This window comes from Mya arenaria, chromosome 4, assembly GCF_026914265.1.
Source record: "Mya arenaria isolate MELC-2E11 chromosome 4, ASM2691426v1".
NCBI classification, from domain to species: domain Eukaryota; kingdom Metazoa; phylum Mollusca; class Bivalvia; order Myida; family Myidae; genus Mya; species Mya arenaria.
Genome location: NC_069125.1, coordinates 43584709 through 43728887, shown reverse-complemented (window position 1 = coordinate 43728887; position 144179 = coordinate 43584709). Strand labels below are relative to the sequence as shown.

At 33.2% G+C, this 144179-nt stretch overlaps 2 protein-coding genes across 5 annotated transcripts; both read left to right on the top strand.

The window, feature by feature from the left end:
* Positions 1-47229: 47229 nt before the first annotated feature.
* LOC128229894 (uncharacterized) lies at positions 47230-49662 on the top strand. 4 transcript variants are annotated; one of them, XM_052941796.1, is made up of 5 exons: positions 47230-47261; positions 47551-47614; positions 47722-47856; positions 48276-48404; positions 49222-49662. In XM_052941796.1, the coding sequence occupies exons 1-5, from the start codon at positions 47259-47261 to the stop codon at positions 49296-49298; spliced, it is 408 nt and encodes a 135-aa protein (XP_052797756.1). In that variant the 5' UTR covers positions 47230-47258; the 3' UTR covers positions 49299-49662. The 4 variants fall into 4 exon arrangements, with proteins under 4 accessions (XP_052797756.1, XP_052797755.1, XP_052797754.1 ...); XM_052941795.1 differs by having other exon boundaries at positions 47719-47856; XM_052941794.1 differs by having other exon boundaries at positions 47255-47365.
* An 8881-nt stretch (positions 49663-58543) lies between these two features.
* Positions 58544-130766, top strand: LOC128230828 (prion-like-(Q/N-rich) domain-bearing protein 25). The gene is made up of 16 exons (XM_052943271.1): positions 58544-58658; positions 81419-81571; positions 82765-82890; positions 83671-83823; positions 85001-85126; positions 85908-86060; positions 86217-86303; positions 87230-87355; positions 97837-97965; positions 98641-98781; positions 99929-100054; positions 100320-100460; positions 102286-102414; positions 103223-103366; positions 130181-130318; positions 130687-130766. The coding sequence occupies exons 1-16, from the start codon at positions 58544-58546 to the stop codon at positions 130764-130766; spliced, it is 2067 nt and encodes a 688-aa protein (XP_052799231.1).
* The last annotated feature ends 13413 nt before the right edge of the window (positions 130767-144179 follow it).

Below are 144179 nucleotides of genomic sequence, written 5' to 3'. Positions count from 1 at the left end.
GCTAAAGTGCTCGATCGACTTTTTTGAAAAAAGTTGAAAAACGGTTCAGAGTGATAATTTGTGCATAAAAACAATATATATATCATTGTTTTAGAAGAACATGCATGTTTAATGCTTTGAAATAGATGACTGCTTTATCGACGCTTTTAAAAAAAAAAACTGTTGATAATCGCTAATAGCTTCAAAGTGTTAATTTGTGCATAAAAACAGTTAATATGTCATTGTTTAAGAAGAAAATGCATGTATACATGCTTTGAAATAGGAAACCATTTTAGGCCGCTAGGCCGCCAGGCCGCTAACTTCACGCCGCTAGGCCGCTAGGCCGCTAGGCCGCTGAAGTGCTCGATCAACTTTATTGAAAAAAAAAAAAAAAAAAAAAAACGCTTACGAGTGATAATTTGTGCATAAAACAGTAAATATATCATTGTTTTAGAAGATCAGGCATGTTTAATGCTTTGAAATAGCTGACTGCTTTATCGACGCTTTTAAAAAATATGTTGATAATCGCTAATAGCTTCAAAGTGTTAATTTGTGCATAAAAACAGTTAATATGTCATTGTTTTAGAAGAAAATGCATGTATACATGCTTTGAAATAGGATACCATTTTAGGCCGCTAGGCCGCTAGGCCGCCAGGCCGCTAACTTCACGCCGCTAGGTCGCTAGGCCGCTAGGCCGCTGAAGTGCTCGATCGACTTTTTTGAAAAAAAGTTGAAAAACGGTTCAGAGTGATAATTTGTGCATACAATCAATATATATATCATTGTTTTAGAAGATCAGGCATGTTTAATGCTTTGAAATAGCTGACTGCTTTATCGACGCTTTTTAAAAAAAGATGTTGATAATCGCTAATTGCTTCAAAGTGTTAATTTGTGCATCAAAACAGTTAATATGTCATTGTTTTAGAAGAAAATGCATGTATACATGCTTTGAAATAGGATACCATTTTAGGCCGCTAGGCCGCTAGGCCGCCAGGCCACTAACTTCACGCCGCTAGGCCGCTAGGCCGCTAGGCCGCTGAAGTGCTCGATCGACTTTTTGGAAAAAAAGTTGGAAAACGCTTCAGAGTGATAATTTGTGCATATAAACAGTTAATATATCATTGATTAAGAAGAACAGGCATGTTTAATGCTTTGAAATAGCTGACTGCTTTATCGACGTTTTTGGAAAAAAAACCTGTTGATAATCGCTTCAATGTGCTAATTTGTGCATAAAAACAGTTAAAATGTTATTGTTTTAGAAGAAAATGCATGTATACATGCTTTGAAATAGGATTCAATTTAGGCCGCTAGGCCGCTAGGCCGCTAATTTCAGGCTTCTATGCCGCTAAGTCGCTGAAGTGCTTGATCGACTTTTTTGAATAAAGTTTGAAAAACGCTTCAGAGTGATAATTTGTGCATAAAACAGTTAATTTAAAATTGTTTTAGAATAAAAGGTAAAGAAAAATATTCTGAATATATAACAATTTAAGGCCGCTATGTAACTATATGAATAAAAAACCTTGATTTATCATTGTTTAAAAAAAACGCATTAACAATTGCTTGGAAATAGAAAAAATAATTAGGCCGCCAGGCCGCTAGGCCGCCAACTTCACGCCGCTAGGCCGCTAGGCCGCCAGGCCGCTAACTTCACGCCGCTAGGCCGCTAGGCCGCTAACTTCACGCCGCTAGGCCGCTAGGCCGCTAGGCCGCTAACTTCTGGTATCTCCAAAATGTTATGTGTCGGTAGACTCCATAGAATTATAAACTATTTTTATAACTAAACTAATGCCATCTAGGAAATAATGGAAACATACTGTAAAAACTCGCGTGCTTTCAAAAGATTCTTGGTTATGGTCTAAAGGAACCATATCCGATGATTTTCGATTTTACTATTTATTCGGCCTAACGTATCAAATGCAGTAGTGAATGAAATCTTTGACACGAATCATAATTAACAAATTGGAATGCGTATCGCTAAATAAAATTAAACGCTAAACTTTGGTGTAAATTATCAACAACTTGTCAACATCGTTGTCACGAATGTAATACTGTTACTGATAATATTGAGATCCACAGTGTATACGAATGGTGCAAGGTCATTAATCGCTGACATCACACAGATGGACGTCTACCTTGCAAATGAACTATTGTCAATGGATGAACTTGAACAAAATTATTTCCGACACTGCTGGGTGCAGAAATGACAGTACCAGACTACTATGTGGTGCGCAAAGACTTCTAAAGACGTGCATACAATTTCAGATATCACTGCTTGAATTCCTAAGACATAAATATCTTAACCTATTTAAAGCTGTTATTACTGTGCATAGGATGTATTTTATGATTCTGCGTTGCCTAATGTGTAGGTAAACACCTTATCGCGTGTACATTTTTATCACTGTCACTATTAATTATACCTATCGTTTGTATTAAATTATGGATATATCCTTCTCTGGTTGGAAAGAATGATGAGGTGTATTGAGTTGACTTATATGACCTCATTGATAAAATGGTTTTATATTGTTAATATGATATTTAATGGAATCAGGCTATCGTTGAACCTGTATTAACAACGTGCAAAGTTACCAAACACGAAACGGCGCTAAATCTTTGAACAATCAATCTACCAATTCAACATTTAAAAATATACCCTCATATAATAATCTTGATGTAAATAAAAAGATGAAGTCTAATTTGCTTTGGTCCTTCTAAATGTTTGATAAAATGATAACATAGTTAGTTTGAGCGTTTGTTCCTTGCTTTCGCATTTAAATATTATCTTTATTTCCGACACAACCATAATGTTAATATTACGTTGTAATGTTATAGTGTCTTATTTTCATTCTACGATTGCTTTTTTATTTCATGACAAAAACAGTTAGTTTGAGAATTTGTTGGTTGTTTCCCTGTTTAATAAGTCTCTTAATACCTAAGTATTAACCCTGTTGTATTTGTACGTCATAACATTTTTAAATATTACAAACACTCATTTTTGGTATTGTGTAATTCAATCTTTCTTTTTCTATAAGTAATATATTAGTTCTGGTCACAAACTACAGAACTTCTATAGCTCAGGTGGGTGTGTAAGCTTATTTATACTCGCACTCGGGCTAAAAACTTGACCAACAGGCTATAGCTCATTGTGACGATAACGGTTTTATATGACACCTTTATTTAAAGCTTTCAGTGAATTGCCATTATTAGCAATTTACTAAATAAAACTTCTGACTTCTTCAAAATAGGGGTATACGCCTTTGGGAAAGACAAATATAAAAATATTATATGTTTTAAGTTAATAGTTTGACTATTCTTTTTATTATTCTCGGCCCGTCTGACGGCTGTGGCAGATAAACAGTAGAAAATATCTTATTTTCAATAATTCAATTTTTTTTATATTTTACATTCCGCTCTGCTAAGCATATTAGCAAATAGCTAGGGTCTAAAAGGCTTTTATCAGCAGTCACATTGTATACATTTGTTGTCTTTGAATTAAAATAAGGACATTTCTATCTTATTTCTATAGAATACATAAAATCACGCGAGAGCACGTTCTTAAATCCCCAAGCAATTCGAACCTACAACACCGCCTTGACCAAGTTACTGCCAAGAAAACCCAAGATGAATCTTCCTTTTACAACGTAAATTTGAGTAACTCGACAAATCTTCCAAACATGTTTCTATAATATTTTAATAGGAACTTCAGCGACAACTACCTGCGAAACCTAACAGAAACACAATGCTAAAAGGCAACGGACACAAGATGCAACACTAATCAAATATATGTCTTCAACAATCCGCCTGAATTATAACTTTACAAGAAATTGAATGAAATATTGACAGTAACAATGATAATTATCGTAATATTTCATCATAAATACATGCGAATTTAGCTTTTTTTAAAAAAGGTAAGTGTTTTGGGAGATGTGTTTTCTATGCTGTAGAAATTTTGTCAGTATCGGTCCGCAAACACGCGATTAATAACCACGATTAAAGTAAATTGATACAACTATCGCTTGCTGGCTTAAACACAAAACATTAACGATGATTATGCTTTTTTCAAGTGTGTGTACATATGAGAGTGTTTATGATACATATCAGACTAATTGTGCTTGTCTTTATTGTGAAACATTTTTAACAAAAATAGCAAATGCCTGTGGTACGGCTCTGAGTTGCTCGAGAATAGTATTGACAAGTGCAAAAATGTGCATGTTTATGAAAAGCTTTTTGCTTTAGAATATACGTACTTCATATTTATAATGAATATGTTATCCGAATAACCATAAGTAGACAACAACACACCAATCGAATATGCCCTACAATAATTGATAAATGTTAAGCATGAAAAAAAATGATACAATCTCTGTTCGTCCATGTATGGCAAATATACATTTAATAAAAAGCGCATTATTACATAAAAGTAACGAAAACATTCTCGCGTTACGTTACATAGGTCCGTGATGTCATTGCCAAAAAAAACCAAACTCATTCCTATTTTCTGTTCCATTACAATAATTATTGAAGCTAATGAACTAAAATTTTAGCTAGATATAATGCTGCAGTGAATACAACTTTCATCAAATTTCAAATAAGATCCTTTTTCGTTTTATAAACTGCTTTAGCTTAACCCCATCCCCCACACACAATCACAATCGAAATATTTATTATTGACGCATTAAGCGTATAAACGTTAACTTCGGTCAAATTTTAATAAGGATTGATCACATATTTTTCTGCCAACTGCTTCTGTTTTCTAGCAAAGAATCGCGTCCTTTTAAAAGTTACGCGTGGGTGACCGAGATATCTGCTATTCATAAACTGGTATATCGGCAGTTATGCAATTAAACGGAAGACAAAACGTTAAAAGTCCACTCTCTGGTCTCGCAGTTTTCTACTGAAGGGCGGTAAATTCTGTACGGAAGGCCCGGCTATTCACCTGGTACAGCAAAAAATATCATGTACCGATTGCGATTAGAAAATTGAGAACTTATATATGTTAGGTGTTTTTCTCCACGCACAGACTCGGACTTGTCAATCCCAAAGTCTTGGAAAGTAGCTGCCAAAACGTATAGTTCGTTAATCATTAGACTGACAAAAAATGATTTAAGTTTGACTTTGTATAGGAATCATTTTGCTTGCGAAGGCAACGCACTAATGTATATATATTGAATGGCTCTTTCACTCGAATGTGTTAAATAGACAACCAATGATACCAACAATTGTGGGCTTGTTTATTGCAAGTTTGTATTATACACGCAACATCCTTATGTTTATCACCATAATTCAAGTTTTATTTTCTTATACCATTACTGCACAATCATTATTTTCAACATTTTTTTTATACTATTTCTTCCAATTAAGTGTCGTTGGAAACCCCCTCCACCCATAAATATCGCAGTTTGTTAATGCGATTTACAACCTAATGACACGTCATAATGCAAGTAGTGTTATACTTTTAATACCGGTTTAGAGTAAAGGGGAATCGTTGTAAGTTGTCAGTGGCCCTCCAAACAAAATGAGTCGAGACTTGCAGGGATATTATAGTCATTCATATGTTTAAGGGATTTGGTGCTGTAATACATCTTGAGCTGATTGAAGATATATACATGCCTAAACAATAATCACACACTAGCTGCGCCAATACTGAAAGTGGTTTTGGTTGTGAATTTGGTATATATTCTAATAATGCGTCCAACTGTTCTAACCTGAAACCTGAAAGACTGGAACTCTCTGCCTCTACAGATGGTGTTAAGTGTTTTATTGCGACCTAAAATTCCGTTCCGAACTTCTTCGACAGTGTTGTTTACGTTACGGTCTGTCGGGTTATTACTATACGATGATGCATGATTCAAAATTGAGCGCTAGGGACTTTGACATTTTTGCACCTTGAATAAAATAATTACTGTACATTTGTATCAGTTATATTCTTGGTGTAGGTTCAGATGTAAATTGTAGATTTTTAAACCCTCAGTCCAATAAGATGAATCTTAAGAGGAAGTTGTTGTTGCATCTGTCTGATACTACAGGTGACTCGTAGGATGGGTATAACATTTAAATCGACTTAACATTTGATAAAACACGTACCACTTCAATTTACACTTGATAACGTCGTTAGCTAGCATTTTCTAAGATTATTTAAAGGAGTTGAAGCAGACCTTTGACTTATCTCGGTGATCCATTTTTAGGCCCGGCTTCAGCTAAATGATTTTGTTAGAGCCAGGATAGGCATGTACATGGGCCAACTTTTGAGCGGAGCCGGTAATCCGGTAACAATGGGTTGTTGGTCTGTCGATGCCTCGCAGCTGCCTCTTATGTGATGCTGTCAACACTGCCAGCAGGATGGAAAGAAATGGAAAGGTTAAGTTTAAAGAAAAATCCACAACAAACTCTCGTAATTGACATTATAAACAACTCTCGCTTTACGCTCGTAGTGTAGTTCTATAACTTAATTATTAAGTGCATTACCGTTATTTCAAACATTGTATCAAAGTTGTTTTTGTTGACACAAATTTAGTCATTAATCCAAAGATGTTTCCTAAAACCGGTACCACACATTTTGCTAAACGTATCACTGTAACTGTTCCGTTATTTCTAAGAACTTGTTTAAATATTATATCATGAATACTTTGTTCAATTAAAAGGATTACTCATCCATTCAATACTTTGTATTTGACTCCAAACTGACTTGATGAACCGAGGTTTTAATAAACTCACATTAAGAATTTGCCAACGTACATGCAAAAACAATGTTTGTGCTTAACCCATCGTCTAGAAACATTTAAAAACTTAAGACCGTTTATACTGTAATATTTAACCATTTCTCGTAAAACTTTAGAAATATGAAGGGGGCTGTACTACATCCGAAAGCCCACACCGTAAAACATAAGTATTTCCCCTTTAAAGAGAACTCCGAAAACGTGCAATGTTGTAGAATTATATCGATATGATGATAATCGTGACTAAGATCAAAATTAAAACATTATGCAACTTTCTCAGAGTGTTCTTAAAGATGCACTCTTACTCCCAAATAAGATTTACCACAATTAAAGTTTTAATAATCCAAATGAATAAATGTCAAACACTATGGTTCTTATGAAAGATACCAAGTTTAATTTGCATAAAACACGGAAATTCCTTCCTTATGAGACTTAAGTAGATTACAGTAAATCTTTAAGCATTCACCAATTATTTTAATTAATATTTTTGCGCTTTCTGCTATTAAATACACGGTTACAATCTTGTAATTATCAATAAATGATTTCCAAAAATGCATTATTTAGTAAGTAGTTAAAGCTTTATCAGTCAAAATTGATGTTTATTATACATGTGTTTGTATTAATTTTGAATAAGAGTGTCACTTTAACCCGTTTTCTAACCTCCAAAAGTAAAACTTTCTTTCCACAAATACTTTTTTCTAACGTCCAAAATCGGTCGATTTTTGCTTTGCTTGTTTATAGAAACACACATTTGAGTCTCTGTATAGGGAACAAAAGAGGTTTCAACAAAATGCAATGTTTTGGTAGCAACTTATTTACAGTCGTATCAACAAGGTGTATACGGTGGCACAGAGTTGACATCCGTATCACTTAATTTATATTGTGGCCACAACTTGAGACCACGACCTAGTAACTTGAGACCACGACTTAGTAAATTGAGACTACCACTTAGTAATTTGAGACCACGACTAAGTAACTTTAGACCACGACTTAGTAACTTGAGACCACAACTTAGTTACTTGAGACCACGACATAGTAACTTGAGACCACGACTTGGTAACTTGAGACCCAAACTTAGTAACTTGAGACCAAAACTTAGTAAATTGAGACCACGACTTGGAAACTTGAGACCACGACTTAGTAACTTGAGACCTCGACTTATTATATGAGACCACGACTCAGTAACTTGAGGACACGAGTTAGTTACTTGAGACCACGACTTAGTAACTTAGTAAGCTGATTCCACAACTTTGTAGGTTGTGGCCACAACTTAGTTACTTGTGGTCACAATTTAGTAACTTGAGAAACATCACAAGCGTCACTGTACTCTTTTTGTTGTAACGTCAATGACGTAAACATATTTGAATTACTAGGATATGACTATTCCTCAAAACGATTACAATATTAGCATGAGAAAGGCCTTCCTGAAAGGAATCTGATATAAGACTTTCCCTGTCTTTGTCGATACTATTAACTTTTGCTTTATACGAATAGCGTTTTAGTATCAGGGGTGCCTACTGTGTTATAACCATAAAGCGGCAAAGATTAAACAGCTGTTTCCATTGGCTAAACAAAGTCGTGGCCACAATTTACTAAGTTGTGGCCTCAATTTACTAAGTTGTGGCCACAATTTACTAAGTTGTGGCCACAATTTGAAAAATGTTGCGTATGTCACTTCTCTCCCATCGTATGTTAATATTTGCCTACGCCAACTTATTATTTCTCGAGACAGAAGATTCCGGAACATGAAAAATGTATTATATTCTTTAAGAAATCTTTAACAAACAAACTGTCGAAGGAATACTCAACATTCATATCCCGGATTGACTCCTGTTATTGTTGTCGTGGTGCCGGACTTTGCACCGGAAAAGTAGTAGTTGACTTTGCGAGGAAAACCGCGTTGACACGGCACAACCTCTGGAAGTGCCCTCGCTATCCGCATGAGTAGCAAATCTCGTGGCCGATGCTGATATATTGTGTACGAACGGACAAGTGGTTAGGATAACCAAACCACTCTTGAATTCGTGACTGGCGCTCAATTTCGGTGATGGCGCTCGGAAATGTAGTAAAAGAACGATGACTATTTGCGTAAGCTTGAAAGTTTTAATCTTTTATTTTTTCACACACTCGGGCAAAGCTCATTCGTCGAGTGATCCGATAAGATTGTTAATCTTGTTAGGTTTTTGGAGCATAGTGCGTAGACAGAATGTAACCCTGGTAAACGCTACCTTAGTTGTTTAACGTGCACCAGTGTATAGCACTGTCACACGGGACCCCATTTAACGCCCCTCCCGGAAAACGATACATACAGTTTAGTTGTGTGTTGACGAATACACGCTTAGTAATGTAAACCCACTGCAGGTTACCATGTATGGCAATACTCGTTGTTACGTTTTATTCCTTACCGAAATAAAAAGTGTATACAATAGCAACTACAGAGAAAAGCTTCATAAAATAGTAGCAAACGATGACCGCTTAGATGCACAATGTTCAGGACCTAATGGCTTCGTTGTGGTAACCACCTAGATACCCACCAGTTAACTTATTTTTCAGTGGTCGATCCGTCCATTATTGACTTATATTTATGTTTGTATATTTACACCTCAACTTCCATTCCTTAAATGAACTGCCTTTCGGCAATTGCGTTTATCAATCGATGAACGCAACATCTTCGGATATGTTCGGATCGTAATTCATTGCATAACAATATACATGAAAACTATTGATCTTGTTATTGGTTGTATTGTGTCTGCAGGTCCCGTAAAATATAGATCAACATTTTAAAAAGTGTTAGTTTATTATATTTTAAATATATTGGTACCAGAAGTGTTTCAATTTTACGTTTTAAAGTGATTTCAAGTGGTTGATCTTTTCCCGCGTTATTGTGACGTCATTTGAAAAAAAATATTTCCGGTTATAGTCGAGTCGTTCTATTTACCGAATGGGTAAGAACGGGTTACTGAAAGCTTTTCTTAAATGAAATGAAGTATTTATTTAACAATTCTTGAATGAAATAATGAACTATTGGTGTAAATATAAGGAATGGATTGCGGGGTTGATGTCATTATCGGGGATATGAACGCAATTGGGTTGGTCAAAGTACGCGTGGAGTTCTTCGGACTCCACACACATTGACCAACCCAATTGCGTCCATACTCCGATAATGACATCAACCCCGCAATTCATTCCTTAAATAGCATGTGTTCATACTGGTTTATGTCGCTGTATGTTTAGTGGTCCGTTTGCATTTAAACAACAATACATAAAGCGAATTTCGTGGACAGATTTAGAACAAACTAATACTTACTACTTATTGCAACGTAATATATTATATAACGTTGCAATAAGTAGTAAGTATTAGTTTGTATAGAATGTCTAATTTATAAAAACACATAAATATTTAGAGTCGTGATATCTAAATGCATTGATACTTATTGTGTAAAATATCAGCTGAATACTTAATCTTAAGTTCGTTTCAGTATTTTCGTTTCGGTTTGTTTACGAGGAAAGGGCTCACATACAGGTAAGCTGGTTCAAAATGTTACATTATGGTTATAAAGCATAAATCAAACGAATTTGAGCAAAAAAAGAATGAAACAAAATACGCCAAATAAAACATAAACTGCGCCAGTCAGCAAACTGATCGAACTATAAGCGAATATTTGGTTTACTTAAGTTAATAAATCTGCCAAATAAACATTAAACTATAACTCATAAAAATGCATTTAACATGTATCATAAAGAAAGTATCGAATACCAGGTGGCTCTGCGTTTATCGTTCAAAAAGCAATTGAAATGAAGCAAAATCATGAAATAATGCTTGCAAAAGTAATTGCTATCGTATTTTTTCGTTAAGATGACCCGAAATCACACCAAGAGCCACTAAAAAAGGTAATCAACATAATAATCGTGTCTGTTTATTCAATGCAATCTGTCCCATAACACATGTACAAAGTACTTTCAAATTGTTATATTTTTCTGCAAATTGTCATTTGTATCTATGATCTATATTTAACGGTATATGCAAACGTGTAAGGTTTTGTTTGATACTTTTATTAATGTCAATCCCACTGACCACTGCTTAAACGGCTATACTTTATGGCTATATTTTATGACTACAAATATACTAATGGCCAAAAGTCTTGATGGTCTACAAAAACTACAATATCCAAAAGACTTGTCCGGTCTACAAAAACTACAATATCTGTTTTGTTTTATATCGCACACTCTTAAATTTGGTATCGATGGAGAGAGGACATTAATCACGGTGGAGAACCCACGTGACTTATTTGGTAAAGTGCACGGCAACAAATGTCATCAAGTCTCGATTCAGGTAAGGTTTTTAAAGATAACTTTCTTAATATTTGGAGAATTTTTGTGAAATAAAGGCCATAAACCCCGCATTTAAGAGCTCTATCCACGGTAATAAAGAACTTTCTTTAAAATCCTAAAGTTTCCCTGAAAATCTTGACCAACTGATTTCTCAGAGTTGAAATCTAAGGCAAAGTACACGGCTTTTGACAAATCTATCGCTTTACTTCATGTTAGCCGTAAATAATTCATACGCAAATCTTATTTTAAGCAAATTTTATGTATTGTATAGTTTTCAGCGTGTATTGTTTAACTTCTAGTTATTTCAAAGGAAAAAATGAACTAATACCAAATTGATAAAGTACACGGACATTTTAGGATGATAAAGTACACGGTCAATTTAGTTTATGTTTGAAAGTAGAGTGCGGTTTACAAACTAATAGTTATACAAGCATTTTCTATTTGTGAAGTCAGAATGTATAGAGTTTAGTTTTTATTTAGGTTGTATCAATAAATTTTGCATTATAACGCACACCTAAATAACTAAATATTTAGCAATCATATTTAATGAGGAGTTGAAAGATAGTCTATGGGATAATTTAAGAGAAAGTCTGCCATTATAAGTTTGATAAGTACTTCTAAATATGCAGATCAATACAGAATCATACATTTCTTCAAAAATCAGATAGCTTTACTTATAAATTATAATCGTGACTGACGGCGAATGAAACATCTCTGTAGTTAGCGGCCCGTTTGTGGTAATTATAAATTTCATGAATGTTCCTATTTTGATGTGATATAAAACAATAAAATAGGCACATCACAATTAGTTTATATATATTTCCACATTTAAAGCATATTCATTTTGTTCATACCTTTCAGGTAACGCTGAATCTTTTATTTGGTTCAGTCTGAACAAATATCTGATCTACATCAGTAAAACTGCGGTCGTTCGAACAATACAGACAGGAACTCATTGTAAAGATGGAGGCTCGGCGTTAGATGGGAAACAGCAAGGAGGAATGAGAGCACAGTATATTACCAACTTACTGGCTAGGACTAAGACTTGAACATCTAGATAAGAGCTGAGCATGGAACATTAGAATGTTCTAGACTAAAGGCTGAAATGTGATTACAAAATAATTGTGTTTCAAAGCTTGCTGAATTATATATGATGTGAAAATGTTTTATGCTCAATCCGTTTTCATACTACTTTTACAAAGCAATTTTTTCTGTACTGTAAGACAAACTCACATTTTGAAAGAGCACCATTTGGTAACAATACGTTTTGCTATTTATCTTAATAAAATTTTAAACTCATCAAAACGTTATTTTAACTCGGCAACATATTGGAATGCACTTCTAACTAGACCATTGTAAATTTTCAATGTGTCCTGATTAGGTGTGTTTCGCCTTAACGTGCCTGCTGAGTCCAGATTTGAACTTGAATGCTGAGCGACACTGTAGACATTTGTGACGTGTCATTCCCCTGTGTCTAGTAGAAATCTGGTCACTGGTCGTGTCAACCAATTTGAAGCCACACACATCACAGGTTAGCTTCAATTGGCCGCTTTCGCGTCTTTCGTGTATCTTCAAGTCTTGCTAGAGCAGTTTTGCCACAATAGTTGCAAACGTGCAACTTTGTCTCGCCGTGATTGCTGCACCTATAAAAAAGACTTGTTCTGTCACAAGTTAGCGAGAAATGCTGGCAATGTCAGTACTTGAATATAATTTATAAAAAACACTTTATTACTGACACGCAATGAGTGTTTGATTGTGTAATCAGCATAAAAAACTAAACGACCCTGTCCACTGAAACACGGACCACATTATTATGGGAAAAACGCAACCCCTAAAAACGGCAAATATTAACCTCTACACTAGGGGAGTCATAATAAAAGTATAACTGTTAGTATATTCTTATTTCTCTGCGAAAAATAAAGCTAAAAACTAACCTGTGTGTCTGTGTAAACACTTTCCCGCAAAAACGATGGCAATTGACCAGAATGCCTTCTATCGTGGTCTACTAGATGTTTTTTTTTTTTTTTTTTTGAAATGCCATTCCGCATTCTTTGCATAAAGTCGGAGTCTTCATATTCTGAAATGAAAAAAATGTCACAAAATCATAAGTCTATCAAATCAGCTAGCAATCGAAGAAATTAAAAGTACAAGAACACTTTTCTTTCTCAAAATTGACAAAATGAAGAGTTATTAGTTATGTGTTACTGTTTACCATGCATAATGAATACAAACACGTTTTACATATACGATACGAAAAAGAAGTGGAACATCCTTTACAAAAACTTCAAGCCCTTTAAATGTCAATTGCGAATATATTGTTAAAATACGGGACTGAATTTTAGTGTGATAACACATGTTTCCATGATTCATGAAAATGAGCCCATCATTTAGGCGACTCCGTCGGTCTAACTGTTAAAACTCGTTCATTCTTCCATTGCCACTCCATTACAATGCGTCTTTTCAAACATGGAGCAATGTTCAATAATGAATTTGAAGAATAGAAATAATAAATAAATTTATAATAACTCGTTTTAGCACCAGCCAGTGAAATAATGAGTATATACACTGAAGGCTGTAAACGACCGTGTACTTTATCAAACCTAAAATGTCCGTGTACTTTATCAATTTGGTTTTAGTTCATTTTCGCCTTTAAAAATAACTATAAGAAGTTAAACAATACACGCTGAAAACTTTAAAATACATAAAATTTGCTTAAAATAAGATTTGTGTATGAATTATTTACGGCTAACATGAAGTAAAGCGATAGATTTGTCAAAAGCCGTGTACTTTGCCTTAGATTTCAACTCTGACAAATCAGTTGGTCAAGATTTTCAGGAAAACTTTAGAATATTAGAGAAAGTTCTTTAATACCGTGAATAGAGCTCTTAAATGCGGGGTTTATGGTCTTAATTTCACAAAAATTCTCCAAATATTAAGAAAGTTATCTTTAAAAACCTTACCTGAATCGAGACTTGTTGACATTTGTTGCCGTGCACTTTACCAAATAAGTCACGTGGGTTCTCCACCGTGTAATATGCATTCAATGATACAAGAATGTTGGAATTTGAGCCAGTACTGCCGGTAGAGTAATGTGTTGAAAATTGGCATTGAGGATTTGCAAGGCACAAATGAAACCCATACCGGACACGACTTTTGGCCATTAGTACACTATCAATCCCAAAGATTTTAAAGTACACAGGGTGATGAAATACGTGACCTAAAGGGGTTCTCACATGAGCCGCCACGGGTCACAACCGAGGTTAACAGACAAGAAAGTGACGATAAGTTCTAAGTAACCTTTTTGATGACGCAATCCGTGGCCAAAATTTTAACTTGACGAAATTTTGTAGAACGATGTAAAGCTGAAAATTTGGCCAAGAATTGCATCATTACAACACAAGCAATATTTATGCGAAAAACTACAGAAACAAGCTCAGTACCAAAAAGTTTAAACATAAACCCGGTTTAATGGCACTGGGTAAACGCCAAAGACACAGAACATAAATACAAACAAGAAACATGGAAGAACAGCACAAAACTCCACAAACAGCACATTGCATACATACTATATATATAAAAAAACTGGGAATGTTTATCAAGGATTGTTATGCACCGCCTTGGAACAGTCAGTAAAATGGGGGTTTAAACTAGTTTAAGTGCACAAACCTCACTCTTATCCCAACAATCCTAAATAAAGAAAAAACGCAAACGGTAAATCTTATCAAAGTATGCATTAATTATTAACTATATGCAAATCTAAAATATTTCACACGTGTAGAACAAGAAAAATATCATAGTATTTTAAAGGCGAAGAAATATTTTGATATCATTTCTGTCGAAAAAGTAGAAATAAGAAAGTATCGTGACTTTCTTGTTGTTTTATTGTTAACATCGGATGTATTCATGGTTTATTTTGTCGTCTTTGTCCATGTCCATGTCCATTATCTAGGGTACCGTTAAATTAAACGTGTTTGTTTGTTTTTGCTCATGTACGTCAATGTACTGGTTGAACAGCAGTGCTCGGCAATTTGAACATCTGTTTGAAGATTTTCTCATTATTTTAAAGTGTGATGGAAATAATACTAACACTTTTTGAAACTAGACGGTCAAAGTCGTCCTAATAAATGCTTTTAAAATGCATGACGCCATAAAGAACCAATTTGTGCCAAGTAACAGAAAATGAGAAGCAGCATCCGGCAGTTTTATTTCAATACACTCGATGACTACACAGCCGATTCAAATCAGTTTAACTTTTTTCAGACTTATATTAAAATTAAAGCAATCACGAAAATAGGTGAGAAATTTAGCTCATATTAATTTATTTCAACATTTTACAAGAAAACATGTAAGGAAGGTGGAATTAAATAGCAAAAAGGGATTGAAGATGCTAATTATAACTTAGATGTATTTTATTTAAAATTAAAAAGACCCCCACAACAAACATCTCTAGGTCCTGGTATTTTAGAATTTATGAAATGTGTAAAATGTTAACTGTGCAAAATATCAATAAAACTTCATTTACCATGTTTATTCAAGTATTTGGGAATATCTATGACACTTCACTTTATTTGCCATCTGTTTAAAGGTATCTAATGGTGATTTTTCTCACTTGTATTTTAAAGACTGATGTTGAACAATATTGCTCACAGTGAGGATTGCGCGCTGAGTTTTGAGCTGTTGAATATGTAGGGATTTTTTGAGTTTAATAAATTTGTTCACAGTCGGTGATGTGAATGTTTTGTTAAGATATATTTGCGACAATATCGGTTTAGGAGACACTCGAGTTTAATATGAGTTTGCCTTTTGAATGAGCTCACACCCAAGAGATGACAATATTACTAAATAACAATCAACTGATATAAAGTAACAAGGACGAAAACATAAGATTGTTAAAGGATGACAACTTTGTTTCGGAAGAATGTCTACCCTTTTATTCTTAAATTCCTTTATACTAAAGCTGATTTTACATTACTGAGCATCTAAACTAATGAATTCATCCGCTATCTTTTTCCTCTCCCCTCTCCTGAATATAATTGATGTCATTTTCTACCTTTTAGTTACATATTTGTGCCTCTAGAATTGTTATTATATAGTTACCTTTGATAGCTATACAACACGTCCTGGCATAAATTTCTTAAACAATCTTTAAGCCCCATATAACAGGATCAAGCTTAGCTCACTATTTTCGTTTTTGTATAAAGTATGTGCTTTTTAAAGAAATCGAGACTTTTAATGGAAATGAAATCAAGTTAAAGCAAGTTATATCAATAAATTAAATAAGATACTTAAACCTGTTACGCTTAAGATATTTCTCGATATTATGTATTGTACTTGATCGAAGTATAGGAACCACGTTATATTTACTAGACGAAACTTTTAAAAGTCTATTGGCTGCAACTATTTGAAAAAAAATATATATTGGTGATACGTTGAATCATGTTATGAATTTTATAAATAAAACGATAAGAAACAAATCAGAACTTTAAAATTAAGTTTATTGCTGCGGCAGAAGGATTCGATCTTTGGTATTCTCTGGTACCATATGAACTTCAAAACGGTAGACATTTTTCCCATGGTTGTATGTTGCATATAAAACAATTAATGATTGTGGCTGAATTTGTCAACATTGCAGCGAAAGTTATTAAGGTTCTTGGCTTAAACCTGAGCAAATGTTAAAGGAAATAACTCCCCTGTCTTACATTCTGACTGTCTGTCATCTATGTATTTGCTATATACCTTAACAGTACGATATCTTTGTGTTATTTCAATTTTTAATATTTTTATCTTAAATTAACAAATACTTAATGTAAGTCAAAGTTCAAAAATAAGCATTCGCAAACTTACCAAATAAGCCTTTTTTCAAGGGTAAAATACTTGGTTTCTAAACGTTGCTTATTACTGTAATTTAATTTTGAAACACAAACACATCTTTTAGGACTTTTTGTTATCTGCGCCATCCAAACATCGAATAGCAAAGTAAAAGTATATTAAAATACAACTTTCGGTGATTTTTAAAAAAGATTGATAATTTAAAGTTACATTAAGCGTATGTACACTAAATACATTAATACCTTTGCAAAACATCTAACATTTTAAGTTAAGGGTCAAAATGTAACTCGAAATCATGATTTTTATATATAAATTCGTACATCAACGAAAGAGAATATGTAAAACGACGCTATTCCTCTACCTAATTTCCAACATTTTCTGAAACATCCAACTAATATTCACAATTTTTAATAGCAATTTAAAGCTAAATGAATTTGCTACATAGAAATGTACGTTACGACTTGTTAATGTTTATTAATATTTTTTTGCGCTTGAAATAATCTTATTTGTTTAAAGTGCAACAGCATTACGTTAAAATTACTCCCTTTTGGGTAGTGTCCAAGCAGATGGAAAAGCAATCATTGACATGATGAAGCACTTAACTACTAGATGAATTATAACATCACTTGGGTCTTATATGATTATTATTTTTTATAACAAAACACAGAAGCTAAGGTATAACATGGAAAACATTTCACGGCTCAAAATACCGTGAAAAATGGCGATTATGTGTCAACTTATGTCATATAGTATCATCTCCAAAGTCAGCTTCCTCGAAGTGAGTCGATCTTACCTGTTTTTTTTTCAAAAACATTTTTCAAGTGAAACCCAAATGAAACTAAGCAAAAGTAAAACGCTAGTAGATTATGAGTAGCAAAACTCAAACTTATGAACGTCTGACGACAAAACTGCACAATTCACCAAACTCATTGAATTATATTCGGTCTCCTACATAAACCTGTCAGATGGTTATAAATAGTTCCTGTTAAATACACAGTTTTAGTGTCAAACTATACATTTACACAAGCGATGTCAGTACCGAAAGCCAGGTGCCTCATGATTGGTATCATTTAATGGGCAATAAAACGTTGCAACGTACACTCATAACTATATTACCGAAATATTTGCCACCGTATATTTCTTCAAGATGTTAGCAAATCCAAAAAGAGACCCTTGTATCCTTGTACCCCGGGTATGGGCTCCCATAAACACAAACTATCTTTTTGTGAAGAGTGTCCGTACCTGGAGATTGTCACACGCATCCACTTGTATTACAAATGGAATGGTTTAATAAATTATCCATCTGCATTGTAATTTAGTGGCATGCCTGAGTTTTTTTCTCAACAAGAAAGTATAACTGATTGTGCGACTCTCAGGCAGGCACAATATTTTCATTTTAGTTTGTTTATTTGCGATGTATGATGATGATTCTGAATTGTAAAGATGTTTGCATTCAGAGATACATTTGTTTAATTTTTAAGTCAGATATTTAACAAATGTCCTGTTGTTCGAAAGTACAAACATCAGTTATTTATGCATTTAACATTAAATTCTTAAAATATCATTGCAAATTGTTGTATTAGGGTAGTTACTGTTTTAATGTTACGTTGAAGTAGGCATTTTGAATAATACAGATATATGAATTTTTATAATACCATTTTAATGTTTGTTTGTCCAATAAGTGTTTTTTGTAATGGTAAAATATTAATAGTATGTCGCATAACCATTAATTTTGTGTGAGTACATACAACCAATATCTAAATACTTTAGTGGTCTACAATTTATTGTGTAAGGTACCCACTAACCGGGTAAGTCAATGTTTATATATAACAACTTATCTGATTCAATAAAAATAAAGGTATAGGAAAACTTGAGAAATATTGCCTTCTCGATGGACAAAAAGAAGTTATGTTGACCACTGAGTAAGAGTTTCAGGTAATCGCCGTGTTTGTTTATCATTCATTTGGTGTTATTATTTTAAGCGTTGGCTGCAAGGATCAAGCGGAGCGACATGTAACGATTAATTCTTTGATACATTACTTTTTTTAAGATAACGGCTTATTAAGAGTTTAAGAATAAACGTAAATGAAATACCAAGTATAACTAACTATCTTTTGGCAGGTTTGGGCAAAGCTGTTCGTTAGTTTTGTATGGGCCTTTGTTATGAATGGCGGACACTCTGATTTATATTATGAACCGTTATTTTCTGAACAGCTTTCAACATCGCCTTAACAGTGCCATTTCGATTATGCCTGTTATTTTCGTACTATAGATTATTAAAGAACTGCAAATTACGGAGAAAAAAAGATTCGATTTGTCTTAAATCTAAAACCCAGATCTCCTATAGGCGTTATATTCGCTCTTTTGCTGTGACTTTCTTTCTAGAAAGGGTTGAGCAGTTGTCACTGTGTTATGTTTTTCGAATTAAGAACGGTCTTATTTATCAGTATGTGGCGCCCCGGATATATACAATACCAGATTCTGTAGTTCGACATATCAATTTGTAGAACGACTTTGGCTCGATCTACACTATATTACAAGCATCTCTGCAAAAATAAAAGTGATATTGAACATCCATTCATAAATTAAGTTATATTTAACTTAAAAGCGCAAACCCAATGCCAACTCTTAGCATAGAGTGTAATGGCTCCGCGACCATACGGTATGAACAAAATGTTTAAAAAAGTATTTCTTCGTGCATTTCTTTTAACGACGTGCTATCGTGTGAAAACAATCAAATGTATACTAGTCACTTGAATTATTTACATGTTTAAGAAGTTCAAATGGGCTCATGATCAACAAGCGTTTGCTATTGGCCAGAACAAACAAGAAAGAAGAAGCTGCCATTGGATGAATGATTATTTCATAATGTTTGTTAACCAATCAAAATTGGGCTGGCTCTTTAAATGACAAATTTGTTACAACTCATCGCACAACACACAAGAAATAATGGAGATGGTACGTATGCGATATATTTCTATTTATTTTAAAAGCAAACCGAACCTTAGTTATGTTTTAAAAAAGGTGAAAATGAGAAAATTATTGTATCGTTTAATGAATTTTATCTAAGAATAAGCCTGGTAATTCATAATAAAATGTCTTCAAATTTGTATATAAATTGATATGCAGAGCAATGTTGCAAGTAAACGAGATAAACTCCAGTTTTTAAGATTGGGGTTGTTATCAAGGTTATAAACTAATACTGGTACTGGAAACAACTGTGAACATTCACTCACTTGTCATAATCGGAACATGGCTAGATTAAAAACATACTGTCTAGCCACGTATTTACTCGTATGTGTTTTCATGTTAGCTTGTTTGAATGGATGTAATTAAAATACTATTACAACATCTTAGCATGTTCCTTTTGTGTTTTTTAGTACAAATTGGTACTTCTGCTCCTTTCTACCGCAATGGTTTTTGAAACAGCCGAAACAGGTATATGTTTCTATAGTTTAAAGTTTAAGAAGTATTATTACGTTAACCCTCGATTCGGATATGTTACAGCAACTCAGAAAAGTAAGATGTTTTTAGAATAGCATGCATCGAATGTTTTTCCCATTTATATAAGTATATCGGTCGTCACAACCACCTTTTGTCGATAAATAGAAATTATTGCTCAGAGACAATGTTTACAAATGAGACCAGTTTCTCTGAATAAATGAAGCATACAATATATGTATTTATTTATTCTCTTGCAGTTTGTAACGCATGTCGATCATTTAATTCGTTCATGCTATATTCTGTTTAACTGCACTCGACTTGTTTTTGAAAGCTACGCTCGGCGGCACCTGCGATACAGCAAACGATGATTGCACTGGTGACAATGTCGTATGTGATGCCACTTCTGAAAAGTGTGCCTGTGAGACAGGATTTACAGAAGATGCGAACACCTGCAAAGCAAGTATGTAATAAAACGAACTTACCATCGTTTTAAATTGCGTGAAAAAAGCTCATTCGGAACTACTCGGCCATTTTGTTCGAAAACAACCACGGATGTATGACGGTATTTGTATATCAGAAGAAGTAGATTGTAATATTTTGCATAATATCATTGATTAAATGTAGTAATTTAGCTTTTATTTGTTGATTTATGTTTAGATTGCCAGAGAAGCGTATTATTAAAAACATAATTAAGATTACCAAGAGTTAAGCCATTAAGTTTAAGTGCACAATTAAATGACTACGTGATCTACTTGCAGCGGACTTAAACAAACCAAAATCCGAGGAAACCGTCCATATACATCCAAGGTTGTTTTTGATATAAATGGCCGAGGAGCTCCGAATGGAAAAACTAGGTTGTACAGTTATCTGACAACAATTACGCGAATGTTGATTTAGTCGAATGAAACGGCTTCAATGTGTGCGTTTTACTATAAATGTCATTTTAAAATTGATGCCTGCTCCGAGTGTTATTGATCTTTAAAAATATTTTTTATGATTTTCTACTTTTTGTCTATTTTGTTGATAACAAGCTAGTGACGGCAGTTTTTTATCATATAATTCATTTACCGCCATAACCGTATTAATGCAGTTCCGAGGAAAAAAATAGGTATTTGTTTATTAATGGGTTCAAGAGAATACAAAAGCATTCTCGAAAACAACCTTTGGCACTCAAATTCGGCAGTATCAAAATGATGTGTTTTTAATATCCACAATTCATGAACTCATTAAGTCGCTACATTTTACTCTAAAACATCTCAACTTGAACATTCTACTTAAAACAGCTTTGACATCAAGTTAAATGTTCAGAAAATTTGATTCAATCATTTGAGTGTACCAACGAGGGACCGATAACTGCTGGTTAACGAGGGAATGACAAATGCCGTCTGAGCAACACAATCTCGCTGTCAAATAGACACCCTTGTACGTACATGAACACTGTTGAATCTTTACACGTTCCAAAACATTTTCATATAAATCTCACAAATAGAATATCAGTTATGTCCATAACCTTTACCCAAGCCAAGATATCGACGGTTCATATTTCTGGGTTGAAATTGGTTTCATAGTTGATGCCTTAACAGGAATCATGATCTTAAACCAGCCAGGTTTGATACATTATGAATATATGGTGTATGTTCTCTTCTATTCATTTTTGGGCAAATATTATAATACATGTAAATTAATTTAAGAAGAAATTAAAATGATGTATACTACAGAACAATGTTTAACAATGCTTGCAATTTAAACTAAAATATTTAATAAATGTAATGTTTATCTAATATATTCCAAATTTTATTTTGTGGTTAGCGATATTAATTTAACTATTCTTAATGTCTTCAATCAAAACATCATATGAAAATGACTGTATTAGATAAAACAATTTCGCTTAAAATGAAAAGTACACATTCATATTTTTTTTAGAATTCAGTTAGCTACTGAAATGAAAACATCAGAAATATTAAGGATTTACTTTATAACGCGTTACTATGATTATAAACAGCTGTTTTAAGAACAGACGCATATCATTTTTGATTTATAATAAAATATATACACTTAGAAATTTATAATTAATGTGAGCTCCCACTCCCCACTTTTAAGTATAATGTATACCAATAATATAAAAAACTGGTTATTTTTATCTTTAAAACTGACTTGACCAACCATGAATGTAACTCTTATCGAAAATATAAAAAAAAATAGACGGGAAATTGACCATACTTAATATTTGTAGTATTCTAAAAAAGGATTATGCAACTGTTATAGAAATTGAAACATGCAAAAACGTTGAACACAGAAATATATTATCGGAAAATCAGAGAGGTACAGATCAGGAGATGATAAGAATACCACGTTTTTTCACAGACTGCCATGGAGATGTATTCTCAGGCCATATGAAGTTCATGCAAGGTTTAAGCTAGTACCTCTCCCTTCTTAGAAATATTATTTAAAATAATGTCTTTAACTAAGACACGTGTAATTTAAGAGTGTTTGCTCTGCTACAGTTAATGTTATGTGTCTGATATCACTGATTGCTTACTTCTTAGGCTGATTCACTGTAATTGTTTTATCTGGATAGTTGAGCCAGTCTGTCAATTATATGTTAATCCGTTTGAGAAAAGTACTGACTTAAGACAGCTATATTTGAAATATTACAATGTAGATCTCAGTTTCATTATTTACAAACAATGCAAACAGCAGAATACGCGCACACATTTCTTTATGCTCTATAAGCGCTTGCCAATTCTATAGTATATTTGATCTTCAGGGTCAAGAACCTTCAAAATATTTTCGGTGACTGCTGACATTTTATTTATTGTTTCCGTGCGTCTCTGCACACTCTATGTTGCAAGAGATCTGAGTTCATTGGAGTCTCTAAATCTCCTAATCATTACATGAGAAGTTAAGCAGGGGGAAAAGTCTCAACGTTACGATATTCAAGAAGCGCGATGCTCGCAGCTCAACTGCTTTCATGAGCATTGCGTCTTGACAATGCCAAAGAAAAACAACGTTCAACATGACCATTACTTTGGCCATAATGATTGCGAGCTAGTTGTCAGCTTTATGGATTTCTCTTAACAAAATTGCTTGTATTTGCCACTGTTATTAAATGGCATGTTGTCTGCAATAATTTCCAAAGATAGTCCATGTACTACCATTTTGCCATCAGGTAATCCTGAACGGCTGTTGCATTTTTTCGCGTGTAGTTACCGGAGCTCGACAAATATTGAATAGTAGTCTAACCACAATTACATAGTCCCGGTTTCGGTTTTCCATAATGTCAACACCAACATGTTGCGATAGCCCACCCGGCATGTTATTTTAATTATTCCTATTGGTTTCTCGTCGAAACATAATACAAACTATGCATTTTAAACACACGATTTCAATCTCTCTTTCCATACGCGGCTAGTAGATTGATTAAGCTGCCCTTGATTTTGTTTTGGAAATTCCAAAGAGGCTTTCGTGCAATTTTACTAGCATGTCACTCTTTTTGGGGGGATCGGGGGGAATTATTATTTGTTCATTGCAGTAGACTAATAAATGATGTCGTCTCAAATGTTTCAGTATGGTTTAAAAATGGCGGAACTGTCTTGTAGTGCTGTGGCCAGCCTTTATTTATCGTATTTGCCAAGAGCTGATGTTCATTGTCACTTTGAGTGTTCTTTATGTTTCTTTGATATTTTTTATCTTTGATGGGATGATTTGTCATTAGTGAGTGTATACATCGGTCTTTAAAGGTCAGTTCAAGACTTCACACAAGATTTACTCTTGAAATTCATAAATCGTTCAACTTCGAAACAAATGAAACGATGCTTCGCATACAGGATTACACTATATTGTAAGTCCCCATTATAATTAAAGTTAAGGAATTTTTCTGAGCTATCATAAGCTCATGATACTGTATGAACGGCGACAAATTGCCACAAAACCTAATAAGAGTTAATTTGATATAGCTTTTAGTTCAGAAATGATTTGATAAATTTGTGTTGGTTTAGATATCGGTAATCAAAACTTGTTTGTGTTTGACTGTTAAACCTTCACACACTGCTTACATCCGTATTAGCGAAATCATGTGGTATAGCAGAAATATCTTTGACTCCCGGGACCTGGTTGAATTAGATGTAAACTTATTACCACCTTTCCTTTAACACGTGATAGATGGCAAGTTATAATCATATATTTATATCTTTACATTTCCTGGGCAGGTTTCTATCTATAATTTCCAGTTTATTTTGTAGAAATATGGTAAGATAACACGATAGTGTGATTTATCAACAGAAATCGACGTGACATGCGGTGCTGCATCGGAGTGCATAGCTAATGCTGTATGTACCGGTTCAACATGTCAGTGTGGCACCGATTTCCTTGGCTGGTTTCTGTCTAAAAACTTTCAAGTTTACTTTGTATAAAGATACTAACACGATACTGTGATTTATCAACAGAAATCGTCACGGCATGCAGTGAATCATCGGAGTGCATAGCTAATGCTGTATGTACCAGTTCAACATGTCAGTGTGCCACCGACTTCACTTCAAACGCCGACAAAACAGAATGCCTTAAACGTAAATATATTATTCTCATTTCTGTGTGTGCCTGGAAAGTATAATACCCTTCTTTTGTTGCCTGAAAAGTAAGGAGATTACACACACTTCTGTTGGTGTTTTAAAAAAACCATATTGTACATATTTTTAAGTGTTTTAAAGGAAATAGATAATAAATATTTATCTTCTGATGTATTAAAAGTAAATAGATTGTACATATTTCTTAAGGGTCATAAAAATAAGTAGATTTTACACATTCCGTTATGTACCTTAAAAACGAGAAACTACACACATTGTTTACATGCGTATTTAATGATATGTTAACAAATATTGTGGTTTTCCAGAAATGTCTGCTACTCCCAAAACCCAGCTGTATTTGTAATTAACTTATTTTTACATTTGTTTAATACGTGTTAAATGACAAGTTGTAATTATATTTTACCATTTCCTGGGCGTGTTTCTGTCTAAAAACTTCCAAGTTTACTTTGTATAAAGATGCTTACACGATACTGTGATTTATCAACAGAAATCAACGTGACATGCAGTGCACCATCAGAGTGCATAGCTAATGCTGTATGTACCAGTACAAAATGTCAGTGTGCCACCGACTTCACTTCAAACGCCGACAAAACAGAATGCCTTAAAAGTAAATATATTATTCTCATTTCTGTGTGTGCCTGGAAAGTATAATACCCTTCTTTTGTTGCCTGAAAAGTAAGGAGATTACACACACTTCTGTTGGTGTTTTAAAAAAACCATATTGTACATATTTTTAAGTGTTTTAAAGGAAATAGATAATAAATATTTATCTTCTGATGTATTAAAAGTAAATAGATTGTACATATTTCTTAAGGGTCATAAAAATAAGTAGATTTTACACATTCCGTTATGTACCTTAAAAACGAGAAACTACACACATTGTTTACATGCGTATTTAATGATATGTTAACAAATATTGTGGTTTTCCAGAAATGTCTGCTACTCCCAAAACCCAGCTGTATTTGTAATTAACTTATTTTTACATTTGTTTAATACGTGTTAAATGACAAGTTGTAATTATATTTTACCATTTCCTGGGCGTGTTTCTGTCTAAAAACTTCCAAGTTTACTTTGTATAAAGATGCTTACACGATACTGTGATTTATCAACAGAAATCAACGTGACATGCAGTGCACCATCAGAGTGCATAGCTAATGCTATATGTACCAGTACAAAATGTCAGTGTGCCACCGACTTCACTTCAAACGCCGACAAAACAGAATGCCTTAAAAGTAAATATATTATTCTCATTTCTGTGTGTGCCTGGAAAGTATAATACCCTTATTTCTTTTGTTGCCTCAAAAGTAAGGAGATTACACACACTTCTGTTGGTGTTTTTAAAGAAAACATATTAGACATATTTCTTTTGGTGTTTTTTAAAGTAAATGAATAAGAAATGTTTCTCTTCTGGTGTTTTAAAAGAAAAAAAATGTTGTATACATTTTTAAGTTTCACAACACTAAGAACACTACACACATTAACTTATGTTCTGTAAAAGCAAATAGATTACACACATTTCTTAAGATCCATACACATAAATGGATAACTCATATTTCCTTATGTGCTTTAAACGTAAGTATATTTTACACATGGCATAAGATGCAAGCACCTTAATGTATTACACACATATCTTGATGCACCTGTAAAGTAAATATATTTAACACATTTCTGTTGTTGCATTAAAATACAGTTAACGTTTTACTGTAACATTGTTTCATCGGATAATAGGATAAATGTTATCGGCTAACAAATTCGAAACGTAAATTTATTATAACAACTTTTGCAGGCGTTACAATTATGAACAAAACGGGAAATAATAATACAAATTCATATGTTTATCAGGATTGAGATATAATGGAATCTCAAAATAAACCAATTTTGGTTTTGAAATAGGTTTAGGTAAGCCACTGCGTGACAAGGCGATTGATAAAACTATCATTTGAGCGATATCATCAAATTAAAGAGGGTTTGATCTTTTGATACTCTTTGGTGACTATGTCATCAATTTGTATTGTCTTTTCCTATGGACTTGTTCCTGGGTTACACTTTGTAAAAGTGATCCATGACTACACATTTTATAATTAAAAAGACTGGTGCAAATGTATATAAGCTACTGTGACAAATTATATAGGAGTTTATTTTTCATTGGGAATCTGACATCAAACGTAGTGCAATTGTTTATGAACAACAGTTTTGTTATATAATTTTATTACTGGTGGAATTTATGTTGTTCGTTTATAATACTAGTATGATGATTTTTAAATTGTCTTACTTATACCAAAGACAATTTGACAGTTCTATGCCATACGTATTGAATTATGGTCCTTGCGAAGTGCACATACTCGTATATTCTTGGATACTTAAATAAGTTGCATACATAAGTGAAGGTTCGGTTTTACTCAACAGACTTGGGCACATCATGCGGGTCAACAACTGTGTGTGCCGATGGTGGCGTGTGTGACACCAACTCTGACACGCCAACATGTGCAATCGGTATGATATGTATCATTATGTCGACATTATTTATGAAAAATTAAGAACAATCACTACACAATAAAAACTTTAAGTTTTAGTCTTAAGGTTTTTATTTTGCTACTTAAGACATTTTACTTTAGAGACAAAAAATAGACGCCTTAGTTCAACTTAAATGATACCACATGCTTCTCTTTGCATTTGTATTCAGGGAGTGGTGGAAAATGCGTTGATGCGGATTCCAAGTGTGTAGCCCACTCAGAGTGTACAGAGGAAAAATGCACCTGCACTAACGGAGATGCTGATGAAACAACGAAACTGTGTCCATCCCCAAGTGGTGGTGAGAATAAATGCAAACTTTTCACAACCTGCTACATGATATAGTCAATTTTGGACGTCTCTTAATTACATGTACTAATAACATTTGACGTATTTTCTTATCATTTCTTTCATGCCCGTATCCTTAACTCATGCATGACTGTTTTCTTATACTTTGTCTCTTTTCACATTGCAGGATTCCGTGAAACATCTTCGATGCTTGTAGTGACGGTGTGCCTCTGGTTGAGTCTGTTCTAGCCGTTTCTGGAAAGTATTGGAACGCTGCAGAAATAACTGTCTGTGATAATTGAAACTTTCTGTTGTTTTTTTTTAATATATTTATCTTTCTTTTCATTACAAGTATGGTTTTAAAAGCCTGCCCTTAATCTAAATTCAGTGTAAAACAATATGTGAATGGAGTAGCACAATGTGTATGAATAAGACAAGTCAAACTTGTATCAGGCCACATCAAATCACCTATTTTAAGAACATTTCAACTGTTATATTCTAAACTCACTGTTTCGATGTTTCACCGTGAAATTATATCTGAGGAAAATACATTTTTATTTCCGTGATTTGATTTAAATTGAATAGATCAATAATACTATTCAATTCAATATTTTTATTTTTATAAGTACATGTACTTCATCTAAAGTTACAAATATTAGGGTATTTGACACATCCAGTTATCTTTTGTATCCTATCGGGCAAATTGTCTACATCCTAACCTAGGGCCTATGAATGGTGTTTTTTTTAAATAATTGAACTTGAAATAGTTATAACACTGTAAGATTGGTTATTTTTAATTACAAAGTTTAAAAGATACAATCACGCAAGTATTTCTTTGTATGAAATTACCGTCTGTACTATTAGATAAAAGTATTTTATGTGTAGGATAAATATTTTCTCCTCGAATTGTATCCGGCATTCAAGTTTTAGATAGGGCTCTAACGTTCAGGATTAGTCCAAAATAAACTATTGAATACGACGTTGTTTAGAGTTACTAAGTAAACTCACATAAAACAAGCAGGAAATCCATTTTAAGATCATTTCTGCAATAAAGTATGCATACATTAGTTGCTTTGCCAAAATTCCATAAAGTGATTTGCACATTCAAAAGTTCTGTTTAAAACCAAATCGGCCACATATGTATCACGGAAGTTCTTAATGATTTTTACGAGTATGTACACATTTTATATTAATAACAAAACGTCTTCAATAGTTAATGGTTGCACATCGCGGCATTGTCCGATTAAAAAATATATATTTGTAATTGTAATATGTGTGTGTACAATTGGTGTCGTTGCTCATATTGCCAGCGCATGATAACTACCAACAATTAAATATCCGACAGGTTAAGGTTTAAATATCGTTATAAGTGTTTTTGTATTTACACGGAAGGATGCCCTTTCGTTTATTTACGCTATATATGTAGTTTACCAACTTATCATGTTTTGAGCTTCATAGGGCATCGTAATCCTACTCCGACTAACTCAACTCTACCATAGCTCCCGTTTATTATATCTGCATTTATTCTGGTAACGAAACCAAGGTTGAGTATCCAAAGATTTTCTTTATCTAAGTGGTTGATATGTTTAAATTAGAAATCAGTATTTTTGTACAGTTGAAAATCATTTACATACTTACGTATACCTTTAGTGAATTAATAAAGATTGTGTTTAAATCATAAAATGTTAGAAAGATATCAAAGGATACATAAAAAGAACAAATTTCTTATATGCAAATTAAATTTTAAAATAATGTACAGAAGTGTTTAAGAAGCTCATACAATATTATGTTTAAAAAGAAAAAAATGCATCCCTGTCATATCTGATCTGAGGTGTTGATATCTGCGCCGTTGCTTATGTGACTATTCTCGTCTTGTCCAGCGTTCCAGAGTGGTCATGGATATTTCAGTGGTGTGTAGCTCCTAAGTGGAGGAGGAATCTACCACATAATTGACCAGAGTAATATAAATTCAAATATATGATTGCATAAATTTAATATTCCAATCAAAATGCATATGAAAATACTTCAACTGTTTGTTAATTATTGATTTTTAAAAGACAAGCAACCGGTCCATTTAAATGCTTATTAAAATAAACCGTTCCTCTATAGCTATAATATGTGCTTAGGTTCCATGATACTAGGGCTGTTCCTCACTGGAATGTCTTTCATATTCAAAACCAAATTACGGAGGAATTTTGTCGGAATTGGTTAAGAGTACGAGATCTATTTTTGTTGTATACTCATCTAGAAATTGAAAAATACACAACTTGGATAACATTGTCTTTACACCACACATATTCTAGTAACTTTTGTATATTCAATAAATTTAAGGTTATATAATACACCAATGACCACTGAACTCTTGACAAGACAGTATGACAAGATTGCTGTGAATGTATTTTTTATTTAGATTTATTTTATTTATGAATAAACAGTTTTCATTTCAGTTTTTGTTGAACATTTTCTTAAAAATCTTAAGGCATAATATTTATCAGCCGGAAATGTGTTTTTGTCGTAGCAATTTCAAAGTATTGCTGATTTAAAAAAAGGTTCGTCTGCCAATATAAGGACTAAGGTCACAAGGCATGTACTGCTGTTTAAGCGGTACATACCCCTTTTTACCATATGCTTAATATGTTGCTGTATGGCTTTCGCCTCTATACCATGGGACTAAGACTTAGGGCGTTTTATCTCTTTTCAACTGTCGAACAAAAACCTTAAAACCACACAACACACTCATAATTTAAGCAGATATATATAATGGTGTATGAAAACACAACTAGCTTGGTACACTTACTGTGCATTATATGGTTGTGGTTATTTGTAAAGTGTCAAACGTTACATACACGATTGTGTTAAAATCATGAAAGTGTAAAAAAGATATCAAAGGAAACGAAGACAAAGAATTTTACTGTAACGCAAGGTTAATAATAAAACGATGAAAACGTTCCAGAGTGGCCATAGATATTTCAGTGGTGTGTAGCTCCCCAATGGAGAAGGAATCTTGTGTATGCTACATAATAAAAATATATATTAAGCTTATGTTAAAATCATGAACGTGTAAAAAAGATATCAAAGAAATCGAAGAAAAAGAACCAACTACTTGAACACAAGGTAAAATATAAAAGGTGTACAGGTACATAGATCTAGTGTATAGTATAAATAATAAAAAAGAAATGTAATGCATCCCTGTCGTATCTGATTCGAGGTGTTGACATTTGCGCTGTTTTTTAAATGACAAGCCTGGCCTTGTCCGGCGTTCCAGAGTTGCCATATATTTCAGTGATGTGTAGCTCATCAGTGGAAAAAGTGTATGTTAAATATTGACTTTTAACAACCGGTCAATTAAAATGCTGGTTGAAATAAACCGTTCCACTAAAGTACAACTAAACAGTGAATAGGTTGGTTTCATGAGCTGTTAACATCTCACTGACATGTCTTTCATACCAATACTTATATAACTAAGGACCGTTACGAAAAAAGTTAATACTACTAGATCTATATTTCTATATTTTTATTGTATTATTTCCAATCAATTAAACCACACACACTATGGATAACAGTATAATAACAAAACAAATGTTCTATTTTTAAAAGTTGTCTTTTTTTCTCTTTTTATTTCTAACTTTAAGTTTGAAAATTACATCAATGGCCACTGAGCGCAGGAAAGATCTATGAATGACATGATTGCTGAAAATGTTATTTATATAGAATTATTTTGTGAATAAACAATTTGCATTACAATAATTGTTTCTTTTAAATCTAAAACAATATCATAATTAACCAGAAATGTGTTTTGTCACAAGAAACAGGGAATAAATGGCATGTACACTTGTGCGAGTCGTTATAATACACAGACGAAGCTTGTCCGTTAAATTAAGTTAAATTATCAAATAAAATATAAATCATACTCACGTTTGTTCATGTAAACATAGGGCACAGTTCCACCACGGAAGTGTCGACAGCTCTTTTTCTTTGCACCACCGTAAAGTGGTGGAGCTGGCGTTTAGAGGCCGTGTAATGTAACCCAATTATAAAATGTCTGATAACACATATTGTCCATTGACGATTTTCGTGAAAGTGTTTCGAAATCTGGTAAAGAGTCGCATACTAATGATAATTTCGGTTAACATCTAAAAAAAGGGCTAGTTATTACATTTTACGATGTATTTTGACTTTTTCTAACATAATTCAATATGAGGTAGTCACTTTCTCTAGAACCTACGTTCTTCTAGAAATCCAAACGGCTAGTTGACTCTTGAAAAAAATGAATAAAGTAGAACTGACATTGACACATAACAAATGATTGTGTTGTTAGATATGTGTTAAATATCATTTCGTAAACAAAAATGAAATACTCATGTGTATTTTTATTCCTAGTTAAGTTATTTAACGAAGTTGACAATTAATATTGGCTAATTATGTTGACAGACAATTGTTGCCGTTCCGGTCACTATAACGAATATTAAGTTTATAGTTCTTGTATGCAGCTTGTGTGTTACAGCCGCAAGATAAACTATTTAATATGCACATTTATACATACAGTAAATGGAAATCAATATTTAAATGACATCAAAAGTGGATTAAATGTTTTTTTGCTAATTATGGGATAACCGATTTGTAAATGGTAACACAGATTGCAGTTTATCGAGTTGTGTGCTTTGTCAAATTATTACCCAATGTGCAATTAAACGAGTTGGATAAATCAAACTGTCCATGTTTTAGCTTCCATATATTGAAACCCTCTAGGCTAGTAATAAATTTGCAAAGCACTTGATGGTGCCAAGTAATTATTTGCATTAGTTTCCGAATTTATAGGTCATTAGAAGTAACTATTTAACTGAAGGTCTAGTGTGATTTAATGTGTATTGTCATGCTAGATTAAATTGAACATTAACCCTTTGGAAATATATCTTCCACTGTCTGAGGTGCAATTCAACAAGCTCCATTTAAGTAACAATCGGCCATCAAGTGGGGATGACGTAATGAGATTTTAACTGATGTTTATTTTGGGATTTTTTTCGCGTTTTTTAATGAATTTTGTCACAGTCGTGGATGTTGACCTTTTCTGAAGAAATATTACTGACAATATCGTTTTAGAGGCCACACGAGTTTGATATGTGTGTGCCTGTTGAATGAGATCGCACCCAAAACAGTATTACTAAAGTGCAGTCAACTGATATAATGTACACGAAAACTTTGTTTATGGAACAATGTCTACCCTGTTCGCCTCTATGACTTGATAATATAGACTGCCATTACATTACTGAGCATTCAAACTTAAGCATGCATCCACTATCATTTTATACTCTCCCCTCTCCTAATTAGAATTTATCACATTTCCCTATATTTCAGTAACATATTTGTGCCACTAAGATTTTTATTATTTAAGAAATGAATTGCGGGGTTTATGTCATTATCGGGGTATGAACGCAATTGGGTTGATCAATGTGTGTGGAGTCCGAAGGACTCCACGCGTACTTTGACCAACCCAATTGCGTTAATATCGCCGATAATGACATCAACCCCGCAATTCATTCCTTATATTTACACCAATAGTTCATTATTTCATTCAAGAATTGTTAAAAAAATACTTTATTTCATTTAAGAACACCTTTCAGTAATCCATTCTTACCCATTTTGTAAATAGAACGACCCGACTATAACCGGAAACATGTTTTTCAAATGACATCACAATAACGCGGGAAAAGATCAACCACTTGAAATCACTTTAAAACGTAAAATTGAAACACTTCTGGTACCAATTTATTTAAAATATAATAAACTAACACTTTTAAAAATGTTGATCTATATTTTACGGGACCTGCAGACACAATACAACCAACAACAAGATCAATAGCTTTCATGTATATTTGTTATGCAATGAATTACGATCCGAACATATCCGAAGATGTTGCGTTCATCGATTGATGAACGCAATTGCCGAAATGACGTTCATTTAAGGAATGGAAGTTGAGGTGTAAATATAAAGTTATATTTGATTGTTACGTAAAACGTTCTGGAAAATAATCTTGAGCACTCTTTTCAGTTCCTAAATCAAGCTTAGCTCATGTTTTTAATTTTGTATTCAAGGTGTAAATGTTTACTTTTAAAGATGTTGAGACAGTAAATGGACATTGTTATATACATCTTATCATTATAAACTAAGCTTACTTTTATACCATCAAGTTTTAGCAAGTCATTTGGCTAAGTTAAATATTATACTTAATTATAACGTTTGTGATTGTTCGCGAAATTTGTAACCAGATTTTTCTTCATGTTGCTTATAGCTGCAGGAGTATGTCATTCATTTTCTGTAACATATGGCATGAACAAGAACATCCCACTGCAATGACGTGGCGTCAAAATGTCAATTACACAACATTTACTGACATATACGGAAATATACTTGTTTAAGTGGAGTACGAAATTGAAGTAAAGGAACACTCTGAATACATTAGGCGACTCTTTTGAATACCCATCGGGTGCACATTGTTACTAATTAAAAATATTTGTGATACGTTCTAGCGTGTAAATAATTTCAGAAATTTAAAACAAAGCGTTTGAAGTGGCAGCAGAATTCGATCGTGGGTAATTTCGGGGATCGTTTGCGCAACGGTAGACATCTATTTTCTCGCGGTTTTATGTAACATGTATTGGCTATGTTCCTTTTAAGTTGGTAAACATGTTTGTATTTTTATTTCAAGCTTTACAAAAGTTTAATGCAAATTAAATTCAAAACAATCCCTGTTTAGTATACCCATTAGGCTTCATTTCAGGGGCAAATACTTGGTTTGTAAACGTCGCTAATTATTTTAATTATATTTTGAAACACAAATGTTTGGCAGATTTTCTTAGTTATACGTGATATTCAATTGTCATATCATAATATAAACATGTTCAAAGATTGTCAAGCTAGCCAGTCCCCGGGGGCGAATTTATGCCAAGGGCAAATCTTAGGCATATACGCGAAGCGTAATATACGTAAAAGAAGAACGATGACACAAACGCCTTCATTTTCAATGTCAAATATACTGTTGCTCGAAAGCACCAATCTAAGTTGCTTGTACAGTTAATATTTGAAATGTTTCAGTAAAGTTCCTAAATTGAAATAGCAAATTTACGTGTAAGGAAAGTAACCTTGCTGTTAAGTAACCGTTAATGTTAAGATGAAATAAGTTATCTAAATATTAACCGATATTTTTCATTTTTTTAATAATTCCATTATTAAGCGTATGCCCGTATGTTTAAGTGACATTTTCAGCTAGTCGCCATGTTCTTTATTATTGCTATAACTATTTTAAGCTTACACTTTTGCGATCGATCAAGTGGATCGACATGTTTCACAAAGAAAGCTGGTCCACCGTTTTCATGCCATAAACGTATTAATTCAGTTCCGAGGATAAAATAAAGGGGTTTGTTTATCAATGGCTTTAAGAGAATACAAACTCAGTAACGAATACCTCTTGCACTGATATTGGGCGGTATTAAAATAAATTGTTTTTAACATCCACATTTTATGAACTCACCAAGTCGCTACATTATATTCTAGTCTGAATGTAACAACGAGGGACCGATAACTTTGGGCAACACATCCTCGCTATGAAATAGGCACCATTTTACGCACATTAGCTCTTTTGATTCTTTACACGTCCCAAAACATTTTCATTGCAATCTCTCAAATAGAATATCAATTATGTCCAAAAACTTTAGCCAAGATATCGAAGGTTCAATATGTTTGTGGTAGGAATCGTTCCAAAGGGTGATTACTTAACAGGAATCATGATCGAAATCACATCTGATGAAACTACGGTGTATGTTCTCATTTATAAAGAAAAAATCAGTTTTTGCAACTATTGTAATATATTAATTACAGAATAAAATAGATGCATAGTACAGAACAATGCTCAACAATGCTTGCAATTTCAACTTTATCTATTTCAACTATTACGTTCCAATCTACTACATATATTTCTCGTAAAATATGAACATGTTTTATTTAACTCTGGCCAAATATTCCACCGTTGAAAACAGAACAGAACATTTAGCCAATAGTAGATCTTCAGCCCATATCGCAAAATATCACGAAAACAAAACGGCAAAACAAACGTCCATGCATGTAAACATATATAACACTCAATCTTATTATTCCAAATCACGGTCAAAATGTTCAAAACCTTTTTTTACCAAACTATAGTAACCATGTATGCAGCCATCTTTGTATACGAGAAACGTCTTCAACTCCTAAATCCAGGTTGTATTGGGTAAAAACTTCTTATTATCTTACTTTTAACACGTCTTAAATGACACGTTGTAATTATATATAAACAATTATTTTGTCTATTAATTTCCCTTTGTAAATAGATGTTTAGCTAACACAATATTTTGATTTATCATCATAAATAGACGTGGCCTGCGGTGATGCATCGGAGTGCATAGCTAATGCTGTATGTACCAGTTCGACATGTCAGTGTTCCACCCACTTCACTTCAAACGCTGACAAAACAGAATGCCTTAAAGTACATGTACTATTCTCATTTGTTTTATTTTGCCTGAAAAGTTAATATATTACCATCATTTCTTTACTTGTCTTAACAATAAGGCAATTGCGCACACTTCTGTTTATGTCTTAAAGAAAAAAAACTAGAAATATGTTTATGGTGTTTTAAAAGTATATATATAAGATATATTTCTCTTCCGGTGTTTTAAAAGTTAAAGGATTGTACTCATTTCTTAAGGTGCACAAAATTAAGTAGATTACACATATTACCTTATATACCATTAAAGCAAATAGATTACACACATGTCATAAGATGCATACACGAAAATGGATAACCCATATTACTTTTTTGGCCTTAAACGTAAGTATTATTCACACATAGCTAAAGATGCAAGCACCTAAATGAATTACACACATTTCTTGATGTACCTCTAAAGTTTATATATTAAACACATTTCTTTTGTTGCATAAAACTAAATTACTCTAGGAAATTATTGATGAAGATTTAAAAAAAAACTTTATGTCAATCATGGCAGTCATGTAGTTAGCTTAAGACATTATTCACTACAATGCTTTACGAAAAATAAACATGAATTCATTGTACTATTGTTCACAATGTTTTTGCCAAATACAATATCAATTATGATGATAATGAAAACAAAACACAATATATTGTTTGACCTTGTGATAAACAAAATGGAAGTGCCAAGGTTTTTTTGATAGATGTATAGGCCAATATAGTATATATATTTGTATATCAATATTTACCTCATAAGACTTTGAATTACCAATTTCTTTTCTCTATTTCATTATGACGTTTTATCATGTCTACGAAAATTGCCCACAGGCCAATCATGAATGGTTTATTTTATAAATCATGTAATGATCTTGTTATTTCACTCTTTCCGATGGTTAATTAAAAACAACGATGGATTATAGATTGTAGATCGTAAGTGTATCAAAATATAATTTCACTGCATATCTTATTTGGGCATGTTTTTCTGTTGAAAAAAACGTTAACGCAAACAGTGCTTGGAAGAAAAATATATAGAGGATATTTGTTTATTTCAGTGTAAGATCGTATTTTATTTCACGAGTGTCATAGAAAAACATATTTTCACGAGTGGAGAAGCCACGAGTGAAAATGTAGTTTTTTTATGATCACGAGTGAAATTAAATACGATCTTACACTGAAATAAACAGATTTTCTGTTTCTTTTATGCTTATTTTCGTAGTTTTATTTGTTTTTTTATTTATTTCTGAATTACCCCCTTTTTTGAAAAGGGTGGGCTTTACGCCGCTACCCGTGGGGCGCCCCTCATGCATAATTATAGCTGTCAACTTTTTTACTTTCGGTTTGCTGAGAAATAGTTCTCTGCTATTCATTCTTATAGCTTAATATTCGCTCGTTTTTTATTGCAAAGCTTTATGAACAGTAAAAATGAGGTATTATTAGTGCACAAATGTTCCAAAAAATAATGAAAACACTTTTTATTTTAACCAAATTACTACGCCGCTATTTATAGAATGAAAATTTGGAAGGTCAGATGTGTTAGCAAAACAAATGTGGATACTCACTGGATTTTAACCATTCTTCTTAGTTTAAGACTGCATATACGCGTGTTTTTAGTAAGTTAATATAGTCATCTTACTGTCAGAAACCAGTCTGTTTCGCTTTAAAATGTTTGTTTTCCAGAAGAGTAAATGCCACGCTAGTTTGTTCACACATTTTGAGATGTGGGTGGGGTAAAAAATATCGGATCTATCTGTAAATTGTTGTGTGAATTCTCCAGGAAGCTCATTTTACGTACTACAACGGTTAACAGTTCAAAATACATTTGATCGATGCTATAAAAATTTATTTATGTTCGAACAGTTGTTTTTGTCTGTAATTTGTTTGGAATGAAAGCAAATGTTCGAACATTCAGCTTCAAAGATCAGTAAAATGTTTGATACACGGGATAACCAGTAATAAACGGTAAGTTGTTAATTTCCAATTATATATTTATTTAAATTTATAAAATATTTCTTTTCTTTTTTTAACCTTTTTTGACATAATTTACCGAAGTCCAGTGTTCTGTTTTGACCAAGGCAAGTACATGTTACAACAAAGGAATTTAAAAGTAGTTCTGAAAATTGATATTTTCACTCCTTATTTTGCAGTGAAAATATCAAATTGATATTTTCACTGTTGTTATTTCACTGTTAAAACCCCATATTTCATCGTAAAGCATGAAATAAATATTTTTCTTATATGAAGGATAATACAATGTTTAAGCTGTCGGCTACTGAACTTGTTTCTGTAGTTTTTCATATAAGTATCGATATAAAATTAAAAATATATTGTCATTTAAGCCATATTAAACACTGTATTTGTATACAAAAAAGGTATGATGTTGCGTAATGTTGACATAGATTTAGCATTATATGCGTTTTTCTGTGCTAATGGGCTCGAAAAACTAGGCAATTAGTAAGACAGAGCTACTTGATTATTTCAGATTTAGGAGAAGCATGTGCTACCAACGCCGAATGTGGAAGTGGAGTTTGTGATTCCTCTAGAACACCGAGTATTTGCGCTATAGGTAAGACATTATAAATGTTAACTAAAAGATCTTCCTTGTGTGTCTCGTTTGGTGATCAATCCATATTTATGGTATAAGGACTTGTTTCTTTTGGAGGCTCGTCTGTTTTTAAACTATGAAGAATTGACTAAGCTTGGGTGTTGTCGTCGGCGTGTACGGACTTTAACAATGTCCGTTCACACCGTTTACACAAAACTTTGTTCACTTGTAACGAGTGAATATAAGCACAATTGTAGCAGTATCCATTACATTAAAATTTAAAATTAATACCATAATAGCCCTAAATTACTTTTTTGGAAAAAAAACACACAACATTCTTTCTAATTTGGGTGAACTCAAAATAATTTAGACCAATGCAACTGAATGAAGTGACGGACTCAACACAGACAAGTGTGTATTGAATGCCGAATGTACAATCGACACTTGTACATGTGAACGGGTAAAAACTTGTTTCAATATAAGTTTCGATTACATTTGGTACATTGATCTTCCTTTTGTTTGTTTTCCTGTTTAAATTGTTGTTCAAGCCCCTACATTATATCATATTATCAAATGTTAATTCCGACAACGTTAATATCGCCATACGAAACGGCTACTTTATGTGGTGGAAATGACGTTTGTACTACAGCTAGCGGTGGGACATGCGATGATGCAGAATTAAAGTGCATGACCTACTCAGAGTGTACAGCCGAGAAATGCACCTGTACCAACGGAGACGCTGATGAAACCACAAAGCTGTGTCCGGCACCTAGCGGTGGTTAGCATAACCTCATACTAAAAGCAGTATATTTTAGCTTTTTTTTTTAAAGTTGTGTCGATACTTTAGTTGTGTCATAACTGTTGATATTATTGTTTGTTTTTTCCCCTCAATTGGTTACTCTTTCCTCTTCTTTTTCGTCTTTAATTAATGCATTTAATATACGTTTAATACTGTTCATCTTTCTCTGTTTTCATATTTCAGGCTTACGTGAAATTTCGTCGATGCTTGTTGTTGTGACGTGCCTCTGGCTGAGTCAGCTCTAACCGTTACGGCCGTACTTGAATGGAGAAACTACTGTCTGTGATACTTGAAGACTCGTGTTTTATAACCATACTGTTTAAATGTCGGTCATATGTTTTGTTAAAACAAGATCTCGAAAATATAATATTTCTTTGTGAACAGGGTTAATTTATGTATAAATATACATATGTATTTACATTGAAACAGGTATTTAAGTGCTTAAACCATAATTTAAAACAACACCAACAACAAATCAACATAAAAACATTTAATACTTCAAAACAGTTGATGCCTGTTACCATATGTTATGTTTGCATAATTTAACAGCATTTTATAAGTTTAAAATGAAAATCCTCAAAGTTTGACTAAATTGACTGTCGGTGCCATGAATAATACATTATATACGATTTTTTTCATTTTGAAAATAACCGAACAGCACCATTAATACTCTGAAGAAAAAAACTACATTGGGTCATTTAAAAAATGGTTTCAATGATACCAATATTTGAGATAAAATTATTAATAATGAAAATGTTACATTCAGGTTTAAGAGATAATCGGATATATACATGCAGTTTATTTGCGGATTGAATGCTGAACATGGTTTTCGACACCAACACTCTTCTTCGAACGATTGAACATTTTATTGTTCAGGTTTTTTTTTTAAATTAATCACAGAAATACTTTAATTTTTTTTTAATAATTCGTAGTTTTATGATATAATCTATATTCGACAATGAAATACATAGACCGAATTTCTCGTGTCAAAATATCACAAACAATTTTCAAATTAAAAAGCCTTTTCAAGTATTATCGTTAACCAAAATGGCAATTTTCATTTAAACAAAAAATACCATTTCTAAAAATATTTGAATGCTTAAAGATAGGATACCTCGTAGGACGAGTCACCAACCGTACTGAATATCACGAGAATGCCGATAACGTCAGTTTTTGAAATGCTTTTTTAGTGTATATAAGTGTGTAAAAGAATTTAATCGTTCATACTGCCAACGCATGATATCCACCAGAAATCCTATATTTGACCAATAGATTAAAATATAAAGTAATACATTAAAACACTAGAAAGTGAGAAACATTTTTGTGCATAGTAATTTAGGTTGTTTTGAAAAAGAAATATAGTTATGTCATATTTGATTAAAGATGTTGATATCTGCGCTAGTCTCGTCTTATCCAGCGTTCCACAGTGGCCATAGATATTTCAGTGGTATGTAGCTCCTACGTGGAGAAGGAACCTACCACATAACTGACAATACAATATTATTAGATTAAATTTATATTCTCATTCTTAATTCAAATACATATACTTTGATTGATGTAAAATGCTGATATATTTAAAGCCAAGTTTAAGATGCATTTAAATTGGTGCTTAAATAAACCGTTTTTATTTTAAATAGCTATAATTGTGATCAGGTTTCATGATACAAGGGGCTGTTCCTCACTGAAATATATTTCGTATTCATAAATAAACATTGCATAGGACTTATGGAAATTGCTTAATCCTACTTAATACATACTTAAATTGTATAATTATATATCAATAGAAACTACTTAATATATATGACATGTTCGTAACACAACAAATATGTTATGGTTATCTTTCCCCCAAAATTTAAGGTTATCTAATACAACAATGGCCACTGAACACTGGACAAGACACGTATGACATGATTGCTGTGAATGTTATTTGTTTAGAATGTTATAAATAAACAGTTTTCATTACAATATTTGTTGAAAATCTTTTGAAAGAATATCATAATTATCCCGAAAAGTGTTTTGGCCTTAGAAATTGCAATTATTGCTAATTTTAAAAACGTTTGACTGCCAAATGGAGGACACCTGTAAGTATAAAGGAATATAGGGCATGTCCACTTGTGAGACATTAGACGTCAACCTTGGTAGGAGATCGTTGTTGACCATTTAAAACACATTACAAATTTGGACGACCTCATCCAGATCAACCAATTCCTTATTGAATTAAAATGGTCGAGTAGTTTTTCATTTTTTTTTTCATTTTTGAGCATCGATCTACGACCCAGCTCAACCAATTCCTTTTAGTATTGAAGTGGTCGAGCTACAATCTACGACCCTGGTCAATCAATTTGTTATGTATTGTAATTGTTTGATGTATGAATTACGATCCTTGTTAACCAATTCTTAATGCATTCTAGATGGTAGATCTAAGATGTAACTTATAAATGTAATCTTTAATGTATTGTTTATGACCGAGCTACGACAAACCGATTCTAAATGTTTTTAGAAGGTCACGATACGATTGATTTTCCAGATCAACCAATTCTTAACGGAGTTTAGATGTTTGATCTACTATATACGACCCAAGTTAACAAGTTAGTTGATCGTTGTACAATCTATGATCCAGATCAACCAATTCTTTATATTATATTGTATTTGGTCGAGCTATGCTCTACAATACAGGTCAACCAATTCTTATTTGTAGTGGTCTATCTACAACAAACGAGCTGGTAGCCAATTTTAGACTCCTACACATGGACCAGTAGTTAAAAGTGATTCATGCTTAATTACAATACTTCGTTTTGAATAAAGAAAACGGAACCAGTTCCATATTTTTGCTCTGCATGTCTTATACTTGTACTTGTACAACGGTATACTTAGACGATTGAATCAGGAAAAGGGAACACATGCAAAAAAGATATATATATTACAGCTGTCTTAAACTAGCATCGTACAAACAAAGCATCCAATACTACTCATTCCACCAAATGCAGGATTACACTATGACGGATCAATATATACCAACTATTTTTAGGCTCCAAAATTTAACTTCGTAAAATAAAGCAATGTTTTAATGAGATCATCTAACGAAATCTGCATGCATGAAAATTAAAATGTCACAACATCAAATTATATCAAGGGAGCAGTATAAGCAGCAACTCATCATCGGGTTGCATTTGTTTACATGTTTTAAAGGTCACAAGGAGAATCGCCCCATACTCAATAGGCGACAGGTTTATTTTTTTAGATGGATATATTCACTCTCCTTCAAAATGATGTCCCTTTACGTAAATATACCAATCAATACAATAAGTAATCGCAGTGTGATTTTTTCTTGCTCAAATGTATAGGTCAAGATTGAAGACTTTTTTCCAAACAAAAGTATGTCACTATGCCGACAATAACACAAATGGGCCAAATTTCCTACAAAATCTTGAACTAACATTTGCCTCCCCTTAAACACTTTTGTATTTAGGGGACGATATAGGGCCATTAAAGTGGCCCTTTTGTTATAATATGAATTAATCAAATAAAAAATGTTTACTCAGTTTTATTGAGAACGCAATAATGCTACAATGAAAAGAAATAAGTTCAAATAGTACAAAAACTACAGATTTTAAGCATAAATACAATTACTTCTGGTTTGTTAAAGTTAAAACAATACTTCAATGTGAGCTTTATTTGCAAGTTTTCACTAATCAGATAAATAAAAACAGTTATACTAGTCAAGTTTATACAACGCACCACACATTAATCTATTCGTCCAGTAAAACAGTTTTATCACATTCGTTCAATAAAGTATTATTGTTATATTCATCTGGACACGATCTCTAAAACATAAACAAACAGTTTTATAGTTTAGATGGTGATAAAACTTATTTGAGAACTTTTAATGTAATAGTATGAAGCATTTATAATATCGCACAATTCAGTCACGTGTGTACTGGTACAGTAACACATGTTTTCTTTTTTGAGTTTAATAGTATATCAATCAGTTTAGTATAAGTATATACTCATGGACATATTTGAAAACATGATGAAACAATTATTTTTAGGTTAGTATGTCCATGTTCAATACACTCCATTGGTGGGATCTGTTCACTTATATTTGAAAAGCTAATAATCAAACTTATACGTGTAGACTGGTGTTTAGATTCCGTTTACTCTACATACTAAAAAAAGCCAAATCCAGGTTAACATACATGCATGTTTCGTGACCTTTCATATTCCCCTCGTATAGTCAGTTGGTTTTGTCGGCTCTGTATCAACAGTTATATATGCTGAAGGGCAAATAACTGTTAGACGAGATTAACTTGGCTTTCACAACATGTCTGGCACAAGTTCATGTCATGGTGATCATAATTATTTTTCATGTTTAGGAACCATCTCGCTCGGTTATAGGTGGAACTACAAGTATGATTGTTATTTACTAAAATAACACCAGCATAGCTATAAGTAAATTAAAAATCAACAATAGGTAGTTTGAACGACAACATTTATCCCCCGCCACAAAAATGACAATTGGTCAATTGCGGAATGACGAAAGATTAAACGACATGTGCCTAAAATTCGTAGAATTTAGAATACATGGAGCGGATACATACATGTAAACGATCCAAAATACCTTGAATCGACGCATTTCAAACATTGGATATGCATTGATGAGTAGCAGACCTAACCAATATTTCATTATCATTTTTCAACAAATATAGGATATGTAGAGCAAACAAGAAACACTGGTTCTCCACCTCCCGACCTAAAATGTGACCCTGACATGCAATCGGTTCCTAGATAGATCTGGCGATCGCCTTGATATGTAGAACAAGACACCCACGTTAAATGCTATCTTCAAATAAGTACTTTACCATTGTTTTATCTCCTGATTAGTATTTTAATGTGTTATCTTATCATTATACGGACTAGTCCTAGATATTTTTATTCGAATAAAATGACACTCCAGAAGTATTTATTTCTGCACTTGCATGAATACGTCAATAAGAAAGGAAAACAAACACTTTTAATAAGGAATTGGTAATGGATGCCATATATGTACGTGCCTGCGTAAGAATGGGTACGTGTGCGTGTGTGCGCATAACACGTGTGTACGTGTGTACATGCGCGCGCGCACGTATATGCTTGGGTGCGTGGATTCGAGGGAGAACGCCATCGTATAAAATGCCAGATGTAGATACTTTCTAAGTATTGAACCTTTTATCTACGTGCATTTGGCTTTTGTGAGGAGTTTGTCTTAACGTTCTTTTATCCCAACTTTTTACTATGGAAGCTCCTTCATATTGCACCTCAATACACTTTTATGGAAGGTGAAATGTGTGGCTAGCGTTTTACAACACGAGATGTCGTTTAGTCATTGTATTAAGGCGGAAATATTTTTTAATTTTAAATTCATTGCTAGATTGTTATCCTCTTTTTCCACCACCTCTTGATTTTTAATGACTCAGATAAAAATGTTGAACTATTGTCTGTATTTGCGTATTGGTCCAGTAATGTCCGGGAACGGCATTTATTCACACCTACGGTGTCGATGTATAACATTCACAAGTAAAACAAAAATTGTTACGATCGTGCTCGTCTCATGTTTAGGATCCCTTGAGCATAAACATATATTCAACGGTGAAACAGTCATCGAACAATTCTCTATCCCTTACCAGAGGTAATGTCTCTTTGTTAATGTGTAGACTATAGTTTATATATCGATGATTTTGATTTCAATTAAATTAAATTAATTGTTTGTTTTTTTATTTTGCCAGGTATATGTAAACGAGATCATTACTGTTGTATAGGTGTTATGTAGTTGGTTCGATCTAACCCGGGGTACTTTCTCACGGCTACCGAAAAAGGACATAATATCAGTTTCTGCCTAGTAAACAGACGCGAGAGTGCTCTGTAAAAGTTTTCAGCTGTCTTCACAATCGATATTAAATACGTAAACATAAACCAATCTAATTTTCGTATTTTTCGTACTTAAAATGTGACGTTAACAAGCGAAGAGAGATTACAAGAGGGCCAACGTTCATTTTAATCAGCTTGTCAATAAACTTCATTAAATCACAATGTACGCTTCGTTAAATAGTTACTTCTAATGATATATAAATTCAGACACCAATGCAAATAAGTACTAGGCATTATCAAGTGCTTCGCAAACTCATTACTAAATTGAAACTGGCCCGCGGAGTTTAAATATATGGAAGTTTAACATTTCCAGTTTTTATCACAACATTAAATTGCACATTTGACGTTTTGGATCAAATTTACAAAGCAGAAACCACCGTTGATTGCATTTGTTACATTGCACATGTTAACGTTTGCGAATAGAATTTCCACTCGCATATTTTGAAATTTCGAAGTTTTAAAAAAAATACTTTCAATTGAAATAATTTATATGTATGCATTTCGAAGAAATTATCTGCAATTTGTAGCATATTAGCAGTTCAATAAAGCTATGATCTAAAAACTTGCTACTCGTTAGAGTGTCTAGAACGGAAACGGTTCAATCATATTAATACAAAAAGTAGTATTGTGTAAATGTAAGCCTTCTGGCCATTTCTTTAAGAGTCGTAGCTACTCTACTATTGATTTGTACACGACCAAGTAAAAAAACAACACAAAAACTCTTGGACATTTATATAAGGGGCGTGTCTACTCAAAATTAATTTGTATAAGACAAAGCCCAATAAAAAGCTTCTGTCATTTCTTAAGGGTATGTGGCTACTCTAAATGATGTGTATAAGGAAAATACCAATACAAATTCAGCCGATACTCTAGATTTATTTGTATAAGATAAAGCCCAATTAAAACCAACTGATCATTTCTTGAAGCGACGTGGCTATTCCAGATTAGTTTGTATAAGACAAAGCCCCAATACATTATGTCTGGGGTAGCGGATCCGTTGTCTTGTTGTAACACACTTGGCTGTCAATCTTAAGGGTTAATCTGTGCAATTTAGAATTAACATATAAATACTGAAATAATTTACCGACCTTTTTATGGAATATAAACCCTGGTTTTCCAAAGTGATCCGTTTTTAAACGGAAAATGCAAAATGATAACAATAAGCATTTAATGCATAAGCTAAAGGCCAGAGTTTATTTAGAAAAAAAATATGGAAAAAATTCAAATGTTTTGACATTTCTTGTGTTGAAATAGTTTTCTTCTTTGTTTATTAAGTTGAAATTATTTGTTATTGAAAGAAGCTTTCAATTAAAAGATCATTACTGCATTCATGATTGTGTTGTCGTAATGTGTTAGTTCTGTTTTTGTTTTTGTTTTCAAGGAAAACATCAAAGCTCATATTATTCATGCATGGCAACCTTGATTGCGTTGTTGGCGTCCTGAAAAGATTTTAGCACCTACTAAAACAGTTAATTAATACGGATATGAAGACTAAAAGTATAACTTTCATTGTTTATTTATTATTTATTAGGGCAGCATTGTGGTTTTGTCTAAAAAGAACTGAAGTAAACAAATATTATGTGTTCAATGCTTTACAAGTTCACTCAATGATTTAAAGTGAGAATTTAATCCCCACATTTTGCTACGATAACCGATAAACAAACACATTATGAATAACATATTATTTGATTGGTTGAAAATAGATGGTCATTAAGTTGTAGACCAATCGGATGGATTGTGTTACGATACTTTTTATATAAAAACCGTGCGCACCCGCATAAGGAGGATTCACCACTTCTGTAAAAGCGCTTAAATATGGTACGTTCTTAGACGTTTTAAGTAGGGATCTGTTTTAACTTGTCGAATAAATGAATAAGAACGCAAAGGAAATACATCTTAAAGGGGTGATCAACTGGATTGTAGTGGGTTATTTTCTCATCATCTGACTTTTGTATTTAAATTTTGTAAAACGTCGAAAATCCACAGAACGTTTTACTTGCGATAATTTTAGGAATGATAATGACCACGTCGACTTATTATTAGTGTTTGTGCCATAAGTTTCTACGTACATGCATGCATTTAATATAAAAGTGTTTTGTGTTATTAGGAGTGGTCAGGAATACTGGTGGTAACTTTTGGAATTGTTACTCTGATGCATCCAACTTCCGCAAGTAAGTAAAACAATAGATTAGTTTCTTACATGATCTTGAGTTTACGTTTAAATTATGGGCAAACAAATTTCTGACAATTAATCGTATTATTGTTTTATTCTTAGCAGACGTCGGAGCAACCTGTGCGGCGGGTGGGAATCAGTGCGCAGCACTTACGGGCGGATACTGTGATTTAGATGCTGCCAATGGACCAAAATGTGCATGTGCTGCCATTAATGATGGCGCTGCTTGTACACCTAAAGGCATGTTAACGTTTCTGTCATTAAAAAATACCATTTATTTTAAAGAGTTTAGAACTCAAATAAATTCATTGTTTAAACATGAGATATCATTAATTTATAAATCAGAAAGTCACATATCGAGTTGAAAATAGTTTAGATGTTATTAACCGATTTGAAACAATAAAGTTTGTTTGTACGGCTTTTAACTGAAGTTTTTCTATTCATTATTGTTATGACTGATAACCTATGCAATTCGTTATGTTTTGCTGCTAATTGCTTTAGAAAGTCATACTTTTTATCGTCAAATTGCTTTGTTAAATGTGGATGTCTGGTGCCCGTATTTAATTATATGTTTAAAACCTATATAAGAAACACTCTGAATTCGGTAATCGAATTCACAATTGACTTTCATAAAGTTTTCTTATCCTTTCCGGTTCTAGATTGCTCTACCGATGCTACTGTGTGTACTACTGCGGATACAAACTCAGTATGTGTAAATACCAAGTGCACTTGTAAGGCAACGTTTGAACTCACGGGGGCAGATGACTCAAATCTCTGTGTTGCTAAGAGTAAGTCCAACAACGAGTGGACTAGAAGTTAACATTAAATTGCAATATCAATATTTATGTGAAAAACTACCCATCGACTTCGGCCTCAAAATTATTAATAAATTGTTAAATAATTGTATTGATGTTTAAACGACTTATTGTCAGCACGTCTGTTGACAATGTTCGTTTTTGTGTTTATTTGGCTTAATAAACCTTAAACTTACAATAACAAAGTTTCATGCCCCTTGGAATTCTTAGAAAACATTGGTCAAAACACAATAACAGTTATATACATTGATGATACAACGCATCTCGTCAATTGTTTTGATTCAAAAGCATATGTTGCGCATCATACTTTTAAAAGAACTGAATTTTAGTACAATATGGCATTCTTTACAGCTATTCCATGTCATTTTTCACAAAAATGATATAAAAACATACAAAATATTAATGATTATCCGTTTGTCAGTTTGTTGTTGGCTTGTATCATTTCAAAAATTAATGTTGGTTTGGTTATAGTACATGCAGTTAAGGTCAATAATACAACACTTGCATTGCGCAGACAAAAAGTTAAATCAAAACATGTGACTGATGTTATTGTTTTGGTTGTCATCTGGTATGTCTTATATTCATAGTAACAGATACATTAAGTGATATTGTTGGTCGCATAAAATTCATCAGACCTGAATAAAAAAAAATGAGTCTGTTTTTGGAACTGGTGTTTGAATGTTACAAACTACATGTATACTTATAAAGAAGAATATAGCCCAAACTATTTATTTTTATGTTTTTCACTTAATTAGTTACATATGTTCAAATAATTTCCTTTCAATTTCAGGCAACGCTGTCGGTCATGATGCATCAGTGATTTTGTTGTTTGCCTGCTCTATATCAACGGTTCTTCGTCAATTTTAGTGTTCTGTAATATTGATATAACACCAGTTTTAGTTTTTGTATTGACTTTACTAGTTGTATCCGTAAAACAAATCAGGAACCGAGACATATAGAAAATGTTCTTTTACTCGGTTAGCTCTTAAATAAAAACATGCTTATTTGTTCACAAGATACTACAATATTCAAGACAACTAAAGTACTGTTTGAAAGTAAGACAGAAAAAACGTGATCGTTAAAACGTCGAACGTATTTGAAAGGTGTGTCTATATAACCAGATTTATTTGCTAAACGATATGTGTGTTTTCGGATCAATCGGAAGTATAGTTCGTCCGGAAATGATTTAAGAATGTATATATGTGTCAAAATGATATCGTTTCAAAATAAATAAAGCAAAATAATTTCTTAAGTGACTTTTTATTTCCTGACACCAATTATCTACTAAAGAAACAAATGTATATACATGATTGACTAAATACTACTCTACTTGCATTAAAAGGAGAACATGATGATAAATATAAAACAACTATAATTTAATCAATGAGGGGCCGTGATTCGGGGAAATAATTCTGTTATAAGAAGAGTGAATTCAACACACATATACGTCAGTTAGACATCAAACTAAATGTCACCATGTGAAAATCTGGAATAAATGACTGTTTAGAAGTCTAATAACGCAGTTCAAACTATAGCAACAATAAACGTTGATGTGTGTGTTAATATACACGTTGGTTAAAAATTTAGAATACATAAGCACTAACATCACATTTGATTCGTCTTTAGATAATAAACCATTTACAAAAAATTGGACCTCGTCCTCTAATATGATTATTATATACTCATACCCAACTACCATGGGATGATGTGAGACAAGCTGGATACGCTCGAAACTCCAATATTTCACATCCGGAAAGAAATTATAAAAGTAATGACAGTGAGACATTAATGCGTGTCGGACTTTTAAGGCAAATCAAACAAACACAACTCGTATTGCAAAATCCACTCGGTCAAAATTTCTCTTCACAACAAAGTAGGCATTGGAACCAATACAGTTTGCCTGCGACGCCTTTAACACCATACTTGGGCCCATAATCATGGATGGTCTTCTTAGGGTCAAAAAAGGACTTCTGCTTAATGCAACCGGGGTGGCAAAATATTTCAACACAATTTTATCCATATAACAAAAATCATCGGGGAAAATAACATTAAGTTAAATTTCATATGGGACTAAGAAAGATTTACAGGTTACATTACTCAACAATGCCATTTACAGGATAATGAACGTCACATCAACAACGGTAAAGAAATGTACGCGTAAGTTTATTAAATGATTTGTCATCATCCAGATTTGATAAATACAGGTCTAAGTGTTTGTTGGGGGTTCAATTCAAATATTTTGGTTTATGACTTCAAAATACCAACAATCTTATTCCTTTGCATTTCAGCCAGGCGATCATTTTCATAGAAACTAAAGAGTGTGTAACACGTTTTTATAATTCATGTTATGTATTCAACGGTTGTCGAAAGTATAAGCGTTTCAATCAGTGAGAGTGTAGCCTAAGATGCTTTCCTCAATCAATGGTTTTCGTCACCTTAATGTTGATCAATTTCCGTACATCGATATTTCAATACCCCCTAAATAACCTAAGTTATCGAACGAGTGTTTGCTTAATTTTTTACAGTTTGATGTTGAGTCTCAATAAAAAGTTGCTGTGTGTAGTTTTTTTTTCTTTACGATTCCATTGCCTTTTGATGACACCCAAACCAAACTCTTTAAAATGGATAATGTTATAGAAAGTCAAAGCGTAGCCCAATCCTTTTAAATTATGTCAGAATTGCCTGGCCATAATCTGGTGAGACCAGGTTTGCCCATTATTCATACAATTTTAATTGGTTTGCCATTTCAAATAAAAAAATAAATAAATAAAACACTGAGCTGGTCCTTTATAGTCTATGTCATTATCGACATCATTGTCATTATCATAAACATTGGTTTTGCTCTTTCAAATATAGCTTAAAAATACACTAAAACAGCAATAAGTGATGTAAGTGGTGAACGCTTAAAAATCAGGTGTGGGAATCATTACATGTCTTCTGTCACGCATTATTAGTATGGATGGTCTGCTTTAGGTCATGACTGCATTTTTGTCTACAGTTAAGTGAATAACTTTAAATATCAACACACTAATTAAAATCAACAAGGCACACCTTGGACACAATCCCTGTACGAGGACAAAAGACACAAGTGGAAAACAATTATAATTGTATTATTATTTTACTCCTGTTGTACAATAAAAAAACTGCACCATATTCCTACATCCACTAGGTAAACGTTCTTCAAGCTGATGCAAACACAATGATACCAATGATTGTAGTCAAGCATTGCACGACCTGCATTAAATGGATGATGCTGCACCAATGGTTGGTCAATTAAAAACATGAGTTTGACAAATATAGCTATAGTTATTAAATGATATTTTGTTAGGAAATGTAAGTCAAGTTAAAATCAAATGTATATTCCATGGCATGAACAATTATTTTACGATGCTTAGATAAGCACTTGAATCATAATATAGCAAGGTGCTGATACCATTATCAAAACCCAAACTTTACAACATGTATTTTCCTTTTGACAACAAAAGGTAAAGACGGGAAAACTGTATGTGGTACCACAGAAAAAAGGGTTGAAGGATTTAAACGCAACAAAGTTTGTATGTGTTTTAAAGGTAAAATCTTCAATAGCAAGCTTTATACATGTATCCTGGCATACTTGTTGATGTGGTTTCATTGCTTAGAAAACATGAAAAACGCATTAAATTCCATGGCAAAACGGCAACAAAAAAGGACACCATAATTTTTAACATTTGTTGTCTTCCGTAGTTAACTGCGCACTATGCATCTAACACGGTTTCGTACGATGCACAAAACTTTAGTTACATATAAGTTGCGACTTTGCAGTTTGATCCACTACGACAACTATCTTGAATTGATCCAACAACAAATGATCAACTACGGCTATTTTTCGTTTGACAATGCCACGACCACAACACTGTGACCTCTTGCTTCAAAAAAATATTTAAATCATTAGAGCTTCCCAGGACCCATGAATCGTACCGAATCGTGGAAAATTTGGAAATATGCTTGTTAGCAACCCTATCTTATAACAATGCCTGATAACTTCCAAAAACCCCAGCAAAAGAGCACGTTTTGATAAAATCCGTCATCATAGGATATTTGACAGCCACCTTCACACCCTTTTTTGCGCCATTTTGAACGTAATGTGTCAAAAAGCTGTTTAAATACTTAAATGTTTATTTATTATTCTATCAATATTATTAAGCCTATTTCTAACAACCGTCGACGCAATTCAAAAAGTTCATAGGACACTTAACATTTTTAATTTTAATTAGGACATTATCGATACAGCAAAATAGCTGATATAATCACGCTGACATGTCTACAGTATGTGCTACATACATATCACATACCTTACTGTGACTCTCAACGAATGAAAATTGGCATGATATTCGATGAAAAAAAGAACGATTATGCACGGTATTTTACTCGAAGGTTATTTTCAATGGTATGTTTATTCATATATTTGCTAATTATCTTTTGTAACAAAAAAACATTTATGTGCATTTTAGTATCTTTAGATCATTTTAAACTAATTTGACAGTTAGCGCTTTCCTTAGTTTTTGGTAATTATGTTGACAGCAAAATGTCTCTGTTCTAGTCACTTTAATGAGGTGAAAGAACTTTAATTGTTTTATTTTATTATAAGTCGAGCGACCTGGTTGTGTTACAGATACGATATAATATTTGAGATGCATGAAATTATTTCAGTTTGGTGAACGGAAACCTCTCTTAAAATAACATCAATGATTTATTATGCAAAATGAATTTGTAAATGGTAAAAAATCCTTTCCTTAGTGAAATTGGTACACAATGTGCAATTAAATGTTAGGATAAATCACATTGCTAATGTTTTAGCTGCCATATATTGAACTATTGTAGGCTAGAATCAATGAAGAAATGATGAATTTGCAACGTACTTAATAATCCCAAGTAACTGTTTGCATTGGTTTCCGAATGTATAAGAACTTGGGTAACTATTCAACCTAAAGTAGGTAGTAATTTAATGATGAGTTTTGTGAAGTTAGATTAAAATGAACGTCAACCCTCTGGTAATCACTCTTTCGAAAGATATGGCGTTCTACATGAAAGAGTTTTAGTCGTCAGTGCATTTTACGAGTTCCATTGATATAAGGTTGAATAACGTAGAAGCATAAATACAGGGACGAGCCACACCGAATTGAAGCAAAACACAACTAAAAATGCCTAAATTTATGATCGGTGGACAAATCATTAACTGTAACAGACATCAATCTTACTGAAGCACTTATTCAATATTGGTATTCTAAAGTTGATAAATCGTAGATATATTAAACGATTTTTCTAAACTTAACTGTATTAATGGCAAAAACTTAGCAAGCCGAGCAACGGGTGCCCCTAATTTATACTTGAAAGAACAATTTATACGTAGCACTAATGCTTTTCCAAACAGTTGTTTTCGTATATTTCTGTAAGATGCTCACAAATCACAGCATAAACCGCTTTAATGAATCGACCACTACAAATTTGCGTAGATACTGAATATCGTACCAATAAAGGAATAAATTACCTGCCTGATTTCATTATGGGGGTATGAATGCAGTTGGGCTGGCGGAAGGACTCGATGCGTACTTTAACCAGCCCAACTACGTTCATATTCCCAATAATGACATCAATCACGCAATTCATTACTCATATTAATACAACTAGTTCATTTATATTCAGAATTGTTACAAGACCTTTAATTCATTAAAGAAAACTGTCACTAATTCTTTTTCACCCTTTCTGTAAATAGAACGAAAAAACGTTACCGGAAACAATTATCATATAACGTCCTGATAACTCGGGGAAAAAATCACTTCATAGTTAATACGTTTAATACTTGTTGACGTAAAATCTAAACAATACATTTATAAAATTAAACACTTTTCAACATGTTGATTAAAGTGTTTCGCGGCATTCTGACAAAATAAAAACAATTACAAGCTAAAAAATAAATAATTTAAATTAAAATTAAGTTGAAGTGTTAATATTGGTTAGTGGTGCAAAGAGAAGTTGTGTCATGACTCATGTGTGAAAATATATAAACTGTTTAGCATTTAGGCTAATACTAACCTGTATCTTAATGATCTATATTTACTTGCTTGGTTATATTTCAAGACGCCATTTAATACCGCATATACTATTTTGATGTTAATATTATTTTCGTAAATGAAACATTTTTATTTCTTGTGAATGTTTTAATCTTTCTAAACTATTAACCTATTTTGTTGAGACACAGTTTTCACCGTTTTACTCCCTGATAATATATATATTTTTTAAATCAGAGTTAATTCATTGTAGCATAATAAAACATTTTGAAATTAGGTTCGTTTCGGTCTTTAAAACACTTGGCATACCTCCAATGTCTGAACATTTTTTGCGCAAAACACTTCATACTAATGGCATACAAATGTAACATACTTAAACAGTCTTTACCGCGCTTCAGTTCCTGTTTATAAGACTCCTTTTGCATTTTCTTGCAAACCTCCGAACAAAAGACACGACTAACCTCATTTATTGTTAAGTTTACCGTCCATTTTAAAATATTATTGTCTGATGGCCAAGTCTGCCATTCTGCCACCTGTCTCACCCATTGCGGGATATATCCGTCATTCATGTTGACGTTTGCACCAAGTTAATTATGCAACTATGTGTGTAGATGGCCTCAACAATACACCATATACCGTATTGCAATACATTTTATATTGTTTTGAAATAATTGATGAAAACATATTTATGCTTATTAACTATTAACTTTTACTCCTCTTTTCTTACCATTGAATATTATCAAATACTATGTATGTAAAACAACAAGTCACCGACCTGCATTAATACGTTTCTGCAAAATCCATATGTTTGAAAAACTCCAGTTATAGGTCATCATGTTTGTTCCGCATAAATACGAATATGTTCGTCTGTCGGACGTACCGGGTTTGTTTTCGGCGCTTAATAACCCAGTACTCTTGGCTCGTCCAATTTATTTCAGTATTCGAGTCTCTTTTTAACGTCACGGTAACAACAAACAGAGCGCATATTTAAGTCATATTGTTTCAGATTTACATTATATTTATATTTAAATGTCACTGTTAAGTAGTAGGACGCTATTTAATGAATAAAAATATTCATTTTACAATGCACGAAATTTAAACAAAAATGCTAAGAATAATTACAAAAGCATTCATTATGTGTGCAGATAACTTGTTTCACTAGTTTAGTGCTCGTGTTTAGTTTATAATGTTTTGGAAATATCTCCAAAGTCAGATAGTTTGGTAAATGTTTAATAAAGCAGATATTCAATTAAGAAACATCCCAAGCAAATTCAGACAAAACTAAACTGTCTTATTGTGCACCACGTCCTTAATGAATGATCAAAGCATTAACTGCAATCTCATTGCAACTTTCCAATATTTTGTCTTCTTTAGTAAATAAATCTGCCAGATATCTCTTAATTAAACTGTTTTAAGCTATCAATACTGAAAGTTCGGTACCGAACGTCAGGTTATTATATGTGCAATATAAACTCAACGAAACCACTGATTAATGCTTTGTAAAAGTATTTGCAATCTTTTTTGTCGAACTGCTTGCGGTGAGCTCGCCGTACGTGCCACAATGGCAGTTACGTATGTGTGCATGCGTGTGTCAGTGCGTGAGTACGCATGTCTTAATGAGCCTTGTTCGGGCTGTATCTTTTCAAAAATACTTTTTACATAAAAGATTCTTTTAAATCACATCAAACGCTATGAAAAGTAGATACTTCAATAAGCTTCTTAATGCATGCTTTTTTCGACCTTCTTAAGTATTTTATGTTAAAAGATAGCTTTAGAAAACTGTCTAGTTTATGTTTTTGTCGCTTGTTGGATGGGATGGTAATTTTTAAATATATTAACCTTTATTTTTTGCATCGAAACCTCCAAGTGGTTTTTCGGAACAGTCAACAGTCAACTGATACGATTAACAATCGAATTTGTCCTGTATTATTCGCAAAAATATTGCCCTCAATTGTAAAATGGACATAACTGAGTTTTTATTTGGGCGATTTAATCCACGATGTACTTTGACGGAGACAGAATGCCAACATACTTTGTCTATTAGTTTCATGGTTGGATAATAAATACACAAGTTTTTTTCGGCACAAGGTTAATGACGCCTACGCCGCCGCCAAAGGTGACACAAAGCAAATTATTTGCAGATGTAAAGCCACTGTAAACAACTGAAACCAAACAACATTCGTCAAATAGTATCATAAAAATCTATTCAAAGTTTTTGACAAAATCGACTCACAACAGCATTTCAGAGCAATGCAACATTTTGCTTTTCCATATACATTGCAAATATTTCTTGTTATGTGTGTTCATACATGTATACCAAGTATATGGTGGTATTTTATTTCACTATTCTTTTGAGACAATTGACTATTGAAAACTACTGTCGCTAGGGCTTCTTTTTCAAATAAAACAAACTTTTATACGCCGTCTTTTTCAGTCGATGGTAAAGATGAACGTGAGTACAGCTAATATGATTGACAGTAAAAATGATTATGCATTATTCATTGGATTGGTTAAAACCTACTGCCTTTGGATTTCAGACACATATTATGGATTAGGTCGTGAAATGCTGCTTAGAAAATTGAGCACATCTACCTTAGTGAAAAAGGACATATCAATAAGCAGGGCATAATAATGGTACGTTATATTGCCTTCTGTAACTAAAAATTACAAACCTTAGCGTTGTCATATTATGCATGATATTTGTTTATATGTTGATTAATGTGTATCCTTAATCCTGCGATAAAGACATTCCAAAGATTAAATTGACTTTTTGGGTTGAAATCGATTATAAGGAAATTTCTATTTATTTTTAAGTTGAAGCAAATGAAATATCTTAAAATTAGCAGTTTATGTTTTTTTCCATAGTTGCTTTCGATGAATCCTGTACAGAAGACTCAGATTGCACGGACACTGTCGCAAATTCCGTGTGTGTAAGTGACGAAAGAGCAAAAACATGTTCCTGTGCTGTAGGATATACAAAAAGGGCACCACTCGCAAAGCAAGTACGTGGAATTATATAAGGACTTGCAACAGATCGTGCAGTAGTTTTTTTTAATATACAAAACTTTGTACGTAAGAATTTTAGAAAAAAATCTTATTGAAAGAGTGGAATGAGTGTGTTTTTAAAGTGAACGATAACCTTTCCCAGAGCATATGCTATTTATATTAATTGCAAACACAAAACAAAAAAATGAAAACGAACCTAAAGGTATAATACCCTAATTAAAATCTGAAGAAAACAAGTCCGTAGTGCAAACATGAAATGTTGAAGTTAAAACTACTATAAAAACATTTGATCTATACATGGTAAAATAATCGGATATTGTATATAAAAGGCTAAGTTGTATATATCTATGTTAGATAAAAAGGGGTTTGCCATAGGATTTCAAATTGTGAAAAGGTTGAAAAAGCTTGTCCATTAAAAAAACAATTGTCGATCCCAATTCACAGACATCTTTTCTGCATAGTTCATGCCCCTTTTGAGCACTTATTATTAAAAAAATGTAACCGTAGCAGCAACAAAGCGAGTTTTGATCTAATAGTTAAAATTAAAACATAGTTTTTAAATGTTCGGTCGTCGAACAAATTTGAAATGGACGAAATTTAAACTAAAATTAATAGTAAATGTTCGTCGACCTTACACATTTGATAAAGTCGGATTTTAGAACTATTGAAAAAACAAAATCCTTAATCACAAAATGTTCGGTCGTCCGGAACAAAAGTCAAAGCCATTGAACTACAGCAATATGAAATCACTCAATATTTGGTCATCCTTACAAATTTGAAACAGTTACTACAAAAATTATTCACATTTAGTTTTTAAATGTAGTAAACATTTGGTCGTTCAAACAAATTTGAAAATGGACGTAATTTAAACTAAATCAAAGCATGAATTGTTCGAAAAGGACCAAACAAATTTGAATTTGTTTAATAGTAAACACAGATTGGGACCATAAGTTTCGGAGTTACACAGGTAGGTATTTTTGCTGTTAACAAATATCTGACATAATGTGAGTAGTTATGATATTAAAGAACACATTTATTCCAGACAAAGGAATAGGAGTGATGGTGTCTGCACCACTGTTGGCGTGTGTTGATGACGGCACGAGTTTAAGTAAAACAAAGAGTCTCTGCGACGGGGATTACGTGGCTAATGACGATAACAGCGAATGTCTTAAAAGTAAGAACATCACCAATATACGGCATGGTCTTGATTTAACAGGAGATGGTGGTGGAACAACGATTCAATTCAAAGAAAAACAAACACATAAGACAAGGGGCATTTATAAAGCGTTTTGAATAATCGAAAACACAGATACATTTATTTTTTGTTACACTTGTCGTCGAGTACGCAACTCCAAACTTTGACAATGCATGTGTCTGATACTGTACCCACGAGGGCAATACATACTTAACGTGTGTTCATCAAAACGTGTTCAGACGTAATTAAGTAACCTTTTTATTGCCTGTTATATCCGAAACGCAAGTTTATCTAATCTTGTTTTGCATAATTATATCAGAGGATATATTTACAGAAAATTAACAATATATTTTGGATAATTAAGACAAGACAACATATCAGTTCCACTGACGTAATGACTAAATATTAAGACCATATTTTTCAATAGATGAAGTAACATTACTTCAGCTCATGATTGTCACTTAACGTCGCGTGTACCCATGTTCTAGTATTTAATATCTTATACGTATTTCCATGTTTTTTTCATGCCATCAAAGGATATGAGAATTTCCTACATTATTTAACTTTTACAATGAAAGAAATTATGTGTAATAGTCCACTTAAATCATGCTTTTAAGATATATTAAAATAACTTACATTTCATATTTCTGTCATCATGTCATGTGGCTCCTAGCTTTACATATTTGTAGTTTTACATGTCCTTTAGTATTAGTTTCGTGTTTTGTTAATGTTATTATGTCCCTTCTATGTTCTTATAAAATTATAAGATAATACATACAAAAGATATATTTATTGTTAAAACTTATGAATCATTTTATATTCATTATAATTATATTATTTTGAAAATGTTTATTTGTATGTGCACGGCGACAAATGTCAACAAGTCTCGATTCAGATAAGGTTTTTAAAGATAACTTTCTTAATGTTTGGAGAATTTTTGTGATAAAGACCATAAACCCGCATTTAAGAGCTCTATCCACGGTAATAAAGAACTTTTTCTAATATCCTAAAGTTTTCCTGAAAATCTTGACCAACTGATTTCTCAGAGTTGAAATCTAAGGCAAAGTACACGGCTTTTGATAAATCTATCGCTTTACTTCATGTTAGCCGTAAATAATTCATACACAAATCTTATTTTAAGCAAATTTTATGCATTTTATAGTTTTCAGCGTGTATTGTTTAACTTCTAGTTATTTCAAAGGTTAAAATGAACTAAAACCAAATTGATAAAGTACACGGACATTTTAGGATGATAAAGTACACGGTCATTTTAGTTTATGTTTGAAAGTAGAGTGCGGTTTACAAACTAATAGTTATATAAGCATTTTCTATTCGTGAAGTCAGAATGTATAGTGTTTAGTTTTTATTTAAGTTATATCAATAAATTTTGCATTATATAACGCACACCTAAATAACTAAATATTTAGCAATCATATTTAATGAGGAATTGAAAGATAGTCTATGGGATAATTTAAGAGAGTCTGCCATTATAAGTTCGATTAATTTTAAATATGCAGATCAATACAGAATCATACATACATTTCTTCAAAAATCAGATAGTTTTACTTATAAATTATAATCTGGACTGACGGCGAATAAAACATCTCTGTAGTTAGCGGCCCGTTTGTGGTGATTATAAATTTCATGAATGTTCCTATTTTTATGTGATATACAACAATAAAATAGGCACATCACAATTAGTTTATACATATTTCCACATTTAAAGCATATTGTTCATACCTTTCAGGTAACGCTAAATCTTTTATTTGGTTCAGTCTGAACAAATATTATCTGATCTACATCAGAAAAACTGCGGTCGTTCGAACAATACAGACAGGAACTCATTGTAAAGATGGAGGCTCGGAGTTAGATGGGAAACAGCAAGGAGGAATGAGAGCTCACTATATTACCAACTTACAGGCTAGGACTAAGACTTGAACATCTAGATAAGAGCTGAGCATGGAACATAAGAATATTCTAGACTAAAGGCTGAAATGTGATTACAAAATAATTGTGTTTCAAAGCTTGCTGAATTATATAAGATACGTGCAGTTAAGAGTTTATAGGACATCAATGGGAAAATGACAACAATGCATCTCTAAACCTTGTGAAAATGTTTTATGCTCAATCCGTTTTCATACTAATTTTACACAGCTATTTTTCAGTACTGTAAGACAAACGAACATTTTGAAAGAGCACCATTCGGTAACAGTACGTTTTGCTATTTATCTTAATAAAATGTTAAACTCATCAAAACGTAATTTTAACTCGGCAACATACTGGAATGCACTTCTAACTAGACCATTGTGATCTTTCAATGTGTCCTGATTAGGTGTGTTTCGCCTTAACGTGCCTGCTGAGTCCAGATTTGAACTTGAATGCTGAGCGACACTGTAGACATTTGTGACGTGTCATTCCCCTGTGTCTAGTAGAAATCTGGTCACTGAGATTGGTCGTGTCACCCAATTTGAACCCACACACATCACAGGTTAGCTTCAATTGACCGCTTTCGCGTCTTTCGTGTATTTTCAAGTCTTGCAAGAGCAGTTTTGCCACAATATTTGCAAACGTGCAACTTTGTCTCGCCGTGATTGCTGCACCTATAAAAAAGACATGTACAAGTTAGCGAGAAATGCTGGCAATGTCAGTACTTGAATATAATTTATAAAAAACACTATATTACTGCCACGCAATGAGTGTTTGATCGTGTAATCAGCATCATAAAACTAAACGACCCTGTCCACTGAAACACCGACCACATTATTATGTGAATAACGCAACTCCTGAAAAACGTTGAAAACACAATCAGACGACGGCAAATCTTAACCTCTACACGAGGGGAGTTATAATAAAAGTATAACTTTAGTATATTCTTATTTCTCTGCGAAAAAATAATGCTAAAAACTAACCTGTGTCTGTGTAAACACTTTCCCACAAAAACGATGGCAATTGACCAGAATGCCTTCTATCGTGGTCTACTAGGTGTTGTTGTTATTTTTATTTTGAAATGCCATTCCGCATTCTTTGCATAAAGTCGGAGTATTCATATTCTGAAATGAAACAAATGTAACAAAATCATAAGTCTATCAAATCAGCGAGTAATCGAAGACATTAAAAGTGCAAGAACAATTTTCTTTCTCAAAATTGACAAAATGAAAAGTTATTAAGCAGTAAATGTTTTACTGTTTACCATGTATAATGAATACAAACACGTTTTACATATACGATACGAAAAAGAAGTGGAACACCCTTTACAAAAACTTCAAGCCCTTTATATGTCAATTGCGAATATATTTTTAAATACGGGACTGAATTTTAGTGTGATAACACATATTTCCATGATTCATGAAAATGAGCCCATCATTTAGGCGACTCCGTCGGTCTAACTGTTAAAACGCGTTCATTCTTCCATTGTCACTACATTACAATGCGTCTTTTCAAACATGGAGCAATGTTTAATAATGAATTTGAAGAATAGAAATAATAAATAAATCTATAATAACTCGTTTTAGCACCAGTCAGTGAAATAATGAGTATATATACTGAAGGTTGTAAATGACCGTGTACTTTATCAAACCTAAAATGTCCGTGTACTTTATCAATTTGGTTTTAGTTCATTTTAACCTTTGAAATAACTATAAGAAGTTCAACAATACACGCTGAAAACTTTAAAATACATAACATTGTTTAAAATAAGATTTGTGTATGAATTATTTACGGCTAACATGAAGTAAAGCGATAGATTTGTCAAAAGCCGTGTACTTTGCCTTAGATTTCAACTCTGAGAAATCAGTTGGTCAAGATTTTCAGGAAAACTTTAGGATATTAGAGAAAGTTCTTTATTACCGTGGATAGAGCTCTTAAATGCGGGTTTTATGGTCTTTATTTCACAAAAATTCTCTAAATATTAAGAAAGTTATCTTTAAAAACCTTACCTGAATCGAGACTTGTTGACATTTGTCGCCGTGCACTTTACCAAATAAGTCACGTGGGTTCTCCACCGTGTTAGTTATTACAGGCTGTAATTGAAATTAAAGGGGGGTGTAGAGAATAAATTAAAAACTTAAAGAGTTATATGTCTAGTTTTCCTTTTCCTAAAGATATTAAAAACATACACTTCAGTCCACACCTCTAACCTGAAGAGCCCCGTTTACATATGAAAGACGAAACCCCTTCTCGCCTTTTAACGTCAAACATATTTTTAAGAACGCACTGCCAACAATTTATGTCCTTTAAACGCACGCATTTAACTGAAGGAAACTAAAACTGTGATAGTAGTTCATAGCGTGACATGACATGTCGCATAAACATTTTATTTTGAGTTTGTGAGACAGGCTTGAGTTTTAAATTTGATATGATTAACACCTGTGTGCTGATTCCTATATGTATATCTATATGTATATGAACTTATTCCTGACACACACTTTGTGTTTATGGTTATGATTATAGAATCATTTTTATTTTAAACTAGTTCAAGTGAACAAAAGTTGCTGCTATTACTTAAACATAAGGATAAATTTTTCGATCGGGTGCAATTAAACGTTAAGTGTTTTTCATCAAAAAACTGTTTGAATTGTATTCTTATAGTATATTTAAAACCGTATACAATATATAAATTAATAATACTATACAAAACTATCACGCTTTAATTGACTTATAATTTTATAAATGCTGCTTACACAATTAAGTTTGCTGTTATTGATACTTCTTTTGACAAGTGTGGCGAGATCTCCTAAACTTATTAAACCTTTCAACAGTCTCAATGTTCAAGTTCTGACTGTTGGACTCGACCCTGTAGTTTCCTTTTTATGTATATACAGTTATGTATGCGTATGCTTTTTATTTGTCTTTGTCTAGTAGACATACGGTTTACGGTCTAAAATGTTATGCATGGATTTGTTTATTGATTGTTCACTTTCACTTATTAGGCTTGGAATCATGCGAGTCAACACATGTGTGTGCCGAGGATCGCGTGTGTGACACCAACTCTGGCTCACCGACATGTGCTATCGGTTTCTTAAATGTCACTGTTTCGACAATATTTATGGACACTTAAGAACAATTAATGCAAAATGTGTGTTTCTGCGTGTTTAAGTATGTCAGTGAAGACTTTTCAATTAAGGAGCACATATTAGGCGCTTTAGTTCGACTTAAATGACATATCTATGTGTTTGCATTTGTGTTAAGGGAGTGGTGGGACATGCAATGCTGCTGATATAATGTGTGTGTCCCACTCAGAGTGTACCGAAAATAAATGCACGTGTACAAACGGAGATGCCGAAGGAACCACAAAACTGTCCAGCACCTAGCGGCGGTAAACATAAAATACATAGTATTATAACAGCATAGTGTCATTTTGTCATGTTTCTTGGTGATCATTGCTTATAACAATCGACGTATATATTGTTTATTTAAGTTTTGTTAATTTTTCCTTATTGTTTCCTTTGCTACCTTTATCTTAATGCGTGCAGGTACATTTGTCCACAAGATGGAGAAAAATGGAGAGATTAAAAAATAACTTACAACAAACAACCCTTGTGATTGATATTATCGATCACTCTCGCTTTACGCTCATAGTGTAGTTCTATAACTTGATTATTAAGAGTAGAACCTGTCGCCTTTATACCATACATTGTATTAAAGTTGTTTTTGTTGACAAAGTTTTAGACATTAGCCTATCGATGTTTCCTAAAAGTGGTTTCATAGAAATAATTTGACTCACACATTTTGCTTAACGTATAACGTAGCTGTTCAAAAGAACTTGTTTAAATCGTCTATACTTATACAAAATTCAAAAGAATACTCATCCATTCAATACTTTGCAATGGACTCCAAACTGACATTTCATTGTTACTGATAAACCCTGTATAATTAAAATATCGAATAAAGAATCTGCCAAAGTACAAGCAAACAAAATGATTGTGCCCAACCCCTCGCCCATAAACATAACTATGTTAAGGTCCATTATTCTTTAAAATATTTAACCATTTCTCAGAGAAATTTACAAATTATGAAGGGGGCTGTACTACATCCGAAAGCCAAAACTGTAGAACAATAGTTTTTTCCCCTTATAGAAAATTTACTGTATGGGGAACAAAAGAGGTGTCAACAATGCAATGTTTTTATAACTCATTTACAGCCGTATCAATCAAAATATTTTTTTCAATATCTATGCGAAAAGCTACAGAAACTAGCTCAGTAGCTAAACGTTAAAACATTAACCCGGTTTAATGGCACAGGGTAAACGCCAAAGATATAGAACATAAAATCACAAACAAGAAACATGGAAGAACAGCACAAATCTCCACAAACAGCACAGTGCATACATACTAAATATAGAAAACTAGGTATGCTTAAGCGGACTTATAATTTCTCGAAAAAAGTAGTTCCGTTACTTCAAAAATGTCTTCTTTCAAAACTATTTGCTTCTAAAAATGTGGGATTTGAACACACCCTTATCATTTTAGTCTCACTTACATACAAATACGTACCTCAAACTCAGAAAAATCTTTTCCAAACAAAAGGTAAAAAAATACTTGTCATTTTTATCCCGACAATGTTGTTGCTGTCGTGGTTCCGGACTTGTCGCCGTAGTAGAAATACACTTGCGAGGTACACCCTCGTTGACACGGCACTCCCTCAGGAAGCGCCCTCGCTTTCCACAAGATAAGCAAATCGCGTGGCCGTTGCTGGTACGTAGGGCACGACAGGACTGCTAGTCAAGATAACCCCACCGTAGCTCTTGACTAGAATGTCGCTCACTTCCGTGTCGTAACGCGTAGCGCAAAGAGCGATTTCAAGCTTAAACCTTCGCATCTTAACCTTTTATACATAGCCTGTTTTCGTCCTAGCTATCTGAACCAAGTTTCGCACAGCCAACCGGGGAATAATCTGCAAATTCAATGAGTCTATTTCTATGCGTCAAGTTAGAAACTTGACCTAAAACAATATGCTGAGCTGCTTCAGGTAAATTCTTCGTCATAATACGTTTAATGTTTTTGTTAGTTTTAAAATACATAACTCCTTCTACTGGCTGTCAAGATAAGTTTTGAACAAAGCATAAGCTTCAGCTGGGTCCCGAGGGTACTTGTCCTTTCCACGTGCACTGCTTCCTTCATTGAAATGTCGTACAGGTATTCTTTATTAACACTTCTTCTATTAACGACCTTTCTTAGAAGACGAGTATGCTACATTTAGAGATTAAATGATGTCCCACAACAACTGTGTTTAAATAAGTTTAATATCTGGAACCAAAACATGATTCAATTTCCTTACACCAAAGGCAGTTTGTTCTTTTGGCGTTTGAAGTGAAGTCTGTAGCACACTGATATTTCTTACAGTCGGGGAATGTAACCTATCTCAACCTCTAGCGACTATGTCTGTTTGAGAATGTTAGCAATCTCAACATATAGCGACAATCTTGTATGGGAATGTCACATATTCTAACATTTAGAGACAATGTTTGTTGGGGAATGTAAGCTATCCCAACTTTAGCGACACTATTTGTTGGGAAAAGCAACATTTCCCAACACCTAGCGACAATGTTTTTTGGGTAATGTAACATATTCCATTATCTAGTGACTATGTCTGTTGGGGGAATGTAAGCTATCCCAACACCTAGCGACAATGTTTTTTGGGTAATGTAACATATTCCATTATCTAGTGACTATGTCTGTTGGGGGAATGTAAGCTATCCCAACACCTAGCGACAATGTTTTTTGGGTAATGTAACATATTCCATTATCTAGTGACTATGTCTGTTGGGGGAATGTAAGCTATCCCAACACCTAGCGACAATGTTTTTTGGGTAATGTAACATATTCCATTATCTAGTGACTATGTCTGTTGGGGGAATGTAAGCTATCCCAACACCTAGCAACAATGTTTTTTGGGTAATGTAACATATTCCATTATCTAGTGACTATCTCTGTAGGGGAATGTAAGCTATCCCAACACCTAGCGACAATGGTTCTTGGGTAATGTAACATATTCTATTATCTAGTGACTATGTCTGTTGGGGGAATGTAAGCTATCCAAAAACCTAGCGACACTGTGTGTTGGGTAATGGAAAATATTCCATTATCTAGTGACTATGTCTGTTTGGGGAATGTTAGCTATCCCAACACCTAGCAACAATACATGTTGAGAAATGTAAGCTATCCAAAACACATAGCAACACTGTTTGTTGGGGATGTATTATATTTTAATATCTAGCGACAATGTTTGCTGGGTAATGTAAGCTATCCCAACACCTAGCGACAATGTTTGTAAGGGACTGGAACACATTCTTACATCTAGCGACAATGTCTGTTGGGGAATGTAACCTTTCCCACCCTCTAGCGACAATGTATGTTGGGAATTGTAAGCTATGCCAACTCCTAGCGACAATGTTTGTTTTGGAATGTTACCTATTACAACATCAAGCGCCTATGTTTGTCAGGGAATGTAACCTTTCCAACATATTGCGACATTGTTTTTTTATAACCGATCGAATCATTTAGCGACAAAGTTTGTCGGGCAATTCGGTCAATCCCACTTTGTAGCGACAATTTTGTCGAAGAATAAAACCCAATCCACCATCTAGCGACCATTTCTGACGGAAAATGTTACCTATCCCACCATCTAGCGACCATTTTTGACGGAAAATGTAACTAATCTCACCATCTAGCGACCATGTATGTCGGGATAAGTAACCTATACCACCATCTAGCGACCATGTTTGTCGGAATTAGTAACCTATACCACCATCTAGCGACCATGTTTGTCGGAATTAGTAACCTATACCACCATCTAGCGACCATGTTTTTCGGGATAAGTAACCTATACCACCATCTAGCGACCATGTTTGTCGGAATAAGTAACCTATACCACCATCTAGCGACCATGTTTGTCGGAATTAGTAACCGATCCCACCATATAGCGACCATTTTTGACGGAAAATGTAACCAATCCCACCATCTAGCGACCATGTTTGTCGGGATAAGTAACCTATACCATCATCTAGCGACCATGTTTGTCGGGATTAGTAACCTATACCACCATCTAGCGACCATGTTTGTCGGGATAAATAACCTATACCATCATCTAGCGACCATGTTTGTCGGGATTAGTAACCTATACCATCATCTAGCGACCATGTTTGTCGGGATTAGTAGCCTATACCACCATCTAGCCACCATGTTTGTCGGGTTATGTAACCTTGTCCAACATTTGGCGACGATTTTGTCGGGTAATGAAACCTATTCAAACATTGAGTGACCATGTTTGTCGGGAATGAAACCTATCCCAATTACTAGCGACGCAATGGAACTTATCCCAACATTTAATGGCAATGCTTTTCGGGAAATGTAACTTTCCCAACATTAGGCAACTATGTTTGACGAGCCATACCAAACCACCTTCTAGAAAATATGTTTTACGGGGAGTTTAACCTATACAAACATTTGGCATGTTGGTCGGGGATTGTAACCTATCTCTACCCATCAATCAGTGATCATGTTTGTCAAGATATGAAACTTATTCAAACCTTTCGACCATGCCTGTCGGATAATGTAACAAATATAACCATCTAGCTACAGTAGAACTGCGGTCGTTCGAACAAGCGGTCGTTCGAGAACCGGCGGTCCCTTGAGGTCGGAGCTTGGTCCCGAACATTTTTCCTTCTATTTTCATGTACAATATACCTACGCTGCATCGAAACCTGAATATGTCGACGAGTCGAGCAATATAGTCGGTCCTAAGTACACAAATTATTCACAAAACCTTATGGCGCTCTCGAGGTCATAATTTTACATTTTTTCCTGAATGCTCGTACCAAAATAAACAAACAATTGCTAGGTGTAATTTTTTTTCGCAAGTTGTAAAAATTGCAATGGCAGTTGGGAAGCAATTTGATAAGATGTGAAACCCGTTTATCACTGTTTACCCATGACCGTTATTAGTTGATAAGGGCATTTGAGAAGATAATTATGAGAAGTTAATGACGAGAAGTTAATTGTGCGAAATGTAAATGAGTAATAAAAATATGAATAAATACTACCATATCAATCCAATATCGGAATTTCTGAAAATAATTCCTTCTTGTCACTTTACTTTGCAATATGGCAATTTTGTAATAATAAACATTTCTTTTTATTCATTTATTGATATTTCTTTTACATTTAGTATTCATTAAGTATACGACAGCCTTTGAACATATGAGTGATTTCCACAACATAACACATACTCGGTGTATTAGTAAACATTCGGTTTGACGACTTCAAAATTAAAATACACTGAAAGATATTTCATAACAGACTGGAAAATTGAAATTCGGGTCGTTCGAAACATCGATTCCCTCGAGGGTTTGGCTCGGTCCCAGGCGTCCTCGAGCGATCGCAGTTTTACTGTACTATGTTTGTCGGGAAGCAACACGGTTAGGAAAGTTGTTAATGCGATATTATAAAAATTCAAGTTGATTTCTAAAAAAAGTATTTTACAATGATTTTGTAACCAAGGACAAACTGATAATTGAGAAATAATTGGTCAAGGTCGCAATATCATATTCTTTGTTATCAAACTTATATCGCTCACATCCAGATCTTTATTAACGGTTACAAATGACATTGACCATAGCCCTTTTGACTCTAAAATCGTATACCCGCCATTGATCGAAATTGAAAGTAAATATTGGAGCTTCTGTCTTGGACACAAGACATCTTCCTGTTCTCTTACCAAAGCAATGAAAATAAAATAATGCTACAAATCTGAAATTTAATTATATAAATATAGGTAAAACTGCTTTTCATAAAAAACAAACAAAGGTTTTGTTAGATGTGAATTTAGTTGAATAGTTACAATAAATTAAACATTCATGTCTATTTTAATTTCTTGTAAATACCCGTATATAACGCATTTGATAAAAAAATGCTTTCATTAACATTAATCTCTAATTATATTGAGAGACAGTCTCCGTGCTAGGTCTCAGATAATAGTAAGTGCGACTTGCTTGTGTGCTATAGATGCAAGTTGAGTGTTTTGAAATGCATAAATACAGGATCTGTCCCGAATCGTCATAACATACACAACTGTATTCAACCATTCGTTTTTTTTAGTTTCAGGTTGGTCTATTTGTTACCAAATGCGCAAATAAAAGTTGGATCAAACACGTATTTCATTTCTTTACTGTCCATATATTTGAATTCTGAATGCCAATAGCAATTTAATAAATAAATTGCAATGCACTTGATAATGCCACGTGAATATTTGCATTGGTTTTCAAATTTATAGGTGCTTAAAGTATCTTTTCAACCTTAAGTGCTTTTGTGATTTAATGAAGATTAATTTCAAGTAAGATTAAAATGAAATATTGAAATAATCTCTGAAAATCTCTCTTTAAATTTATCTCTGCAGTTCAACATAGGATGAAGCATAACACTATCGTTCTTGTCCTCAGACACTTTGTATATCGCCAAATTCAAAACTATTTTCTTCTCAAATCATTTAAATAAAGAGATCACGCAAGCTTATCTCAGAGTTTGCTCGTGTTGTTAGTGAAAATTATGTACGTTACATCGACTTAATATTAAAGTACACTTCATGCCGAGATTATATCTTTTTCTGTCTTATACGTATGCCAAATTTGTAATTTCAGTAATTTTAAAAGCAGAAACTGTTATTAAGCTGTTGCAAACATTTAACTGGGTATATATATCATATTGTGTTACCGTTCGTTTCAGAGGCGTTTAGATGTAGGGTGTAATACGTACATGAAATTAAATAACTAGACTGAAACAGCAACCTTTACTGTATCAGTCTAGTGATTAAGTTCCATGTGCATATTACATAACATCCCCCAAGTTCATGATGTGGCAGAATCGACGATTTTGGAAATTGGATCGCGAGCTGACAAACGAGAAATATTAATACGCGGAGATGAATATTATCATGAATTACGCCAATCAAAAGTTTGAAGCGCATGACGGTAACCCCGTCATTACTGATAATGATATTTTAACATTTCATTTCAAATTGTGTCTGTTCTGTCGTGGCGTTGTGTATTGCAATAAGTGTATGTCTCGCTTTAATCCGTGTGAGTTTGCCTGCTTGATTAGTTCCATTTTATTATTAATTTAAGAAAAAAGGTCGTCATTGGCTCCAGTGTAGGTCCAGTGAATTTACCATTATGTCCCATCCGGCCGTAAGCTCCCGAATAAGACGAAAGCCGGATGTTGAATTGACAAAAAAAACACAAGGAATAACCAAAGACAAATGACACTTGTGACTTTTAATGCAGTACATCAATCTAAATATCAATATTTCATCAAAGTACTGAAAACGAGTCGCCTAAATCATTCACGGTTGCAACAGGTTATAACTCATGAGCTTTAACACACATGAACGTGTTTACGCAACACGAAGAATTGAATCCGAAGGCATCTGATGTATTGCGTTTCACAAATATCACGAAACCAAAACTACACATTTGCAACATGCGACCCTCATTTTTATACATTCTGTTTGCGAGCCATAACAATTGTTTCTCTCTCCCGCCATTGTATAATAAAAAGCGTGTATTTAATTTCGCCGAATTGCATAGCATTATATTATTATTGCAATTAATATGCGCAGAAGGTCAGCAGAATACGCAACCCAAAGTATGTTTCAGACTGTCAGTTTCAGCTGTTTAACAATGTAAGTACTCGCATTCGTTAGTCATCTATGGTTTAGGTAAAATATCGAAGGTACGCTCGTTCAATGAGTACGTTAACATTTTGTTGGATACAGCAGAAATTTAAGTGGAAAAAAAGAGACAATCCCAAACAAATTTGAGCAAAAATTAAAACGCTGTTCTACACAAGTATGAAATTTATGGCATTCGGTGGACAAAACATTTGCTGCACCAGACCACCGTGAAACGCTAATCCATAATGAAGCATATTTAAGCTGAAACATCTTTCAGATACACAATCAACAATTCCTCATAAATAAACTGTTCTTTTGACAAAAAAAGCAAGCCATCACTACTAAAGATACGGTACAGACTGTCTGGTGCCTCAGAGTAATCATACAATGGGCAATTAATCATTTGATATAGCTTTTGCAAACTAATTACTATCTATTTTATTAAGATTCCCACATATCACAACAAAATCCACTGAAAGGTAATCGACAGAAATTTATTACCTTATTGGACGCCTCTGTTTAATTAATAACATTGCGTAATAACTACAATAACTGTTATATTGGACATTAAACCGTGTATATCAAAACTATTTATAAACGTCATTTTTCGCCATGAACTTTGCATCTGAAACAAGACACTATATTGTAAAAAACAATATTTAAGGCTTGCGTAGTTTTCATCGTATGTTAGATGCTTATACAAAAGGTCTAATATTTATACATAAACTATAAATCCCTCGTTCGTTTTAGCGAAATCGCTAATTAGTTACTATTTCGAAGTAAACTATGCTGATTTGCCAATCAATATTGTATTATTACATATTCGCTAGTAAAGTTTCTATGACAAATAGCTTCACTGTTTTGCATATTTTGATTTTAGTGGTGTATTACTGTTCACTTTATTTACGTTCAGTTGCATAATAAGGTAACACTTAGAGGGTTTTCTCACTTGTGGATTGTTAATGATCTCGAGAATTTGAGTATGATATTCAAACACTGTGATTGCAATCCTGATTTGTACTGAAAAGCGATTTGTTTTCGTTATAAAAAACAACGAGCATTTTGTCCACAAATTATTTACAATGTACAACGAAAAGCTTAATTGGCGCGAATTTTGTGCATGTTTGTTTTTCGATGCTTTGTTTTGTTACAATTTAATAAAATATAAAGAACGAACTAACTGTAGGATTCAGATTCGAATGAAGCCGCTTTTTACTCAAATATTAGGTCACAAGCAGTGGAATGACAAAACTGATATGTGCAAATATTCCATTTGGAAGGTAAAGAGAAATCATATGCTAAAAAGTTTATGGAAAACAACTAAAATAAGTTTATATGTACAACGTTAACCTACTTGAAGTAGTCGAAAACAGAATTGTTCTTTATTTGTTAAAACCGAATTATTACCCGATTTTTATTAGATATGTTGGTACAAAAACTCCATAAATGAAACCGTGCAGAACAGTATCAGTTCAGTAATTTGTTTGGTAGATACTTAATAGTTCCTTGACATTGTTTGCATCGATTTCTAAATTTGAAGATAATTGAAGTACCCATTCGACCTAAAGTAGATCGAGATTATTGTTAGGTTAGATTTAAATGAAACATAACAGTATGATAGACACAAAACAAATAGGTAAGTGTTTGTCTCTATGACACATACCAATTAGCCAAAATTGTTTATTTGCAAAACACAAGAATATATTTTAAGACAAGAGTAGCACACTTAACCTGCGTGTGGACTTGGTGAAACATACGAGCCCTTGCGTAATATATAGCTTTCCATTAAGCGCTTTGAAAAACAGTTGAATGACGGTATGTCAATGGAAAAATGAATGGCCCGAGACGACGCGCTAAGACTCTCTGATAAATATCGCCAATTTAAAACATGATATATGACCGTTTACAAACTGGAACCGAAACATATAATGGTAAAATTACTTAAATATTTTGTGTCTTTTGGCGTGTGGTGTTGTTGGCATGGTTTAGAGTTTTGATACTTTGTAAAATACGGTAGATAAAAAAGGAAAGATATTTGCCCAAACACGCCAAACGTTATATTGATATCCTGTGTATTGAATACAAATACAGGTATTCAACGGTTGTGGGCGATTTGGACTTGGATGACATTTACAGTTATGCTTTAAACGTCGCTTAATCTAACTGACTTGTGGCAACGAAGATTCACAAACTCATAACCAAAAACAAAAAGGCAGATGTTTAGGCAACTCAATCTATTCTTTGTCCCATATTTCAAAATGTATACCATACAAACTCAGCTCAGGAGCAAGATGTTATTCTCGTTTTAATTCAAATTTGCAAGCCATAACTCTTGACACCCTCTGACACCACTGAGTCTTTAACGAGTCTCGGTTTCCGAGTGGACGAATCCTTTTGCTTTGTCTTGCCCTGAACCCCAAGAACCAAAGAAGTATTTGACCTCTTCCGTTTTCAACTTAAAGGTCCATTTCAAAAAAGTTCCCTGCGTCATGAATCAAGGCATTGCATTGTCTGATGGCTTCATCAGCCATTATGTTACCAGTCTCACCCGAACCGTCACACTGTTGTACAGTATGAGCATCCATCCATATTTCATGTAAAAATCTGCGCCAAGGTAATATTTAACAAAGCTTGTATTATTTTAAATTAGTTTTTTTCTCCATGAATGTCGATATAATACTGTTGCCGGTCTGCAACATCCCGCTCAATTGCCCGGTACACTTTGCTCGTCTTGCAAGTTCAGTAAGCAAAGTTTTTCAGTTAATCTATTAATGATGATATCGTTCGTTTTTGTTTATTGCTCAAATTTTATTGTATTAGTCAACTCATTGTTTGATTGACAGCTGTCGATTGCGATTGTCGAATACAAAAACACACGGGTATCTTTGTCAATTTCATTGGAACTACATACAGAGAGCATTTTTGTTCAGATTTAGAAGATAGTTATATTCTCGCTTTTTACAGCAGTGTTTTTAAATTTATTAACTTAAAAATAAATATTTAACAATACAAATACAAAGAGTTATCCAGATTGGTTTTATTGAATGTTTATATTTTGTGTAAAACGTAAGCAGAATACTGAAAATTATGATTCAGTCTTTAACATTCAGTTTACGTAGTCAGTGACCGTATTTATTAAATTATCTAATGATAAGGTAGCATTTCCTTAGTCCGTTCGTTAAATATGTCACATTCGTTTTATGCTTAATCAACCAGAACATCAAACGAAAACAAGCAAAACTAAAATGCAAACATTGCAAATTATATTATTTTTGCACATCAAACAGCACATGTAAAGTACTTTTAAATCAATATTTGGTCCCCTGAGGTAAATAGATTTGTCAGATAAACAGCAAATGAGCTGCATTAAGCTTTCATTACTTGAGAAATCGGTGAACGCCAGGAGTCTCCGTGTATATCATTCAATGATCAATAATGCTTTTCAAAAGTAATTGCTATCGTATTTTCGTTTTCACAACTAGTGCTTATAAAAAGTGCTCATAGAATAAGAATAATCGAAATGAATGTCTTTGTTAATTTAGTACAAAGGATGTTCAAATTGTTATACTTATCTGCAAAATTCAACGTTATATATTAACATTATCGTTTGGTTTGGCTTTTATGTTTAACTTGGAAATGTCACTCTCATTTATTGCTGCTTAAAAAAGGTATACACATTTTTATTTCAGAACTTAATGACTATAAATATGAGTGCTAAAGCTTTTATGGCGGAGCCCCTACAGTGTCATTAACGACACACGCATTTCGATTGAAACACACACACACACACACACACGCAGGTACGCACATACGCAGGCACACACGCACGCACACACACACACGCGCACGCGCACGCACATGCGCACACTCACACGCACACGCACACACACACACACACACACACACGCACATTTTTTCTTTAGTTAATTTTATCAAAATAACGAAAAAAAAAATTCTGTCCCTCGGGTGACTGAAAACTAGCATGTTTATGTTTAGTGAGTTATTTTCCTAGACATTGTGTATTCTAGCACCAGTTTTGTTAAAGATTTCAGCAATGATTGGTTTAAATGCAATTAATTTATTGAATCGTTTTTTACGAAAACAAAGTGTATGTATGTTATAAGAAAATATATTTATTTTGTTGTACCTTTATAGGTGCATGATATAGGTTTAAACCATTTTAAATGCATTATGTTTAACTCATTTGAGTATAATGTTTAAAAAACCCACATGAGTTTGGTACAGATAAAACAACTATTAGCTGGGGAATGTTGTGTCAACATTAATTTACAAAAAAACTTATTTTAGGGGACTCGCTCATGTTTTGGTATCAGTTTATTTTCTTTCCGGTAACACATCTGAAACACCTAGTATGTTATAACTATTTTATTCGTTGATACCGAAATGGCAGAAAATAAATGGTTCTTGTGGGTTGCTAACCCACGCCTTTACAGTCAAGGAATGATAAGAACAAATTGACAAAAAATACGCCCTCAAGGACTCATACACAAACGCAAGGGAAATTTAGCCTTTAAGCGATTGTTGAATCGCGTTATTAACTCTATTTAAAATCATGGACTATAAAGACAATATTTGAGCTTATATTAACATATGGTGAAAGTGTCGAAGGTCAGAATTTTAGTTTTAACACTCCTATTGATTTACCACAGTTTATTTCTTCATACAAAAAAGTTCATTTTTCAAAAACATAAGCGCGTCTTTTGAAGACTAATATAATTTTTGAAGTGTTTTTTTTCAGCTTGTTCAGAGACATTTTGCGCCGAACATTAAAAAAGTTCTAATTTAGTTTCGGTGATATAAACTATTAATCCAAAGCTGGGCTGTGCCTGGCCTGTCGAGTTAGTTTAGAAGACGGAAAATAAGGAATAACTGTAGCTAAATAATTAACAAGTTCATCTAAGAATAGATTAATGTTATAAAAATGATATTGATATAAATTTTGTCAGATTTATTGCATAAGTGGGCATTTAAAGTGCGATAATGCTGAAAACTAACTAGGTTGTATGTATTAAATGTAACCAAATCGGTTATAAGCAATGCAAGTAAATCATTGCAACAATCTTCAAAATGTATTTGAATTGTATCAGCTGCAGCTAGTTATTTGCTTTTCGAAGATAAATTAGTCTTTGGAATTAAATACACCTACTTTTCACTAATCTATGGTTGATCCTTCACATATATTATCCAAGTTCGAACATGTCATAGTTCGCCCCTCCTTATTCAGGAGCAAACATAAACATGACGATCATGTGCACCACTCATTGGTACGCATTTAGTTGCACGTGATTTAAAAGTAGATAAAAAAGAGGAGTTACCATTCATCGTAGGATAGCTTATTATTAGATGGAAAATTCTTGACGCGCAGAAGAACACGGCTGACAAATGGAAAAGGTACAGTACATATTTCCTATCTAATAAAACTTGGTTTAATTGTTTCATCTGCAGGTTTAAATCGCATTATTTCATTCTAAATCAAATGCTAATATTTACAAGAGATAAGTTGGCAACTTTTTATATACCTAAATTGAATGTTATTAGGTCTTGGGTGACCACAACGAAAATAAAATAATTGACGTTTAGACAAACAGACAACTGTAGCTCACACTTGCTATAACTATTAATTTTTATGTTATTTTTCGTGACGTTGTCGTTTTTTATCAAAAGGTAAAATTATGGCTGGATTTTAATTTTGCGTTTACGCGTAATAACGCATGAGGACATTCTTCCAATGTACATCTAGAAATATTATAAATAATCAAGCATGCTCTATTCAACAAATGCGATGTAATACTTTTTACATAAAACACAACAATTAACCTACTTTTTTAAAATGTCATTTTCTGTTTTACCAAATGAACTTTTTCCTGACAATAAAATAGTAGTGATTTTAACTTTGATTGACGATGCTTCCGAAAAATAATAATCAAGGCATTTTAGACACAACCGGTGTATAAAAATGCTTAAAAGAAAAAAAAAATATAATCGTCCCGTATAAACTGTTTATAGAAGTAATGGTTTTAATGATATTAAAAGTTAAACGAATACCATTTTTTTGCATTAACGTCTACTTTTCAGCTTTGTGCGACGTAATAGCAATAGCAACAGAAAATTGTCTGATGTATTTTCAACAGAAAGGGTCAAAATCGGCGTTGAAACTCTGCTTTCTGGTGGCATTGCTTTATGAGGGGATTGAAGCAGGTTAATAATTTATGTATTTTAAATAATAATATAAATAATTTAAATTATATTGATACAAAAATTTGAAATAAAATAATTAAAAAAGTTAACTTACGTTCGGGTGAGCCTTTAGGATAGTTGGATGTTCGGCATCCGTCCACCGTCCACAATTGCAACTTCTAAAACACGCCGTCATTATGACAACATATATATATATATTTAAGTGACACTGAACAGAGTATGCAAGTTAAATTTATATATGTATGCCTGTTCTGAATACTTCCAAATATTGTCAGAAATCAGTGACCTGAATTTGAAATAATTCTTAGTGATTTGTTTTGTTAGTTGCGCTTGGAGGTGACTGCACTAATGATGCTTGTGCTGTCCAAAACGCCGAGTGTGTAGATGGAACAAAACTATGTACCTGTTCCGACGGATATACACAACGGGACGCCGCCTGCAAAGCAAGTAGGTTATACAGATAGGTGCGACTACTGATGCAGTAAGTAAAAGTATAATATTTTGCAAGTATGATTTCAACTGCCAACTGTTATCGTGATTATTCTGTGTAAGCAGCTGACCCGTTTCAAAGAATCATGCTCTGTTTTCGAGGCTATCTGTGTTTACTCTTAAAAACGCCTTTTTCGAATACAATGCCCAAATTCAAAGAGAATATGCTAAAGCTGTATGCTTAAGTTCAACATGAACCTACCAAACACTTCCGATCAAATTAAATTTCTTTTTCTAACCGGAACCGCCCTTCTCTTGCCTATAATTTAGCAAAATTACGGACCAATTTCTACAACAGTATTTAGCCTTCAAAAATGTCAAAGATATTTCCTAAGTATCAAAACTTAAATGCAGAATTTCATGTCATTTTGGTTCTTTTGGTTTTCTCGTCGAAATATATTACAATATGTGCATTTTAAACACATGTTATCAATCTCCGTTTTCATACGCGGCCAGTAGATTGATTCATCTGCCCTTGAGTAATGGCAGTTTTCACTCGATATATGTGTTTTTATTTTCGGCGGGTTTCAATGACATCGATCCGTAACCTATGACCTATCCGTCTTACATTAGACAGCAACCAATACCATTTTTCTCCATAGCTGCTTTCTGTTCGTTGTTCAACATTTTTCTGGACAACCTGACTAAAGAGTCAATGATAATACCTACTCTTCTATATTATATCTCAATGGCGTATGCATTGCAAGTTCGTTGATCTAAACTGGCTTGCATAACCCAAGCTTATTCGTTGACGGCTTTATTTGTAATTCGATAAATAATAAATTGCTTGACAGAAATTTGAAAACAAACACCAAAACACTCCGAGTTAGTTCAAGATCTCACACAAGATGTACTATTGAAAGTCATAAATCGTTCCACTTCGAATCAAATGAAACGATGCTTCAAATACAGCATTACACTTCATTGTAAGCCCCAATTAGAAATGGAATTAAGGGGTTTTCGTGAGCTATCCTTAGCAAGTGTGGCAACTTTGATATAGCTTTTAATTCAGAAATAATATGATTAATTTGTATCGGTTTAGATGTCGTTTATCGAAACTTGTTTGTGTTTGACTATTAATCCTTATGTGATATTGTTGAGATATTGACAGGATAATATATTCTCTATTGTATTTTAGATTTATATCTAATGTTAACATTTCAGGTATATTAATATATATATATTCATATCGGATGTGTTTAAAGTCCAAACTAGTGCATCATTCAATCAGATAATGGCCGATTAAATGATTGACAATTGCAGGTCATTACAAGTTAGGATTCATTGGAGGTAGACGATCACCAATAAACTATGTGATGACAACGTATGCTACACAGGCAAAATGTGTGTGACTATGTTTCTAACGAACATTTGTTTTTTTGCTAGACAAAGAAATAGGAGACGCATGCACTGTATGAGTACAATAACGCATACCTAGTTGTTTGATACGTTTCCTGTATAAACCAGAAATCGACGCGGATTGCACGGATGCAAATGATTGCATAGCTAATACTGCATGTTCCGGAAGCCCTACGAAATGTCAGTGTGTCGCTGACTTCACTTCCAACGCCGACAAAACAAAGTGCCTTGGGAGTAAGTAGATTCAACTATAATTGGTGCCTTAAAGTAAGTTAAGATTAAGCACGCCTTTTATGGACAGTATTTGATCTATTTACGTAGCATTCTCATCGGAAACTGTTTCAACATCTTGTGAAAAGGCCGACGTATTTAAACAACAACCAAATCAAACATATAAATGGAAAAAAACATCGCCGGGGCTTTGACAACACACACATTGAGGAGATATCTTATATTTGCTTTATCAACTTTTTTGGCGTGAACACGAGTGTCTATAGCCTTAACTGCATCATGTGAGCTTGGCGTTATTAAATATTAGGAGTTTTTCCACCTACCCAATGTGTTATCTTGAATGTGACGAATCGCGCGATATTTAAACTCTTACAAAACTCAACACATTTCCAAATTTTATCAACACTGGCATATATCCAATTTGTTGCATTAATTGTTAAAACATATATATTTTCCACGGAAATACTTGAAAATATAATATTATTGCTTCTGTATTGATTTAAATATTTCAAAAGTGTTTGTTTTTGACTGTTTATTACCCTACTGTGATAGTTTTGTGATATTGTTAGGGTAAAATATTATCAATTGTATTATAGTTATAAATTTAATGTTAACATTTCAGCTACATAAATATTGCCAATACAAATGATTGACAATTGCAGGTCATTACAAGTTAGAATTCATTGGAGGTAGACGATCACCAATAAACTATGTGATGACAACGTATGCTACACAGGCAAAATGTGTGTGACTATGTTTCTAACGAACATTTGTTTTTTTGCTAGACAAAGAAATAGGAGACGCATGCACTGTATGAGTACAATAACGCATACCTAGTTGTTTGATACGTTTCCTGTATAAACCAGAAATCGACGCGGATTGCACGGATGCAAATGATTGCATAGCTAATACTGCATGTTCCGGAAGCCCTACGAAATGTCAGTGTGTCGCTGACTTCACTTCCAACGCCGACAAAACAAAGTGCCTTGGGAGTAAGTAGATTCAACTATAATTGGTGCCTTAAAGTAAGTTAAGATTAAGCACGCCTTTTATGGACAGTATTTGATCTATTTACGTAGCACTCTCATCGGAAACTGTTTCAACATCTTGTGAAAAGGCCGACGTATTTAAACAACAACCAAATCAAACATATAAATGGAAAAAAAAACATCGCCGGGGCTTTGACAACACACACATTGAGGAGATATCTTATATTTGCTTTATCAACTTTTTTGGCGTGAACACGAGTGTCTATAACCTTAACTGCATCATGTGAGCTTGGCGTTATTAAATATTAGGAGTTTTTCCACCTACCCAATGTGTTATCTTGAATGTGACGAATCGCGCGATATTTAAACACTTACAAAACTCAACACATTTCCAAATTTTATCAACACTGGCATATATCCAATTTGTTGCATTAATTGTTAAAACATATATATTTTCCACGGAAATACTTGAAAATATAATATTATTGCTTTTGTATTGATTTAAATATTTCAAAAGTGTTTGTTTTTGACTGTTTATTACCCTACTGTGATAGTTTTGTGATATTGTTAGGGTAAAATATTATCAATTGTATTATAGTTATAAATTTAATGTTAACATTTCAGCTACATAAATATTGCCAATACAAATGATTGACAATTGCAGGTCATTACAAGTTAGAATTCATTGGAGGTAGACGATCACCAATAAACTTTGTGATGAATACGTATGCTACACAGGCAAAATGTGTGTGACTATGTTTCTAACGAACATTTGTTTTTTTTTGCTAGACAAAGAAATAGGAGACGCATGCACTGCGGCTGATAATGTTTGCACAACAGTGGGCACTGTGTGTGTTGATGACGGCACGAGTGCAAGTACAACAAAGTGTCTCTGTGACGGGACCTACGTGGCTAACGCCGGAACCACCGCTTGTCTTAAAAGTAAGAACATATTGAATTCAGCGAGCTTTGCGTGTTAAGAAACCACTGATTGATTATGACGAATAAGAAATTCAATAACGCTGACACATAGGGACATGTTCGATAGTTGAGCCAACATCGCGTTCAGCAAATGTGGAAACCGGTGTGAAAACAATCACTCCCGTTTCACAGGAGATAAAGTCGGTTGGAAAAAGAAACGACTTATTTTGAAAACATGAAATATTATGTTCGTATTCTAAATACTTTTAAACAACCAAACGTAACGCGTATAAAACTATTACTTTTAAAACACCAAAAGTGATTTGTGTAATTTACTTATTTATTAAACAGATTGTACCCGTATCATTCGTACTTATATGGATTAAAATGTTAAATGTTTCATTACTTCTAACCTACAGCTAGCTTCCCATTGGTGTGTGACTTTTGTTGATTGTTTGGCATCATCCTGGTACCACAAAACAAATTACAGTTAATATTTTACATATGGTGTTGACTGCATAGTTTTAATTTTATTTTAGGTTGCAGTTTCTATAAATGCATTCACATTCGAACGAGGAAATGATACGGCGAATACCAGAATCAATTATGTTGTGAATTCTACAACTATTTAAGCTTAGAAAAATTGATTGGAAAATATTTTTGGATTTTTGAATGCTTGTAAAGTGACATATTTCCGTTACCTTGAAGCTTAACACAATATGTTTTACAGCGTATTCTCTTTCATAGTATAAGTAAATAACAGGCTTCAGTCTCCAGTTACTTTACTCTCTGTGTAATATAAGCCTCTACCTTCATACAGTTTTTATACATTTCCGAGTGAAATATATGTTTATATTTGCATTAATAACTACAATAAGAATACAAAAAAACATGACCATGTTCACTTGAATTTTATGCTCATGGTTTTACTACTGGGCATGTCCCTGTATTAAATTATTAAAATACCTGGTTTTCAAACAGCAACATTACAAAAAATGAGATTTGAAATGAGTAAATCTCAATATTATTTCTAGAACTTTTCAACTAGAAATTTTTTTTATATTAACTTTACATGTTATGTACACATAAAATATATATTTATCATTTATTTCATGTAGACTTATTAGACGTCATAGATGTGTATACATTGGGGAAAATACTATGAGTACAATAACGCATACCTAGTTGTTTGATACGTTTCCTGTATAAACCAGAAATCGACGCAGATTGCACGGATGCAAATGATTGCATAGCTAATACTGCATGTTCCGGAAGCCCTACGAAATGTCAGTGTGCCACTGACTTCACTTCCAACGCCGACAAAACAAAGTGCCTTGGGAGTAAGTAGATTCAACTATAATTGGTGCCTTAAAGTAAGTTTAGATTAAGCACGCTTTTTATGGACAGCATTTGATCTATTTACGTAGCATTCTCATCGGAACTGTTTCAACATCTTGTGAAAAGGCCGACGTATTTAAACAACAACCAAATCAAACATATAAATGGAAAAACACATCGCCGGGGCTTTGACAACACACACATTGAGGAGATATCTTATATTTGCTTTATCAACTTTTTTGGCGTGAACACGAGTGTCTATAGCCTTAACTGCATCATGTGAGCTTGGCGTTATTAAATATTAGGAGTTTTTCCACCTACCCAATGTGTTATCTTGAATGTGACGAATCGCGCGATATTTAAACACTTACAAAACTCAACACATTTTCAAATTTTATCAACACTAGCATGTATCCAATTTGTTGCAATAACTGTTAAAACATATATATTTTCCACGGAAATACTTGAAAATATAATATTATTGCTTCTGTATTGATTTAAATATTTCAAAAGTGTTTGTTTTTGACTGTTTATTACCCTACTGTGATAGTTTTGTGATATTGTTAGGGTAAAATATTATCAATTGTATTATAGTTATAAATTTAATGTTAACATTTCAGCTACATAAATATTGCCAATACAAATGATTGACAATTGCAGGTCATTACAAGTTAGAATTCATTGGAGGTAGACGATCACCAATAAACTATGTGATGAATACGTATGCTACACAGGCAAAATGTGTGTGACTATGTTTCTATTGAACATTTGATTTTTGCTAGACAAAGAAATAGGAGACGCATGCACTGCGGCTGATAATGTTTGCACAACAGTGGGCACTGTGTGTGTTGATGACGGCACGAGTGCAAGTACAACAAAGTGTCTCTGTGACGGGACCTACGTGGCTAACGCCGGAACCACCGCTTGTCTTAAAAGTAAGAACATATTGAATTCAGCGAGCTTTGCGTGTTAAGAAACCACTGATTGATTATGACCAATAAGAAATTCAATAACGCTGACACATAGGGACATGTTCGATAGTTGAGCCAAGTGGAAACCGGTGTGAAAACAATCACTCCCGTTTCACAGGAGATAAAGTTGGTTGGAAAAAGAAACGACTTATTTTGAAAACATGAAATGTAATGTTCGCATTCTAAATACTTTTAAACAACCAAACGTAACGCGTATAAAACTATTACTTTTAAGACACCAAAAGTGATTTGTGTAATTTACTTATTTATTAAACAGATTGTACCCGAATCATTCGTACTTATATGGATTAAAATGTTAAATGTTTCATTACTTCTAACCTACAGCTAGCTTCCCATTGGTGTGTGACTTTTGTTGATTGTTTGGCATCATCCTGGTACCACAAAACAAATTACAGTTAATATTTTACATATGGTGTTGACTGCATAGTTTTAATTTTATTTTAGGTTGCAGTTTCTATAAATGCATTCACATTCGAACGAGGAAATGATACGGCGAATACCAGAATCAATTATGTTGTGAATTCTACAACTAATTAAGCTTAGAAAAATGGATTGGAAAATATTTATGGATTTTTTAATGCTTGTAAAGTGGCATATTTCCGTTACCTTGAAGCTTAACACAATATGTTTTACAGCGTATTCTCCTTCATAGTATAAGTAAATAACAGGCTTCAGTCTTCAATTACTTTACTCTCTGTCTTATATAAGCCTCTACCTTCATACAGTTTTTATACATTTCCGAGTGAAATATATGTTTATATTTGCATTAATAACTACAATAAGAATACAAAAAAACATGACCATGTTCACTTGAATTTTATGCTCATGGTTTTACTACTGGGAATGTCCCTGTATTATATTATTAAAATACCTGGTTTTCAAACAGCAACATTACAAAAAATGAGATTTGAAATGAGTAAATCTCAATATTATTTCTAGAACTTTTCAACTAGAAAAAAATAATTATATTAACTTTACATGTTATGTACACATAAAATATATATTTATCATTTATTTCATGTAGACTTATTAGACGTCATAGATGTGTATACATTGGGGGAAATACTATGAGTGCAATAACGCATACCTAGTTGTTTGATACGTTTCCTTTATAAACCAGAAATCGACGCGGATTGCACGGATGCAAATGATTGCATAGCTAATACTGCATGTTCCGGAAGCCCTACGAAATGTCAGTGTGCCGCTGACTTCACTTCCAACGCCGACAAAACAAAGTGCCTTGGGAGTAAGTAGATTCAACTATAATTGGTGCCTTAAAGTAAGTTTAGATTAAGCACGCCTTTTATGGACAGTATTTGATCTATTTACGTAGCATTCTCATCGGAAACTCTGTTTCAACATCTTGTGGCCGACGTATTTAAACAACAACCAAATCAAACATATAAATGGAAAAAAAAACATCGCCGGGGCTTTGACAACACACACATTGAGGAGATATCTGATATTTGCTTTATCAACTTTTTTGGCGTGAACACGAGTGTCTATAGCCTTAACTGCATCATGTGAGCTTGGCGTTATCAAATATTAGGAGTTTTTCCACCTACCCAATGTGTTAGCTTGAACATGACGAATCGCGCGAGATTTAAACTCTTACAAAACTCAACACATTTCCAAATTTTATCAGCACTAGCATGTATCCAATTTGTTGCATTAACTGTTAAAACATATATATATTCCACGGAAATACTTGAAAATATAATATTATTGCTTTTGTATTGATTTAAATATTTCCAAAGTGTTTGTTTTTGACTGTTTATTACCCTACTGTGATAGTTTTGTGATATTTTTAGGGTAAAATATTATCAATTGTATTATAGTTATAAGTTTAAATTTTAACATTTCAGCTACATAAATATTGCGAATACAAATGATTGACAATTGCAGGTCATTCCCAGTTAGGATTCATAGGCGGTAGACAATCACCAATAAACTATGTGATGAATACGTATGCTACACAGGCAAAATGTGTGTGACTATGTTTCTAATAAACGTTTTTTTTACGCCAGACAAAGAAATCGGAGACGCGTGCACTGTGTCTGCTAATGTTTGCACAACAGTGGGCACTGCGTGTGTTACTGACGGCGGAAGTACAAGTACAACAAAGTGTCTCTGTGCCGGTGACTACGTGGCTAATACCGGAACCACCGCTTGTCTAAAAAGTAAGAACATACTATATTTTGCGATCATTTCGTATTTAGAAACCTATGATTAATGATGACCGTTAAGAAATTCACTAACGTTGACAAATGTTCAATTTTTCTGCTGCAACTTCTGCATACATTTGTCATTGCGTATCTAATTATTGCACTTAACAGAATTGGGGACATCGTGCGGGTCAACAACTGTGTGTGCTGGTGATGGCGTGTGTGACACCAACTCTGACTCTCCGACGTGTGTTATTGGTATGTTAGATATATAGGATCTGTTATGAGTCTCCATATAATAAACAATTTTATTCAGCGAGTTAAGAAAATATTTACTAACATATTTCCTGGACGAGTTGAATAAAATTGTGTATTGTATGATGATAAGTGTCACATCCTTCTTATGACATGCTTTACCAATAAAAAACCGACCTACCATTTTTACGTGTACAAGTGATGAGACTTCCACCACACAGCAATGCCATTTCCCGCGCTCATGCACTCCAGAAATTTAGTACCCGGTATAATTTAAAAACCACATATGCATCATATCGTTTAAATCATATAACAGGTATAAGGGATACTAAATGATATCAATACGACTTACTACAAAAAGAACAATACAATTTTAACGAAATTTGCTTTATTTTGAATTGTGATGACAAATCTCGTAAAATGACGTTATAGTTTATGATATGTTCATGAAGTTAATTGCAGTTTCAAGACATTAAATACCGACCGTCTTTAAAAATGTTGTTTACGAAATCAAGACGAAATACCACGCTTTCCTCTTATGATTTCGATAAAAACTGTACTTCTGTATTCAAATAAAATTTTATTATAAATAGAAAGTGAGAAAACAACGTATGACTTGATGGAATATTGTCAATTAAACTATTATGTTTACAAACAATCGAAGTGATATATTTTACCAATAGAAAAAGAGCCATGCTGTTTTACTGATGTGTAATACAAACAATTATGTGATGTGGTACTTAACCGGAAAAATGAATGATATGTGAATAATCTCTTTTTTGAGATTATTGATAAAACCTGACTAGCCGTCACTGCAAAGAAATAAACAGATTTCTAGTTTGACTGCCACTGAAGACATTTTACTTAAGGGCCTGTTTCGACTTAAATGATTACACATATTATTTAAACCTTTTTGTATTTGTGTTTAGGGGGTGGTGGAACATGCGATGCCGATTCGAAGTGTGTAGCCAACTCAAAGTGTACTGAGACAAAATGTACCTGCAGTAACGGAGAGGCTGATAAAACAACGAAACTGTGTCCATCCCCTAACGGCGGTGAGTATAAATACATAGTTAAACAACAACCTACATGACAAAGAGTTTTTCGTATTAATAACTAATAACTGTTTAGTAGACGAATTTCTTGGTAATGCTAGTGTTGTTCTCCGTTTGTTTTCTTGTTTTGGATTCCTTAACCTTTCTTCGTACATAGCCCCCTTGTCTTATCTTATGTCTTTTTATTTTCATTTCGAAGGTTTACGAGAATCGTCTTCGATACTGGTAGTGACGATGTGCCTCTGGTTGAGCCTGTTCTAACTGCTACTGAAAACTATTAGACTGCAGATATTGTTGTCTGTCATAATTGGAACTTCGTGTGTTATAAAGATTATTGTTCGTCTTTCATATATGGTTTAAAACCCTGCTCTTTATCATATTGTCTTAATATGTGTTATTAAATGTTAAACAAAATGTGCATATGCAAATGCAAAACACCCCATGAAATGCAAATTGAATATCTACAGGTCATTTTAACAAGAGTTAAAATTTCATTCGGCCGCATTGACCCCTTTGTTCGTAATAGGCCGTAATAGTTCTTAATGATTAATGAACAGTTTCGATTTTATAACAATGAAGCCAATAAAGCTAATTGAAATCCGTCCAAAGAAAGATATATTTCATGAGTGCTTTACCTTTTTACAAGTTTCTAATTGCACTCAGAAATGTTCACTTTTTTCATTCAGATTATATTTTATGGGGAAAAGTATGTTTGTTTTGGCCTGCTTCCGTTTTAAAACTAAATCAGAAAACTATACTTTATTATATTAATTTCGGCCTCTCTCAAAACAATTCAAATCCGTAGAACAAACTTTTAATTCGTATGGCCTTGTTTAACTGAAATACCATAACAGATGGTATTTCATGCCGATATCAACTAAGTGAAATATAAATTTCGATAACCATGAAAATATAAATTACATTTTATGTAAAGAATAGTGCGAACCACGCTTATGTACGCAATTATTTAAACATATTACTCTACTGAGTAAGGTCAATGATTTACGTGTTAATTGAATTAATTTGAATTGCGAAGTTTATTAAAATATTGACCCATAAATCGGTTACCTGATGAATACTGGTGGCCCCATGGGAAGTATCAACAGTTTGGACAAAATGATATACAACTTAACATTGGGCCTTTTCACGTTTGTCCGTTTTACTTCTTTTAAGCAAAGCATGTTTTGTTATTTGATTTAGAAATTTCTCCATCAGCTTTGTAGATGATATACATGCCAGTTTTATATTATGTTTAATTTTATGGTCGTTTGTACTATCAGATAAATATTTTAAGTAAGTTTAGCATTGGCCATCTAGATTTGTATCAAACATTCGAATTTAAGTTAGATTTCGTAAGGTCGTGATCAGTTTAAACTGATTTTAAATGCTTTGTTTTTTAAGTAAATTACATAAAACTAGAAGGAATTTCATCTTTAAAATCGATTCTGCAATGAAATACGGAGACATTAATTTATTTTGTAAAAATTCCATGAAGTGATTCACACATTCAAAACACTAAGTCCTAGCCCTAACTGAAATGCCGCATGTTTGTCATTGAAATAAAGATAATTAATTCTTAAAGTGACACTCTTATTCAAAATCAATACAAAAACATGTATAAACAAACATACATTTTGAGAGATAAACCCTTAACTACTAACTAATAAATGCATTTATGGAAACTATTAATTACGGAAAGCAAAATTTTAACCGTGTATTTAATAGCTGAAACGCACCAATATTAAATGATTGGTGATTTCTACAACATTTACTGCGATTTTCTATTGTCTCATAAGGTAGTTTTCTGAACTTTTTCCTTCAAATTAAACTCACGTATCCTTCATATGAACCATTGTTTTCGACATTGATTCATTCTTTTTGGTATATCAAACAATTGTCAACGGTATTAATTACGGTAAATCTTGATTGGGAGTAATAGTGCATGTGTAGTGAATTTACCTTCCAGAAGGTTATTTTTTATAAGAATGATGACACGTCATTGACTGTTAATGGTTGCAAATTGTAATAATATCCGATTAAAACCGTTTAATGATCTAGCGAATCCATTTCATATTCCATTTGTTTTTTATTTAACTGTAAATATATAATAGTATGTGTGTGCTAATTTTCTTTCATCGGTCATATTGCTAGCGCATGATAACTACCATAAATTAAATACATGACAGGTTATTGTAAAACTCGTAATAAGTATTTTCTGACAAAATAATAATTAAAATTCGTTTCTTTTCAAAATGTAAGTAGTTCACAAAAGTGTCACTGTGTATACCATACGTTTCAAATGTCATTATTATGATAGTTTGACCCTTATCTGATTCACTCAATTCTGCATTTGGTTTATTTTCTAATGAAAACAATAGCTTCGAAATGTTTGTTATGTTTATGATAAAATGCAATCATTTTGTTTTTACTTATAATACATGGCAACCAAATATAATTGTTGAAAAGCATTCACATATTTATATATACCACTTGTGAAGTAATGAGGATTGTGTTACAATGATTTAACTCTAGAAAGATTTCAAAAGAAACGTAGGAATAGGACACAATTACTTGAACGCAATGTACATTCTAAAAGAGTGAACAGGTACACCAAGAATGTTAAAAAAGAAATATAATGCATCCCTGCCGTATCTGATTCGAGGTATTCTGATATCTGCGCTGTTGCTTATGTGACTAGTCTGGTCTTATCCAGCGTTCCAGAGTGGTCATGGATATTTCAGTGGTGTGTAGCTCCTGAGTGGAGAAGGAATCTACCACAGAAAACAAACGTGTTGGAATTTCATAAACAGGATAACATGAAAACAGTTTTCCAATCTTAAGGGATATAAATACACTATTGGTTTTCAAAAGTCAAGCCAACGGTCCTGTAAAATGCTTGTTAAAATAAACCGTACCTCTACAGCTATAAACTGTGATTAGGTTCCATGATACTAAGAGCTTGGCCTCACTGAAATGTCTTTCAAATTAAAAATCAAATTACATAAAAAATAAGATTTGCTTATTCTATTACACATGTAATTGATGTATTATTATCTATTAGTATCTATTATTTGAACCATACACCATATTGATAACATTGTCGTTATACCACACAAATTCTAGTAACGTTTGTCGATTTTATAGAAATAAGGTTATTTAATACACTTATGGCCACTGAACACTGGACAAGACTCGAATAACAGTATTGCTGTAAATTTTATTTATTCCGAATTATTTTATTTATGAATAAACAGTTTTCATTACAATGTTTGTTAAACATTATTTCTTATATAATCTGAAAGAGTATTGCTGATTTTAAAATGATTCGACTGCCAATTCTAGGACTAAGGTAACAAGGAATAGAAGGCATGTAGAGTCAAATGCATAAGACAACTTATACATACGCATATAGAATCGAGCTGTTGTACAACAATAACAAATGTATAAGCAATACATAGAGTTTATGACTTTCGCTTTCTAAAACAACATCGATAGCATGGAACTAAAATTTAAGGCATTTACGATCACTCCTCAAGAGTGGAAAAAAGACCTTTCAACCACACAGCACATACATATGTTAAGTAAAGCGAGATTATAGAAACGGATCGGATCTTGATATCAGAAAAGACAACTGGCTGGTGACCCCTTGTTGCTACTCGAACGATTGGGCTTGTCCCTGTTGTTTCGTTCGAATTGATACAATAAATCATGCTGTGCATTTTATGGTTATGGAAGGCGTTTTACTCTAAAATGTCAAAATCAATACAAGATCATGCAGTTTATATAATTGATATGCAATGTACAGTGGTCTCTGTGACGCCCCGAATCCGCAGGCGAAGCGGACCTTGTGTCAGCGAGGCTTCCCACACGTTGCAACTGACTGTGCACACATGACGAGGACTGGTTGAGATAATCCGGAATAAGCCCCCAAAAAACCTTCGGCTTAGCCGGCATCTGACAGATAGCCAAATATTATTATTGACAACTTACCGCCGACCGCTTTATCCAAAAGTCTTTTATTTTAATTCACGACATGATGAAATCTGAATTTATTTAAATTTTATAATTAATGGCCAGTCTGCAAATGTTTTGCGAAAGCGGAAATGTTCCGGATATGATGTTTTCGCTTTTCTCAAATAAGGCGTTTTCGCAAGTACTCAGACAATTCTGAGAAAAGTCTTCAGACAATTTTCAAAATAAAAGCAAACACGTTATTACTGGTGAATGTAACCTCTGGCCACAGTGTTTTTAGTGTATGTGACCTATCCCAATACATAGCGATACTGTTTGTATGGATTGGTTACCTATTCACACATCCAGCTACTATGCTTGTTTGTAAATGTTACCTATCCAAACATCTAGCGACTAAGTTTGTTCGAATATTCGACCTTTCCCAACATCTAGCAACCTTTTGCTAGGAAATGTAAACCATGCTAACATCTACCGACCATGTTCGTAAGTGAATATTAACTATCCGTTCAACTAACGACCATTGTTTTGTTTTAGAAATGAAACCTATACAAACAGCTGACGACCATTTTTGTCAGTGAATGTCTACTATCCCACCAACTAGCGACAATGCTTGATAGGGAATGTAAATGATCTAACTGTCCAGCAACCTTTGTTGTCAGGAAAAGGAACCTATCCCACCATCATCTATGGACAATTTTTGTCGGGGATGGAACCTATTCCAACATATATAGACCATGTTTATCGTGGAATGTAACTTATCCTTACATCTGAAGACCTTGTTTTTCGGGGATTAAAGCCTATCCATACATCTTAAGACCATCTTTGTTGTGGAATGTAACCTATTCCAAATTCTAGCGAACATGTTTGTCGGGAATGTTATCGTTTAGAACCCGCCACCTAGTGGCAATGGTTGTCCGGGAATGTTACATATCCCAACATTTAGCGACTATAATTGCCGAGGAATGTTAGCTTGCACAACCCACCATCTAGTGACATGTGTTTTTCGGGGAATTCAACCTATCCAAACATCCTGCAACTATGCAGGGGAATCGATACGGTTAACAATGTAGGTAGAGTGTCACAGTATGACCTTGACATTCGACCTACTGACGTGTAAAGGGAACACAACGTTTGCCGGATAGACAACAAGTCGTGAAAACGTAATCGTTTGGAAATGGAAGTGTAGCGACGACTCCAAAGTTCTTGGCATTTTCAGCAGGCGACAAAAAAAGGTTCCAGTAGTTACAGACATGATTTATTTCAACAAATTGACTCTGCTTAAGCAACATTGGATTATTGTTTCTGTAATTATTATCTTGAATATTGGAGCGCCTATTCCACCAATTTATCGTGCCAATGCGATCAAAATTTGTGACGTAATACCGTAATACGTCAATCAAAGTTATATTTAAGATATAATTAAGATTTAATTAAATGCATATGTGTCTACATACTGTATGTTTAGTAATGTAGGGCATATTTGATTGTCATTTGAATATGGAGGTGGTTGACAGCCGACCTGGTACAAATGTACAAAATGGTCATGTTAATTACAAAAAACGTGTATTCCTTGGGTTGTAAAGCTGTCATATTTATACAAAAAAGTAGTATAAGAGAGATGATTTTGGATGTAAAAACAGTTGGGTTAGAAAAGGCAAGGAAAGCGGCCTTGGGTCCTTAATGGACGGCAGTTAGGATGTGGGATTACCTTAAATGTCATGCTGTATTATATACTGATTATTATACTTAGAAAAAACGTTGAACAATAAAGAACTAACATTCGAACGGTTGTTGTTTAATAGCTTAAAGACTTCCAACAAGTTAAGTGAACAGTCGCATTACGTGACAAATTTAACAATGTAATAGATATAACCACTAAAAACCCCAGTATAAATGTTAGTAGAACTTACATTGACACACAATCAATATATATCATTTGTCATGTATATGAAACATCCCTGTGTATTTGAATACCGTGTAAATACCAATATAGAATTTGTTTTATAATAAATTGGATTCTTTAATGTTTGCTTTTTATGTTGTGAGATAATTGTCTTCTTGTTGATCACGTTAACAAGTTAGAAGTTCTTAGAAAACAGTTCATGCGACATGTCTGTGTGCTAGAGATGCAAGATAAAATATTTGAAATGTATACATATATGCATTTGAAATTATTTCAATACGGTAAATGAAAGAAATATTTAAATGACTTCAAATTATGCTCCTTTTCTAAGTGTTAACATGTAAAACTACTAGATTCGGTTAAAACTATTTTGGTGGGTGTTCTTTATCAAATGTGCAATATATCTTGAGATAAAAAAGTACTTTGATATTTAAGCTTTATTGTATAAAAAATGTGCAGGCTTCTACAAATTAAGTAATGAGTTTGTAAAGCACTTGATAATGCCATGTAATTATTTACATTAGTTTACGAATTTATAGGTCCTTGAAGTAACTACTCAACCCGAGGTTGATTGTGATTAAGTGACGTTTGTTGTCAAGTTAGGTGAAAGTGAACGTTGAACGTTAACACTTTGATATTTTCTCTATAAATTTTAAAACACAAACAAACTACGATAGAGAGGATCAGTTAAAACGTGATTTAGTATAGTTCTTGCGCTGTGTCAGTCTGGTGATTTAGTTTTATTAAAGTATTTATTATAGCATGGGGGAACTTACGAAAAAAAGATGGCGAGTTGTCAAGATCCGTGAAGATTAAAATTAAAATAAATAAGGCCAGTACAAACTATTAAATACCTTTAAAGCATTTCACCAACCCTTTTCAGATAGTAACCCGAACTTTTATTCATACTGATATTAAATATTTTAACACAAATTGTGTCTGTTCTGTTCTGTGTCCGTGTCTGTGTTCAGTTAAGGGTAGGTTCTGCTTAATCCCCTTGAGTTTAACTGCTAGGCTAGTCTCAAATTTAGGGTCCCCAAGGGTTCATGTGTATGTCAAATGATTTTACCATTACGTCCAATCCGACCATCCTTTGTCAAAAATACCTTTACGTTACTTGTTCCATTGCCGTCACATGCTTGTTCACGCAAAAACAACACTAATGCGTTTCGGCGTAATTTAACTGTTTGACTATCACCAGGTATGGGTCGTGATATTGTTGCATTTCCTTAAACGTCAATATAGTCGCATGAATTTCTTTAAAACAAACAATGAAAACTAGAGGCAAGAAGTCACAAGGCAAGAAGTCACATATACAGTCTCTGTTCGGCATTTAAAACTATTAGAACTTCAATTCAAATAAATATAAACTATCAATGATGTGATATAAATCTAACGATATTCAGTACCCCAAACAAAACAACCATACGATCAAATATGTGATATCAAATATGAAAAGAATGTATATATATTATCTAACCGGGGATCTCAAGGCTGCCCGGGGCTGCTGAGTGCTAGTAAAATTACATGTCGTGTTACCAAGTTATGTAGCGTACAGATGAAAAACCGAATAAAATTGATGTTATCAGTTGTTCAAGCAGAGACGACATTTAAAGACGCGCATATTTTGATCAATCTCAAAACAAGGTCTATGTAAAATTAATTATTGCCGCTTTAAAACCAGAATATCACTAGTATATTTGATACGTTCTTAGGCGGTGACTTCTTTTAAGCGAAATGTCAACCGCTTGGCCGCTCCAGTCAGCCAGGGTTACAGAGGTCTGCTAAGATTTAAATGTACTGTAGCCAGGTACAATTGCGTCTTTAATACTCATACTTACAACATTTGGATCCGGCATTTTGTATCGCATCGAGAGTTTTATTTGATTATGTTTGAGTGCACGAGGTCGTAATTTATATGTGTCAGTAAGAGCCTTTGTCAAATAAAACGAACCAGAAGCTCTGATAATATCATGAGTCGGCTATAAACATTCTCAACATTCAATGAAATACAGTCTTGTTAAAACATAATGTAATGCTAAGACAAACGTGAATTTACACCAGGCCAATCAACAAATATAAATAATAACGCATCTGTTCGATTGGTTAAAGCCGTATGATTATTCAATTTTGGACCAATAGTTTCGATGCTGCTTATATAAATCTGAGCGCATCTATCTAAGTTGGAAGGACTCACCACTTAACGGCATTTAAAAATGGTACGTTCTTAACATACTTTACTTTCTCTTAAACTTACTATGAACAGTTTTAAGTATTAAGGTTTGAACAAGGATTTTTAACTTTATTTTGAATTTGGTACATAAGAAAGAAATATATCATAACAACATGTATGATTTAAAGGTGCAGACACTTTATTTGATATTGATTTACTCGAAACCACAAACAAAGAGTAAGTTGTTGCACACCGAAGCAAACAGGTTTTTAATAAATGATAAAACGCAAATATAATACATATCAATATAATATATCGAGATGAAAAAAAAACTTAATCATAATATCCGATAAAAAAAATGGTTATACATTACTTTTTTTTACTTAATATGGATTAAAAAAGATAGTTCGTTTCTAACTATATGCAACAACAGTCAACACGTTTTGTTTTGTTTCTAGAAGTCGTCAAGTATTTTGATAACCGTTATTGGGATTGTTGCTTTAATGCAACCAACGTCTGCAGGTAATAATAATAATAATAATAATAATAATAATAATAAAACTAAATATACAAAAACTTTTTCTATTAAGTTATTGTAAAGTGGACACAATTCATCTTCGTTTTTACTTAGATACAGCGCGCTATCAATTAAGTAATTGAATCAGTCGGTCACCGGGTAAAATATGTTTTAATGTTACCACGTGTCTGTAGGGAAAGATCGTAAAATATGTTTGAAAATTATTCAGCTGTAAAATGTTTAAGAGAAACAGTCTTATTTCATCGAGTAATTCCTTGCTGAACATATCATGATAATACTGACGAATAAGAAGCACAACATTAAATCGAAGAATACCAAGATGTCGTTTGCTTTTATGCATTTAACAGACGTGGGAACTGCTTGCACGGCGAATGGGAATGAGTGTGATGGACTAAAGGGCGAATATTGTAAGACGAATGTGTCAACATGTGCATGCGTTGACATTTATGGTGTTGACGGCAACGCATGTAAACCTAAAGGTCTGTGCGTATTGTCATTTATTTTGTCAACATGTGTTTATGTGTGCTAATGCTGCTCTGTATTGGGTCTTATGCTTTGTAAGAAATAGTTGTCAAACTTTGTCAAAAACATTTTGTGGGCATAAAATATTTTTCATGGAAGTGCTTGATGTTTGTAGTATTCGTTTAAAACTAGTTGTACCAAATGTCTGTACTGTACAAATCATCTCGAGTCACAGTCATCAGTGACCTAAAAGTCACACAGGCAACAATTGAACAACAGTGGCATGGGAACAAACTAGAGAAAAGTTAAATACTTTCTTATAATGTCGAAATTTATCTTAAAGGTTCTAATGACCGGCTTCAAATATAAGTGAAAGTTAGAAACATTTAAAAACAAAACATGTTAGAAAATATTTCAATACTTAGTGATACGTTAATGAAACAAAATGATTATAATCATTATAATTATTCTGGTTTATGCAGAATATGGTTTGTATCAGAAAATATCTTATCGGTATGTAGATATATCGAAATGCATCGTAGGGCGCGATGACCGTGTCGTCTCCTCTCTAAACAAGAGCCGACAAGAGTAAACTGATAAAAAAGACATATGTAAGTTTACATTTAAATATGATTTGTGAAAAAGTGTACACAATACACGATTTGATTTTCGGCATAGGTTAACCTTGATCGATATCAATGGATGTGGGTATTTATAAAGCAAATAAATGAAAGGCTTTGTTTTGAGGCTGTTTTTAAAAGTACTCGACAGAAGCATAACGCGTTTATGACACTATGGTCTTTATATTTTTATGTACTTATAGATAATATAGTATAAGTAACTTAAGCAGAAAAAACTTCAAAAATGGACATAAAGACATGTTGTGTACTAAAAAGGTAAGGAAATGATCAAGCTTTGTTACTCTTTTGTTTGGCCTACTTGAGTTGTGGCGCTTGGCCTTATCCAATGATAAACACATGCTACATAGCTTTAAGTAAATTTTTATTATCATGTTTCAGATGTTTTAACTAAAGGATAAATAAGTTGTTTACCTTCATATCTCCTTCATTTTTCACTGGAGGCCGTCATAAGGAGTTGTGGATATAATCGATCCTTGTAAATTTTGAGTAGTATAATTTCCATCCAGTATTATATATTTTATTTGTTCTATTATTGAAGGGAATTCTTTGTTATGGCCATATAAATGTTATTTACATTTGTTAAATAATAATACAGATTTTAATCAATTTCAAACACATTTCATATTAATAATACCAATAATTAGGTAAATAAATTGAAAAATACATACATCAATGAATGCCTAATTAATAAATGAATAAATGAATAAGTAAAAAAGAAAATTTATGGTACGAAGTTCTTTAAATCGATATTGTTAATTTATAAACGGTTTATAAAAACATGGTTTGCTTCAGATTGTACTAACGGAGATACAGTGTGTTCTGGTGCTGATCCAAACTCTGCATGTGTATCTTCCGCGTGCGCATGCAAAGTAACATATGAACTCACTGGTGCAGCTAATGCAAAGCTCTGTTCTACGAAAGGTACGTGTTTGTCACTTTAAAAATTGTTTGAAAAAGAAATGTTTTGCGAGAATAATAATTATTACACAGAAATAATTTTCTCATAATTCAATAACTAATTATTGCCCGATATTTGATATACATTCAGTTAATTTTAAGGTTTGTGATGTCATGTATTATAAGCAATCGGGATATTCATGTTTTGCTTTCTCTTCATTGGTCGAGTTATAATTGGTTTTGCTGTTTTTGAAGAGACCTTCCTACTTCAATTATTTTTAATTCTAAAACAAACCTCATTGTTTAAGTTATCGGATCAAGCTGCACAGCTGGCACTGATTGTGCTGACATTACCAATGCAGTGTGTGAGTCGACCGAATGTGCATGTCCGTCCAATTACTTTCCAAACGAAGCTTAAAGTGCCTGTTTAGCCGGTAAGGACTTTAAACATTTTGTGTCCAGTCATAATCTACAAATATATATCTATAACATTTCCATATACGAAACCATTGGGCCCATTATATGTGTTACATAACAAGAGTATTTACTCCTGTAAAAACATGTTAATGTGCGTTTCATATATAAGACTGTTCAACGGGGAAACGCTCTGATGTCAAAACAATAGTGTTTGCATTATAGCTTTATTAACAGTTCGTAGAATATGTAATTATCATTAACTTAATTTCCCTAAAAACCTAGGAGTTGGCGCCTCTTGCTCTGCGAATGGAAATGAATGCGCAGAACTAACAGGCGGATACTGCAAAACAGACGAATCACAGGCTGTTTGCGCTTGTGCAGATATATTTGAAGCTGGATCTGAATCCAAATGTACAGCCAAGGGTAAGAATATAAACTTTTTCAATTCGTTTGTATGAGTCAGGAGATGTTCATATTTAACGTCTGCCGGAGCTAGTACAGAAATGAATATTAATACAATAATGTTAATTGCAAGTTAAGCCCTCACAAAATAGTTTAAAACCGTAGTGGCTTCTTTCATAATTTTCACGTACAAAGACGTTGTTCACAATATTTAATAATTACAATATTGATGGTATGTGTTGTTGTCGTGTGACGCATGTTTCTCAGCTTGCATTTGTTTTGCCTAGATCCGTTTCCCTTTAAACAGACTCTTGGTTAAAGTTATCGGTAATGACCTGCCCTCTAGTTTTCATTATTTATCAATCCTGTTTGCGGCACACGCATAATGCCACAATTTCTTGGCAATCTCAAAAAATAGTTGGTTGCAGCACCTATGAATTCAATGATCATAAGTATTTCCACAAAATTTTAATATGAGCATACAGTTATTTCTTTCTTTTGGTCATAATATGAATGCCCTTTATAAAGTGCACCATACGCTAGATTTTACGCATACGAGTTGTGTACCTTTTCAATGTTGATTCGTAGCTCCTCAACACTTCTCGAATCGTTGTCATTTTTAAACACTAGGCTGTAGCACTAAATATTTGATTAAACTCATTGGCGAGTGAAGAGTGAAGAGGATATACTCATTGCCAGGGTTAAGGCCATTAGTTTTTACGTCGTCATATGGGGTAATATATTCATACTCTAAGAAACTACTACCATGAATCTAATAACATATTGTTGAAAGCTTTGATGACAAGAGTTACCTAAAGAAATGCCCGTTAACGTCCCCGTTTGTAATTATAATACAAACATCTTTTAGAGTGATCGTGTCTACTCTTCTAACATTATTCTTCGTTAGGCGTCCGTTTATTGGCTTTTAAAATAGCACTATAAAAAGAAATTCTAGCCATATGAATTACATTGTTCCTTTATCTACCGTTTTCCATGTCAATATTTTTGAAATGCATAAGGCATTACAATGTTGAAAGTCTAAAAGACAAAATATCAAATTTCATTCAAATGATTACGACATTAATTAGAGTTTATCCAAATATCATGATTTTATTTTATGCTTTCCAGTGGTTTATACGATTTATCAATAAAATAAATATTGTTTAAGTTATCGGATCAAGCTGCACAGCTGGCACTGATTGTGCTGACATTACCAACGCAGTGTGTGAGTCGACCGAATGTGCATGTCCGTCCAATTACTTTCCAAACGAGGCTAAAAGTGCCTGTTTAGCCGGTAAGGACTTTAAACATTTTGTGTCCATTCATAATCTACAAATATATATCTATAACATTTCCATATACGAAACCATTGGGCCCATTATATGTGTTACATAACAAGAGTATTTACTCCTGTAAAAACATGTTAATGTGCGTTTCATATATAAGACTGTTCAACGGGGAAACGCTCTGATGTCAAAACAATAGTGTTTGCATTATAGCTTTATTAACAGTTCGTAGAATATGTAATTATCATTAACTTAATTTCCCTAAAAACCTAGGAGTTGGCGCCTCTTGCTCTGCGAATGGAAATGAATGCGCAGAACTAACAGGCGGATACTGCAAAACAGACGAATCACAGGCTGTTTGCGCTTGTGCAGATATATTTGAAGCTGGATCTGAATCCAAATGTACAGCCAAGGGTAAGAATATAAACTTTTTCAATTCGTTTGTATGAGTCAGGAGATGTTCATATTTAACATCTGCCGGAGCTAGTACAGAAATGAATATCGATACAATAATGTTAATTGCAAGTTAAGCCCTCACAAAATAGTTTAAAACCGTAGTGGCTTCTTTCATAATTTTCACGTACAAAGACGTTGTTCACAATATTTAATAATTACAATATTGATGGTATGTGTTGTTGTCGTGTGACGCATGTTTCTCAGCTTGCATTTGTTTTGCCTAGATCCGTTTCCCTTTAAACAGACTCTTGGTTAAAGTTATCGGTAATGGGCTGCCCTCTAGTTTTCATTATTTATCAATCCTGTTTGCGGCACACGCATAATGCCACAATTTCTTGGCAATCTCAAAAAATAGTTGGTTGCAGCACCTATGAATTCAATGATCATAAGTATTTCCACAAAATTTTAATATGAGCATACAGTTATTTCTTTCTTTTGGTCATAATATGAATGCCCTTTATAAAGTGCACCATACGCTAGATTTTACGCATACGAGTTGTGTACCTTTTCAATGTTGATTCGTAGCTCCTCAACACTTCTCGAATCGTTGTCATTTTTAAACACTAGGCTGTAGCACTAAATATTTGATTAAACTCATTGGCGAGTGAAGAGTGAAGAGGATATACTCATTGCCAGGGTTAAGGCCATTAGTTTTTACGTCGTCATATGGGGTAATATATTCATACTCTAAGAAACTACTACCATGAATCTAATAACATATTGTTGAAAGCTTTGATGACAAGAGTTACCTAAAGAAATGCCCGTTAACGTCCCCGTTTGTAATTATAATACAAACATCTTTTAGAGTGATCGTGTCTACTCTTCTAACATTATTCTTCGTTAGGCGTCCGTTTATTGGCTTTTAAAATAGCACTATAAAAAGAAATTCTAGCCATATGAATTACATTGTTCCTTTATCTACCGTTTTCCTTGTCAATATTTTTGAAATGCATAAGGCATTACAATGTTGAAAGTCTAAAAGACAAAATATCAAATTTCATTCAAATGATTACGACATTAATTAGAGTTTATCCAAATATCATGATTTTATTTTATGCTTTCCAGTGGTTTATAAGATTTATCAATAAAATAAATATTATATTTCGCCATTTCAAAACAGTGAAATAACATTTTGAAACAGATAAACACATTTTGATAAAAACAATTTAAAAAACGAATAACCTTTTCCGGAAGTGTCCCTATTGTCCCTTAATCAAACTTCAATAATTGTTGCTCACCTAGAACATGTACATCATATCCAACATGTTTAAAGGGTCTGCTACAAAAACAGTTCAAAATGGAGTTGATGAAACTTTTCTTATTGAAGTAGAGAAACAAAAATCTGTTCACCTAACCCTAAAAGCTGACCTTCTGCGGTAATCGTCATTCCTTCCAGTAGAGTTCATTCACCGAAAAATGTCATCACCAATCCGGAGTATAAGCCAAGCTATCCGAAACATGCAAATGTGTTTGTGCATAATTTTGCTATATGCCCACCAACTATTTCACAATAAATCGAGCATCAGCTATAACTGCAAATTAAATAATAAGCATATCAAAAATTGTTAAAAACTGTGTTTTTAAAGGCATGATAGTATTGACGATTTTTAATGAATATGGAAAACATTTCTCTGTTTTTGTTTCATTCAAAAACAAGCAAACCAGCATTCAATGAATGAAGACTTCTAATAATAATAATATGCATTTTACAATAATAATCCGATTATATTTTATATATGAATGTTTTATTGAACACTTCTTTTACTGCATTTTTCTTTTTCAGATTGTACTAGCGTAGTTACAGTGTGTTCTAGTGCAGATCCAAACTCTGCATGTGTTTCTCCCTCTTGTACATGCAAAGTAACGTATGAGCTTAATGGCGCTGCTGATGCAAATCTTTGTGCCGCCAAAGGTTCGTTATTCTCTCCTCTTTAAATATGAATAGTAAGCAAAGGTAGTATGCGAGGACATATCAAAGATACAAAAGAATCATATTTTTCAATATAATTTACTTAATTAATAATTTGTTAGCCAATATTTGACGCATTGGTATTAAGTTTGGTGAACTCATTTAGTGTATGGACCGCCTAATCAAGCTATATATATATATATATGTATTCATTTGAGCTCCCTTGTCCCTAGTGAAATTATAGTTGGTTTTCCTGAATAAATAGAAACCTTTAAATACTGCGAACCAAAGTCAACTTCTTGCAATGAGGAATAGATTAACATTACTTTTGGTAATTGACTCCAGCTGCAAAGTTGCTGGTGATTGTGCTGGCATATCCAATGCAGAGTGTGCATCATCAAAATGTGCGTGTCCATCCAATTACTTTCCCAACGAAGCTAAAAGTGCATGTATTGCTGGTAAAGATTTTTGAACATTACTAGTTTCATTCATTTATAAGCATATATAAGTAAAGTACTTATTGGTATAATAAATTATTATTATATTTTTTATTTTTTTTAAATATATATTATTATTATTATTATTATTATTATTATTATTATTATTATTATTATATTGGTAAGGCATGGTAGTAATAGGCCTAATTAAGTTTTGATTACTTATTTTTTTACGGATTGTTATTATATGCACAGTCGATGAGTATCTTATTAGTATGACACATCATAATTGCAGACTTTATAATGCCGTTCAGGGTATTGTCAAATATAACAACTTTAGTAATATAATATGATTAACTTGCATTACCTTCTAGGAGTCGGCACCTCTTGTACTGCCAATGGAAATGAATGCGACGTAATAACAGGTGCACTCTGTGATACCTCTGCAGACCCTACTGTTTGTGCCTGTTCAGGCACCCATACGCTTAACGAAGAAGGAAGCCAATGTAACCCTAAAAGTAAGCACACATTTCAATAGAACAGAAATAAGTATTCTTACCAGTTCAGAGGCCAATGTGTATTTGTACAAAGGCCTCAGGCACAAATAACATGCATAAATTACAAACATGATAGCGAGAGACACAAACATGCACAATAGGTAGATAACTATATTCTTAACTTTTTTTATTGTATTTAAATACGTCCATGAAACATTTTCTTTTCATGCAAGATAGTTTGACATAATGTTTCATTAACTTTCGTCGCAGTCAAAATCGAGTCAAAATTAGCTAGAACTTTCGTTAGTATTTTATTAGTATTTGTAAACAACACGAATACTTGAGGAAGTTTTCTTTGTTATTGTGCTTTGCCGATTTAAACATAATCAAAAGTAGTACCAACCGTTCATAGATGTTCCCTTAAATTTCAGACATCGCCATTGGTCTTGCTGCCTCAGTGATTTTGCTGTTCGTCTGCTCTCTGTCAACATTCCTTATCCAGTTTTAACTTCAAGTGCATTGAAATAACACAAGTGTTAGTTTTTTTATGGATTATTAAATTTGTACAAACGCTTAAGAGCATCGTTTAAAAAAGAATAATGGGAAAATGGGCAAATTTAAAATGAGTCATCTTATTTATATTCATTTTGCTCTTCAAAGGTAAAATCCTTATTGTTTACGAGATTCCACAAAGTTAAGGAAAACTGTGTATGCTATGTTTAAGTTAGAAAAAGGAAAAGACGGTAAAAAAACAACGTTAAACCAGTGTTAAAAGTGTGTATATATATACCCAGAACTAGTTGATTAACGATTTATATGTTCTTGCCATGCACTGTGTCCTTATATTTCGTTTATTGCATTCTAACTTTGGCATTATTGTAGACGTTCCATCGTCAATTTGCTGTCTGGAAAGCTCATATTTTCTTGGCAAAATACGATAGAAAAATAGATCAAAACTTCCCGGCGCAATTACAATTTCATATAGTGTTGTCGCAGTTTAGTGTTTTTGGACTATTTATAAGTTGATATGTGTACGGTAATTGAATCGCATATTGTTTTAAATAATACACTTCCAGACGTCAATAAAATCACCAACAAAGCCAGTGTGTGAACATGAAATATTCGTTATGGCGAACAAGGCTGAAAGCGCTCAAAGTCCCTAAATAAACGTAGCGATAATTTTTCGATGATCACTTTGTCTTTACTAAAATACAAAAAAAGTGCGTCTGGAAATGTGTTAAGAATGTACGTACAAATCTAATATGTGTTGAAATTCCCAAAAGTTAAACAATGATTAAATGTTAAAGAAATCTTCTTTTTTAACTTTATTTTCCCTGGCAACCATTGTCAAACAGAGAAAAAATGTAAACAAACGTTTGAGGGAAACTTTTCCACAAGCTTTAAAAGGAGAAAGTGGGTATAACTATAAAGCGAAGATTTTTTAAAAATCAGGGGATGCCATTGTGAGAGAATCGTATGTTGAAAAAAGCAATACATCATATCATATAGTCTTCTTTTAGAAATGAATCAATTAACAGGTCTACGTTTTGAAAGTCTTGAATAGTTTAATGATTTTAGGTTGAATAATACAACTAACACTACAGGATCGACCAAAGCTGATGAGCGTTTTCAAATACCAGTACACATTAAGTCAAAACTCAACATGACATACAATGTCACGTGACGACAGAATCATAGATCATAATATAAACATTCATAAGCACAAAACATAAAATTATATTCGTCTTCAGTCAATTTACCTTACATTTACATAAATGAGGCCTCGTCTCTAAATCTGGGTATTACATATTCAAGACTCACATGGGAATGATAGCAGACAAATTGAATCAGATTTGCCCAAAAAAGAAAAACGCATATTTATTTTTTACGGAAATTATGATAGTCATGGCAGTGAAGCATCCATTATTCCTGCTTTCAGATACAAAAGCTGTTCGGTAAAGTTTTTCAACACAATAAAAAATATGCGTGTGAATCATTTAGGCACCTGAGGTTCTTTCGGCACCATTCTGTGACCAATCATCAATGAAATTCTTAAGGTAAAGACTACATATTTACACCTCAACTTCCATTCCTCAAATGAACTGCCTTTGGGCAATTGCGTTTGTCATCCGATGAACGCAACACCTTTGGATATGTTCATCGCTTTACAATATACATGAAAATTGTTCATCTTGTTATTGTTTGTATTGTCTCAGCAAGGCCGCTTAAATATAAATCAATATTTTAGAAAGTGTTAATTTATGATATATTAAATGTATTGTTGTCATAAGTGTTTCAATTTTATGTTTAAACGTGATTTCAAGTAGTTAATCTTTCTTGCGTTATTGTGACGTCATTTAATAAAATGTTTCCAGTTACAATCGGGTCGTTTTATTTACAGAATGTATAAGAAAGGATTACTGAAAGTTTTTTTTTAAGTGAAATGAAGTATTGTTTCAACAATTCTCGAATGAAATAATGAACTATTGGTGTAAATATAAGTAATGAACTGCGGGTTTAGTGTCGTTATCGGAGGTATGGACGCAATTGGGCTGGTCAAGGTGTGTGGAGTCCGAAGGACTCCATGCGTTCTTTGACTTACCCAATTGCGTTCATACCCCGATAATAACATCAACCCCGCGATTCATTCCTTAAATATACACTAAAGTCAAAAGCAACAGTGATGGCAAATTTCCCGTACAATGTTATTCACCTTATACAAAAAATCGGGCCAAATCACAGCGAAAATCATCATCTTTAATTTCAGCCGGCCGAGGGGAGATTTACAACCACATATGGCAACAATGCCTTGTTTAGCATGATCACACATTCACATGTTATGTTCACATCTTAGAGAAACGATAAACAAACTATACTGATGCGTTTATTATATGATTTATCAACTGCCAGATGCAATGAAATAAGTTTAAGTGTTTTATAAGGTACAATTCAAATATCTTGGTTTAAATGAGCTTGGTTATCGTGGATTGATAGTTTGCCTTGTTTCTTCAATTATTTACAGTACTTTTTTCATTTTATCAGAAGATTTATAGTTTTGAATTCTTCAAAATACCAACGATCTCATATATTTTACATTGCTGACAGACGGTATAGTATATGGTGATAAAACTGTGTAGGAAATGTATTCATAATTCACATTGAATGCATTGAGATCCGTGGTTGTTTTCATTTTGTTTTTCTTCTAGTTTTTTCTATAGCAATTTTTTATTAATACTTTTGAGGTTCAATATTTAACCAGCTTAATACATGTTTCCGTTGCTAGATGTGAAGCTGTAATTAGCAATTTAGCAAATTTTACGAGGGAAGATTTTATCAGATTTCAAATTAAAAAGTATTTTCATTTTTCAAGAAATATGTTTGTGTGTCAAAATAGTCAGTTCTTCCCATTTCACATTGTGCTGTGGTGATTGAAGCTAATTTGCATGAGAAAGTTATTTGTTTTTTGCAACCTGAAAATGAATGATGTCCACAATTTTTCTTTTTTATCGAATATCATACCCACAATTCATTGTTGATTAACATTAAACTACATAAACCTTACCAGGAAACATTGCTAATCAGTTTTGAGTATCTAAATTATTCCTACTTTCGATAATCTGCATCGTACATTTTACGTGCATTTCTGGGAAGCAAGAACATTTAAATTAAACTTCCTAAACTTACCTTCAAAAACAATGCTGATAATACACGAAGAAATGAAAATGATTTATTAATTGAAAAATCTCTGTTTAGAATACGTGTTTATAAATAACAGAAACCTTTTTCAAAGACATAGAGTTTTTATTGTCTCTCTGTGTATCAGGAAACTCTTAAAGTAATCGTAATTAAAAAAGACAAATGTTCTGGGGTCGTATTTAATAAGTGTTTCGATATGGACTCTAAACAATGTCAATAGCCTAAATGGATTCACTAGGCCATTCCTAAGGCTAAGGATAATACATTCATTGCATACTACGCAATTATGTCCAGAAAGTCACCAGGATTTTGTACCTTGTTCAATTGGCAAACAAGTCATTTGTGTACAGATCTGCATATATTCGTTTGAAATGAGTCTTTTCTTTATGTTCTTCTTGCTATCGATTCACAACTAGTCATTTATTTCTGTAATTATGTGATGTTTTGTATATATCAACCTTTTTTGAAAAAATCTCAAACGGCTAGATGGCAAAACATTGTTTGTTTTTTAATTGATATTGTCGTTAAGTATATAGGGCGTATATGAAAACAATTCAGACCGACGAATTCTTAGCAGTATACAACCTCAATAAATTGTATGAAGACTAGTTAGCACGTTTAGGTAATGAGATTGGCTAGTAGTAATAATGGGATACATATTGACCAATTAATTACTAGTTTGCTACTCCCGACAAACCAAAAACGATTAGTTTAACACAATTGACTGCAGGCCGCTAACGACCGGTTTCTATAGATCTTGGTCGTAAGTAAAAATAATTTCAGTGTCAAAATTTCGTTATATAATATTTTGACTATTATGACTTTTATGATAGTCTTAAACAATTCTTTCGGGTTCGACATTACGATATTTTAGCCTAAGTAAAATGTGCTATTTATATTAAATACGAACATTCTTTTTCATAGTTCACTGATCGTGTCTGTCTGATATATATGTGTAGTATGTTCCCGTATGATTCCAATCGAAACACTGAAATATATTTTAGATTACATGAAGTTAGATAGTTTGGCATCAACTATTTCATATGTTAAATACTACGCTTATCCAATGTAATATAAATAAAATGCTTTGTGGCCCGTGTTAGCAACTCGCTAATACGATAGTTGACATTAAATACAAAACAGTTATAGATTTGACGCCAACATTGACATGACACACCAAACAACTATAACAACTAACAAATACATCCCTTTGAATTTCACATCTATAGCGATTGTTGAAGTGGTGACTTTGGATATTGCTGAAAACAATTATATGATAACAGCGAAACACATGCAAAGAGGTAAAGATGTACTGAAAAGGAGCTGTGAACGAACAGAATTTACCAAATTCAAAAGCGCACAACCAATACTAAATATTGCAAATAAAATGATAGCACTATATATTCATTTGAAACATACAAGCTGAAGCAAAAGGTGAAACACTAATATCCAACATATGCACAAAATATGTCAAATGAGTGCAGGTTGCTATTTTCACAATAAATTAAAATGTTATCAAAGTAGCAGGCAACAAAAACTATTTATCAACAAGGGTGGTGAGGCAGACAAAACTTTTCATCAACATTGAAATATCACTGGGCTACAATTATTTTGATATATATTTGTGTCGATTCAATTTTAGACAGTACTAATGTTGGACACATACTAGATGGGACAATGGAAAAAATCAACTGTCCCTCAGGTTAAAAATCTTTGAAGTTACAAATATTACTTGATCGAAATAGGTCACAGAGTCCAATTGTATACATTTGATAAGTTGTCCAAAGATTATCTTAAAGGCCTAGTTTAAGGAATGTTTGGCATGATAATCCCCTACTGTGCATCTCCCTCTAATTGCACCGGTGTCACAGTAGTGGCCAATTTCTTGTATATTCGTTTATTTGCTCAGGGCCATTTAGGGCTCATTTCTATAATAAAACTTCTAAAACTGCACAGCAGGATACTCAGATCGGAGATATGATAAGAGGGATCAAGGAAAGGATGTTTTAATTTTTTTGGGGGGGGAGTCACTTATAGAAGGCTTCAACTAGGCCAATAAGGCTAGTTTGTTAATTTCAATGATTTGATTGGTTAGTAGCAGATATTAGATAATGGAATAGGTTTGCAGTTTACTTCTCGTCGCTCTTGTTTATAATTCAATACCTCGAAATTGTGTGCACAACGGTTTTCAGTAATCGATCCAAGCTGTACAAAAGTAAGAGGAGAATGAGTCGGAATAACAGGTGCAATCTCTAATACCTCTGCAGACCCTGCCGTGAGTGAATGTCCAAAAACAACGCGGAGCTGGGAGGCCACTGCACACTCAAAAGTAAGTGAACATTACAAAAACACAATGGCATCAGTATGTGTGTATGTATCACAAACATAATACAGAAATGTGCAAGAAGCTTTTGTACATTAATTTCAATAAAGACGTCCACGGAATATGTTCAGTACCATAATGATACCATGTTTTATACATTTTATACAGAAAAAAATATATCTATCTAAACCTATCTATCTATTAATGTTAGATCGACACGGGTGTTCTTTTATTAGTTATAATATATTAGCTCTGCCCAAGTCGTGTCATAATCAATTGGTGTTTATTTGTAAACTACTCGTACATCTTTTGTAGCAAAATTGTATTGTTTTGCTTTTCTGTTGTGTCGATTTAAACATTCTTACTAAAAGAATCAAGCAGTCATAGATGATCCTTTCAATTTCAGACAGCGCCGTCGGTCTTGCTGCGACAGGGATTCTTCTGTTCGCGTGCTGTTTGTCAACCTTCCTCCCTTAAGTTAGACATAGATAATATAAACGTTACCTAAGCAATTTTTTTAAGGATTATTAAAATTGTAAAACAAACTTAACAGCAATGATAATTTTAAAAAAAGATCAGGAAGTAAGACAAATGGCAAATCAGCTCTATAATAGGCACATCCTTAATGGTTATCAAGTTATATCAAAATATAAGACCACATCTGTAGGTATATGTTAAAGCAAGACCGAGAAAATGATTGTAAAAACGTCGAACATGTTTGAAAAGTGTGTCTATATACCCAGAATTATTAGAAAATTGCATTTGCGCTCTTGCCATGGACTGTATCCTCATATGGATCTGCCATTTATGTCATTACCATCTTGGCATGAATGTGTACTTTTATATTCACAATAGAGAGTAAAACTACTCTATGTAATAGTTTTCTATAATATAGTTTTGACCATCTGATTGATTGATTTTTAATAAACAAACAAAACCCATTCCAATCCAGATGCACTGTGATTGAAAATACGCAAGATTGTGGATGAAGATCCTCAGTTAACCGATTATATGTATTCCGGTGCTTGAGCCTATGGCACCTCGGTGTTCCATAAAACGTCTACAATACCGTCCATGACTCCATATCATCATCGAAATCAACTAGAACCTGCGGGTTTTAAAAGACATCAAAGCAAATCACACCACTAGTTCAAGACTAATCATAAGTGCTAAACATGATTCTTATCACAAGTCAAAAGTGTAATGAAACTTTCACAGTCTCAAGAAATATCACAGAAATCCCCACCAATAGAACACAGACTGTCGTCAGAAAACCACTACTCGAACATTCAATGAGTCTGATTTTTCTTCATTTAATAAGGTTACAAGCCAAATACTGTACTTGTGAGAATTATTTCATTGCAGCTATGTGTTTCGCATCTTTTGTATATACAAGTTACATGCACTCTCTTGAAACGTGCATGAAATAAAACTGAGTTTGCATTTTTGTCACGCAGAGTTAACAAATAATTACCCATTCTACACTTTCACAAATCATATGAGGCGTTTTGCTGTAATTTCATTGCAAATGGACCGGCATAAGTTGGGGACATCCGGTAGTTGTTCTTAACCTTTGTCACTTAATAGATTGTTGCTTTAACACCATAAAAAAGTCGGTCGTTGAGGCCAAACATTAAAAATAAAGGACAATTATTTGCGTTTATGGTTTTAAGTAGATAGTCATACAACTTCATTGGATGGATAGATTTAATGCTTTTGTATGAAATGTTTTGTTATATAAACATACACGAAGTAAAGTATAAACAATACTCAGATTTGCTTCATAATAAACTTACTTTAAAATTTTAAGCATAGCCTATTGATAAAAAAAGGTTTATACCTTGGTATGATATCAATAGACCGATTGAACATAAAATAATGTTTGAAAATAACCTGTATTCAGCTGTATGGGAGGTAGCGATGGAGGGGAAACACGGAGAGACCATACTCGCTTCCCGCCCTTGTATGTTTCTACAGTGTAATTTGGACAGAAGCCAAGGCTCCCGTCAGTCACCGTTTTCAGGCCTTGTTCGTTTGTCTGCATTTGCCTTGAGAACCTTATACAATAAAAAGCAGTTGATTAATTAGTGCTATGTTTTACTTACCTATGTTTTTATTTTAAACTAATTATCTTTATATACTTCATTTATGGTCATGTTTAAGTATTTGTACACGGTTTGTATTGAGCCGATCAGTCATAATTGTGTTTAACTTCACAAAGTGATTAAAGATTTCACATATATAAGGATATGCGCAAATATAATATAAAGAAGTACAGTAAAACAGTTACCTCGAGTCTTGTTAGAAATGCAGCAGAACACAAGTGTATCTATATCACTTTCGCAGCAGTTACGAATTGACAATGTAAAGTTAACAACGATAAGGTTAACAGCGGTGTTAATTCCAACATAGTTCTAAACAGTCGGCCTCGTAGTGTCGTATAGTCTACCTAAATGAAGTGTTATTATTGAGGCGACAATCATTGTAAGTTAAGCATTCCTCAGATAAAGGGAAATAATTAAGGTTTCTGGTTGTTGTTTTTTCTTTCTTTCATTCTGTTTTATTAAGGCTTCTTGGTCTATTTGAAGTTGCCGATATCGATATTTATATGTTATAAAATTCAATTTCTATAAACAAATCAGTCCACACTTTCAATCCACGTACCCTTTATTGCTATGATGTACAACCGAAGGTTTTAGATCCTTTAAAACGTTGTATTCATAATGACTTCGTATTTAGTCATTTGTGTTCAAACTATTGTTCTCTAAAATATACGGAATTCAATACAAAAGAGTGTATCATTCTTTATAGTATACAACACTGTTTGATACTTCTTAAAATCATGTTTTTGCACAAGTTACTTTTAATATAAGCATTTCTAGTTGGTCTAATGCAATAAATTAAGTTGAGTTAGATTGAGTTGAGAGTAATGCCCAGTTTGTACTGCTCAAAATGCCTTCTTCAAAATGTCATTTGAACGGAGAAATGCTAAAGCGGCTAAGGGTTTTTTTTTCAAAAACGGAATTAAAGTGAAAGTAGCAAAGACGCTGATTAAGTATATGTTCTGCTTCAACAGCGACATCCGACTATATTCAATGTTGACATGAACTATTAGTGTATTGCATCAGTGTGTGTAACTGTAATAAAATCGGGGTTTTAAGAATTATTGTACTCAATGAACTTCGTTTGTCTCCATTTTTAAAGAAATTTGTCGATTAAACAGCCTCTATCAATTGGAAATTATTGATTCAATTGATTTGTATTGCATTATACTTTAAAAAAGAAAAAAAAACAGAACCTAAACTGTTGTTAAATAGACGCCTGATGTGCCTGATAACATTTATCTCTTCAAAATGTATCAAGCCGATATGATGATAGCTCGAATAGTTAATCATTTTTTGCCTGGCACATAATTGTAAAACTGTCCAAGGTCCTTTTGAAGCAAACACTAAGTAATCAAAATCGAGCTAAGTGCACCATATATAACAAATAAAGTTAATTTTTAATGACGCAATAAAAGTTTCAGAGACAAATGTTCGGAAGATTTGCCTGTTTAAAATCCATAACTAGTAGCTACGCCCTCAAATTTGTCTCCTCATCGATACGGCTTTTGAAATTAAATTGGGTAGCGGAGCGCCCGACTACCACAATAATTTTGCGACGTTTCTTTTCCATTGTCTTTCCGAGGCAATTCATTAAAATAGTGTCAACAATCTGGCTCTAAATTAAAAAGACAAATGTAAGTCGACTTGTCATTTACTCAAACAAATAGACTCCGATTCGTTCAATTTAACGAGCTGCAGATTTTTAGATTGTAGTTTGTGTGATCTGCTTGTTTGCTACACAAGAAATATTATCATTTGATGATTTAATGATGCGTATTGTCAAGTTATATTAAATCTGATAATCTCTCTTCAATTGTTCACGTTGAATATCAACTATACGAATACATGTATAGAAAAATCCATTCAAACATAATGCTTTATAAATCAACGTAAAGTTTGAAAATCATTTCAAATATGATCGACATGTAACTGGCGTTTTGCAGAAAATGGATCAGCGCAGCAAAGCCGCAAGTCGTTTAGCTTTAGTAATAGTTTTGGTAGAATCCCCAAAGCTGGTGCATTCAAAGAGTATCACTGATGTTATTAGGTTTTATGCAGCAGAACAGGTCAAGTGGATATGTATGGGCTAGAGCTAGCCCGAACGATTTTAAGCAAAACTATAACATAACGCAAGTCGTTAAGTACAATGTCCTAAATTGTCGTTGGATAATATAAAACTGCAATAGGCAGGAATCTCGCATTAACTCTAAACCAATATTTGGCCAACTTAAGGTAATAAACATTTATGATAAACATAAAACAATTGGTCTAACATAAATTATATTAGTTAGAAAAAAATACCACTCTCAATACTAAAGATATGGTAACGATCGCTGGGTGCCTCGGCGTTATCATTCAATGGGCAATATAAACGCAGCAATAATCCTTCTAAAACACATTTACCGTCGTATATTTCTTTAAGTGCCCACGTATCAAAGCAAAAGCCAATATCATGAAATCTAAAGTTACAAAATTAACATAAACTTCACGCCTCTGTTTATTTAATTTCGTTTTAACTTCAAAATAAGTAGTGTCATAATTCTTTTGCGATGAAGGTATTAGCTGTATTACATTTGGACAAATCATCACTTCTATTTTACTAGTATATATTAACTTTTTAGGATGCGTTTCCATATTTCTAAAATATCTCCGATATTCATATGTCACATGGCGGAGCATTAATGCATGCGTCCGAAGACTTAGTCGGGCAGGTTCTTACATATTTAAACCGCTTATTACATATTTTGTCGTTTATGTTAGTTTGCTTTGGGCCAGAGAATACTTAATAATTTCTCTATGTTTTTGTAGACAATTGATAAATTTACGCGCGAATTTTTTCTATTCTCTAGTACATCGCGACCACCAACACCAAATATGGGGAAAAGGTTCCACATTTCCTAAACCTTGAAAAAAAAATATGTTCCTTATAAGAAAAAAGAAATTGGTTATTGATACCACTGTGTATTCCATAAAGTGAACGAATCCGGTGTATGAGTACAAACAATGGATGACATGTAGATCAAACCCAATAGATCCAGCATGTTCAGCCTGTTTTGAAATTACAAACAACACGGCTTCAAAACCTATAAAGATGGAAAGTAGCCAATGGTCCGAGATGGTTTAATCATGTAATTGATTCACTGCCATGTATTAATTAAATGAAACAAATCATATACAAATCAGTCGGCACTTCCAAAATTGGAGTTATCTGTCCTATAAAGGTGCACAATGTAGGTTGATGCCAGCTTTATTTTATTTTATTTTAATGCATTATCATGTTTAACTCATTTGGCTTTAATGATAAAGAAATGTTTGCCTAAATTATTTAGGTACAGATAAAAATTATCAGCATTATTTAAGCGTTTTTCTATTTCGGGAATTTGTGGCCACGTAGGGAATTGTATTATTGATTGTATACTTATGTAAAATTAATTACATATTTGTATATAGTTGTCATAAATTGCCATAACTTAGCCATATTGCAATGAGCGGCCCTAGTTACGTTAACTATCAGGTTTGCAGAGCGTGCGTGGAACGTTCGCACGTAAACGAATTGAAAACTAAATTTAAGTTTGCAGAACCCGTCCGAACCACCAGCCAAGTCGGGTAAAATTTTATTTGGACTGGAAATTATTTGCAAATGACAAAGAACAAGAATATTAAAATAGTTAAAATAGTTGTTGGTTGGGTTAAAGCTAAAAGTCTTTCGCTATGAATAATAGCTTACTGTCATATAAGTCCATTTACTTTCGTAAAGAATCTCAAAATATAATTGGAATACAATACTAAGTCTGGATTTGAGGCAACATAAAACATAGGGTCAACTCGGGATTACCCAAAACTATCAATTATGATGTTGTTTGATCATTTTTGACTCCCAAGAGTAGAAATGTGACATTTAAACGCGTTTCTATCGTTTAAATATGAATCTGAAGAGGGCACCTTTCATTCTTAACAAATTGGAGGCGATGTTTTTATTCATTTGGCAGTTGGCTTTTTAAGTTGTTTTGATGGCGAAAAGGCCCAACCAAAATTTCGGGGGGATGAAGCAACAATGCAGAAATACGTGGAGGGGGGGGGGTAGTTTGTCATCAAATCCAAGACTGTCTGTCTTTTTATCACTGCCTTTACCAAGTCATTTTGCTGCTGAAAAGGCATTGTAATGTTAATCGAATACAGTAAGATATGACAGGTACGATTTTTTTTGCATTCTAGGGCCTAGTGTTTATAAAAATTTATTACGGGGGAAAATATCGAACACTTGATATTTTTTGTTTTGATTTTATTGTTTATGACAATACATTTTATTGTCCAACAATTAAAATATATTTAATGGTGTTTTTATCACGCGTAATTATTGAATATGTAATATTGCATAAAATTTTAAGTCTCCATCAAGTGACGGTGAGTTGTTGCTGTTTTTGTTTGTTTTGGTATTTTCGCATTTTAATGAATTTGTGCAAAGTTTATAACGGCAGTAAAAAAGGTTTAGTAGCATTTATGACAATATCATTTTAATGAGATACACGATTTTAAATATTCGTTTTTGGCTGTTGAATAATACTGTCAAAGTCGCTTCAATGTTCACAGCTTAAACATTATTTAAGTGCAATCGATTTATATTAAGTAGCCCGAATGAATACATAAGATAGTCAGAAGTTGAAAAAAAAGCTTATGCTTCTTGGAGAATGTCTGTCTTTTCCTGCTCTTATCCATAATACTAAAGACTGTGCAAAAACATGGGATTCTCAAAATCATTATTATTTCCCATACCTACAGGAGGCTCTTTATAAATACACATTCATAAACCGCTATCAATTTGTCTATCTCCTTTAAGAAGTTATGTATTTATTTTTTTGGTTCTGACATTCCTGCCCTTATAATTTGTATAATATAATTATGATTATTTTCTAAAGAACAAATCTTTGATATGTTTGCTAACAATATAGCTATACAAACCTGATATCATTATAACTTGACATTCTGTATGGTAGTATAAAGTAACGTTGTGCTATTGTCACAACTGTTATGTTTTCCTGCTCCATCAGTCAGATAAACAAACAGAAAATGCGAAATCAATTTCGATATTCCCATCCTGTTTTCCCTCCAAATCGGTATCAAATGAGCTTATTCGTTTGTTCACTTTTCGTTTCTTGGTTTTTCTTACAAATAACCTAAAACATGTGTTATTAAGAAGTGTACTTAGTGTAGTGAGAATCTACGATGAAACCACTTAAAATATACTAGATAACACTTTTGCGAACTCAGTTTAGGTATTAGAGTACTTCGTTTAAACAAGGACTTGCTTCAAGTTGAAAAATAAACAATTCTGAATCACTATTTATATAAATAAAATCCGTCGATAAGGCAGGATAATATTCTTCATTTTAAAATAAAACATGATAAAACAATCTACAGAACAGTTACAGCGGAAGTTCTGTTAGGTTCAAAGAGGTCCCAAACTATATTGTTGTGATCCGATGGCCCTTCGAACACCCAGATCACAGATTTCTACGACGACCCTGTCGGGGGTCCCGACAACACCCCTTCCTAAGCCCGCGTCCGAGTTTCAAAAGACACACAGGCACTACGATATTCTCAAAATTGAGCCTAGCGCATCGAATATAGCAAATAGAAATCTTAATTGTATAATAGGGCAACCTTTTGTCAATAAAATGATACAAATATGTAAAAGCATTGCCCAAACCTGCCGGAACGATAACACTTTTCTTGAAAATCCAGATGTTTACGTTGTCAACATTAAGCTCTTTCCAGTTATGCAAGTTCAAACATATATGATCCATTTTAAAATGTTAAATAAAAAACAATCTTAAAATGAAATAGAAAAATTCTAGTATCGTAAATGGTTAACAGGGTTGTTTTGTGGATCCATTGCTTAGTCAAATTGTTACCCAATGTGCAAGTAAAAGATAAAACAAACAGTTAATGTTTGAGCTTCCATATATTAACATTTTGCAGGCCAGTATCAATTTAGTTGTAAATTTGCAAAGCACTTCTGAATGATTAGTGTCCGTTGATGTTATGTTGCCTAAAGATCAAATTCAAGAAGAAATGCAGAGGCAATCTTTAATGAACTGAAGAAAAGTTGAAACGCGAAACCACTTTTTTTGCACAAAGTCCTTAATTAATGATCGTAGGATAAAACATAAACTGCACCAGGCGGCAACGTCAAAGAAAGTTAAACCCAATTTTTGGTATTTAAGTTAATACCTTTTTCAGGTGAACATTTCAATTCGTAGTAAACAAACGGTATAAATAACCGCCCCGAAAGTCAGCTGTCGCAGTGTTATTCTTCAAGCGGCTATTAAAACGGTGAAATAATCCTTTTAAACCCATTTGTTATCTAATAGTTCTTTAAGATGCTCACAAATCACATCGAACGCCACATGAAAGCAATTGGCATCAACATGGTTTTATAATTTATTCCTCTGTTTATTTAGTTGCGTTGCAAGAGCAAGATTAGTGGTGTCATAACTCATGTGCGAGGATTGTATAAACTAGTTTGCATTTAGTCAAACATCACTTAACTGTAACTGGTGTATATAAACTTGTTTTGTTGCGTTTCCTTGATGCATTAGGTACCGCAGGTATTATTTACAGATAAATACATGGCGGAACCTGGCCGTTGCATGATAATTAACCAATCAGTGAAGTTTTTAGCTGTATTTTTATGACACAACCATCTACACCCTGTCATTTATGCAGCATTCCTTATAATTTAAACTCTAAGTGTGACATTGAACTTTGAGTGAGGGATATTTGTCTTTTCACGAAACACGTCGCCTTTATGCACCGAACAAATGTGCATTATAATAGTTATTTTAAAATCCCTGCCAGCTGACAAAGTTACAGCCGGACACGAAAAACCCGAACGGACGGACGCACGGACGGTGAGATCATTTTCTTCTATGCATGTACATATGTATTTGCGTAGCACATGAAAACTTAGAAATTGCTTAACCGAGCCCCAGGGTGTAAAAAATACTTCACTATTCAATAACGTATTAAACTGATTATACCACTTCACAGCCATGTATGAGTAAAACCATTAAATGTTTTCACCATGTTAGAATCATATTCTCGTATAGATTATATTGATATAAATATTTGGAAAAAAAGCAGAAAAAATGTTTGGTTCCTCCAACCCATTCTTGCACATTCTTACATATATATTCTCATTCAAAACAAGAAACAATCAATGTTTATAGATGATAGAATATGAAAAATACATGATTCCGGATGCTTTCGCTAGCTTGCGCTTGGGTTTTATGTCATCTGATCGTATTTTATATGAAGATAAAGTAAACAAATCGGTCCTTTTTATCCCGTTCGAGCAAAGAAAAATATCGAGGCAAGCGATATCGTGGCACCGATATTTGACTGTATTATTATTCTGATCAAGTTCCATAATTATTGAATATAAAGCATCTGTATGTACATGTAAAAGTTCAACATTGGCTTCCTACATAAAATAGAGCAGCACAACAAGGCAAAGGCCGAGTAGCTTTAATAGTAATTTTGGAAGAACCTCATAAATCTCCTCATTTAAAGAGAACAATTCATATCATGTTGGATAGAGCAGGAATTCCAATTGAATTACAAAGACAAGCCTAAAACGAATTTCAGCAAAAGCGAAACACGCAAAGCCACTTCTAATGCATAACGTCGTGATTTATGATCGTTTAATAAAACTGCTCCATAGAGCAATATCACAGCACCTCTTAGTCAATATTTGGTCTATTTAAGTTAATAAATCTGCAAGACAAACATCAGACAATTTGTCATAAATAAACCGGATTGGTGCACAAATTGAGTAAGGAAACTGTACCGAACGCAGGATGGTTGCTACAGCGTTATCATTCAACAGGCTATTTAAACGAAGCACTAATCTTTTTAAACCCTAATTGCTATCGTATAGTTCTTTAAGATGCATATAAATCGCTGCAAGGGTCTTTTAAATGCTATCGAAGTAAACTGATATTCATAATTCACGCCTCTGTTTATTTAATGCAATATTAGAGGTGTCATAACTAATGTGCGAGTAACGTATAAACTATTTTGCATATAGGCAAATACTCACTGATATGTAACTATTATATATCAGCTTGGTGGGTAATGATTTCATAATTCATTAAATGACGCAGATGTATAAATAAATATGAGTCTAATACATGACAAAAACAGGGCCGTTGCATGGTAATATGACCAAGGGACCATAATTGGCCCGGTTCGCAAACCGCATAAAGTCCGAGTCAAGTAAATAATCCTGAAAACCCAGTACAAATATGTTGCTATAGTTACAAAAGAATAAATCAATAATGCAGTGAAGGGAATTAAAAAATTGTGTGCATATCTAATTGACATTCAAAATCAATACATTTACATGTATAACAAACATCAATTTTGACTGATAAACCTTTATTTACTTACTAAATAATGCATTTATGGAAAATATTGATTACTGATAACAAGATTGTAACCGTGTATTTAATAGCAGAAAGCGCAAAATAATAAATAATGATTAGTGAAAGCTTTAAGGTTTACTGTGGTCGACTATAGTCTCATAAGGTAGACATACAGTGTTTTATGCTCATTTCTTTCAAATCTCGGTATCCTTCGTAAGAAACTTTATTCAACCTTTTTGGAATCTTAAAAGAATATTAATAATTGTGGTAAATCTTATTTGGGAGTAAGAGTGCATCTTTAAATGTAACAAACGTTCATTAAATGAGATGTATGTGCTTGGGCTTTTTAGGCATTTTAAATGAACTTGTGATATCGGTTTTGTCGGTGATGTCGAGTTAATGCCTGTTTGAAATTATAAAAAGATTGACTTTGGATATGTGAAACTATACCATTTAAGTATTACTAAGGGATAAAACAATAAATTATATACTTTCAAGACGAACACATTGCTTTTGGGAAAATGCCTTCCTTTTTCTACTATAATACCTGATTCTTAAGGTATTTTAGTTACATGGTTCGTACCACTTTAATTACAGTAACTTATGTTATACAGTAATATGAACATACGCTGGCTCGAAGCTCTTCAGTCATTAAAGTGCTGCATATAAGGATCAAGCTAAGCTTACTCTTTTTGGTTTCGTATAGTGTGTACGTTTCTGCTTTTTAAGGGGCTTACCAAAGCGGTACCTAACATTAAAAAGGTATTGTTCCGGCTTCAGGATTTGTACTTTTAAGGGACTATATTAATTGTACCGCGGAAGGCATTTACTTACCCAGGATTGTTTAGAACATTTACTGTTTGCGAAATTTGCCAACATTACAGTGAAACGTGTTTACAGTTTTACGTTTATGTTTAAAGATCAGTGAACATACTTTTGGCCAAAGTTATCGTTTTGTCTTGCTTTAAACGTTAAACCAACGCTTTCAGTAGGCCTAATACAACCAGTAATTCAGATCAACAAAAATTCTGGCCTAGAAAATGGATGGTTCTTTAAGAACTCATTTTAAGCATACTAAGTGTAAAAAGTAAGCTGTACTTATTTAAAACAGTACCATGAGTTACAATTGTTTTATCTGATGAGGCATGATAATACTCTAAGTTTAGGTTGAAACATTCCGAATATACGATAAATCATTCATAAAATAATAACAGTGGATATGTTTGTTCCGTCTGGTTTAAGAAAGGCTGACGTCGGATCGTACACTTTACACAGTTGAATCAGCCAGTAGTTGCAATATTTTTAAAACAAATTTTCACAGAATAGTTTGTGAAATTTAGCTTAAAAATACAGGAGAAGGTGTGTGTTCCAGTAATTGTATTTCTTTTAAAAAAAAGAATCAGGTTTAATGGACTTTAGGGTTAATACACGGGCCTTTGCTGATCGTAACGACCGAAAAATAATCACTATTATTGCATAAAATTCACACAATGAGTAACTTTTGTGTTTAAAAAAGCTATTGAATGTCATGAAAATGCAAACACAGTTAGTTCAAAATAACTTCCTTAACATGTACGTGTGTGCCGTCACAAGGGATGTCATTGAACATTAAGCTCGAAAAGGGCCGCGACATAATTCAACAGTTTCATTTTTGTTCCGACTCCATTTTTTTTTCTGTGTTAAGTCGTGTTTTTTTTAGAATTTTACTGGATTACTTGAATTATTTACACACAATACCTATCGGGTATTCAATTATTTACCGAGATATTCCTACTTTAACATCTGTATGTTTTGGCATCTAATTTCAACCCCAAAATATGTTTAAATGTTCTGGATAAATGCATCTTCAGCATCAGAGAAAAAAATAATTTGAAAATTCTTTGTTCATAGCACAAGACGTAATGGAATCATGTCCATATAAGTCGTTTGTTCTGAATAAAATCGACAAAAATAATTAAAGTTTGGAGGAGGTAAACGTTTTTGACTTCAGACGTGCTTTTAAAACAAACAAAAAGTCAAACAACTGAAGAAAAATCACACACATTAGCCATCAAGGTGAATACAACTCAGAAGAAAATATGTACTAAGTTAACTGTGGGTTATTTCATTTCTATAATATTTGTATACAGCCATTTATGCTAACGTTGTTATGATGAGGGTCCTGATTGTGCTAATGTAAAACAAAAAGCCGGTCATTTACGGCACGTGAATTCACTGAACAATGCACGTTTTCTACCGATAACGCCTGTTTTTGCCTTTTAAAACACAACGATAACGGACCAAAAACACATTTTATGCAATAATACAATTTAAGAGACCCTTTTAAAACCTATACACATAGTTCTATCCAATCAGTACATAATGATGATCCATTTTGCCATCCCTGACCTGGTACACAGTAGAACAGGATACTCGTGTTTAGATTTACCTTCTGAAGAAAGACGATTGACCTCTAACATGGCTAGCCTACGTGAAAATCCCTCTATGCATCATCTGTCATTCTTAGAATTTTATCAAGTTCATGACTTGATATTGACTTGATTTCGGCTTTTCAATTTTCAAATTTAAGAAATACAGTAAGGTTTGCAAATAGAAAGATTAAAATGCTATACAATTAGTAATATGACACAATTACACCACTTTAATTTCGTTAAAGGGCATGCATTTAAAAAGTGCATCAACTGGATTCTTTGTCGCTCCTATGCTGCTTCAGGCTGCTGCTGCTGCTGCTGTTTAAAGTCGTGAAACGAGGCATGGTTGCTTACATAAAAATTGCTGGATGAAAATGTTGTTTGTGTTTGTAATAAAAATAGTTCCGCGCGATATTGGCTTGAATAAAAATGAGGAAGTGAACTTTTGCTAGTAAATGGAAAAAACGTAATACAATTCATACATTTCATGTGTTTTACGGCATAATCTTGATTTAAAGACATACACTTGAAATCCGAAAAACCGACGTTTTTTCTTCTTTTCAGCTTAAGGTTGATCGGAGCCTCTTAATACTACTAAAATGCAATAGTGTTACAAAATGTATGTTGAGCAAATATCTTATACCACATATATTGAAACTGTTCGAGAATGTGTTTTACATGCATTCATATTGTGTGAAAACACATAATTCGAATATTTTATCAATTTCCAATCTGTTACCCAAAGACATCATTTTTCTATCAGCCTGTTTGCCTTCATACAAACATACTGTTATTTAACCGCGGTAAGCATTACATTCGCCAAAATAAAGGCTTTCAGTCTTCTTTTACAGAATTAGAGATAACTTGAGTCCACCACTAACCTGACTTGTCCTACCCCACTTCCTTCCAAAGTTATTACCGTTCTTTTCGTTTTTGTCTACGTCCAGTACATATAACATCCCACTTCTTCGCACGTTTGTCATATATCTCATCCGATACAATATAAAAAGTTGAAATGTTCTGCAAATCATAACAGCCTTGACATCAGTATAAGCGGCTTCAAATAGTGACAGAACCGAGACATAGTTTAGTGTCATAGCTTTCTTTCAATTTTTCGTGATTATGCTGTTTATGGCATATGTTTCTATATTTTTCTCGTATTAATGTCACCGTAAATATGTTTATTTTTTTGTATATATACAATTTAAAAAAACAACATTGTTTAAACCAATTCGAACAGTTCACGCAGCCAAGTTTAAATCAAGCACCAATGCCAGTTATATGCATCTGGTTTAGACATAAAACAGACAAATAATTTATTTAGAACAAACTTTAGTTAAAATTAACATTATATAAGGTAGTACAGGAACAATTACGAGGGTACTTTATTGATAGATAAAATAAATAGTTTATTATTGTAAAAAGAACAGCACTCAACCAAAATATATAAACAAATGATAACTAATTCTGAATTGTACGGTGAGAATGCTACAAGTAATCACTAACAAAAGCAATACACAACACACCAGCCCCCACCCCAACTCCCCTAAAATCGTTCAAATTTACTTTTAATATCAATATAGGAGGTACAAGGTAATAAAATACGCTATATAATACACTTTTTTGTCTAGTTATTGTAAATATTTTCTTGGAGCATACCCCAAACCCGCATGCCAACACTTTACACCAAGTGAATTTCGGTTCCGAAGTTACGACCCTTTTAACCTCAAATCCTGGATCGCCCTCTGAACAAATCAATTATCTTTTAACATTGAATACATGAAATCATAACAGATTAAGGTAAATGAGGTTGTTTATGTGACCAACTACAAGTCAGAACTATTGAAAACAGTGGCATATAAATCGATTGATATCGAGGCTCGCAACAAACGAAACAACCTCATTTACTTAGTCTGTTTTTTTTTCTTTCGAGAAATATCGTACTGAGTAAGTATCACAATAAACAACGGATACAGCGAAAGATGCCTAAATGATCAAATAGCAAAAATACATGAACAGTATTTTTAAAACGATTGTTTTTTTAAGATGCTCCCACCAAGATTCAATAAATGGCAGTCGACAGCAATTTATTACCTATTTGAACGTCTGTGTTAAATAAATTACATTTCAACTGAAAGTCTCAATGTCATATAATTTTATCTCCAAATGTTCATTGATATCCAACTATCTAAAACAGTTATAAATATATATACATACTGTTTTTGTTTGTTTAATATTTTACTTAAAACAGATTAACCTTTAATGATCTTTCTGAAACTTGTGGTGCGCCAGGAATCATGTTTGATCAAAATGTAATTGTGACGTTTAACAAAAACCAAGAAGCTACATTTTCACCGATGAAAGTAAAACTAATTACATTTGTTATTTGTTTAAAAATAAACAACGAAACACTTCTAAAATTGCAAACATTTCATCAAAGATTAAAAAAAAATGGTAACAATGGTATTTCCCCTTTCGTGCATTATTTTTCAGTGTGTTCTAGTAGTTGGTATACATAACAGCCGTGAATAAATAAGCGGTATCCTGGCAATATAGGGAAGGCCAACTGCAGTTCCAGTTTTTACAGAGACCCGAACTTACTCGTCCATCGGCTGTTTGTATTGACGCCTTTTTCGTGTCTCGGTATATAAATGCCCATTGCAGAAGTTTAAATGGCATATTTTTATCACGAAATATCTATACTTTCTGATGTGTTTAACAAATGAGTATACTCCATACAAAAATAAATTTGTAACATTAAGTGTTCAATAAAACTGACATTGAGAAATTTATGTTCTTCGTTCAAACTCTCTTTCAAATAAAAGTGCTTGTTATGTAAATAATGGGGACCCTACATGTGAATCATTGGATAAATCCTTAAAATGTATTCAGCCAATCTGAGATAAGCTTTGATCATGTGAACAATACACTGTTAGTCATTTCGTCGCCAAGATTTAGAAGGGGTGTAACCAATCAATATAGGATAACGTATATAATGGATGTAATTTTCTTGACGCATTGCAGAATATCGGCGGACCAATGGATAAGGTAGGTACATCTTAAGAAGCACTTATTTCATCACTTAGTTCATACACTTATATTTGCTGGATATAATAACATTTTTGTTATTTCAAAATGTTAAAAAATTGCAATAGGACAATTTGTACTAAGCGTCAATATGTTTTATTTGATATATTTAGTGCTGTGCAATCCTTATTTTTCTAGAATATTAAGTTTGCAAAAATTGATAACATGCGCGACTAAAGTATTTGTCGTTGTCTTCATTTAACTTGTGCAACGACAAAATTGATATTGATAATATCTGTTTTGTAGGAGTACTTTTATTAATTACTTGAATATCACGAAAGGAAAAACATCTATTCGTATTACCAGACATAAAACTGAGATTTACAACTCGCTATACAACGGGATAAGGGCATTGGATATGACCGGGCTTAAGTGACTAAATAGGACGCTTAAGGTTATTTGTAATTTGTTTTCATTATATACCGACAGAAAGGTGTAACATCAACGATGATACATTGGCTTCTGATCGGATTGCTTTATGAGGCAACTGATGCAGGTAAACGTTTATGTACTCTTGATTATTCCTGCTTCGATCTAAACAACTAAAATTGTGACGTAAATTTGGCAGAGCATCTCACAACAGTAAAGTAATATTCTTTTCAATTCAACTTAATATTTCAAATTTGCTTCTCTGTCAGCTTGACTTTGAAGTCATTTTTCTTTCATGATAATTTGCTATTGGGTCAATCTTCGTTGCTTTTAATGATTGGTCCCTTAGCAACATTGTCGCCATTTTGATTCTGATCTGTGAATTCTATGGCAGTTAGAACTTTTGTTATCATCGTGCAAAAACGCGCCATTAATGTTCACTTTGACTGTTGTTTGTGACAATTGAATCGCTGCATTTTAGTTAAGCGCGATTAAATATTTATTTCTAAACTAATTTAAGGATCACAACCCTTAAAAGAACATTTCATAGTGAACATTTAAAACAATTAATATTATTTACGTTCGAAAAACACATCTCAAAATTACTCGGAAATGCTAGTTACCAACTTACGCACGTGCCTTTCGTGGAGGATGTTCCGATCCGCAATGGAAGCTCATGAAAACATTGACGTAGAAAACGCTACTGTTATTGTTTACATTTGCTACTGAGCTTGTTTCTGTAGCTTTTCGCATAAATATTTATATCTCTTTTAAATTTCATCAAATAGCGCGTGCAAGTTGTTCACTAATATCCTAAGTCGTGCTTATTTCAGTTCAATGTTGACGTGGTGAAATAGGTCCTCTAAAATCAAGTTTTAAAACATCATTTATCTTAATTCTGTAAATTTGTAAATTGTTAAATTTATTTTAGAAATACATATTTCATTGCATATTCTTGAAAATGAATACTTAAACCTCCTTTAACTATACATTAAATGAAACAATGCATGGCGCGTTATTGCTCGTTATTCATCTAGAGAGTGGGGTGCCAAACGGAATTTTCCAGCATGGCCAAAGTCAACGAAAATGCTTGGCTGGTGGGCAATAACATATTGATATATGCTTGTTTATCAGTCTTAAACCATAACATTGAGTTATCTTTTAGCTTTAGTAATCTGCTATATGTGTTTCCTAACTTTTGTTAAAATCACTAAATTTCTTTAGAGAAGAAACACTCTGAGAAAAAAACAGTGTATAAACTTAAAGTGAATGATAAAATTGTATCAGGAGTTAAAAACACATTAATTGAAGAAGTAAAATTTTATAAAAAAACTCTATAGTAAGAACCTAAACCTTGAAGACATTATAAGAGATGCATTTATAAACACAAACAACGATAAACTTCCAGATTTCGATAGTAATTTATGCGAAGGTCGACTCTCAATATATGAATGCAGAAATGCTTTAAAAGATATGAAAAATAATAAAAGCCCTGGTTCAGATGGTCTGACTACAGAATATCAAGGGTATTAAAATCGATGATACAGAAATAAAACGATCTCTTTTCGATGATGCAACGTATTTTAATGATGGCTTTGACCACTCTTTTAAGTCTTTGGTTAATTCATTAGAATCCTTTTCAAAATGTTCTGGTCTAAACCTCAACAAAAATAAATCCATCATTCTTAGAGTGGGAACCTTAAAAAACACAAGAATAAAGTTCTGCAATAATAAACAATTTATTTGGACTTCAGAATGCTCAACCGCTTTAGGTATTATATTCTACAATGACAAACAAAAAACAATAGACGAAAATATTAATAAAAAGGTCGAAGAATTTCATAAAGTTCTAAAACAATGGGAACATAGAAAACTATCATTAATGGGTAAAATTACAGTAGTGAAAACATACGCATTGCCCAAAATCATCTACCCATTCACTGTTCTCGCAAATCAAACCAGGTGTATTATTGAAAACATTAAACCATCTATCTTTAAACTCATTTGGGACAAGAAGCCAGACAAAATTAAAGAGATATTATGTACCAAAACCATGAAAACGGTGGACTAAAACTTACAAATGTCGAACTCTTTCTTAACTCCATTAAAGCTGTCTGGGCTAATAGATATTTAGACGACAAAAACAAAAGTCAATGGAAAATGTTTCTTAAAAAGAAGCTAATTAACTATGGAAATGAATTGGATTTTGACTGTGACTTAGGCAATACCACAATAAACAAAATTTCAAAAGAAGGTTCATTCATAAATGATGTCATCAAATCCTGGAGTAAAATTAAGCAAATATTTGACACAAATTCAATAAAAACAGCTAAGACAGTGATATGGAATAACCAAACAATTTACAATAATGGAAAAACTCTGTTTTTCAAACAATGGTATGAAAAAGGTATTAAGTATCTTGAACATATTTTCGACTATAGAACAAACAATTTTTACGAATTCAATCAAATACAATACCTATACAACAACATAAGGAATACAGATTTTATAAACTATCAAACACTCGTTCGATCAATTCCATTACATATAAAACACACAACTGATTTCGGATGGGATTATTTACGCTAATACTCAACAATTCAAAGAAAAAGTTGAAACATCAGTACAAACAAATAAACTTCTGTATTCAATTTTGTTGCATAATATTCTCAAACCGATTTCAGAAGCAAAATGGAAAGAAACTTTGGAAATTAGTGAAGATCTGGAATGGAAAGCTATTAATAGTAATATTTACAAATCAACGATAGATACATCATTGCGTTGTTTCAACTATAAATTCCTTATGAGAATATTACCGACCAACAAATTTCTGTTTAAAGTCAAATTAGTCGATTGCAGTCTATGTACTTTCTGCCACTCAAATGTTGAATCAATTGAACATTTATATTGGGAGTGTCAAAAATCTCACCAGTAAACTAAACAACTTTATTACATTGACATCAATAAATATAACAATTTACAAACAGGAAGCCCTATTGGGAATAGTCAAAAAAGCATATACAGTAATATCTGTAATTTTTTAATTATCTTAATGAAATCTTATATCAATTCATCAAAATGTAATGACAGACAATTATCCTTCGATGTATTTTTGCATTATCTGAAATTAAGAATCAAAATAGAAGAGCAAATAGCATTAAATAATGATAAGTATGAAACCCACAGAAATAAATGGGAAGTACTCGATATTCTAAATAACTATATATATAAAATATATAAAAGAGACACATTTAGCCTAAACAATGCATATCTTATTATTATTTTTACTCATGAATATAAATAAAGCAATATTTTAAACAAAACAGGGACATCACTCTGAGTGTGTGTGTGTGTGTGTGTGTATGCGCGTGTGTATGCGCGCGTGTGTGTGCGCGCGCGTGTGTGTGTGTGTTTGTGTGCGTGCGTGTGTGTGTGCGTGCGTGCGTTCGTACGTGCGTACGTGTGTGTGAGATAGAAATTATTTTTCAATACAACATAGAGATGTTTTAACATATATATATATATATATATATATATATGTTTTGATATATTATGTAAATATGATTTATTTTGAAAATAAATGAGAAAAAAAATCACTAAATGCACCCGAGGTGTTTAATGACATAATTATTGGGTAACACTGTAAATGTTGTTTCTAATTCTTTACGATAGAAATAATATGACAAGCCCAGTAGCCAACAAATACACAAAGACTAAGGAAAACGACTAATACAGACGTATACAATTGCAGACAAACATGCATTAAAATACATTTATTAATAAATGTTGGAGTTACCGCCTTAGAGCGATCAACGTATCAGGAGTTATCCGGGAGATTAACCCAGTTTCTTAAAACTCTTTGTCCCAACATTTATCAACAAATTGTTTGAGTTCAAATGAAAGCAGCAAACAAATACGTCACTACCATATACTGCAAATGAATCATGACACTGGGACCGTCTCATTGCCATATTTTCTGATATAAAAGTGTCTCATTTAAATTACATCTCATTCTATAGAAACGCTTACCTTATAATGTTGGTTTTTCGAGTTTTGCAAGAGATCTTTTTCTAACTTTGTTGAAATTATGCACATGGGGTCGGAAAATGTCCCGCTGCTGGGATCATTGCGTTTTCGCAGTCATGATCAACATACGTCTATAACTTAAACGAGTAGATATGAATCATATATTTTGCAGTAAGGGCATCCACAAATATTGTTCAATCATTCAATAGTGGTCAGAGCTGGTCCGTTATAATATCTAAAGTATATGTAACATTTGATACGCTCATTGTCTAGAATTATTGTATCTAATCTAAAAGTAAAAGTTGATAGAACAGCCAGACTTAAAAATTTGAAAATTAAGTCCCCATTTGGAATGTCTACATTTTGTATAATTGTCTTGTGTTTTTCAACAGTGGCCCTCGGTGGTATTTGCACAGATTTAACAGATTGCACGGCCACCGTCGCAAACTCTCTGTGTTCAGGTCCGACGGGAGCTACGACATGTTCCTGTGCTGACGGATATACACAACAGGGCGACATTTGCAAAGCAAGTATGTGATATTATAAAAGGCAGAGTATGCAGTAGTTTATTTGAAAGAGTGTGTATAAATGAAATAAACGATTAAAGAAATGCAACATCATTTTGAAAATAGGGATACAATGATAACCGTGCAAAAAAAAGTAAACACTATTCTTTATTCAACTAAATGCTTCAAACTGCATTAAAAAACGTACCATACTTGAAAAATTAGCTCGCCATTGCTGAAAATCGGAGAACTCAACCATTTATCATTTAGGTATGTTTTAAAGCTGTCAGGTTCTTGGTACAAAACTAGCCTCCATTTATCAATCGGTTTGCAACGATTTGAAATAGTCACCTTTTATTGACCAATATGTTAACTGGATTATACAAACACAGAATTCCTAACCACGTTTCACGAGGTTTTGGGAGAAAATGGGGCTATAATAACGGACAACGACCCAGCGCGACAGCTGTAGCATGCATCATGTATATCATATTGTAAAAGAGGATCATTTTCAAGTGTAAGATCGTAATTTATTTCAACGAGAGAGAACCAAAAGCTTAATTTCACAAGTGAAATGGACACTAGAGAAATATTTTCTTTTGGTGTTCACAACACAATACGACAAACATTTTATGTGCAATTTATGATACATGTTTTCTGTATATTTAATCAGAAATCACCGGGACATGCACTATGGTATCGGATTGCATTGACAATACTGTATGCTCCGGTGATCCTTTGACATGCCAGTGTGCCGAAGATTTCACATCAAACACCGACCAAACAAAATGTCTCAAGAGTAAGTAGATTATATATACTTCTTTTGTGCATCATAATTTTTTAGTACCGCGAATTTTTGTAGGTGTATTAAGTAAGAAAAAAGATGACAAACGGTATCATTTCGATTATAGAAACGTCTTAGTCAACACAAACGTTTTTGTGTTTTACTTTTAAATATTTAAGAAATTTCATAATTGTCCAAGTATTTTGCATTGTGCTGTTGTGAAAATGTAACATAAATCCTGTTTACTAAAACAGAAATCACCAAGACATGCGCTAATGCAGAGGAGTGCATTCCCAATACTGTTTGTTCCGGTGATCCTTTGACATGCCAGTGTGCCACAGATTTCACACCTAACACCGACCAAACGAAATGTCTTAAGAGTTAGTAAATTATTTATACTTCTTTTTGGTGCATCATAATTTTTTAGTACCGCGAATTTTTGTAGGTGTATTAAGTAAGCAACAAGGTGACAAACTGTAACATTTCCAATATAGAAACGTCATAGTCAACAAAAAATGTTTTTGTTTTACTTTTAAATATTTGAGAAATTTCATAATTGTCCAAGTATTTTGCATTGTGTTATTGTGAAAATGTTACATAAATCCTGTTTACTAAAACAGAAATCACCAAGACATGCGCTAATGCAGAGGAGTGCATTCCCAATACTGTTTGTTCCGGTGATCCTTTGACATGCCAGTGTGCCACAGTTTTCACACCTAACACCGACCAAACGAAATGTCTTAAGAGTTAGTAAATTATTTATACTTCTTTCGTGCATCATAATTTTTTAGTACCGCGAATTTTTGTAGGTGTATTAAGTAAGCAACAAGGTGACAAACTGTAACATTTCCAATATAGAAACGTCATAGTCAACAAAAAATGTTTTTGTTTTACTTTTAAATATTTGAGAAATTTCATAATTGTCCAAGTATTTTGCATTGTGTTGTTGTGAAAATGTTACATTAATCCTGTTTACTAAAACAGAAATCACCAAGACATGCGCTAATGCAGAGGAGTGCATTCCCAATACGGTTTGTTCCGGTGATCCTTTGACATGCCAGTGTGCCACAGATTTCACACCTAACACCGACCAAACGAAATGTCTTAATAGTTAGTAAATTATATATATCCTTCTTTCGTGCATCATTGATATTTAGTACCGCGAATTTTTGTAGGTGTATTAAGTAAGCAAGAAGATGACAAACTGTAACATTTCGAATATAGAAACGTCATAGTCAACAAAAATGTTTTTGTGTTTTACTTTTAAATATTTGAGAAATTTCATAATTGTCCAAGTATTTTGCATTGTGTTGTTGTAAAAATGTTACATACACCTGTTTACTAAAACAAAAATCACCAAGACATGCGCAAATGCAGAGGAGTGCATTCCCAATACTGTTTGTTCCGGTGATCCTTTGACATGCCAGTGTGCCACAGATTTCACATCTAACACCGACCAATCCCAATGTCTTAAGAGTCATTTGATTATATATTGTAACACTACTTATCTTTAGTAACGCAAGTTTGTATCCGTCTAAAACAATTAACACGAACAAAACTGTAGTCGTACAGATTTAAGAACGAAGTAGCAAACAAGAATAATGAACATGTTTATCGACATTCCTTACTTTAAAACGTTTTAGAAATTTCATTAATTCCGTTATAGTTTTATTTACACTCCTATAACTGAAGTACATTAAAAATATCCCAGGTTGTTCTCTTGAAATAATGTTGTCAGACATAAACATGTACAGGCGGAGATATTATTATAACGCAGCGCGGAATAACAATACAATAACTATGTCAAACACTTTTCAAGCGACATCCATCTGACAAATGCATCATTGTGTCAACATCCGTGTCCTATGGGTATAGTTTTAGTTTTAATTATTTTAAAAACCACGTTTATCAACAGAGAAATATTTTAAATAAAATTTCAATTCTACATTGTCTTTCCACTTCTATGAAACGTTAAAAAAATATCGATGAAAAAGTCACTTTGTCAAATGCCTATATTTATATATTTGGGTGGTAGGTTTTTCACAACAACGAAATACGACAAACTATATTTATATATTTTGATAATAAAGAAGTAAATAATGATACTCGATCTTGTTATGCAAATAAACAGTTTAGCGTGTAATCATTAGAAATTATATTATATTTCGTTTAAAAAGAACTGGCCTTCCCGACAGGCGACACAACGCCATCAAATTTATATTCAATTGTGTTTTACCAAAAACCGAGGTTGCAAGAACCGAGGTTGTTTGATACAGTTCTTTTAAAATTTATTATGTTTCCATTGTATTATAAAGGGAAATAAGTTCTTAAGCATCTGACCACTGACGCTCTATAAATTGTTTATATAAATTTGGGAGACAAAAAAGTTCTAAAAAAATGAAGGGAATATCAACAATGACATATCTTATTATCAAATTTTGTATACCCCTTATCAATTCATTTTGAATAATTCTTGAGCTTGCAGATTTCCGAAGATTAAGGTTAGAAATTTTACGATTGGATATTGCGTATTAGAATTCGCTTCTCTTAAATACTAGATCAAGATCAATATAGTTCAGCCAATATTGATGACATTTGCATAAAAATTAATGTTTTATCATTTAAAGCCTGACAATGCACACACAATGCCTTTTTTTTCTATAAATGATTTTCTAATTAAATGTTTTCTTTATTTTAATAAAACCATAATTCCTATTGATTTAATATCAAATTTTAGCATGTCATTAAAGCCATATTAAACACCTTATTTGTATACAAATAGATTAAATATTTTATGATGTTGATACAAAGTTAGCATACTATGAGTTTTGCTGATCATATTGGCTCAGCAAAACTGAGTTAGACAGAGCTATTTATACTTTTCAGATCTGGGAGATCTGGGAGTGGCATGCGCTACCAATGCTGATTGTGGAAGTAAAGTTTGTGATACCACTAGAACAAAAAGCGTTTGCGCTATCGGTAAGATATTTTAAATGTAAACCATATTTATAGCATACGGACATGTATATAAATCATATATTTGTTTTTGGAGGTTCGTCTTATTGTAAAATATGAGGTATTATCATAGCGTTGACTTCGTCGACGGCGTGTATAAAGCTTTAACATTGGCCATAGACAAATTCCAAATTATCTACATAAAACTTATATAACATATAAAAACATATATTATGTTATCAGTGACAATAATCACACATGTAGCAATGTCTTTTACGTCGTCGATTTCTTCCTTAACAAAACAGACAAGCTTCATCGCCTGCTAAAGGTTGGGTCCGACTGAATTCAAGGTATATATTGAAATACTAAGTAGGACCCCACATTATTTGAATTACTTACTTGGGTCAAGTCAAACATTCAACAGGTAACACAGACTCATACGTAGCACCCGTGTGAGGTGGTTTATTTGATGTCTAGCGCGTGCATTTGTCTATTTAGTATGCTCGTCTGAATGTAAAAAACACCGATGTATTGCTATAACATTGGTGTCGTCATCGTTGTCAACCTGACCAATGTACCCATGTTACCAGTGGCAGTAAACACTTGTGTAGCATCACACATAGCTCTTGCTTGACATAGTGTGAGGTTGTGCCTTCGATGGGAAAAACAGATGAACGTTGTCAGCTGCTTGAGGTTCTCCTGACTGAATACAAAGTTAGTTCTGACATTCGTATTAGAAAAAGAAAACAAAAATTATTTAAAACACGTTACTTGATGAACTCAAAATAAAATTCAACAGGTATCACGGACGCATGTGCTGCTTCCAACGCAGACAACTGTGTATTGAATGCTGAATGTACGAGCACCTGTTCCTGTAAATCGGGTTTTACGGCAGAAGGCAAACTCTGCATTGGAGGTAAGATTGGTTCAATCTAAGCATTCAATCGGATAGGTATCTTTGTGGGTTTGCCAAAAGATACACTCTATTGTTATAATTTTGGTAACAGTTTTTCTGAAATTTCAAATGCGATTTAACGTTTTAACTCGTATTTATAGTATTGAGCATAAAGAGTACAATTTATACGTCAAGTTAATTTCAGATTCTCGCGTAAGATTATGTGTGTCGTTTTGGGTAGACAAATATTGCGCCAGGTTACTCTCTATTTGTCCATAATTTAATGTTTATCCCTACAGCGCCTGGATCTGCTTGCGAAGCATCTTCTGGTTGTGCTGGAAATGACGTTTGCGACACAAATGCGAATCCTGTGGCGTGTGCTTTAGGTAATGTATACAAACAAAGGTAATGTGTGAAATTCAAACATTTACCAAGATGTAGAATGATTGATTACACATAATGCACATTTACTTCCTTACATTCATATTCCAATAATATTGTAGCTAGCGGGGATGCCTGTATGACCGATGATTCTAAATGTATGACCCACTCAGTGTGTACGGAGGACACATGCACTTGTTCAAACGATGATGCTGATGAAACCACTAAGCTGTGTCCAGCACCTAATGGCGGTAAACATAAAAACATGACCATGCATATACATAAAACAGTATAGTTTTAAACTGTCATTACATGTGATGTCTTAACTACAATCGTGTTATTACTGTTGTTGATAGTGATGCCATTTGTTTCACATTAGGTTCCTCTTCTTTTCTCTTCTAGTCATCAATTCGTGCATTTTATATTAGTCTCATACTGTGTCCCTTTTTATTTTCATGTGGCAGGTTTTCGGGAAACATCTTCGATGCTTGTAGTGGCGGTGTGCCTCTGGTTGAGTGTATTCTTAACGATACGGCCGTACTGGCAACTGACCGACTGTATAAATTACTGCCTGTGATACTTGAAAACTTGTGTTTAAAAACGATCTTTTCCAAAATACTTGTCAAATCTTTATCAAAGTATAAATGCATTATATAAATATATAAATATATAGATGTATACGTGAACTGTTGATATCTATTAACTATATGTACTATTGGCCTCTTTTATAATTCGTTTATGAGAAGAAAAATACTGTGCTAAAATCGATTTTGAATCATGGTGTTTTTGCGCTTTAGATTTGTTTCGATTTCTTGTTACCTATAATGTTCATCAAACATTCGAGTTACGTTAGCACAAGTGTTTGAAAGTCGCAGATATTTCACACTTAAGATTGAGTTTGCAAGAAAAAACTTTAATTAATTGTGTCAAGATGTCACATTAGATTCTCAAATTAAAAACAAGTAAAGTGCTTTCCTTTACTAAAATTTGCTGCTATATAACAATGAGTATTAAAACAAAGATTAAAATTAAAAATAAGCAACATTGTGTTTAAAGCATAAAACTAAAGAGGAATCACAAACAGTAAAATGAAAAAGTGTTTATATTTAAAGAATCCTTTTAATTAAAGTGCATTTTGTATGTATATACGTGTTTACACATTGCTTAATCCTTTATTTTGCCAGCGCATGATATTCACCATAAATCAAATCGTTTACAGATAAAGGTAACAAACCTTTAAGAGTAAGATTTCATTATTTCCATTATTTTTTTTTTTTCTTATTAAGAACAGTGCACTAGTATCCATAACATGTAGTTCAACGCCCCAGACCACCAAGCATAATTTGAAACGTTGTACTCAATATGAAATAATGTGTGTTGCTCTTTGCTGGATGACTTAGAGCGAATAACTGTCATCGCTTTTGTTTTTTGTTCGAACAGCCATAACGAGCACCCTTTCAGTGGATTAAATTTCGTCTTCATCAATACCCAGTGTCCAATAAATGCTTTCATGAGCTGGTTTGATTTCTAAGTATCTAGTCAATATGTTAAATATATGAAGCCTGTATGTATACTTAAATATATTAATGTTGAACTCAAACGCTTGGACACATTAAACGAGTCGATGTGTTGCTTGCAAAATTTTATGTCATCTCTATATCTCGTTTAATACAGATATTTGTAACACAGAATACATTTACTGTAAAATGCCATTGCAATAAAAAAGTATGTATGTATGTTCGACTAGAAGTCGGACAAGGGTCCATTAGAAAACTTTTGATTTTTTAAACACTGTTTAAAGACGAATGAATGAGCTATAACAATAATATATAGTAATAGTATGAATGTTAAAAAAATACATTTCTGTCGTTTCTGATTGAAGGTGTTGATATCTGCGCTGTTGCTTAATTAAATATCCTGGTCTTATCCAGCGTTCCAGAGGGGCCATAGATATGTCAGTGGTGTGTAGCTCCTAAGTGGAGAAGGAATCTACCACAGAACTGACAAAAGTGTTGGAATCCCAAAAATAAGGTTAACTTGAATTAATACTAAAACCAAATGCACATTGACTACTCCATCATTTAATGTAAAATACTGATCAAAGAAAGTCAAACAATGATTAAAATGCATGTTAGAATAAACAGTTTCTCTAAAGCTATAAACTGTGATTAGGTTTCATGATACTAGGAGCTGTTCCTCACTGAAATGTCTTATACAATCAGAATTAAATTACAAAGGATTTTGTTATCGAAATGACTTTATTCTACCAAATCTGTACAATAAGATAATATAATTATGTATCATTAGAAACCATGCATACTATGGATAACACTGTCTTCAAAAATATGAATGCTAGTTATTAGTCTAACTTATTCAGTGTACTAAAGGCCACCGAATACTGGACAAGATCAATGTTTAACATGATTGCTGTGAATATTATTTATTTAGAATTATTGATCATGAATAAACAGTTTTCATTGAAATATTTGTTGAACCTGTTTATCTACCATTTAAAAGAATGTAACGATTATCCAAAAAAAGTGTTTTCGTTTTCTATTTGTTGCTACTTTTCAAAAGGTTCGTCCTACATATTAAGGACAAGCGTGACAAGGAATACTAGACATATACAATTGACAAATGCGATTTAGTATTACATGCCTATAGTTTCGAGATATTGTAGAACAATATCAAATGAATTAGTTATATGAATGGCGTTTACCGTTTGCTTCTATCGATATAAATATGGCAACAGTATCGACCGACAAATATTTAAGGAAAAATGGATCTCTCTTCGCCGGAACACAAAACATCAAGAGCCGAACAAGAGCAAATGCCAAATGTAATACCAAATACATGAGAAGAAAACATACAGGTACACAATAACAAGCTTACACATAACAATTATATTAATGACTTGAATGATGTCGTATGTTTTTTTGTTTTGTTTTTTAAATAGTTCCACGTAAGAGCGAGTGTTTTGGAGGTCTCTAAAAATGTCGCCTAGCTCGAAGATGGTAGATCAACCATCTTAAAACAGGAATTGGCTAGTTGGGGTCTTAGATTGTAACTAGACCATCTCAAATCGGAGAATTGGTTGATCTGAAGCGTAAATCATAGCACGATTACCTTAAACCCATTGAGAATCGATTGGTTTAAATCTAAGATCCTAAATCGATCGCATAGAATTCAATTTTCCTGGTTGACCTGGGTCGTAGATAGTAGTTCGAAAATCTAAAATTCATTAATGATAAGGTGAGCTCATCCGGGTCAAACAATTCTTAATAGATTTTAGATCGCAAAGCTACAAGAAACGACCAAGGTCAACACATTTCTATTGCGTTTTGCATATGATCAAGCTGCGATATACGATCCATGTCACAACCTTTTCTTAATGGATTATGGATGGTTAATCGGTTTTAATGTAATTTTTAATGTGTTTTCGAAGTATGAGCTTCAATATACGACCCATATCAACCGATTCTAAATGTAAATTATATAGTCAAGTTAAGTTCTACTATCCACGTCAACCAATGCGTATAATTCAAGGTGGCCGAGCTACGATCTAAGAACCAGGTTTACCAATTAATAGTTGAAGATGGTTATATCAGACATTCGAGCTAAGTTTGAACTAAACACAAGCAGATGTGAGTGAAAAAACAGGACAAAATTACTTACAACTGCATTGTCCAGATACTTTTAGAATTATGAAACATAAGAACATGAGCAATTTTCGCGACGTTTAAATGAGAAAACTTGAACCCGTTTCCTATTCCTTATTCGATTTATTTTATTCCTTAGTTCTCCACGAATTGCTTAAAATCAATGTGTTTTAAAAGGCAAAAAACAATAATTAAAACTCACATAATGTATTCGACATCAGCCATTCTTTTCGTATTACTCTATATATGTAATTGGACTGTGTTACGAAAAAGAAGAAAACTACATTAAATAATACATCGCCATTCGTGAAAATATGTTTTGATGACACTCGTGAAATAAAATACGATCTTACAATAAAATCAATAAATATATTCTATGAAATATAAAAAAGTATTTCATAATAGTTAATATGAGCGACATATGGTTTTCACTTTTACTAAAAGTACTGCACAAATAGTTCTTGGTGCGGTTGAGATTTTTGGACTCTTAATGAGTTAATATGTACGGTAATTGAGCTGGGTACTGTTTCAGTTCATTTAATTCGAGATATTAAACGAAATACCGGCAAAGCCAGTGTAAGAACACGAATTATTCGTTTTTGCAACGACAAGGCTTTGCATCTGTGGGTACGAAATATTTGTAACGGCAACAACAATGCTTTGCTTTTACAACTCCGGATTTAAACAAAAATCTAGCTGGTTATCAAACTTGTCCAAAAGTATGTGTTCATAATTCTCATAAAATATTATATCCGTATTTGGTAAATGTTTTATATGAACAGCGGACATAGTCATTTGGTTCCATAAAAATATAATATCAATGAGAAACCCCAAAAGAAGTTAAAAACTAATGATCGACTAACACACGATGAGATTCCATAACAATAAACATTGTTATCAAATGTGTTATAGATAAGAAATGCTCCAATAGCAGTTAGAACAAGCGTTTGGAAAAATATTTATTTTTTACAACTACATCTATTAGTAGTCTCATTGTTTTTGTTTGTTCAAAAACTACAGTCTTAATTGACGTTATAACAAAGTCAATTCAAAGTTATAACAGGTTTAGACGTAAAGGTTACTGAAAAAAGGTAAATCATTAAGTTGTACAAAGCTTTTATTTGTCATGCTCGAGTTGTAGCCCTTTGCACCGTCCAATGACATATTCCCTGTCATAATCCCTGTTAATATATCATATTTCTTTACAAGTTGAACAAATAGTAATGTATCGGTATCAAACATATAAAATATTATGTTTCTGTAGTTTTTCACATAAATACTATAAAAGTCAAAATGTGATGTTGGACATTTTGTTGTACTTTTTAAGTTACGATAAGTATCGAATGTCTAATATTGGACACTTTAACAACTATATATATTATACCTTACATTAATTTGTCCTTTCTTTGTGTATATAAAGTTGATCGGTCCGTATATCATTGTATTTTAATAAAAATCCAGTTTTTGTGACGTCAGCGGTCCATATAATGCTTTTGCCGGTCCGGACCTCGCCAAAAACATAATATGGACCGATGACGTCATATAAGATGGACCGCTGACGTCTTGAAACTTTTGAGTGCTGCTTGCAATTTTCACAACAACCTTTTTACACATCTAAGGCGCTTTAAAATTATTAAATCATAAAAAGTGTTAACACCTCTGTCCATATACACCTTCGGGGGCAGACTTGCCGGTCCTTATAATGTCATATGACCTTCAGCGGTGTGTAATATTTCTTATATATTCTGTCATGACATATACGTAGACGGAAACACTCTTACAATGACTTAAAACTGTTAGTATGGACAGTGTATTTGTAGAATATATCAAAAGTTGTTTTCGTAGGTTCTCTGCTTAGTCTGATTTATAACCGCAGTGCAATTACACGTTGGGATGAATACGACTGTTCATGTTTAAGCATCCATATATTTACATCCTGCAGGCTAGAATTTATTGAGTAATTAATTTGCAAAGCACTTGATAATGACAAGTAAGTATTTGAATTTGGTTTCCGAATATATTGGTACTTGAAATAAATAGTGTAACTCTTAAACCCTAAGTAAATAGTTGGATTTAATAATGTTCGTTGAAGTTAAATTAAAATGAGCGCAAAACTCTGGCAATCTCCTTTTCACGCTGCAGTTCAACTACGAAGGATAGGGAAGTTTAATTCCAGCACGATCTTGTATATTAAAGGGGCTAGACAACTAGATAACAAATAGTTAAAAAATAAGCAAGTACAGTATTTCCTAAAAACAAACCTTGAATTTGCTAGTGCAAGTTAGGAGTCCGTTTATACATCATTTTACATGATTTAAAAAAAATAACGCAACAAACATGTTCCTGTCTTATCAGAGTTTCCCCGTTTGAAAAAAAAGCGCATAAAGGTTTCCCAGTTCAAATATTATATGTTAATGAGTTCACATAAATATTTCGGCGCTACTTTTAAACATACTAAGCAGTACGTGGTAGACAACCATATTAAATTTCGAATTGGAAACGTGCGCACTCCTACGAATGATACATGCATCGTCAGCTATATGATATATCAGTGAGTAAGCTGCATTGCGTTTTACACAACAGTGTCAATTTTATGTAAGTTTTGACAATTTTTCTTGCAATTTTATCAGCTGGTGTATGTCTGCTTTAATCGACGCACATTTTGGAACATACTAAAACACCTTTGGGTCAAACATATTTTGAACCATTATGTAAATGTTTGTGTCAATCTTTGGATTAGAAACAGAGCAGCGCCACGAGGCTGCAGGCGAAGGTCAGCACATTTAAAGCTTACCATTGATGTTATGTTGGATAAAACACAAGCTCAAGTTAAGATTATGGGATATACCCAAATAGATAATGGCAAAATATAAATGAAAAACATGCCTAAAATTTGATCGTTGGCAGGCAGCAATCTCACTGCAACGTTCATCCAAAATTTGATATACCTAAGTAAATAACTCTTTTTGAAAACCATAGAAAATTAAGTAAATTAAGTAAATTGTAATGGTGACAAAAAACGAGCAAGCTTTCAATATGGCTGATATGGTATCGAGCAACGGGTGACCTTTAGTTGTATTTAAAGAACAGTTTAAACTTAGCAGTGATACTTTTCAAATTAATCGCTATCGTATATTTCTTTAAGATGCACACAAATCACAGAAAACACCGCTTGAATGAAATCGACCACTACAAATTTACATAGATACACATAATATATTGTCCAATGGTTTGTGGTGCAAAGATAATAAGTGGTGTCATAACTCATGTGCGCAAATATATAAACTGTTTTGCATGCATGCTAATCGTAAGTATATCTAATTGGTATTAACTTACTTGCTTTGGTATGTTAACTTTTACTTTATAACACCGCATATTATATTTAGATGTTAAAACATGGCAGAACCCGGCCGCTGTGTGATAAATGGCCCGAGTGACGCATAAAGGCCCGAGACGTTTGCATCGGCCACGTTCTTGCATGTTTTACTTCTTTATTGCATATGTTTTCATGAATGTTATTTTAATTTTAGTATAATAGTTTACTTCAACACCATATGCTTGTTTCCTATCATATTGATTTTTTTTTACTACGACGAAAATGACTTTGTAAATTTGGGGGTAAACCCGCATATATCGTAACTGACTTCTACCTTTTACCCTCTTTTTACCGACCGGCTCGGTTTATGGTTCGCATGGGTTTCGCAATCGCTGGCCCAGATTTAGTTTTCAATGCGCAATATTTTACCTGAAGTGTGAACGTTCAACAGGCTGAACGTAAACTTGACAACCATAATCGGCCTGTTCCGGTTAAGTAATCAACAATACAATTAAGCTCAATACAAATTGCAATGCTGCATCTACGTTTATGCACAAACATAAAAAAATATGTAAGGTAGTTTTTGTATTTTACCTTGACAGATCTTCACTTACCTTTAAACAAGTGTAGCAAAATAACCTTACAATTGATATAAAGTTTCATGTTGGATTTCTGAGTGCTTTTTTGTGCTTGCATAGATCAATGTTATCTAGCCAACCATATATCGACTATTAGTGTCAAGGGTGGGCCAAGCGTGTCCAAACGTGTGACAATGTTTAGTCCCAAAGTGAAATTTTCTGTGACTAATACCCAATATTAAAAAAGAAAAAAAAATCAAAATATGTATTAAACATTGAGCAGCTTACAACAGAAAACGGTGTCAAAGGCTACGAGAGTTTATGTCTCCAAAGTATTCTAATATAAGGTTCCCTCCGTCCATGCATTCAAGGAAACCAAGATTATTGAGATATAATAAATAACAACATTTCCATCAAAATAGTTTTCATTGAAATATTTCACTGACAGTGTCCAGACTGTTATTCGAACATTTAAATGCAATGATAAAGGGGATGTTTGTTGGTTTCAGTGTGATATCGTATTCTATTTCTTGAGTGTCGTAGTAAAAATATTTTAAGATAATTGAGTGTTTTTCTATATATGGTATATCATCGAATATATATATGTTCGAGTATTTGTTTTCGTATGTACTGTTAAGCAAGCGTTAAGGCATTCAGCTTTAAGAAAGCGTTTGGAAAATAGGATTACCATTTTCCTAATAAAAGTTATGTTTATTTCCAAAAATATCTCTATCTAAGCATTTACAATCTTTTTAAATATCAATTTATTATTTTCGACGTAATAAGCTGATTCAAAAGTTGTAAGCTTTATTTCACGTTCGTTATTTCACTGAAAAACTACGTATTTTACCAAAAAGCATGAACAAACTAATACCATTTGTTTCATATGTGGGTGTCTTTAAGCGTTGTGTGTCTCGTTGCTTTGATTTTTGTGCCTTTAAAAAAGTTTGGGCTACATAACATTGTACTGTATCGAAAAAAGGTCGAAGTGTTCATGTGAAGGGCCCGTGATCGTTCTATAACGCCCTTTCCGCCGAAACAACGAAAATCGACTGCAGAGCGGACAAGAGAACAAACTCAAGATTCAAAATTCCAGTCACTTATGGAAGGTATTTCTACAAGGTTGTGTGTATAAAATACATCGGATATTAGGAACTACTTATAAAGAAGACTGTGTAAAAGGGCAAAACTATTGATTTTCACGAACACTGTTTAACAGTTTTCATTGCGATTTTTTCGAAGGTGTTCTCGAATCCAAGTTCTTCAATGTAAGTGCAGTTATAGAGGGAATGTGCAAAGAGCTCAACATTTTGATTT

Coding starts and splice junctions, on each gene's coding strand:
- LOC128229894 (XM_052941793.1), top strand. CDS start 47,312: ATGAATAAGAACGCAAAGGAAATACATCTTAAAGGGGTGATCAACTGG. Junction 47,857..48,275: donor CGCTGCTTGTACACCTAAAG/GCATGTTAACGT, acceptor TTCCGGTTCTAG/ATTGCTCTACCGATGCTACT. Junction 48,405..49,221: donor AAATCTCTGTGTTGCTAAGA/GTAAGTCCAACA, acceptor TTTCAATTTCAG/GCAACGCTGTCGGTCATGAT.
- LOC128230828 (XM_052943271.1), top strand. CDS start 58,544: ATGGTGTCTGCACCACTGTTGGCGTGTGTTGATGACGGCACGAGTTTA. Junction 100,055..100,319: donor TAAAAGTGCCTGTTTAGCCG/GTAAGGACTTTA, acceptor CTAAAAACCTAG/GAGTTGGCGCCTCTTGCTCT. Junction 103,367..130,180: donor AAGCCAATGTAACCCTAAAA/GTAAGCACACAT, acceptor GTTTTTCAACAG/TGGCCCTCGGTGGTATTTGC.